General features: G+C 43.1%; 2 protein-coding genes, 1 long non-coding RNA gene and 2 pseudogenes across 9 annotated transcripts; 3 read left to right on the top strand and 2 right to left on the bottom strand.

Moving 5' to 3' along the window:
* LOC115283849 overlaps positions 1-2973 on the bottom strand; it is a 3838-nt pseudogene extending 865 nt beyond the window's left edge.
* A 12621-nt stretch (positions 2974-15594) lies between these two features.
* On the top strand, positions 15595-40947 carry ACOT9 (acyl-CoA thioesterase 9). 3 transcript variants are annotated; one of them, XR_003905077.1, is made up of 17 exons: positions 15595-15927; positions 18495-18592; positions 20307-20333; positions 20948-20993; positions 23367-23537; positions 23801-23838; positions 27311-27394; positions 28924-29027; positions 34879-34952; positions 37004-37071; positions 37783-37894; positions 38036-38126; positions 38301-38386; positions 38799-38886; positions 39041-39191; positions 39605-40203; positions 40324-40947. XR_003905077.1 is itself a non-coding variant. In XM_029930279.1 (16 exons), the coding sequence occupies exons 1-16, from the start codon at positions 15908-15910 to the stop codon at positions 39691-39693; spliced, it is 1347 nt and encodes a 448-aa protein (XP_029786139.1). In that variant the 5' UTR covers positions 15595-15907; the 3' UTR covers positions 39694-40947. The 3 variants fall into 3 exon arrangements, 2 of the variants coding, with proteins under 2 accessions (XP_029786139.1, XP_029786140.1); XM_029930279.1 differs by having other exon boundaries at positions 39605-40947; XM_029930280.1 differs by lacking the exon at positions 20307-20333 and having other exon boundaries at positions 15596-15927; positions 39605-40947.
* Positions 40948-47266: 6319 nt separating this feature from the next.
* PRDX4 (peroxiredoxin 4) lies at positions 47267-69706 on the bottom strand. 5 transcript variants are annotated; one of them, XM_029930034.1, is made up of 9 exons: positions 69247-69706; positions 66665-66811; positions 63055-63172; positions 59563-59679; positions 56859-56981; positions 52967-53097; positions 51932-51966; positions 48485-48535; positions 47267-47871 (listed from the first exon to the last, which is right to left on the bottom strand). In XM_029930034.1, exons 1-8 carry the CDS (start codon positions 69443-69445, stop codon positions 48485-48487), a joined length of 921 nt encoding a protein of 306 aa, XP_029785894.1. In that variant the 5' UTR covers positions 69446-69706; the 3' UTR covers positions 47267-47871. The 5 variants fall into 5 exon arrangements, with proteins under 5 accessions (XP_029785894.1, XP_029785895.1, XP_029785893.1 ...); XM_029930035.1 differs by having other exon boundaries at positions 48489-48535; XM_029930033.1 differs by lacking the exon at positions 48485-48535 and having other exon boundaries at positions 47760-47871; positions 69247-69703.
* LOC115283709 lies at positions 57246-64643 on the top strand. The gene is made up of 3 exons (XR_003905054.1): positions 57246-57364; positions 63521-63651; positions 64054-64643. It is a non-coding gene; the product is annotated as an uncharacterized LOC115283709 (long non-coding RNA).
* Positions 69707-111650: 41944 nt separating the features above from the next.
* Positions 111651-115395, top strand: part of LOC115283347 — a 13252-nt pseudogene continuing 9507 nt past the window's right edge.

Genomic DNA, 115395 nt, shown 5'->3' with positions numbered 1-115395 from the left:
TTTTCTCAACCCCAGTGATTAATTTTATGACAAGTTTTTAAAATTCTTGATCCGGTATGTTGTCTAGGTCTGCCTTGAGCAGTTCTGTGCCTGTGGCTTCCTCCTGGAGGTTCTTCAGGGGAGAGTTTCTTCATTTTGTCATTTTTGCTAGTTTTCTGTCTCTTGTCACCTTTAGAAAGCTCGTTGTGCACTGTGCACCTGTTAATATTTCTCTATTAAAGGAGGCTTATTGACTCTCCAGGGCCTGTCGTTTCAGGAAACATTCTTTTAATGGTATCTCTCAGTTTCTCTTGTTGTGCCTTTGAATATTTTATTTCCCTACTCAGCAATATTTGGGACTCGCTGTCATGCACACTTTGGCTTGTTTCTTGGTGTAGCCCTAAAAAGGAGAACAGACAGACAAACACAGAGGGAACAGTAACACACAAACGCGCAGACAAATCAAACAAACAAACACATTAAACGGGGGAAAGAAAATAAAGAGAATGGAGAGGAAAGAGATGAAAAGAAGAGAAGAAGAAAAGAAAAAAAATAAATAAAAATAAAAAAAATTTTTTTTAAATAAAGAGGGTCAGAGACAACAAAGGACAGTGGACAGTCTAAAAGTGTATGACCAGTTGAGGAGAGAGGTAGGGATGAGATATAGGAGAATATATCTGGATTTCAAGAAGGTAAAAAAAAAAAGGGAGAAAGGAGAAAGGAAAATAGGGAATAAAAATTTTAAAAAATTTAAGTAAAAAAAAGTAATTATAATAAAAAATACATACGGAAAAAAGAAAAGAAAAAAATTATTAAAAAAATACAAAAGAAACAAAAAACCCAGCAGCTCCGCCTCGTGGATAGGCTTGGTTTGGTGTGGTAGGTCTTGGAGGCTGCTCCCAGAGGCTCCGCCTTGGTGTCTGCAGAGATTTGATAGGCAGCACGCCAAGCTCCACTGAACTACGAACTGTAGGCCACTCTAATGAGTCCGATCTCCTTGTGAGGCGGTTGAGCTGAGTTGTATTTTCCAGGCCTGCCTCGGTTCAAAGTTCCAGTCCATGCACTTTTATGCTACCACAGATGAGATGTATTTGCTTTGGTGGCTGGCTTCTTAGGCGGAGGACTCGGTTTGTCTTGGCTCAGGCAGGGATTTCGGCTGCCCCTGCCTGAAGCAAGATGCGCAGCAGGGGGTGAAGTGCACACTGTCACAGACCCAACCCCCAGCTGGGATCGCGTTTGAGTTGGGGGAGGAATGAGTGCGCAACTGTTGCTGGAGGCGCCGGGAGCTGCTGGAAGTGAGCTGGGAGCTCCTGCAGCCTGAGCGCGCACCCAGGCCTCCACTGCCACCAACTCCCTGCCGGGATCGCGCAGAGGTGGGGGCTATTTTTTCCCTGTTGGCACCCGGGATTCAGGTTTCGCACGACCAATGCTGGGGGCAAGATGTGCTGTGGAAATGAGGTGCGTGCTCCCACTCCCAAAACCGAGGTCGAAGTGAGCACCCCTGACACTGCTGCTGCCGTGACCACCGACTCCTTGCCAAGATGGCACAGGGTTGGAAGCTGCTCTTTCCCTTGCACCACCCTGGTTTGGGATTTGGGCTACCCAGCAGTTATCTATGGAGTGAGCTTCTCTCTCCAAGCGCAGTTAAGCGTTCTTTACCTCTTCCCTAGAGACAGTACTATGAGCGTGTTCAGTCTCTCTGTCTCTTCCCTTTGTCTCTCAGGCTCTGCGCGCTTGCCCCGCATTGGGCTGGGGCTCCCACCTCCCCTGCCGGTCTCGGGCTGGCCCGTTTTCCAATCTCCCCAGTTCACACTCACTCACTCAGGTATCCTTCAGGTTCTCTTCCTTCTGGAGTCCGTATTTTCTCCTTCCGCTCTTGCAGATGGGAGTAATGTCCTTCTCAGTTCGATCAATGGGGCAGACGAAGTTTACAGAGCTCCCTTCCTCTCTGCCATCTTGGCTCCGCCTCAGCAAAGAGAGTTTACCAGGAGAGAGAAAGCCATTCTCCGGAAAGTTTACCTTAAATTCAATGATTAGGTGACCCTTTTCATATGGTCTACGATAAATTGGCATGCCTTAATTCAGCACACACTTGATATCTCCATGTTTGACAATCTGACCTGGATGAGAGGTGATGACAATGGTTCTGTTGTCAAGAGTAGATATTGGCTTTTGAAAGCTGCACAGTGCTTCAACCAGCTGAATGTCCATACACATGAAAAGATCCTCTCCTCGCTGATTAAAAACAGCATGGTCCTTCTGATCTAAAACAGTGATAATATCTCCTGGTTCCAGTCCAGGTTCTTGGTCTCCTTCACCATGGAATGTTATCTTCTGGCCATCTTTCATGCCTTTGTCAACATGAACTTCTAGAATCTTCTTTTCGCGAACGATCTTCCTTCCATTGCAGCTTTTACATCTATCTTTAGGACTGATCCTTTCCCCATGACCCTGGCATTCCATGCACACAGATTGAATTTGTTGAACCATTCCAGGTCCTTTCTGATGAATTCTGATTTGCATTCCTGTACCTCGGCAATTGGGACAACATTCTACTGCTCCTTTCTTTCCACCTCGGCCTTCACATTTGTTGCAAATCACATTCTTTTGCAGAGCTAGTTTTCTTGTTGCACCATTATGTAAATCTTCTAAGGTTACAGAGAGCTGATGCACAACATTTTTACCTCTCCTTTCTCTTTGCATCCTTCCTCCTCCTCCAAAAAACATATCAAAGATGTCCATGGGGGAGCCAAAACCACCACCTGCGCCACCTTCTTTAATTGCTTGTTCTCCTCCTTTGTCATATAATTCCCTTTTCTTTGCATCAGGGAGCACTTCATAAGCTTGAGAAATCTGTTTAAACTTCTCTCCTTCATTTTGATTCTTGTCAGGGTGGTACTTCAAAACCAATTTCCTGTAAGCCTTTTTCAGTTCTTCCTGGGTGGCATTGGGTTTGACCCCCAAAACATCATAGTAAGTAGTTTATTTCGCCATTTTCTACAGCCGGTGAGCAGGCCGAGGCCGGTGTGGGGGAGCAGGAAGCAGCGCATTGCTGGGCGCAGCTCGGGCAGCGCTGCTCCTCTGCTTTTCGCCGAGCGTTCTGGAAAGTTCCTCCTTGTTTTTAATATCTTTAAAAGAGAATTAACTGCTTAAAGTGAGAATAATAGCAGTATATTAGGGGGTTTATAGTAATATAGATATAGAATTTATGAACACAACAGCAGAAACAGTGGGGCAGATAGGATGCAAGTATACCATTAAAAGATTCCTCCATTGTATGTTAAATGCTGTAACATTCAAAGGTAGACTGTGATAAGTTAAAAATGCATATTATAAAGCTCAGAGCAACAACTAACAAAATTAAGAGGGTGTAGCTCATTTGTCAATAGAGGAGATAAGATGGAATCATAAAAAATAATCCAAGGGAAGAGAGGAAAAGAGGGGAAAAGGAACAAAGAACACATAGGACAGATGGCAATATGGGACTGGCGTTGTTCCTCTGTCAGGTAAGAAACCACCAAAGGAAAAGCCTAAAACATCTGTATTTACCTCTCAAAACAGAGCTGCTATGTTCGGCCAAGATGGATTGTGATTCTTTGAGGTTGGGCACATTGCAGCCCCAGAATGATACTGGGATTCTGTTAGCAAGGAGTTAGAAGGGAATGGCTGTAGGGTAGGCAACTAAAGGGGTCTACTAAGATTAGGCCTGGGAGCGCAGAAAAAGAAGAATCTCCCAGGCCAAAATTGGCGCTACTCCACGTGGCACTGAACTAGGACAGGAATACCCTGATGCAAGAATTCCAGCAGCTGAATCTTGAGACATGTCTTTGAGTATTGTGGAGATGGACACATCAGTCTCTCCTTGTTCATGTATTTAACAGATTTTTATCATACCAGGTGGTTTCTTTTGGTTTGGTTTACTCTGGAAGTATAGCAGTAGACAAATCTGACAATGATCTCTCCCCTCAGGATGCTTACATTCTAGCGAAGGTATCTTAGCTGAGTGCATTGGATTCCATGTTCATCAGTCAGTTTTCTGATTATAATTGGATTTCTTATGGTCCCCAAGCAGTCCCACGTTTCATTATGAATGAAGAAATTGTATCTTTATTTCATCGATCAGCTGCTTGGTTGATGTGAGTCTTATTAGGGACCTATATTTCACCTTTAGTGAAATGACAAATCATGTTTTTGACCTGCTTCTGTGAGGGCCAATACCTGAACTATGGTAAACTCAACAAGGCATTTCAACCCTGTGAGCCACTGTGTAAGACAAAGCCACGCAGCTTTCTCTACTTAATACCTCAATAGTGCATCTTTCTCCCATTCAGAATATTGAAATTTATTCATTTGTGTGAAAGGGATACCAGAAGGAAATAATAAATTGTAAGGATCTAAATATCTCTGAAAAAGAGGAGTACTGACTTTGAAACTCTGTGATTGGTGTGATGTATTAAGAACTAAGCTTTAAAAAAATTTCCTGTTGATGTTTGTTTAGATTGATTCTTTTTTTCCTGCCATTTCAAACAATGCTCTTATGCACATTCGTGTCTATATCCTTGAGTACAAGGGCAATGATTTGTAGAGTATTTGCCTAGGACTGGACTGGAATGCTGGGTCAAAGGGTTGATGCATGTTCACCTTTATGGAATACAGCCAAATTGATCTCCAGAGTGATCATGCCAATTCATACCTTCTACTAAGCAGTGAATGAGAATTTTTGTCTGTCCTCACCAGCAGCTAGACTTTTCAGACTCTGGTTTTTGCTTGCCCAATAGGTGTGAAACAGTACCTTATTATGGTTTGAATTTGATTCCTGTGTTGTCGATCTTTTCAGGTGTTTCTTGGCCATATATTCTTTCTTCTACTTGAATTGCCAATTCATGACCTTGCCCATTTTTCATTGGCGTCCTTATTTTTTCTTATTCATTTGTAGTAACTCTTTTATATAATTTATTATTCAAACTCTTCACTCCTCTTTTTGTTATTTTCGCTCCAGACATGTACCACATCTGTGACTAGGATATTTTTCTTTGTTTATAGTGTCTTTGGTTAATAAAAAATATTGTCTTTGGTTATATGGAAGTGCTTCTCTTTAAAGTAGTTAAATTTATCAATCCATTTTGAACTAAGACTATATTATTGGGTACAAGCAAGTTCTGAATTTTTATGTTATCATGGTGAATTTTCCCTAGTCTCATGTTTGTGGCTCTTTATATTTAGTGGTTTTAAAGATGTAAAGTTCAGGGCTCCTGGGTGGCTAAGTTGGGTAAGCATCTGACTTGGGCTGAGCTCATGATCTCACGGTTTGTGGGTTGGAGCCCCGCGTTGGGTTCTGCACTGACAGCTCGGAGCCTGGAGCCTGCTTGGGATTCTCTGTCTTGCTTGCTCTCTGCCCCTCCTCCACTTACAGTCTCTTTCTCTCTCAAAAATAAACATTAAAAAAAATTAAAATCCATTATATGAAATAGATACAGCAAATACAACTTTATTTTTGTAAGTATTTGCCTGATACATTTTTTCTCCTACTCTTGACTTTGACCTGACTGTATCTTTATGTTAGTCATACTGAGAATAGGCCAGTGGGAATGGTCCACTCATAGAAAATAAGAGTCTTGTGGCCAGTACCAGCTTATATGCTTATTATTATTCAGGTGTTGATTTCATGCTTGCTTCTGTCCGTTCATCACTAACTGCTTTCATGGTGGACAGGACCAGGGGGTAGATAAGGGTGATATGAACGTAAGGATCTAGCCAATAAGTGAGACATATTCAGATCCAGTGAAATAGTAATACGTTCTGATCTATTTTTGCCAAACACAGTGAAAAGAAGTAGAAAAGAAATAGAGTTTCCTTATTTCTGGTTTGAGATAGAAAAGATAGAAATTTTCCTAGTTTGGGAAAATTAACATTCAAAGACAGGATTCTGAAATGACAACTTTCAGGACATTTTGTTTGCCACGTGTTGGCGAGCCGTTTGATGATAACCTAGCAATTAAGCTAGAACCGTACGTCATTACTTTCTAATTTACCAAAGTAAAAATAACTATAAAATACCTTTTTCCACATTGGGAAACTTATCAGAAAGGGAGAAGTATTGGCTGAAGGCCTGGAAAATGCTGAATATGTACAGGAGAGGGGAGCTTGAGGATTATGATTTGAGGTCTCGTGACCTAGGTTTCTGGATGATTTCTCGTTTCCCAGTTTGTTTCCCCTGAGTCAGCAGAGTGGCCCAATTCTAGCAGTGATTGCTGTTATACATGGGAGGGATCATGAGACTACTTTCCCAGATCTACCCATATCATGTTTTTCCGCGCAAGTCTGGAGTACAAGACTGCGCCCTCTGGTGGAGAAAGATATCACTCACTGCTGTTTGGGAAATGTGTCGTCGCTTGCTTGCTATTTGGATTTTGGGGGAAAGATGTTTAATATCTCTCAGCTCCAATGTTTTTATCTGTCAAATGGGAATTCTGATCTCCTACAGTTCTTGTGAGGATTAACTAAGAGAGCTGAGTGATAAGTGCTCCATCAATAATACTCTCCATGCTAGCATTCCCTCGTAGTTTGCCAGACATTTATTATGTATTTTCTATATGGTAGGCACCGAGATAAGTAGTCAATACATGGTGGCTATCACACTGCTAATCCGTATTGTTATCTCATTAAATTACAGTGTGTCCGGCACTGTGCCAGGTCCAGGCGCCACGGCAGCCAGTACGACTGAACCTTAGAGACTTCATCTTTGCTCTGCCTTCCCTTTCCAGAAGAACCTAGTGTACCAGGGGGGATGTTCTGCTGTCACAGGAGAAAAGAATATAGACACAGAGCAACACAAACCAAAATGTTCACTCTGGCCTTCGACAAGAAAGGACAAGAACGTAGGGGAGTTGTATTTTCCCAGTCCTTAGGGAAAACCCAGCCCTTTGGACCTCTTCCTCCCCTTAGCAAGTGTCAGCCATCTAGTTCTTTCTGGGTGAGACGGGCTAGGAGGGTAGGAAAGGACTGAGGATTTCCTGGGGCTTGAATCCTGCTCATCAGTAGAAAGGGAAGAAAAGAAAGAAATCCTTATCATGGTCCTCCCTCAGAGAGGAGAAGCTGTAAAAAAAATCAGACCTTTCTCGCTGCCAACGTTCTTCTGCTCTCAGGCATTATAATGCTACAAAGAGTTGCTATCTTTTTCCTACTAATTGTCCTCTTCTGTTAATCGAGCTGTCCTAGGAGGTGCCAGACTCCAGGAATAGGGGTGGAGATGGAGGTGGGGAATAGAAAATTACCCTTTACAGTAATAAGGAAAAAAAGTTATTTTTATTTAAAATGCATCTTGAAGGGTTTAGATTATGCATAGATAATCGATTCAATTTATGATCCTGGGGACGGTAGCTCTTGAGGTTGACATTTATCTTGAGGTTGACATTGTTTTCTCCTACAAGAACTCATCCTTTTTTTTCAGTGTGATGGACCCACTCTTTAATTTGAACTCTGAATATGATCTATAATGTACATCTTTTTGTTTTTATGTTATGCTCTTATGGAAGAATCTGAAAGCTCAGTCTAGCTGGTTTTTTAAAGCCTGGGTTAGGACTAAATTGGCCTTTGAAGGTGTGAACATTGCTTAGAGTTCCTCTCCCTCCATTACTAGCCTCCTCAAGAGCTAGTTTCCATCTCCCAATCAATCAAATCTTTACTAGATCTTGAGAATTAATTATGTGCCTAGACTCAAAATTGAAAAGGTGACTCCTGCCTTCACGAAGCTTACCGTATCATTGGAGTGCCGTGATGGCCCCTTCAAGTCATCGAAGAAAGAATACAAAGCAAAGTAAAATTAAGTGGTAAACTGTTGGATACAGACTTAGTGAAATAGAAGGTTAGAAAAATTAAAAGTTAATGGTGACGCCTGGAGTCAGGAAATCGTCTTGGAAGAAGTAGGACTTCAGTTAGGTTCCGCTGGTCCGTAAAGCGAGGAAAGTACTTAGCAAAAGGATCATAGCATGAACAGACCAGAGAAACCAGGAAGTTCACAGCCTCCATTTCCTCATCTCTGAGATGAATCGGGAAGCCAGACATGAGCCCCTCTGTGGCCGCGACTGCTGTTTTCAGATTTGTGGGTCCAGCGGTTAGCAGAGTTTCTCTCGTAGAAAAGGCACGTGATATGTGCGTGGGTCTTGAACAAACGTGACACGTGGAGATGCTTTGGAGGTTTGTCTTCCCAGAGACAAAGTTGACATTAGGGAACCTTCCTTCAGGAAGCTGAGGCTCAGCTCAGAACCGTCCTGAGAGAGGCACATATTTCTCCCAGGGCTTGGACCTAAGTCCCCTGAGGATGCAGCAAGAAGGGGAAGGCTCGCGGATGCAGCTCGCTTCTGCTGAGGACACACAGCCCTGGTTGCCTCTAGCACCAGATGGGTTTGGGTTGGTCACTCAGGGAGCTCTCCCACCTGGAAATGAGCAACAGGACCACTGATACAGTGGGACCTGGCACATCGTCCATGGGTGCCTGTCATTAAAATGATATATGTTAATTAGCCAGGTATGTGTGATAATGTGAGTCAGAAGGAGAAATAAACATCATCCCCTTTAATTTCTTGGAAAACTTTCTTAGCCTTTTAATAAAGGGTTTAGTTACGAAACTGGAAAATTCATTTCAAATAATTTAGTGTCCTTTTCACTGAAGGAAGAACTCTCTCAAATGTCACCTTACCAAAACTCCTTCAATGTTCCATCTCAGCAGAATGCATTATTTACTGCTTCTGCTGAGACCTCATGGGGCATTATTCATTGGAGCAATTATCATAGTGCATTTGATTACACTTAAGCTTTTCTCTCTGGGCAGTGAATTCCTGGAGGTCAGGAGCCCTACCTGTTTGATCTTTGTAGCCTTAGCCCCCAGCACAGCCCCTGGCATATAGTAGTTGCTCAATAAGTGGATTAGATTAATATATTGACTCTTTGATTATTTTTTATTATTAAATTTTTAAACAATGTTTATTTACTTCTGAGAGAGAGACAGAGAGAGAGAGAGAGAGAGAGAGAGAGAGAGAGAAAGAGAGAGTGGGGGAGGGGCAGAGAAAGAGAGGGAGACCCAGAATCTGCAACAGGCTGTAGGCTCTGAGCTGTCAGCACAGAGCCCGATGCGGGGCTCAAGCTGACGGTTGATGGAGGGAGGTGGGTGAGGGATGGGCTATGCGGGTGATGGGTATTAAGGAGGGCATTTGTCATGGTGAGCTCTGGGTGTTGTATGTAAGTGCTGAACCACTGAATTCTGTTGAGATCAATATAGCACTGTATATTAATTAACTAGAATTTAAAGAAAAAATTGAAGAAAAAATCACACTAAAATAAATATTCTATTGCTGAGTAACAGATTACTATACACGTAGCAGCCTACACAACAGACATTTATTATCTCAAAGTTTCTGTGGTGAGGAGTCTGGTCATGGCTTAGCTGGGGCCTCTGTTCAGGGTCTTACGAGGCTGCACTCAGCGTGTCAGCCAGGGCTGGGGTCTCAGCTGAGGCCCCGGGTCCTCTTCTAAGGTCAAGGGGTTGTTGGCAGAATGCATTTTCTTGCAGATGTAGAACTTATGGTGTCTTGCTCCTTCAAGGCCAGCGGGAGACTCTCTGTCACCAAGGAGGGCTGGGCCCCTCTTTTAAGGACTGGCTTGTTAGGCCAGGCCCACTCCGCATACTCTTCTTTTTGATGAACTGGGAGTCAAATTGATTGGGACCTTAGTCACATTGGCAAAAGCCTTTATGTTTACTTTATACCAGAAGCCAATCATGGGACACCTCATAACTCAATATGACATTCATCATATTCACAGGTCCCACCCACACTGAAGAAAAGGGATATGGATGCAAGACCTAGATATCAGAGAGTGGGAATCTTAGGATTTCGCCTACCACAAGCCCTGAATGAGAGGCCTCTGAGTGGCATTGCGCCTCTATTAGGGGAAATAGGTAAGTCTGGGAACCGAAGGGTAGAAGCAGGAGTGACTGGGGGACTTTATGCTTCCTGAGTCTGCAACTCTGCGCTCTGCAGAGCTTGAGGTCCTGTTCCGCATAGGGTCACACTCTTGCCAATAGGCACAGCAAGGGGCCCTTTGAAGTACAAGTGTGGCTGCTGCCAGGGCTTTGGCTTCCTGCGGCCAAGGAGTCACCATCTTGGCAGGGGTAATCGCCCTCAGTTAGCAGAGGAAGTAAGGCTGCCGCTACACACTGGGGCAGGGAGGAGTGTGCACGGAACTCAGCTTGGTGTGTGTGTGTGTTTACATTGACATTGATATTTTCATTTACATTTGCGCTTACATTTGTATTTATATTTATATGGGGTTTTTTTTTTTGGTGGGTGCAACAGGCAGAATCAAGGCCTCCCAAAAATGTCCCCGTCCGAATTCCCAGAATGTGTCAATATTGTAGGTTACATGGCAAAGGGGAATTAAGGTTGCAGATGGAAGTAAGGCTGCTAGTCAGCTGACATTAAGATAGGGAGATTATCTGGGGCGCCTGGGTGGCTCAGTCGGTTAGGCGTCCAGCTTTGGCTCAGGTCATGATTTTACAGTGTGTGGGTTTGAGCCTTGCGTCAAGGCTCTGTGCTGACAGTGAGGAGCCTGGAGCCTGAGTCAAATTCCGTGTTCCCCTCTTTCTCTGCCCCTTTCCCCTCACACGCTGTCTCTTTCTCTTTCTCAAAAATAAATAAACATTAAAAAAATTTTTTAAAAAGATAGGGAGGGGCACCTGGGTGGCTCAATCAGTTGAGTGTTCGACTTTGGCTCAGTTCATGATCTCGTGGTCTGTGGGTTTGACCCCCATGTCAGGCTCAGTACTGACAGCTCAGAGCCTGGAGCCTGCTTCAGATTCTGTGTTTCTCTCTTTCTCTGCCCTCACCTGCTCATGCTCTGTCTCTCTCAAAAATAAATAAATATTAAAATCTGGCCATTTGTAGCAACGTGGATAGACCTTGAGGGTGTCATGCTAAGCGAAACAAGGCAGAGAGGGACAGATACCTATGTTTGCATTCATAGGTCTAACAGGAGAAAATGAACAGAGGACCATGGGGAGGGGAAAGGGGGAAAAAAGAGGGAGAGGAAGGGAGGCAAATCATGGGAGACTCTTGAATATTGACAACAAACTGAGGGCTGAAGAGGGAGGGGAAAAGGGGAAGGGGGGTGATGGACGTGGAGGAGGGCACTTGTGGGGAAGTTTGACAATAAACTATAAAAATAAATAAAAGATAGGGAGATTATTCTGGATTATCCTGGTGGGCCCAACGTAATCATACAGGTCATTAAAAGTGGTAGAGAGAGGGTCAGAAGGTGATGTGACTATGGAAGAAAGGCACAGAGAGATCAGTGTTGCTGGCTTCAAATAGGGTGGAAAGGGGTTGTGGGCCAAGCGGTACAAGCAGGCTCCAGAAGCTGAAAAGAACAAGAAAATGGATTTTTCTCTTAGAGCCTCCAGGAAAAAGCACAGCCCTGCTGATACGTTGATTTTAGCCCAGTGAATCCTGCGTCAGACTTCTGACTTTCAGAACTGTAAGAGAATAAATTTGTGTTGTTGTAAGCCATTAAGTTCATGGTTAATTTGTTATAGCAGCCACAGGAAACTAATATCGTGGGTGAGGAAAACCTCTCCAAATTGCACTGTCCAGAAATAATTCACTCTTGTTGTATCAGGAGTACTTCGCATCCCGCTCCGGTACTGTGCCTTATTCTTGTCTGTATTGTTAGTCTCTCAAATGTCGGTGAATCTCTGTGGGTGTCTGTGGTGTTGAAGGAGGAAGTGGGGAGGCACGAGGGGAGGAGACAAATGGTGGCGGTGGCAGTATTACAGAGGGGGCAGGAAGCCCAGGGGTAGGCGGGGACAGAATCTGATGTTAGTTCTCTGCAGCGTAGGCTGGCTTTTTGGAATGCACACGATTTCCAGGTCGGTGGCAGGCATGGGGAGGCGGTGCCCCAAGCAACCTGGTCTTGGTGGAGCTCTTGGCTCAGGAGTGATTCAACAGGATTCCGAGCCTCCTGAGTATGCCCCACCAACAGAGAACGCCCGTCTAATTCCCTCTCTTCCACCCCCTCAGCTGTCACCCAGAGTGTTTCTCAACCTTTATAGTCCCATACAGGAAGCCACAGACTTCAGCTAGAGATGGAGCAGCTCCAATCCTGAACTATTGAATTTGAGCTTCCTGCGAGCAACGCTGTTTCTCTCGGGTCCCAACACGAAGTCTTGATACTGTCGGGCACCCTCAATACGCCCTCTAACAGCAAACTCAAGCTCTGGCAGCCTGAACCTGAGACATTTACTCTAGTACATTCGAGCAGAGTGCTCTCAGTGTGTGTGTGTGTGTGTGTGTGTGTGTGTGTGCGCGCGCGCGCGCGCGTGCGTCTACTCTGGCAACTTTGAAGAGACTTTTAGGAGTAAAACAATTCCTTCCTCCCTCCACAGATGAGGCCAAACAGAAGCTGTATGTGGTGACCTGTGCAACGCACTAGTTAGTTACTTATAGAAACAGACCAAGGCAGCGGCGCCTGGGTGGCTCAGGTGGTTAAGTCTCCGGCTTCAGCTCAGGTCAGGTCTCATGTTCCTGGGTTTGAGCCCCGAGTCAAGCCCTGTGCTGACGGCTAGCTCAGAGCCTGGAGCCTGCTTCCGGTTCTGTGTCTCCTTCTCTCTCTGCCCCTCCCCCTCTCATGCTCTGTCTCTCTCTGTACCAAAAATAAATAAAACATTAAAAGAAAAATTAAAAAAAGAGAAACAGACCAAGGCAGTCTAACAATCCTATAAATATCACACATAAAGATGAACCAGCTAGTGTAACATCAGTGTTTCTAAAGATAAAATAGATTAATACTACTGGCACCATCTGGTTTTTGTGCAGTCCCATCTCCAAAAACCACAAAATACAAATTTATACCCCAAAACATGTTTTATGGGAATTCAAACAGCCAGCGTGATTTTGGCATATATGAAATACACAACTCCTTACCGCAAAGTAAGTTTTGGAAGCTTGTGTGCACTGTGAAGCGTGAGCGTTTGCCGAGAGAGTGAACTAGGTTCACAGCTTTGTTCCCTTCATGGCTACGCATCCCAGTGCAGCTATCTAGAATTGTGTCACAGATGCGTGCTGTCTTTCCTTGCCCCAGGAGCAGGAGAACTGGTTTCTACGCTGGCCCGGCCTAACAGGCTACCCCGAGGACTAACCGGAGGCTCTATTTCCCAGCCGGGATGGTGGCATCTGAGGTGGTGTGAAAAAATGTGGAAAGTGGAGACGGGGGAGAGAACAGAGAGAAATAGGACGCAGAGTGAGGAATAAACGGAAGAGAACTAAATTTGTTGGCTCAAGTGGATTAAATGGGAGAGAGGGTGGGCATGACAGGGTGAAGAATGGTTGGAAGGTTAGACATTGGTAGGGGAGACACCATGGAAATTGTACTCTTTAAGCCCTCTTTTATTGAAAGTGTCACCTTTATTGAAGATGACACCCCAAAATGAAGAGGCCCTATCCTAAGGAGGCCCTTCGATCCTATGTCACTAATAGTGTGACATGTTTTAAATGACATATTTTAAATATTTGGTTTTTTTTTAAAAAGTTTATTTATTTATTTTACAGAGAGAGAGAGAGAGAGAGAGAGAGAGAGGTGGGGCAGGGGTGGAGAGAGTCCCAAGCATGCTCTGCACTGCCAGCACAGAACCTGACATGGGGCTCGATCTCACAAACCATGAGACCTGAGCTGAAATCAAGAGTTGGTCCCTTAACCAACAGAGCCACCCAGGTGCCCCAAGCAGACAAGTTTTTTTTTTTTAACCTGATTTTATTCTTCTACTTGTAATAAGGACCTTAATAATACCTTATGTATCTGTCATTGCATGATCAGGTGCCTTTTATTTTAATGATACATTTGATACTATCTCTGTTACCTTGACACCAAATCAAAATAGAATAAATGGAACACAACAGGAAAAAAAAAGGTGGGGTGGGGAATCTGGTACTTAAGGACAGTGATCTCACCACTCTGCAAGTGTTGAATGTTTCCTGATCTGATTTTTGGCCACTTTGCCTTCTATCCCTGCCCCCCCCCAAATTTGGTATAACATGTATGCTTTACAACAATACACATACATAAATCAGGGTTGCTAAGCTCTTTGAAGATTTTTATGCAACTGCCATCTGAGAACATTGTGGACACGTGGATGACTGCTGGGTGGGCTGGGTGTAGCAGGAGTTCTGTCAGGTCAGAATGGAGGTAAGTGGGTTAAGTGATGGGATCGTTTTTTTCCTGTTTAAATTATATCTGTAATGGGCATCTGTGGGCTTGGTTGTTTAGTCCCCCTTTCTAAGTGCTCCATTTCCCTATTATGTCTTTACTGTTGGAAATAGCCATGTTAGTAGATTGTGACCTAGCACTTGGCCCTGGGTCTGAGTGAGGGGATTCCTGGTAAGCTACATGGGCCAATCATATGACCTTGCCCTGCTGTCACAGTTGACTGGTTTAGGGCTGTGTACCTGATGCCACAATCCCCTGTCTTCTATGGATTTTTTGTACTTGGGAGACAGAAATTTGGGTCAGTCTCGATGCATGTGACTATGGTTTAAGATGTCAAGTTCAGGAACTTCTTTTGCTATGTGGAGAAAGACATTATACAGAGAAAGAACAATGAGGCCAGTGTGCAAAGAAAGCTAAGTGATCAAGAGAAGGCACCTTCATGGCATCGAGTCCCTGGTTTCAGCTGTTCTGGTCCAAATCAACACCATGTATACGCTGATGAGAAGGTGTCTGGCTGGAAGGTGACAGTGATTGCACAAAAATCATGACCTGCGCCAAAGTCGGATGCCCAACTGACTGAGCCACCCAGGTGCCCCAAAAGCCAGCTTAATTCAAATCGACACATTTTTACTAAGCATGGTGTACCATAAAAGCATACAATGTGGACCTTGCCTCCTAGGAAATAAACAACTTAAGGGGCAAAGCAACACTTGTGTATATTCTGGAAAGATCCTCTCTCATTACCTTGTTTTGTTTCTTTAGACTGCTTTACCACATTTGAAATTGTTATTTTGCTAACTTGCTGACTTATTTTCCAAGGCAAGCTCCCTAAGGGCAGGGATTTTTGTCTATTTTCTTGCAGGCTCAGCATCTACAACAGCGTCTGGCACACTGGAAATGGCTTAATAAAAATTCTTTGAATGAAACGGAGAATCAGGTCGTAGGGTAAAATCATTAACTCGGGCATTGAATATTTCTGGGCCAGCCAAAAAAAATTCCAACTTGAAACACTAGGGGGCAGCCTAAGACTAGGATAGAATTTTTTTTTCCAGCTACGTCAGAGGTTCCTAACTGCTTATGTAAAGCATCACCACGGGGGTGCCTTTAGACATTCTAAAGACCCTGTGGGACCCCAAAGTAAATAGGAATCCCCAGAGTGTGGGGCTCAGGGATCAGTATTCCGGAAAGCTGCCCAGAAGATTCCGACGTGCAGCAAAGGGCAAGAACCGCAGACTGGGAGCCAAGGCGTGGGGGTCAAGGTTGGGCGGCCTTCGGCGAAGCAGCATAACGGAGACAAGCTTCAAGGACCCCTCGCCTCCACGTCACACCCTGGCCGTGCTGCGTGGTGCCTTTAATTAACAATGGCGGGGATAGGCCAGTCCTGCGGGTAGCTACACTCCTGGCGCTACTGATCGAGTGGGAAGCTCCGCCAATGAGAGAGTCGCAGGCGCCCGGAGCCCACCCCGCTCCGCAGAAAGCCCCCGCCCCTGGCAGCAAGGCCCCGCCCCCGGGCTGCAAGGTCCCGCCCTCGGGCGGCAGCCCCCGCGAGGGCGCGGTCGTAGGGAGTGAGGTCTAGGCTCGCGCTCGCGCTCGCGCACTCTTTACTGTCAACCTCCCTCCGTCAGCTGTCTCGCGTGGCCCGGGCCTGTGGTCGCGCGCGCGGCCTCAGGGCGAGATGAGGCGGGCGGCGTTGCGGTAAGTAGCGGGGGTCCGGCGTGGCGCCTTCCGGGGGGGCTTCCCGCTGCCAGCGGGCCTGGGCGGTAGGAACCGCGAGAGTGATGCAATGGTTCGGCGGGAGAAAGCGGGGCCGGGTGAGAAGGGGCGCCCGCCTTCCGCTACGGCGCCTGGACCGGTGCCCTCTGGCCCCGCGTGATGCCCCGCGACCTCCACCTTCTGGAGCGAGGTTTGCTATTAAAAGCAAAGCGGCACTTTAAGGGAGGAAGTTGGGTGTTCCCTGAAATTCCTTTCTCTTTGCTCATCAGGGGTGTGGTTGGGGGGTAGCCCCTTCTCAGCTGGCGTTTAGCATTCCACCGTACAGCCCTTAGCCCTCCTTTGGAGCGCACTTTTAGGGTTAAGTGCTTGACCCACTTGGACTCCGGGTTAAGTGTGTTGTAATATGGGGAGAGATTGCGGGGCACCTGTTGGGCTGCCCCGACCTCAGTCTGGACTGTGTGCTTAGGACCTTTGGTGCTGATTTGAACTTTACCTTTAATGGGCGCAAGGCCCTGTAAGGCGAGGTGGGGGTTGATTAGGTTACTTGGACAAGGAGGATGCCTTTTTCTGTGTGTCACCTGCCAGCTTGCCCAGTTAAAGGCCTCAGGACTTAGACTGTAGGACGAATCTGGCTCCCCCCTCAGCCCTTTTCACCTGAGCACTCCAGCTGTCTCCAGCATCTTTCTGCCTGGCTGGGCTCCCAGGGGCCTCACCCTTGTTAACAGCTTCTGGAATCATCACGCTACAGGTGCACCCTCTCTCCTAGTGTGACCCATACTGGTTCTGAATGACAGTGCTCTCCGTCATTTGTCCTGGGGGTCCTGGATCTCTCTCACTATCCCTGTGGATCTTGCTATCAGTTGAAAAAAGGTTCTCTGTCTCTCTGTTGTGTACAGCACTTAAAAAATAAAAGCTTTGTTAACACTATTTAGACAGATTGAAAGTCATTACCGGAAGGGCTACAGTTGACTTTAGCTTACATTGGACATGATGTGAAGGGCCTTCTACAAAGCTCCATCATCTTGCCATGAGCCTTTTCCCAGGAGAGCTTTCTCGATTTCCTCTCCCCCAATTTGGAAGTCTCTTTGTGCTAACAACTCCTATAAACCTGCCTTTCTTTCTTGTGAGTCCTGTTGAATCTTCAGTAAGTACTCTGTTAGTTGTTTAGTGAGAGAGAGAGAGTTCATAAATGAATACAGACTGTTCAAGATGATTAGGTTATTTGACCAGTGGGCAGTCTTTGTAGCTTATTTTTTGAGACTCACAAGAGAGTCGCTGAATTTGTTCAGTTTCTAAATTGAGGCATTTCCACGGAGTGGAGGGCCTATGAATGGCATTGCCTCTTATTGTACTGAAAACTCTTCCCAAACACCCACCTTAAGCTTGGGACCCAGAACAGACCTAAGACTCTTCTTTTCACACCTTAGGTGACTTCAGTGACATCTTAGGCAAGCCATGAAGAGATCGGGCCCGAGTCCCAAAGCCTCTTGCCAGTTTCTTCTAAAGGCCTAGGGATTTTGATGTAAACCTCCCTAGGTCAAATCAGGGAATAAGCCAGTAACCCCGAGCTTCTGAGGGGTTGGGTAGTGATTAAACCACTCTTCCTTTCCCTCCATTTCAGCGCTGTGTATGTAAAAGGGAAGTAGCCTGAGATTATGAAGAGAGCAGCTTGCCTGCAGATGCGTTTGTGTGTGCATGTGTGAACCTCTTTATCCTTACGACATTCCCTTAGGATAGGTTCTGTAATTACCCCATTTTACAGATGAAGGAGCTTTTGGGGGGGGGTAGCAGAGTTACTCCTCACTTGTCCTGGCCTGAGGAAGTAAGAATTTACTAATAACTTGAACTAGAATGAGTAACAGTGTCTGGAGTTCTTGACCTTGTCAGTGCCTTGCCTTCTTCAGCCATGCAGATTACTTTGTCAATTTCTGATATTATAGTGTGGTATCCATGATATGATAGTGGTTAGGAGTCAACACTTAAGAAACAGTGAACCAAGACCAACTTAAACAACTTGTTTTGGCAGATTAGGTTAGGCATAATTGCGTAAATAGTTTTTGTTTTGTTTGGGGATTAGGAAATTTCTGCCCACAATAAATACTCTCTGTGAGTTTGGAAAGGGTTAATTCTGTTTTCAAAGGTTACTAATTTATAATTGGATTTAGCTTATTTATTGATGAAAAACGGTGTGTTAATAAAGAACAAAATAAATTTTCATAATTAATTTACTCAGTTGTTTACCAAATTGATCCGGGGCTTCTGAAGCTAATAAAAAACCAAGAATAAATCCATTAAACCTGGTTGATATCTTTTATTTATTTTGTAGATTGTTAGTTAGTTGGTCTCTTCTCTCATGAACCGTTTACTCTAGTTAGGTGATTTACGGGGTAGCCTCATATGCAAATATACAGACCCTGAAGAAACAAGTACAGATCCTTACAAGAAAGTATATACTAAGGGCGTGGATTGGCTAAGTGTTCTGGGAGGAGGGGCTGGTTTTGCCGAGATGCCATGAAACCTACTCTAGTGTTTTTTATCTTGTTTTGTAGGCTTTGTACCTTGAACAAGGGGCTGCGTGCTCCTGTCAGAGGACTCGCTCAAGGATCCCAAGATCCCAAGAAAAAGAGTGTCCTCCGCATGCATGAAGGCAAGCATGGGTGTTTATGTTTTAGGTCCACATGGTGAAAAACCCTGTCTTATTTGGGAGGCATACAGATCCATAGTTTAGGGGGAATGAGATGTACGAAACATAGATTTTTCCATAAACTTCTCATTTATAAAGTGGCCAGAATAGCTTTGGGTAGAGACCACATTTGGAATTTGAGCTTTGGTTCCTAGGAGCCTGGGAGACAGAGCCCTTTTAATTAAATGGTTTCTACTTTCTGTGTGTCGGTACTGAAGGGGAAAACAGAAAAAAGAGACCTGCTGTGTAGGTAAGAGATGGGCCCTTCAGTTGTAGCAACTCAGTGCTCCTGATCTATAGTATTGTTAGAGGGATAGTTAATCCATGCTCATTTGAAGTTAATTTCAATTACTAGTCTGATATGCTAACTCTGGATGTCTATATCAGTTCAGGAGTATTCATTCTGAACAAAATTGTGGCTTCTTTCGAAAGTACAAATGATATATATATATACACATACACACACACGCATATACATACACATATATACATACATATAATTAAAATTTCATTAAAAAATTTTTATGTTTGTTTATTTTGAAAGAGAGAGGGAGACAGAGTGTGAGTCGAGGAAGGGCTGAGAGAGAGGGAGACACAGATTCGGAAGCAGGCTCCAGGCTCTGAGCTGTCAGCACAGAGCCTGATGCTGGGCTCCAATTCACGAACCATAAAATCATGACCTGAGGCAAAGTCGGATGCTGAACTGACTGAGCCACCCAGGTGCCCCATATATTTAATTAAAATTTCTACTTCTTGGCCCTCAGTTCCCCCTTTCTTCATATGCTGACTAAACTAGTAATAATCATTTTATGTCAGCGTGCATCAGTAGTCTGTGTACTGCTTGGTATACTTCCTGTCCATCCTTTTAGTCCAGGAACTCAGGAAGGAAGAAAGTCAGAAATAAGACAAATTTACTAGTGGTTACAGGCACACCTTGGAGATATTGCAGGTTTGGTTCCAGTCCCCTGAAATAAAGTGAATATCACAATAAAGTGAGTGAAATCAATTTTTTTTGTTTCCCTGTGCATTTAAAAGTTAGGCTTATACCACACCGTAGTCTATTAAGTGTGCAACAGGACTGTGTCTAAAAACACAGTGTCCATATGCAAACAGTTAAAATAGTACCACCAAAGCTCACTGATCACAGATCATCATAACAAATATAAAAATAATGAAAAAGTTTGAAATATCAGAAGAATTACCAAAATGTGGCACAGAGATATGAAGTGAGCAAATGCTGTCGGAAAAATGGCAGTGACACAGGGTGGCCGCATCCCTCCGCTTTGTACAAAACACACTATTCCTGAAGCACAATGAAGTGAAGTACAATAAAATGAGGTGTGCCCACATATTCTGCAATTCACTCTGACTTACTTGTAGTTAGAGTTTGTACCAAATTTATGGTGTATAACAATTGTTTGATAGAAAAATCAGCTATTTTTTCATTAAAGTTTAAGTGCATGTTATCTACCCATATTTGGTTTTGATCAGTTTAGCCTTTGAAGGACCAAGTATTGCTACAGTTAATTTCCTGTAACAGGAATATAAGTTTTTAAGCCCTGTATAAATGCTAGGGAAAAAAAAACCACATGAAGTCAGCACGTGAAAACCTATAGATTTATTTTTTAGTCTGGAATTTCTACTACTCATTTAATTTATTTTCCTTTTATCCATATAGCATGTTCACCTATACATGTGAATCACGGTGTGTGGTAATTAGTATCGACTTTTTCTTTAAGTGCTTAAATTTCTTTGCGTTAATCCATTCTTGCACTTTTTGAACATTAACATTAAATTATGTTTTTTGCTTTTCATTGATTTACGTCTTTGCTTTATTTTTGTGGCTTAAACTTTTCTAACAGTTAGGATGCATAAATATATGAAAGATCAGTTAGAATGAGACTCCGATTTGAGGATCAGTGTTAGTCCCTGCACTAATCAGTCTGTTCTACTACTGCCTATATGAAGCGAGGTGAGGATTTTGGTCATAATGTCTCCATCATAAAGGGTCTCCTACTGACACTGATACTGTCCCGCCTGATGAATAATTAGAGTTACCCTGTTTTGCTTGTTTATGTAAATCCCAATGATTGGCACAGACTATTCTCTTTTGCACGAAGGAGACAATAGTTTCAAATTTTTAGGAAGCACAGGCTTGAAGCCTTCCCTGAGCTGTTTGTTGTGGCATTAAATGGAAATTATTTGATCTTCAAAGCTTTTGAGTGCATGGATGGCTTTTCATAGTTCTTGAGCTCATACCCATAATCCAGTTCTAGTATATCTTTGTTTCCTGGAATGACCTCTTTATTTTTGTTTCAGTTCGAGATAAGTTGCGGGAGATAGTAGGAGTCTCCACAAACTGGAGGTAAGCACTCCTGTGCTCATTCATCCTTTCACCCCTAAAGTGGTGTGTGTGCTAGGCTGGATTTAGGCTCAGCTCATGGTCTCATTGTAGGGCTCGAGGGGGCCCTGTGTTCGGCAGTGGGTTGAGAGGTGTTTTTCACTTGGGGGGCAGACCAGCATTCCAACATCCTCATCATTTGATGCATTCTTCTCATAAAATAAAGTGATTTGCCCGTAGTCTACATTTTTCAAAGTGCATTCAGGTATATTACCTCACTGATTCCCTACAGAACTTGTGACGTGCTTACGGCGGAGGTTCCTATCCCTTTTTTACATATGATGAAACCGAGACTCAGAGAGACAATGAATGGATGAAGGATCAGGGTTTGGGGATTAAACCCAAGTTTCTTGGTTTTTCTGTTTTATGCAACGTGACTTGTTTATTGCTTCTTGTCATTTCACAGTTAACCTGATCTCTCAGTATTTCCCTGCTATTACATAGTATAATATCCCTCTTGGCTCACAGAGTTTTGATTCTAAAATGAGGTAAAAAGAAAAAGCAATCACTAGACATACAAAAATCTATTGGTGGTATAGAAATTATCTAACGACTTCTTTTTTAGCTATTTATATGAAAAATTTCAATGTATTGAAAAGTAGAAAAAAATGAATACTTCTGTCCCTGCTCTCTTGATTGGATACTTAGCATTTTCTGGATTTTCCAATATACATATATTGGCTAAATTATAATTCACTTATTCGTATAAGTGAATTACAGGACCATGACACTCCAGCATACATCTCCAATAAATAAATATGTTGTCTCGTGTAAGAAAATCTGCAGTTGTGTATCTCCGACAAACGAGATATTCTCTTACTTGATGATATTTACAGTACCGTATATTACTGATCCATATAGAATTTCTCAACTGCTCCCACAATGTCTTTTATAGCCTTAAAGAAATATCAAGATCTAATAAAGGATTGTAAATTGCATTAATGGTTACGACTCTTTGGTTGCTCTTAGTCTAGAATGGTAGACAGTTATTCTTCTTTTTGTTTTTTGTCTACGAGTTTGACTTTAAAGTTTTTTTAATGTTTATTTATTTTTGAGAGACGGAGAAATGGAGTGTGAGCAGGGAAGGGACAGAGAGAGAGTAGGATACACAGACTCTGAAGCAGGCTCTGGGCTCTGAGCTGTCCACACAGAGACCACGCCACAGGGCTCGAACCCACAAACCGTGAGATCATGACGTGAGCTGAAATCAGGTACTTAACCTGACTGAGCCCCCCAGGTGTCCCTATGAGCTTGACTTTAAAGAGGCTAAGCCATTTGTTGTGTAGAATGTTCCATGCTCAGGATTTCCCTGGTGCCATTTAACTTGTTTCTTTATCTCCTGTATTTTTGGTAGGCTAAACCTTTCTGTCAATACTACTTCCTAAGTGAAGCTTAGAAAGACTTAAAAAAATTTTTTTTAATGTTTATTTATTATTGAGATAATAGAAAGAGACAGCGCATGATCATGGGAGGGGCAGAGAGAGGGGGAGACACAGAATCGAAAGAAGGCTCCAGGCTCTGAGCTGTAAGCACAGAGCCCAATGTGGGGCTCGAACCCACGAACCATGAGATCATGACCTGAGCCCAAGTCAAACGCTCAACCAACTGAGCCACCCAGGTGCCCCAAAAGACATCTTAATTAATGATGTTGTCAGCATTTTAGTTTCCTATCCCCTTGTCTCTTTCTCTTCTTTTCCACGTTAATAATTTTTTTGTGTTCCCTTCCCATCTCCTTTTCATGTTCTTTTCCCCTTTACCTTTTGCTCTGCCTTTCATACTTCTCTTAGATATACTCCATTTTTTTCCTCTGTCTTTCTTTCCTGAAATTGAAGGCAGAAGGGGAGAGAGAGAGAGAGAGAGAGAGAGAGAGAGAGAGAGAGAGAGAGAGAGAGAGAGAGAGAGAGAGAGAGAGAGAGAGAAAGAGAAAGTGAGTTGGGGGCACCGAGAATGTGAGAATTGTCAAGGTGAGAAATGAGAGTATGTGGTTCAGTGGCCACTTTGTTGTTTAGCCCATATATGTATTTGTCCCCGTCACTGTATTTTTAATTTGATTTGAAATATTCTTTTTTTTAATATACTTTTTGATGAGGTTTGTTTGGGTATATTTCTATCACTTACAAGTATGGTTTTTTTTTTTTTTAATCTACAAGCCCAGGACATTTTAACAAAGTTTTTAATTTCATTGAGTGCCAGGTGGGGAGAGAGAGAAGGAAGAGAAGGTGAGCAGGTCCAGACCTTCTTTCTCCTCCTCTGATAGGGTCTGACCAGCCTGAATGTCACTGGCATGGGGACCGCACTGCCCCTGTGTTTCATGAAGTTTGCCTCCTTTCTTCTCAGAGACCATGTGAAAGCAATGGAGGAAAGAAAATTACTTCAGAGTCTTTTGGCTCAGTCACAGGAAGGACTGCCCCCCAGGAGAATGAAGGACAGTTACATCGAGGTTCTCTTGCCTTTGGGTAGTCAGCCTGAATTACGAGAGAAATACTTGACTGTTCAAAACACCATCAGGTAACATGGCACTCTTTTTGTTTATGCCATTTATTTGTTTTTATTTTATTTTCTTTCATCACTACAGCTTTGAGATGTAAGTCACACACCATACTATGCACCTATGTAAAGTGTGCAATTGTGTGGTTTTAGTGTATTCGCCGAGTTGTGCGGCCATCACCGCAATCAATTTTAGAACCTTTCATCCACCCAAACTATGTTATTCATTTTGAAGGGGTGATCATCATGGTTTTCATTTAATCACAGTTTTCTTTGCTTCACAGATTTGGCAGGATTCTTGAGGACCTTGACAGCCTAGGAGGTACCGGTATTATTTTAGTATTTCTAAATAGATAGTTATAGCTACACATGGAATCCTTTGGCTGGAAAGGGCCTTTTTAATTCTTTAACTTACCCAGATGAGGAAATTCTAAAAGAACAGTAAAAGAAGGGCAACTATTACCTCTGCATTTTTGTAATTTTTTTCCTGAAAATGTCGATTCCTGCTGAGCAGTTATAGTCTGATTAAGTCTTCTTTCTAATAACTTTCCAAAAAGTCTTAAGTTTTGGGAAAAGTTGTTAGTACAGTTCAAAGAATTGTTATCCTTGGAATCATGTGAGAGAACAGTATTTCCTACAAACCAGGACGTTGTCCTACATAACCACAATACAACCGTCAACCTGGGGAAGTTAACCCTGATTCATTACACTGCTTGATCCTAGGACCCCACTCCGCCTTCGCCAGCGGTCCTCGGTAGCAGGAGGGATACAGTTCTGAGTCACATGTTGCATTTAGTTGTGTCAGGAATAGCTCCTCAGTATTTCTCTGGCTTTCATGACCTTGATACTTTGGAAGGTTTTAGGCCAGTTCTTTTGTAGAGTTTCTTTCAATTTGGGTTTATTTTCTGCTTCCCCAAGATGAGATTTGAGACCTGCACTTCTGGCAGGAACCCCACAGAAGGGATGATGTGTTCTTATTGCGTCTCATCAACTGGTGCATCGTTCTTATTTGTCCCATTACTGGGACGTTACCTTGGATTCTCCGATGAAGGCGGTGTCTGTCACAGTTCTTCACTGTAAAGTTACTCTTTTCCCCTTTGTAATTAATAAGTACCTTCCAGGCAGATAATCTCAGATCTTATAAATGTTCCATCCCTCCTCAGACTTTCAATTTTATTATTTTAAAATCAGTCTGGACCTAAGGATTCCTATTTTATTGAATGGAATGTAACATGTCGCTGTTTGTTGTCTCTTGTGGTCTTCAAACTGTGCCGGGACTGTCCCAGTCCATTCCAGCTGACTTCTGTGTTTTTTTCATGTGTCCCTGTCATTCTTCGAGTCCTTCTTTACTTTCTGGCACAGTAAGACCTCCTGGGCTCATTTGTACTTTCCTGCCTCAGTCCTGGAATCAGCCAAATCTCCAGGGAGCTCTGGTTCTTTTTGATGGGGGAATGGTAATTAGAAACCAAGATATGGGTACTGGGAATGGTCAGTGCTGCTGGAATGTCACTGCTCCCAGGCCCTTTCAGTGGACCAGCTGGAGAATGTATGCACATGAACATACTTTTATATCAGTCTGTCTATCCATCTGTGAAAACCATGGGTTCACACTGGCAGTTCCAGTTCTGCACCACAGTTTTATTCATTTCCCCCTTTTCATATATGTAATTCCCTTTTCCAGCTGGCTCCATTATCCTAAATCTGTTTACTTATTTGGTAATTTTCCCCTGTATGTAGTCATTTCAGATCTCTGCCACCCCTCGCCTCTCACGGAAGCTTCCCTCACCCCACTGGTATTCATACTGGGTCCCATTCCGCTGCGGCCCCCTCTGCACTGTGCTCCAGCCGCAGCGTCCTGGGCCTCCTCTCTTTGTGTCCTCCGACCCCGTTTGGGCTTTAGCACCCTACTCTGGCTGCCCTGCTTGCTCTTACTAATGACTTTTGGACTGAACTGTCGGGAAAGGGTTTAAAGAAAGGGTCTAATGACTTCTACAATATAGAAAGAAGTCTGTTGTTAGGCTTATACTTAGCTGCGTGTTTCTTCAGAGTAAATAAACTTGGTAAAACATTCTTATTGGCATTTTAAAAATACTACACACACACACACACACACACACACTGTTACACACTGTCTTGTGTTGGTTTTCTTAGGTGTCCCTAAATCCACAAACACCCCTGTCATTACCCTGTTTTTTCCTCATTGTCTCCGGTTGATGGCCATTCCTTTCACCTCTTCACTTGATTCTGTTCCTTCAAGTTCTTAAGGGAACTTGCCTTATCTCCTGTGGTTTCTCTTTCATATTGCAAGCCGTTCCTCAGCTTCACCTCTCCCTCAACTTCTAAACGTGTGCAAGGCTCTTCCATCTTGTAGTGGAAAGGAGGTAAAGTCCCCTTCCCTTACAACACTGTCAAACTCTTTCTCCCGCACTTCAGAGCTAACTTCGTGAAAGAGTTTGGGGAAAGTCATTTGCTCTTATTGCCTCTGCATCTTGACTTCCTGTTTATTTCTCGTTCTCACACGTTCTGGCTTCTGCTTCTCAGTGCTCTTGAATTGCTCTTGCTGAGCTCTGCATTTACTCCCTAATTTCATGATCTAATGGGTGCTTTTCAAGGTTTGCCTGACCCCTTTGTGGCTCCTAATGTTGTTGAAGTCAAACTTGGGCTTTGGTGATGTTTCCTTCTGCCTCTGGCTCTTCCTTCCCAGTCTCCTTTGTAGGTTCTTTTTTCCCTAGTGATCTTTTGAATGTTAGTTATCCCCAGGGTTTTGTCCTCTCTCCTTTTTTGCTTATCTGTACACTCACTATAAATAATCTCCCAGAGCTTCCCTTGTGATTGGTCTGTGGAAGACTTAGGAAGCTTCTCTTCCTGCCCTGCTTTTATGAGTTCCAGGTCAGTTTGCCTTCTTGCCTACTGGACATCTCCAGTTGGATATGCCCTAAACTTCTCATATTTAACATGTTGAAAATAGTCCATTCTGCTCTTCCTGTATTTTGTTTTTCAGTGAATGGTGTACCATCTTCAGTCAGGCAAGTTAGAGACCTGAGAATATTAAAATATTGAAGAGATTATTAAAATATTCTCTTCACTTCCATTGATACTGCCATTGGTGAGCCACATATGATTTATTCTTTGGGTACCACAGAGGCTTTTAAATGAACTTTCTTGCCTTTAGCTTCTCATTCTCCCAGTGCATCCGTTAGCAGGTGCATGGTTGTATTTATGGTCACCTAACAGGTATTTATTGGGTGCAGACCCATGTCCCGAGGGCTGAAGATACAAATGTGAATGAATCATGAGAGAAGCAGGGAGGCCACTAAACACAGGTATACAGATCGCCACAGGTGGTGTAGGAGTCAAGGGTGTTGTGAGGAAGGAGGAATAACTTTAAGTGAAATAACTGCTTCATGATTAGGAAAGAGTCAGAGAGAAAATAGGTAGCTGAGTGCTTGTGATTTCTCTTTTCTGGAAATGTTTGATGCTGTTGGACCCATGTGCTGGGTTCTTTTTCCAATTGAGGCACTCTGTCTCTTTGGTGATGGGCCCCCTGGTGGGCTTGGGCTTTGGGCTTTGGCTTCTTCAGCAATTCTAAAATTGAGTGGGCAGTCAGATTAGAGGATCCCCAAATTTCTACAGTGTGTAGAAGTCTTTGGACCTAAAATAAGGCTGCTAGTGTGATATGGTGGGTTGGGTCTTCCAAATGTGATAAGACTTTTTACGGATTTCAGGGATTCAGTTGTAAATGTTGAGCAATAATCTTGCTTTTCCTTTATTTGGTTCCTTCTTTTTTCTTACAGTTCTTATTTGCTACATGCACACCAAGATTAATTCAGCTAAGATGTCTCCTTTGTCTATAGTTACAGCCCTGGTGGACAAGATTGGTAAGCAATGTTAGTTTCTGTGGATACTTAGAATTCTTAGTAATCACAAGAGATTATTGAAATTAGAGGAAATATTTTCCTTTTATGGGAGAATTTTTATGTATATATGTATTTGAAAATGTCTCAAATGATGTATACCAAAATATATATTTATTAAAATTATCTTTGGGGTGCTTGGATGGCTCAGTTGGTTGAGCATCTGACTTCAGCTTAGTTCATGATCTCATGGTTCATGAGTTCGAGCTCCACGTTGGACTCTGTGCTGACAGCTCAGAGCCTGGAGCCTGCTTCGGATTCTGTGTGTGTCTCTCTCGCTTTGCCCCTCCCCAGCTTGTGCTCTGTCTCTCTCTGTCTCTCAAAAATAAACAGTAAAAAAAATTAAATTAAATGGTATTCGAGTGGAAGGGTTTTGCATAATTCCAGTTTTTTTAAGTTTTAAAAACTTTTATTTATTTTTAAGAGAGTGGAAGTGGGGAAAGGGCAAAGAGACCGAGAGGGAGACAGAGGATGCAGAGCAAGCTCTGTGCTGACAGTAGAGACCCCATTGTGGGGCCCAAACCCACCAGTTGCAACACCATGACTTGAGCTGTAGTCAGATGCTTAACCCACTGAGCCACCTACACGCCCCTCCTGTTTTATTTATTTTGTTTTATTTTTAAATTTATTTTTGAGGGGAGCCTGGGTGGCTCAGTTGGTTGAGCGTCCAGCTTTGGCTCAGGTCATGTTCTCACCGTTCGTGAGTTCAAACCCTGTGTCAGGCTCTGTGCTGACAGCTAGCTCAGAGCCTGGAGCCTGTCTTCAGATTCTGTGTCTCCCTCTCTCTCTGATCCTCCCCTGGTCACCCTGTCTTTCTCTCTCTCAAAAATAGATAAAACATTAAAAAATTTTTTTAAAAATTTATTTTTGAGACACGGAGAGACAGAGCACAAGTGGAGCAGGGGCAGAGGAAGAGGAGACACAGAATCTGAAACAGGCTCCGGGCTCTGAGCTGGCAGCACAGAACCCAATGTGGGGCTAGAACCCACGAACTGCGAGATCATGACCTGAGCCAAATTTGGACACTTAACCGACTGAGCCACCCAGGCGCCCTCAGTTTTATTTTGTATATTCTTTGCATTATCTACATTAAAAAAATTTTTTAAATGTTTTTTTAAATTTATTTTTGAGAGAGAGAGAGAGAGAGAGAGAGAGAGAGAAACACTGTGAGCAGGGGAAGGTCAGAGAGAGAGGGAGACACAGAATCTGAAGATAGGCTCCAGGCTCTGAGCTGTCTGCACAGAGCCCGATGCAGGGCGCAAACCCAAGAACCATGAGTTTGTGACCTGAGCCAAAGCCGGACACTCAACCGACTGAGCCAGTCAGACGCCCCTCATTGTCTACATGTCAAAAACATTGTTTTTAGTTTTGAAGACTGAAAAAGAGAAAAAAGGAAATGTGGAATTTGCCAAGAATTTAAAATGAAATTTTCCCTTTGTAATACAGAAAATTTGGGGTCTGGTTTGAACTCAGACTGACTTTCTGTTTTGCAGATATGTGTAAGAGGAGCTTAAGCCCAGAACAGGACATCAAGTTCAGCGGCCACGTTAGCTGGGTTGGGAAGACATCCATGGAAGTGAAGATGCAAATGTTTCAGGTGTGTCTTCATCTAAAGGTTGCTGGCTGCAGTACAACTAGCTAGTCCTGGTGAAAGAAAAGCATATTTATTTTTGCTTTTTACTTGTGCTGTACCTATGACAGGTATGTAGCTCACCACTTCTAGAAAAACCATTGAAAGTTCATGTCATGCAGATGGTGGGTTACTAATGTCCTCCTCCTGGACAAAGATTGCTGCTTTGTTTGGTGTTTCTGTTCATTGTTTATTCCTTTCAAATCATAGATGTCTACATGTCAAGGTGCTCGTGTCTGGTTTTGCCCCAGAGAACTTCACAAAAGTCTGAGTTACGTCGGGCAAGAACTGTACCGGTCACTGTGTTAGTCTCCCCAGGCCGCTGGGACAAAGTGCCACAAACTGGGTGGCCAAAAATAACAAATTAATTATCTCACGGTTTGGCAGCCCAAAGTGCAAAATCAAGGCTTCAGCACGACCATGCTCCCCGTACAATTTGTAGGGGAGAATCCTTCTTTGCTTCTTCCCGTCTTCTCGTGGTTTGCTGACCGTCCTTGGCATTCCTTGGCTTGCAGCTTGAACACTTCAATCTCTGCCTCCATTGCCACATCCTCTTTCGTCCTTGTGTGTCTTTGTCTTTGTGTCTCTCCTCTTCTCTCTCTCTCTTTTTTTTATTAAGTAATCTCTCTGCCCAGTGTGGGGTTCAAACTCATGACCCCAGGACTGAGAGTTGGGTGCTCTTCCAACTGAGCCAGCCAGGCACCCCACTTCTTTTCTTACAAGGACGTCAGGAATACTGGATTAAGGGCCCACCCTACTCCAGTATGACTTCATCTTACCCAGTGGCTCTAAGTAAAGGTATGTTCAGTGGTACCAAGCGGTAGGACTTCATATATTTTTGGAGGACACAAGTCAGTCCTTAACAGTCAGACTAAATCTAGCCATCAGGAACAGCCGCCCTAATGAGCAGATCTCCAAGTAGCTATTATAGAGAAATGAAATTTGGCAAGGAAAAGTACCTCAGAGAGGATAATGGCACAGAAATCAGATAACTCAGAGTATGTCTCACATTTCATTGTGAAAATTTATTTAAGAATGACTCATTCTGGGGATGCTTGGGTGGCTTGCTTAAGCTTCCAGCTTCATCTCTGGTCATGATCTTGTGGTTCTTTTTATTTTTTTTTAAGCGTTTATTTATTCTTGAGACAGAGCATGAGCAGGGGAGGGGCAGGGAGAGAGGGAGACATAGAATCTGAAACAGGCTCTGAGTGGTAAGCACAGACCTGATGTGGGGCTTGAAACCCACTAACCGCACGATCATGACCTGAGCCGAAGTTGAATGCTTAACCGACTGAGCCACCCAGGCACCAAATCTTGCAGTTCTTCAGTTTGAGCCCTGCCTTGGGCTCTGCACTGACAGTGCAGAGCCTGTGTGGAATTCTCTCTCCTGCTCTCTCTGCCCTTTCCCGCTGTGCACTCTCTCTCTCAAAAAAAAAAAAAAAAAAAGAATGACTCATTCTGGTGAGCACAGCATAACATATAAACTTGTTGAATCACTGTGTTGTACACCTGAAACTAATGTGACATTGTCAACTATGCTCAAATAAAAAAATAACGAAAGAAAGGAATGACTTCTTCAGTTATGCCAGAGTATTCAATAGGCCCACTATTCAGATACCTTTTTTTCTCTTCTGGAATTATGAAGCACTTCACCCTTTGGAAAAAGTCTGAAGCTTTTTCTGCAGTAACTAAAGTTTTTGTCAGAAGTGTTAAGTAGTTTTTTATTTGGTGCTCTCTGTAAGCAGTTGGATTCTTTGACTTCCATGTTGTTGTAACTGACAGTAACACTGTTGTTAGAACAAAACATGGTAAGCTTGATGGGGATGCTGCTATGATTAGTCCACACTGCTTTTTTTAAAACTTTATTTGTTTTGAGAGGTGGGGAGTGGCAGAAAGGAGGAGGAGGGGGAGAGATAGAGGGAGGGAGCGAGAGAATGAGAATGAATATCTCAAACTGGCTCCGTGCCCAGCATGGGGCACAACCCGGGACTTGATGCAACCACCTGGGATCACGACCTGAGCCAAAGTCAAGAGTCTGACATGTAACTGAGCCACCCAGACACCCCCTGTCCTCGTTTTTCTTTAATCTACGTGGTTGATTCCTACCCTTCTTAGAGTCCTGCCATGGGAATCAAGGTAATTTGAATCTGGGCCAAATAGGTTGAAAAGAGATACAGGAGTTACTGTGAGGAGAGAGCCAATGAAAATCAATGTGAAACAAGTACAAACTTCTGTGTTAAGTTTGTATTTCTATTTGGCCATTTTGACTAATAACTCAAGGCTTGAGTGATCCTTTCTATTCTGGACAGGACACTTAGTGGCAGGTACTTTGCTTTTGCCTTAGGTACACGTACGTCCAAATCTCAACTCTGCTGCTTATTAGCCATGTGAATGTGGATAAATTACTTCCCTTCTCTGAGCTTGCGTTTTCTCACGTGTAACTTGGAAACAGTAATAGTACCATGTTTTATTGTGTGGTAAGGATGAAATGAGAAAACACCCTAACCGTAGGAATTGTTTTATACATTGCCTGTCACACAGGCACATACCACTAATCAGATGTTGGCGATAATATTAATTTATTATTAGTATGGAGGTGGTCCCAGATCTTTTCTAGACTTGACCTTCAGACTCATCTTTCTGTGCTCCTGTTTTATCTCTTCTCCTACACGTGCTCTTGCCACCTTCAGTCTCATGTGACAAACTGAGTACCTCATCTTGATCCTCCTCCATTTTCCCCTTTGCTTCCCTGCATCCAGACCTTTGTCATAGCTTTAAGTTTGCCCTTTCCTAGACAGCCTTTTGCCAAGTCTTGTAGATTCATCACCCATAGCAACCCACCAGAGGACTTTCTTCTCCTTCCTCTTGGCTCCTCTGTTTTGTTCAAGGCCTCACTGCCTCCTTTTTGAGTACCTTAACTGTCTTTTAATAGTCTGCCTGCTTCTAGTCTGTGCTCTCTCTGTTGATTGTACAGATTTTTATGAGTTTGATCTTCCAAAGGCAATCTTAAATCATATTGCTTTCCTTCTCAAAACCCTTCAGTGACCCTTATCTGTGGATTAAAGTCTGAACTCTTTTGTCTAGTTAGGATCCAAGGTGCTCTGTAAACTAGCTCCCACCTACTTTTCCAACTGTATTCTCTCTGACTTATCATTTCTATACCCTCTTAGAGCTTGCTGCTGGACATTTAAACAAATTTTTTAAATGTCTATTCATTTTTGAGGGAGGGAGGGAGAGACACGGAGAGAAAGAGAAAGAGAGGGGAGGGACAGAGAGAGGACAGAGAGAGAGGGAGACAGAATCTGAAGCAGGCTTCAGGCTCTGAGCTGTCAGCACAGAGCCCAATGTGGGTCTCAAAAGCACAAACCATGAGATCTTGACCTGCCTTGAAGTTGGATATTTAACTGACTGAGCCACCCAGGTGCCCCTCATTTTTGCCTTCCTGATGCTTGACACTAGTAGGTGTTCATTGTAATAAACCATGACTTAAGCAATGAATGAGTCGATGAGTATTGTTGCTTATTCTTTTGTCCTTGCCTGAAATCCTCATGCTCTGGCTCCACATACATATTTCACCTGTCCTTCCAGGTCACCTCATGCTCGATCCTACCTGTCCTTCCAGCTCACAGCACCTGTTCTTTCCCATGACTCCTTCGGACTCTTTCTCCCGGCACCTGCTGTTCTCCGCAGAGCTGTATAGGAACACATCTTTTCTCTTCCGCTACACTGCGCACTCCTTAACATGAACAGCTTGTGGGTGTGACTCACCTAGCCCATTGTGTCCATTTGTTTAACATTCACTTAGCAGTTGTTTATTGGGTGACTTTTCTGTGCTTGGCAGATAGCAGTGAGCTAAACAATGTTTCATTCTCTTACAGTTTACATTCTAGTAGTGCTCGATAATTTTCTGCTTCAACTCACACATCATCACTCATTGATTATCTGCTATCTGCCAGTCTTCGTGTCAAGTGCTAGGCATACAGATGTCAGTAAAAATGGTCTTTGTCCTCAAGGAGAGCGTGTTACAGTAGACCACGATGTAAATAAATGATTATGATATACAGATGGTTCCTGACTTAGGATGGCTTGACTTCAGGATTTTCGGCTTTATGATGGCGTGAAAGAGTGTTCAGTAGAAAGTGTACTTTGAACTTTGAATTTTGATCTTCTTCTGGGCTGTTGGTTTGTGGTGCTGGGCAGCGGCAGTGAGCTGCGCTTCCCCGTCACCCACGTGATCAGGTGCGTAGAAGACAGGCACTTGCAACCCTCCTGTTCCCATACGGTCATTCTGTTTTATGTTCTCTGAACAGTATTCAGTAAGTTACCTGAGATGTTCAATACATTGTTATAAACTAGGCTTTGTGTTAGATGATTTTACCCAACTGCCGGCTATTATAAGTGTTCTGAGCATGTCTGAGGTAGGCTAGGCCAAGCTGTGATGTTCTGTAGACCAAGTGTAGTAAATGCATTTTTGACTTCCATTGTTTTCAATTTATGATGGGTTTGCTGGCATGTGACCTCGCTGTATGTCGAGGAGGACCTGTAGTATATTAAGGCCACATCTCTCAACAGAGACACTACTAGCTTTGGATGTAGGAAAAATTCTTAGTTCTGCAGGACAGTCCCCTGCCCCGTGAGCTGTTTAGCTCCTTGGTTACCCTTGCCCAGCTAGTCATGTCCCTCAAGCCGTGTGACAACCAAAACCAGTTCTGCACATTTCCACGTGTTCCCTATGGCAGTGGTTTCCATCTCTATTACACTGAGGACCATTTTCAGGGGAGGACTTTGTATCCATCCTGGCGGCAGACCAAGGAGGCAATGATGACCCTGCCTGGAGGGGCGGGGAGAAGAGTCTTGAGGAAAGTGGCTGCGGAAGGCCCCGGGCTCAGGCATGGATGGGAGGAGTTCCTCAGCACGGTACATTCTGGACCTCCAAGTTATGCGGAGAGCTTAGGGAAAAGGCGCAGGTGTGAGCGGGGTGTTGGTGAGCAAGCAGAGAGGAATCTGGCTCTGCTGTGGAGAGCTTTATGTGTGGTGCCGGCAGGCTTAGAGCAGACGTGGGAAGAAGGTGAGGGGGAGGCAATCCGGGCTTGAACGGCAGCAGTGAGGAGGACCAGTGAGGATGCTTGTCCAAGACTGAGCCTAGTATGCCTTCAGCCTCTGGTAGGACTTTATGCTACAACTTCTCTGGAAGTACAGATTCCTGCAGGGCTAAGAAATACCTTAAAGCCTCAAAGGCTTGTACATTGTAAACATTTCACTCGTTCCGTGGAATGATCACAGATCCTTACCCCTTCTTGGGAGCCCCCGCACTCAGCTAAGGAAGCACACACGCATGCTGGTAGCTGGCACACTGAAGTTCCCTGTGACAGCGGCGGCAGTTCACCTGGCTGTGTGTGCCGCTGTGAGGACAGGTAGGCCTGAAGAAAGCCAGAACTTTGCACGATGCTGTACAGTTAAATGACGCTGGTGGAGAAGGTCCCTCCGTGACCCTTGCCCTTGAGTCTCAGTCACGTGTACTTCCAAAGCCTGTAGGTCATGTTCATCCCAGCCCTTCTCACATGGTGTACTGTTGGAATTTTGGAGTGTCTCTCCTTTCTCAGACCGCAGTCTTCTTGGTCATGCTCCATTCCCACTCAGAGCTGAGTTCTGGGTCTCAGCTCTGGGTCTGGCCACTCTGCAGATGGTGGTTAGTGATGCACTTGCCTTTTTCTAATTGCAGCCTTTTCCAAAGCATGTGTGTCATCTGTTAGATTGTCATAGGTCTTCCTACTAAATGCATTTCTTATATCTGTATTTTTTTTCCACTGTTCTTCAGTTACACGGCGATGAATTCTGTCCTGTTTTGGATGCAACATTTGTAATGGTGGCTCGTGATTCTGAAAATAAAGGGTAATTGCTCTTTTTTTCCTAATTTTTTATTTTGGAAAACTTCAAAAATATGCAAAACTGGAGAGAAGACTATAGTGAATTTCCATATACTCATCATTTAGACTTACAAGTTTTAACATGTTTTTGCCATATTTGTTTCATCTCTTTTTAAAAAATATATTATATTCTTTATTATATTTTATTTTTTTTAATGTTTATGTTTTTGAGAGAGAGAGAAAGATATACGGAGAGGAAGTGAGCAGGGGAGGGGCACAGAGAGAAGGGAGACACAGAATCTGAAGCAGGCTTCAGGCTCCAAACTGCCATCACAGAGCCTAATACAGGCCTCAGACTCGTGAATTATGAGATCATGACCTGAGCCGAAGTCAGAAACTTAACTGACTGAGCCCCCCAGGCACCCCCAGTGAATTCATGGGTTTTAATAGTAAACATATTTCAGTAAATTGCAGCTCTTGTTCTTGATTCTCAGAGCGGACCGTGTTGGGCAGTAGGAGCCCCTTGAAGCTGTATCGTGGAGTGAACTTTTTTCACATTTCCCCACTAGTCTTCCTGTTCTCTGGTACTGTGGGATATCTTGGGCTCACTTTACACATTTTATGCCTTGGACCTGGAATCAGCCACTTTTCTGAGGAGTTTTGGGGGTTCCTCTTAGCGAGAACTGGTATTTAGAGAGCAGACTCTGGGCATTAGAGCTGTATATTCTGGTCATTTATCATTGTTTCTAAGCCTTGTCGGTGGACAGAGCTAGGATGCGTGTTAAAAAGCAACAAATACCCGACCTCATGAGTTAGTGTCCCATCAATTCCAAGTCAGATTGAACTTTACAGATTTTAACTTATTTGGCTTTATAATTTTTTCCCCTTAAGTTGAATTCCTGGTTCCTAACAGCAGTCACCCCAAAGACATTCGAGTGGAGGAAAACTGTCGAGCTGTGGCACACAGGGGGCGGGCGCTGGGCTGGGAGGGAGTCGCACAGGACTGCTGTTGGTACAGGACAGAGTCTGAGAGCCTGTGGGACTCTAATTTGTATTAGAAACTTGAGGTTGGGGTCCTCAGTGAGAAATCTTTGCTGCTGCATGGAAAAGTGCCTTGGAAGAGTGTGTTAAGGTCAGACGGGTGTGAGTGCAGAATGCTGCCACCTACTCTTCACTTCTCCCACTGGGCTGGGCAGGTCCGTGGGTCCTAGCGGCTGGCCCTGGGTGGGGAACTCCTTTCCGGCCCTGGGAGGCAGTATTTAAACTTTCCTTCCCAGTTATTTATTTCCATTGTTGTTTCTTCAAACCTTTGGACTCTACCGCGGTGAAGCACTCCCCCTTTTCTCTCTGTTTTCTCTTTGGAGAATCATTCGGTGACCCCCAGAGAGCCCTCGCCTACAACCCACCGATTGTTGTTTTGTCTCCCTCTCTCTCTGTAAATACACACAAGGTCACACTCTCCCTGAATCATTTGAAGGGAAGTTTGAGACTGCTTCACCCCTGGATAGTCAGTGTCTGTCTCTTAATAATAAGGTTATTCTGCTACCCAACCTCGATGCTTTTATTATATCCCAGAAATTATATTATCTAATATACAATCCAAATTCACACTTTGCCATTTGTCCCTAAAATATCTTTTATAGCCCTTTCCCCTGGGTAAGGATCTGATTGAAGATCGAGCACGGCACGTAGTTACCATGTTTTTTTGTTTTTTTGTTTTAAAAAGAGTCCCCCTGCCGTTTTCTGTCTCTGAAGATGTTGACTTTTTGGGAAGCGTCCAGGACAGTTGTCCTGTAGAATGTTCTACAGCCTATTTTTGATTGTTTCTTCATTATTATAATCAGGGGAAACTTTCTGGTGAGAGGCAGTGTCTTTACAATGGGAACTTTCTAGTGTACAGATGAGTCTATAGCTGGAGGGCTCCCCAGTTCTTCCTGGGTTATTATATGAACTATTACCTAAAACAAACAGCAAAGACCTAGAAACTAGTGGGTAATTGTTCACCTTCCATTTTTACTGGGGAAAACTGTATTTATAAACCTCGTAAACTCTATTCTTTTCTTTGCTTCTCTTTAGGCCGGCGTTCGTAAACCCACTCATCCCTGAAAGCCCAGAGGAAGAAGAGCTCTTTAGACAAGGAGAATGTATATTTATTTGTTTATAATAAGATACGATCTGTAAAGCACACTAACCATCCTGCACACGAGGTTATTTACTGCTTGTACCAGCCACGTGTCTTATTCAGGCTGAGAATTTATTGAAATTAAAGATACCCTCTTTTTGGTTCCATAGTTTGAACAGTTTTCCTGATTAGACAATATTTGTTAAGTGTAATCATTTGTTTTCTCATTTTTAATAAAATGGGAAATGTATCTTAATAAAATAACTGCTGGTCAGGGCTCTAAGGATGGTCTGTAAAAATTTTTTAAAAATGTTTATTTTATTTTTGAGAGAGAGAGAGGCAGGCAGGGAGAGAGGGAGACAGCGGATCTGACGTGGGCCCCACACTGACAGCACAGAGCTGGACATAGGACTCAGAGTCACGGATCGTGAGATCATGCCCTGAACCGAAGCTGGACACTAAACCAGCCGTGCCACCCAGGCGCCCTGGATGGTCTAAGTGTGGTCTTTAAGTGGTTCACACTGAGCTGGTATAGTTTCCGTGTGAAAGCAGACAGTTGCTGGACACTTGGTATAGCCTCAGCAGCCTTCTTTGGGATATATGTACAATTTCCAGTAGGCTTTTCGACATCTGGAGACACTGCCTTTGTAGGGTCCGAGGCAGCCCAGGTCAGGAACCGCAGTGCTGCAGTGGGACCTTCCTGATCGTAGTTCCCTATTGTCCTGTGTTCCAGTGAACAAGGGGAAAAGGATCGCCTTCAGCTCTGCGTCATTACTGAAAATGGCTCCCAGTGCCGAGGAGAGGACAACCATACACGAGATGTTTCTTAGCACACTGGATCCCAAGTGAGTGAGGGTGGTGGGCTCCAGCTTGGGAGAGCATTGAAGCCCCTGCCTTCTCCAGAGCCATGTGGGCCTCTTGGTAGTTGTTTGCACTCAGCAGTAAAAACAGCATTAAGAGGGTTTACTGAGTCTCCTTTTGTACAGGACTATACGTTTTCAAAGTCGAGTTTTACCCCCTAATGCGGTGTGGATGGAGGATTCCAAACTGAAGAGCTTGGTGGTCTGCCACCCTCAGGTATGTCCGTTAACGAAAAATCTTCTAATGGGATAACTTGCTTTTGTGATTCTCATCTAAAACTTGGCTCGCCTTTAAACTGACCTCCGTTCTGTGGCATTGTGAATTCCTTTGTTCTGTATATGCGGATGGTCAGGAGCTTGCGTCTGTTAATAATTATTTTCTGTCTTATAGGAGCGGAACATTTTCAATCGGATCTTTGGCGGTTTCCTTATGAGGAAAGCCTATGAACTTGGATGGGCTGCTGCTTGTAACTTTGGGTGAGTTAGACTGAAGGTACTTTTAACTTCTGAGACGCGATTTGCAGTACCCCATTGAGATGAACCATTTTAGGCCGGTCTGGATGTCTCGGGGTATGTGCTTTGTTTTTAAATCAGTTTCACCCTGATACCACCTGCACTTGGCCTTCATTTTCAAAGGCTGTTGTTCTGACTTTGTCAGTTAGTACCTTAAAGACCTACTGAGAAAAGGTGATTATAGTGCAGAAAGGAAAAGATACGAGCAGTGACTGGTCACAGTGGCATCCCTTACCATTTCTCACTGCTATGATGATTTGCCCCTTCCCGAGGTTTATTCTGTGACCATTTACATTTTGCTTCAGCTGACAGTTAGGGGAGAAATAGACATCATCTAAGTTTTGTCGTTGATGCAAATTCTGCCTTTGTCTGTTAGTGGTTCCCGACCATTTGTAGTAGCCGTGGATGATATCATGTTTCAGAAACCCGTTGAAATTGGATCACTGCTGTTTCTTTCTTCGCAGGTAGGTGTGCAATGAGATGAAATATAATTTTTTTTTATCATTTGGACCTACAAGGGAAGTTTTTTTTTAAATTCTGAAGCCACTGTTTCTCTTATGACTGCCTTTTCTCCCCTTCCTAATGCATTTGACTAACTATCATGTCTAAATCTCTTAGGTTTGCTTTACTCAGAGCAATTACATTCAAGTCAGAGTACACAGTGAGGTGGCCTCTCTTGAGAATAAAGAGCACATGACTACCAATGTCTTTCATTTCACGTTCATGTCAGAAAAAGAAGTGCCCTTGGTTTTCCCCAAAACCTACGGAGGTAAGCAGCAAGGTCTGTTTGTCCTTAATGAGCAGAACATATAAAGAAGTTTCGCTTCTTGTAAATTGCTGTAGGAAGCATACAGATACCTCGTAGCTCCAGAGCATGTCTCTAGGAGATAGTGCTTTCGAGGGTCTGCAGCCCTGACGGCCAGGGGGCCTCCTGCTACTGTCTGAAGGGTCCATCCGGCTGTAAGCGGCCACTGGTAGTCAGAGACTGGCCCAGCCACAGGAAAGGGCAAGAGTCAAGGCCCAGTCCCTCAGGAGCCTTGCACACCCCTGGCTTGACAGGGCCTGCCTAGGGCTGGTTTGCACACTCCTCGCTGCCCTCGTGTTCCCAGGTAGTCTAGCATTCATATGATGGTTTTGTAAGGTGCCACGGGCCTCTCCATGGTTCTCTCTTTTGTGTTTCAGAGTCCATGTTGTATTTAGATGGGCAGCGGCATTTCAACTCCATGAGTGTGCCGGTGACCTTGAGAAAGAACTACCTTGTGGAGCCCTAGGAAGACCATGCATGTTCAGGACCAGCGCTCCATGGTGGCATAGTGTCCGGTGAAAGCCCGATCAAGTGTTTTGGTTTCAGTCTTTATTCTCATCCTCCGTTGAGAAGAAGAATGTACTCAACCTTTAGGGTTTTCAGCAAAGCAGAATATTAGAGTGGCTGGGTGGGGTGGAGGGAGAGGGAGTTATTAAACAATAAACACTCTCAAGACCATTTAAATTGGGAACCTATCATGTCGCCTCCTGTGTGGTAAAGAAAGGAGGGCAGAATGCCTTAATACACAGTTGGAAATGTTTCTTTTCTTATACTTATCACAAGCTATCCGTGTGTGCGGTTTCCTGCCAAGGTATTTGGAGGGCATTCCTTAAGCCTGACCTTTGCTGCAGTTCCCCTGTGTTGTCTAAATCCCATCGACCCTGCATGATTCCTCTGATTTGCCTCCCTCTCCTTCCCAGCTTTTGTTGTTAGCAGGTGGCAGATGAAAAGTCGGGGTGAAAGGAGCAAACCAAAGGTGAGGCATTTGGAAGGATATGTGGGAAGCTTTGGATGGAAAGCCGTACCTGGAGGAGGTGTTCAGCGGTGATCTGGATGAGGACACACGGCACCGTGTGTTCATTCTCTCATTTACCAGACACCTCTTCGTGCTCTGCTCGGGGCTGGCCGGGACGTATCTGATTCCACAAGCAGCACAGTCACAATAACGTCCGCGTAGGCTTGCTGGACCCTTGCCGTGTGCTGGCTCATGGAATCCTTCCACTGCCACTGGAGGTAGATTCTCTGACCTTCTCAGGTCACTCAGGAAACTGAAGCAGAGAGGTTAAGTGACCTGCTCACGATCTCACAGGTAGGAGATGGTGGCACTGGCATTCAGAGGCAGGCAGTGTGGGGCCAGGGCACGCTTGGCGGTACACGGAACTGCTTTCTGAGTCCAGGATCACAGTGCCACCTGGGAACCGAAAGGGAGTCTGGCCAGGACAGAGTTTCTTCCTTGAGGGGCTGGGAGGTTGATTGAGTCCGGAAGAGACAGCAGCCGGGCTGCATAGAAGGAAAGCGTCCTGTCTGGCAAGCTGTTTCCCACAGTGTTGCTTGCACCATCCTGAGCTTCCCTCCCCTTCGGTACAGCATTTTGCATGTTTCTCTGTGACTCGGCGGGGACCCTGGGAGTTGTGTGAATGTGTCAAGTGCAGTTAAGAGACTTACTCTCTGCTGTTGTGTAGATTATATGTTACATATTAAAACATTTAGTGCTTCTTCACTGAGTTTCTTTTTTAGAACTTCTCTTGCTATTCTAAGCAGTGCTCCAGTAAATATCCTAAATAGCTAAAATATTTAACCTTTCAATGATTTCCTTAGGAAAGTCGCAGAGAAGTGATATTTAGGTCAGAATAGTGTGCACTTGTTGAAGGCTTTGAATATGCATTTCACATAACCTTCTAGAACAGTTGGATCCCTTCATTTACTCATCAGTTTCTCTGAAGTTTGCCAAGTTTTCTTTTTAAACATGTTTGCCGTTTCGATAGGTGGAAAATGGCATTTGTTAATGGGCTTTCTTTGAATTCTGCCAAGATTGAACTTTAAAAAATTGCTTATTGTCTTTTTGCCCAAATTATTAGTTCAAGTAAGTTTGGATATTGGAATCTTAACTCACAATCTGTTACCTACCAGTAGGGGTTTTCATATGATAAGAACAACAGGTTTTCACTTTTATTAAAAATTTTTTTTAGGGTTTTTTAAAAAATTTTTATTTCATGACATTTTTATTTTAGTTTGGGTTTTTTTGGGTGTTTTTTTTTTTTTAGGTTTTTATTTTTAATACAGGACTTGGAGAAGATGAGCTGAAGCAAAGTATGAAGGACGCACAGAAGGCTCTAGATATTTAGTGTTCTGTCTCTCTTTAAAGATAAGGAGAGTTTCATCCTGGTGCCATTAGGTGTTTAGTATAGAATTTCCTGATGTGGGTTGGACGTGGCTTTGTACTGAGTTGTCCATCCCGAGAGATCCCAGCTTTACTTCAGGCATTTATTACCAAGTTCTTTGTTTTTTCCTTAAGCGTTTCTTCAGTTGTTCTTTGAGGATGGGGTCTTTAACGCTGAGTTTTAGAAGACTTGACGCTGGCATGCTTTGCACTGTGTTGTGCGTGCCCTTGTGACGCCGTGGATCCATTTCTTATGGAACCTGAACACTGTCTGCACGTTCCCGTTGCTGCCTGCGCTCTCTGTGACACCATCTGCTCTCTCTCATCTCCTAGAACAGAACCTGGAGCATGATGGTGACGAACGGAAGTCTCCCTCCCGTCCCGCCCCCCATCCCAGGGAGTTCAGCGTTTTAGCTTTCTTTTTGATAAGCTTGTGCAGAGAGAAAGACCCTTTATCTTCCTAAAGGCGTATTTGTTGTGTGAGATGGCCAGGCCCACCCGGGGGGTTCTTTTCCCTGTGGCCTTGGCTGCAGTCACCTCAGCAGCTGTAACAGGCGGCTGTGTGTGGCCAGGAGCGTGTCTGCGTCGGAACATCTGGCACCTCAGCTAGGGTGGCTGGGATCGGGGGTTGGCTGGGCCTCTAATAGGCTGGTTGGATTTTTTAAATGGTGCCCTGAGGGCTCCCAGAGCAGCCAGCCAGAGTTTTAGATCTAACTACCCCATCTTCCTGCCTCTAAAGCCATTTTCGTGCAGGGAACAATCAGTGGTGTCACAGTACTTGACAAAGATGAGCACTGAGTAAAGGCTGCCAGTTGGGCTGAGAGATCTCTGGTGAGAAAAGTTTCAAAATGTGTCTGGGGCTGGGTGGGAAGGGGCTGAGTTGTTCCAAGTGTTTAGTCTTTCCTAGGTGAGCTCCTCAGACACTGGTGCTAATGAAATACTCTTATAGAAACATTTTATTAACAAGTAACGTTGGGGGGCGCCTGGGTGGCTCAGTCCGTTAAGCGTCCGACTTTGGCTCAGGGCATGGTCTCGCACTTTGTGAGTTTGAGTCCCACGTCAGGCTCTGTGCTGACAGCTCAGAGCCTGGAGCCTGCTTCCGATTCTTTGTCTCCTCCTCTCTCTGCCCCTCCCCAGCTCGTGCTCTGTCTCTCAATAATAAATAAATGTTAAAAAAATAAAAAAGTCATATGGAAAAGAAAATACCTTTACAGTACTGGACTGTACTCATAAAAAAAAAGTAACCCTGGGAAACATCACATAGGATACCCCTCCTCTGGTAGTTTTTTAATGTGTATCAGGTTGCAGAAGACTATGAAAAATAGGTCCATAAGAATACCTGTTATACTTTGTTTAATCAGCTTTTGTGAAACTTATTTGACTGTGGTCCTTTTTTCTTCTTAATACCTATTAATAAGTTGCACACATGAAGAGTTTTTACTTTTATTTTTAAAAACTTTTTGATGTTTATTTTTGAGAGAGCACAAGCAGGGGAGGGGCAGAGAGAGAGGGAGACGCAGAATCCAAAGCAAGCTCCAGGCTCTAGGCTGTCAGCACAGAGCCTGATGTGGGGCTCGGACCCAGGAACTGTGAGACCATGACCTGAGCCTAAGTTGGATAGTCAACTGACTGAGGCACCCAGGCGCCCCCACGTGAAGAGTTTTTATAACTTACAAGGCCAGTATCATACTCTCTGCATGCTATTTTGTACCAAAGAAGGCAGTATATTATCCAAAGCGTAAAACTTTATGCCCTCTTTTGCTATGTAGAATCAACTATTAGTGTTATGTTTCTTTTATTTTCTTTTCTTTTTTAGGGACAATTTTTTTAAAATTCATTTTGAGAGACAGAGAGAGCACGAGCAGGGGAGGGTCAGAGAGAGAGAGACACACAGAATCTGAAGCAGGCTCCAGGCTCTGAGCGGTCAGCACAGAGCCCGACGTGGGGCTCGAACCCACGAACCATGAGATCATGACCTGAGCTGAAGCTGGCCACTCAATAGACTGAGCCACCCAGGGGCCCCAGTGTTAGGTTTCTTGAAACCAAATTTAGGATATCATTTTAGATCTGGCTGATACTTCCAGCTTTCAGGGGTTGGCAGTCTTGCTTTTAAAGGGAGTGTAATTGCTTGTTGTCACTGCTGATGTTTTAGAAAATATTAGCTTGCAGGAGCATGTGTTTAAGTTTACAACAAATTCTGAATAATAATCCTGTAGCATTGTACCCCTTTACGGAGGAGAAGAGGGAGGCAAAAGGAAGCGCATTAGAGGATGGTGAAGAGTAGTTTATATTTGCTTCCATTTTGATACGGAGAAGACAAGTTTATTAACAACTTCTGTTTCTCACCACAGCCTCAAGCTCAAATTCAGTCAGTGCTTTGTGCTTTGTAACAAACACATTTGAGCATTCTTAGGGATTCCGTATTTGCTTACGGAACCCCGCAGCAGCTTGTACATCGGTGCGTGTGGTGCCCCAGCAATCCGGGAGATGTGATCCTCGTACGGAAGGAATCTGTGTCCACGACTAACATATCGGAATCCTACTGTGTGTCAGGCGCTGTGCTAGTGACATTCAGACGTATTTTCTCATGTAATCCTCACAACCACCTTCGGAGGTCAGTTAGCACTGTTACCCACGTTTTGCAGATGAGGGAGGTGAGGCTGCAAAAGGGACACGGACTGTCCACGGCTGGTGAAGGCGCAGACTAGGTCTAGAGTCTTGCCCTTTTACACATTTCAGACATGTTTTCAGCTGTTATGATCAAGGGCTAACTGATGATTACATATGTGTATGTATGGTAAATATGTATATATAATCTCCAGATACAGTCAGGTCTCCAGCCATGAGAGATGAGGATGGTGAAAATCGTTTTGGCATTTTACTTCCCTTGTAGAATGAACTTTGGCTGCATTTGTGAGTGACTCTCTGAATCAACTTGTGAATGGTCCCTCCCACCACCTTCCTTGGCAACAAATCAATTGCTGTAAGATAGGTAACCGGAAAGAGGAATTAAAAAGGATTTAGCAAGTTAAAAAATGGGTTTAAGGGTCCTTGATCATCATGTTGCTTTTAGATGAGACTCTTGTGTCATAAAATTGTTTTGATCTAAGGAGAGTGATCTGAAGTGGATTTGGGCGTCCTTTCACCCAGCAGGTGGGCTTCTGGAAGGCAGTGAGAGGGACGTAGGGGAAGTAGCCTTGGCGTGAATGTCCGTACCCGTGAGGTCTCGCCTCGAGCTCTGCCCCTGGCTGGTTCTGGGGATGGGCTCGGGCATTCGTCTCTTCGAGTCGGTTCCTACCCCATAAAATGAGGGGCACCTTCTTCATTCTGTAGGCCCCTGATTTAGGCCTATATTGTTTCACTTGATTCAGCTGTTTGGTTAGTGAAATATTTTAATGAATATATTGCATATCATCTTAAAAATCAAGTCCTATTTAAGATAGGTATGCTAAGAAAATGGAGACTCAGAAGAAAACAAGCCCTTCTGAAAACCATTCAGTAATCCAGAGGCATTGAGAAATTAGTACCTAAGAGAAAGGATTAAAGTAACCAAAACCGGAAAGATATTTTGGTTTGTGCCACAGAAATTGTGCATCTTTAGTAGAGGGAACAGGATGAGGAAAACAAATGAACAAAAACCTAATGGAAGTAAAATGAAAATTACATATGACAAGGTATTGATTGATATACCAGGTGTTTATTTCATCTTGATTTTATACACACACACACACGTGTATAACACATTATGCCCAGTAATGGTAAGTATTATGTGAAGCTTGTTAGACAGGTGCATGGTGCATACTTTTACGTGCACTAGGTCAGTGTAAAATGTTCTAACTGGGTCATGGTCCTCGATGGAAGGAGTACACTCAGTACGAATTAAGATGTGTACTTGGGCTGTACTTAGGTTGGTCAGAATTTTTAAGTTTTATCTTTAAATTAGAGTTGCAAAAAACCCCAAAACAACAATAACAAAACCATCTGAGAGTTGATGCTTTTAGTTTAGCCTGACAGGGTCTTAGGACACAGCAAGTCACTGTGCCATTTTGGGGTGGCCGGCGCCATCTGGTGGCCTTTGGGCTACAGTGCAGCATACTACCTTTAATAGAAAACTTGTAAATCCAGTTTCTAATGTCCCGACTGAGCTGTACAAATGGCCATAGCTTGGAGTTAATGAGATTCAATTCTTACCTTCATCTAACTTTGGCCAAACACCTCTAACCCTAACCAGTCACCTCTAAGTACATGGCATCTCCCAGTGGACTATCATGAAAGGAAAACCAATTAGTGCTCCATCTCTTGAGGCTGGGTCCCAAGTACTGTCTTTCTATAAAAGGACAGCACACTTGGAGGTGACATGGCCTTCAGTGGCGTAGCAGGAAATGCAAACTCCTTGCCTATGGGACACCTTTCCTCATCCCTGTCTTTCCTGACAGCTGCGCATGCTCCTCTTAGAGCCTCCACCAGTGTTGGGTATTTTTTGCATTTATTACACTGTGGTGCTCTTTCTATATGCTTTCGTTCAGAAGACTCTGGGCCCCTTGAGGGAAGGGGTTGTTTCATATCTTTTTGTCCACATCTCCAGCAAAGTACCTTGCACATGTGTAGCTAATATTTTCTGTATGAACAAGTGTGTGGCTTATGTGAATTTGGTTTGGACTTGTCTTTGGATTTTGTTAATTTTTTTTCATAGAGAGAGAGTGCGAGCGAGCACGAGTAGGGGAGGGGTAGAGAGGGAGGGAGAGAGAATCCTAAGCAGGCACTGCGCTGTTAGTGCTGAGCCTGATGTGGGGCTGGGTCTCACCAAGTGTAAGATCATGACCTGAACTGAAATCAAGAGTTGGTTGCCTGACTGAACCACTCAGGTGCCCCTTGATTTTATTAACTTAAAAAACTGTAAGCTTAAGCCTCAGGAAGGTGGATCTTTAAAAATATTTTTTAGGGGCACCTGGGTGACTCACTCAGTTAAGTGTATGACTTTGGCTTAGGTCATGATCTCATGGTTTGGGAGTTTGAGCCCCACATCAAACCTGCTTTGGATTCTGTGTCTCCCTCTCTCTGCCCTCTCCTGCTCACTCTGTCTCTCAAAAATACATAAAACATTAAATGAATACGTATGTTGGATTTTACATAAGTGTTTATAACTTTATACCGAAGTTGTATTGTGTTAATAATGGAACTGGTAAAAGTTGCTTTGCTATTGCAGACTAAATACATATCTCCTCTTACATGGAGACCTTTGTAGAACGATTTACCTGAAATACACATTTCATCACATTCAGAGAGTAGCAACTCCCTTCAAAGACTTTCCATTGACATAGTGTCGTCAGAAAGTTCTTGTAACGAAATACAAGGATGATATCCATGATATCAGATGGGGCGGGTAGGGTACAAAAATATCATTAACAATGGTTAATATATCTGAGAATAAAATATGCAACCTGGAAATCTACTGACAGATGGAAAATTTAGGATGTAGTGTTAGATACAGCCTTGGACAGAGAAGAAACGATGGGAGTAGGGAATGATTGCTTGCCTGAGGTTCTGGGGACTCAGATCCCTGAAAGAGCAGCCGGCCACAGTCACTGTAACGCTCCAAACACTGCCTAGCTGGGAAATATCCGACGCAAGATTACATATTTGAGGCAGAAGCAGGGAGTTACAGATGTAATCTATGTATTAGTGCTCTGAAAAGTCCTTGCCTAGTGTATTTCATACAAACTTGAAGTTACCTCTTGACTTATTATTTTGGATAAGCTATGTGGCCATGTTCTCTTTTCCTGCCGCCAAGGCAGAGCTACTAAGCTACGCTGGTCTCCTTTCTTTAATCACTTGGCAGCCTTCTCTAGAGAAGGGTCTCCTAACCTCACTACTATTGACGTTTCAGGCCAGAGAATTTGCAGGCTGTCCCATGCATTGTAGGATGTTTAGCCCTACTCCTGGCCCCTACCCACCAGAACCCAGTGGCACTCCCACAGTTGACAACCAACACATCCGTGAACCTTAGCATGTCCCCTGGGGGCACTGAACCCACAGACTGTGAGACCATGACCTGAGCTGGAGTTGGACGCTTAACCGATTGAGCCACCCAGCACCCCATGACCTGACATGAAGTTTTATATTCTCCAAGAAATTACTAGTATAACACAATATGGCAGTAAAACAGTGAGCTTTACTGAGAACTTTCAAGAATGGAACATGAGGAAGTATTTTTCAGTTGACTTTGTCAAAATACTTCAGTTTTCCTGCTGGATCTGGAATTATCTGTTAAAAAAAAAAGGAAATCATTTAAAAATGTTATTTTGTTCAAGTATAATTGATGCACAATATCTTATTTTCGGGTATACATCATAGGGATTTGATATCCTCACACATTATAAATGGTCTAATTACCATCTCTCATCACACAAATTGTTACATTGTTGACTATATTCTGTGTGCTGTACTTGTCATCTCTGTGACTTATTTATTTTATAACTGGATGTTTGTACCACTTAATCCCCTTCCCCTATTTTTCCCATCTCCCAACCCACCTCCCCTCTGGCAACTAACCAGGTTAGTCTCTGTATTTAATAGTCTGGGGTTTTGTTTGTTCATTTGTTTTGCTTTTTTAGAGTCCACACAGAAGTGAAACCATATGGTATTGGTCTTTCTCTGACTTCTTTCACGAGCATAATACCCTCTAGGACCGTCTATGTTGTTTTCAATGGAAAGATTCATTCTCTTTTATGGCTGAGTATACTGCATTGTACACATGTCCCACGTCCTCTGTATGCATTCATTTCTCGATGGGGTGATGGGTACTTAAGCTGCTTTCGTCATGTGGCTATTATAATGTTCATAAATTAACATCTGTACCCAAGCATCCCAAACTTACTTACAGGTCTTCTCTTGGCCACCAGGCTTTCATGACATCTTGAGGTTTGATCTAATTAAGTCAAACACAGTAAGAGAGCATGGCTACAGATGTTAATGTATTTTTAAAGCCATCTGCTGATGAACGTTGGTATGCCGCAACCACCTAAAAGGTGGCAGCGTGTTCAAATGGATTTTTAATTTTTATTTACTTAAAAATAGTAGACATACAATGTTCTATTAGTTCAGGTTTATGTCATAGTGGTTCAGTACATACATTATGAAATGTCACCACAGTAGGTCTAGTTACCACGTGTCACCAGAGTTGTTACAGTATTACTGACATACTCCTTATGCTGTATTTTTCATCCCCATGACTTATAAAGTATTACCTTCAATAACTAGTGAATGAACAAACACTCTGAAAGAAAAAAAAATGCTCCCTCTTTAAGAGTATCACAGCCTTAGAAGACTAGTAGATTTTTTTGAAATTTCCAACATAATTTGACCGCACATGTTACAGGCAAAGTACATCTCTCTATATAAAAAGTAGTCAGTTTACAATTCTTTTATATACATTTTCTTCAGAATTGTTCTTCAGCATATAAGAAATATTACCTAGTTTCTCAGGGATCATTTCAAATATTCTATGTTTGCCAATATGTAATGTCTCTGCATTTAAAGTCGATTTGTAAGTACTTCTAGAATAACTCGTATGTGCCATCAGTGTGCTGGGCACTGGGGTGCATGGATAAGGACACTCCAGTTCCCATCGCCGAGGCTTGTACAAGCCTGTGGGGAAGATGTGCATGTACACGACAGCCTTTGCGGCCGCGCACAATATGATTGCCCATGATATAGGCTGTGACTGAATGGAGGCGGAGATGGCATCAAGGAAGGCCTCAGAGTGAAGGTGGCATTTATGTTGGTCTTGAAAGATGAGAAGAATTTAGACAAGGGAGAAGCGATTCCAGGCTAAAGAGCTGAGCAAAGCCACACAGGTGTGAAAAACCAGGGCTGACTTTGAGGCAAACTGGGTGGGGTGACGCTGCAGGAGCGCAGTGTGCATGCGTGCGCGCAGCACCGTGGGGAACAGGGCCTGTGACAGGTGCCAGACATGAACACTGGCTGGTGTGCGGACTTGGGCCTGCGAGTCCTGGAGGGCAGGGCTGCTGAAAGAGTCTGCTTTGCAGAGTGACGTGCTGGGAGGGGAGGGAACCTGAGGGCAGGCCAGCACATCAGGAGGCCTGTGCCATATATAGGTGAGAACTGATGGGGACAGAAGAAAAATTCATGTCTTTTCAACCCACCCCAAACTAGCTGCCGCCCTCACCACAGTCACCAAAGATGCCACATTTGTCAGTTACCTTGCTGCGGTCCAGTTCTCCATGCCACGTGACCCCAGTGTCCCTATTTCCTTCCTTGCAGCCCACTCTCTTCCTGCCAGTCTTTAGGTTTCCTGAACATGCTAAGCTGGTTCCTGGCCTCAGGGCCTTGCCCTTACTCTTCTTTCTGGACTTCTCTATGCTTCACTCCGTCTGTTCACTCACATTTCAACTTCAAGGTCATCTTACAAGTCTTTCCTGACCACTTAATCCCCCAGCCCAGACACTATCCCATCAACGGTCATCACGGTGTTTCTAAAAGCATTTGTCAGGATCTAAAATTAGAATTAGAATGTAACTCTAAGGGTGGACTTTGGCTGTGGTATTCGCTAATAAATACCATCTGCCCATTGTAATAGTTTGAATAGCTGCCATATAGCAGGTGCTCAAGAAATGTCTGTTGACAGAACGTTCATAGAATCAGAGTAGAACCGTGGTTGTTGGGCTGGGGGTGGCGGAAATGGGGAGATGCCAGCCGAAGGGTACAAGTCTTCTGTTTTAAGGTGAGTGAGTTCTAAGGATGTAATGCACAGCACAGTGACTATAGTAACACTGTTTTGCGTACTTGAAATCTGCTGAGAGTAGACCTTCTCACCACACACGAAAGAAGGTAACCTTGTGAGGTGATGGGTTTGTTAATGAACAAGACTGTGGTGGTAATTTCACAATGTATGCATATATCAAATCATCACATCATGCAGTTTAAATATATACAATTCTATTTGTCAAATATATCTCAGTAAAGCTGAGAGTACAAGAAAGCAATGCCCAAACACAGTATGTGATAACATACGTGCATTCTTTGGTGGGAGAATTCACAGTTTTTATCACATTCTTGGAGGGTTTGTGGACCCTCCAAAACTTAATCAAGTGGATAGTATGTTTTCTGAAATGTAAAATACTCATCCTCTAATACCCTTCGTAGTTCATTTGTACTTCTTGGAAGCTCTTGTTGTTCTCTTAGTACATGTCTGTGATGGACGGCCATGTCACTCGTCACTCACAGCTGGTTTGCTACAGGTCCGGGGGAACAGGGCCCCTACTTTGAAGACCCATCCAGAAGTATTTTCTAAGGCTTCTCAGGTGATACAGGTTCTGATTTGAATTTCTATCTGTAAGCCTCGCAATCAATAACTCTAAACTAACCTAATGACTAATTTATAATTTAAAGTACCTAGTGCTCAAAGTACCTTTAATGCCTAATTTCATATGTCTTTGAGAGCCATCAAATTTGTGTAGAGGTAAATAAATGTGTACTATAACATTAACTCTGATCCGCAAAGGCAACGTTCTTTTATAAACCCATCAAAAACACGGTTAAAATCAGTGAAATGTTATTTTACCCAATGTGAGTTAGGTTACAGAGTGAATTGCTACCTCTCATAGTCTATGATGAATAGTACTTTTTTGTTGGTGTGCTAAAGAAGAAAGATTTAGGGATCTGTATTTTCCTCTTATGATAATGATTTTTTCCTCCATTGCTCTAGTTTTGTTTGTATAAAACTGTTAATCTTTAGTAGATAAACATGCTATTTAAAAAAGGTTCAGGCCAAGTTTCCAAATGTTATTTCGGCCAGAGACTACTTCAGGGACTGTTTATAAATTATACAGCCTCCCTAAATGTAAGGATATACCTGTTTTGATCGTCCTTCAAATGATAAGGAGAATAATTACCTTCCATGTTATTTAAGCCAGATTTTCTCAAAAGGTTTTACTATACACAGAAGGGTTTTGCTTGTGACTATTTCTTTGCCCGCAATATCGGAAGAAATTCCATCTATGATCTCTAAGACCTCTGAATTTATTCTACCAGGTCTCCACTGTTCTCTTTTTTAAATGGCATGTTTCTCTGGATACTTGGCTTTAACATTCATGGCATTAAGTCCCATAATCTGCTTTCTCCAGTTTCAGCCACTCTCTCTATAGTCCAAAGAATGCCTGTAGTCTTATGATTTTTGTCTAGTAATGTTTACTTCAGCTACAAAATCAAGATCATTTAATTACAAGGAGAGATTACCATAAAGTTGGCATTTTTTTTTTTTTTTGCCCCAGCTATCCCCTTAACAGAAAAATGTTTGACTTACTGTTTCACTACCTGGTTTCCAACCAGCAGGACAGACTGAAAGAAACAAAAATTGGGAAAATGTTTAAAAAATGATTTCATTTCTGTTCAGCAACTCTTGGCTTTTCTTTTTCCAAAATGAAACTGAAAATGGAGCCTCTAATAATGTTTCTAGGGCACCGAACACTTGACTACTGTTAGCTTGCCTGTCTGCACCAAGGAATTTCAGTCCCAGAGTTCATCTGCAGGCAGCTCATCGATTTCCATTTTTGCCAATTATGTCTAGTTACATGTACAACATAAGACACCAAGTTGAGCGACCAAACTCTAATAAAGTTGGAAGGTTTGGGAATCTGGTGAAATGAAAGGTCAGGGCATGGCAAAAATTTCTCTGAATTTACAGAAACTTCCAATATAAGCTTATCTTCTGTTTCCTGCTGTATTTTGTAGTGACGTCATAGTCTGCTGTTTGCCAAATGTGAGTTTAAAATTACTAGGAAAGTGCGATTTCCCCTTTCTTTGGAATGCACCCTTCTCCAGGCACTGAGTTACACTTGGGAAAGGAATGTATAACATGTGTGCGACTTTAGCAGGATCTGGCCTCTGCTCCTCAGCCACTGCAAGCACAGGCAGTGAAAGGATAAACTTCTGAGTTACTGGTGTGACACCGAAGAGCTGAGGAACAAAGCTAAATCAAATCAGGTAAACATGCAGATAAAACCTGTATTACTAAGTATTGCCAGACAGGCACATTGTTTATAGAAACATAATTTGAAAAATTATAGTACCAGAAACTTTTCTCTTTGAGCCCATCGAAATGGATGGTGCAAACAATGAATATTTTTGCATCTTACTTTGAGTATATTAGTAATATTTTGCCAAAAGCACTTTAAATAATAACTGTATCTGTTCAAAAGATCAGGTAATAATTTGAAAACAATCAGAAGACTTTGGAACCATCCAAATTACTTTTTGACTAAGAAACAAAATTAATCATGCCGTAATCTCGCAAATGAAAAAAACAAAAGGCTACGATGTCGAGAATTTGAAAGGGCACCTTCTCCGTGTCTGTCCGTGTACTGGAATGCTTGAACCAAACGCAAAGTCTCATCCACTGATCTTCCTACAGGGAGGTCATTCAGGGTGATTTGTCTTAGTATCCCCTTGTCATCTATGATGAAAAGGCCTCTGTAGGGCACAAGAGTGGTACAGGTGAGGTCACTTCATCTCTGTTAAGGCAAGTATTAGTTCACATGAATCTCTGTGCCATCCACACGGAAGAATGTTATATAGAACCAACAACACGCTACCCACCTGCTTGACTGGTACACACACACACACACACGCAAGTACACTCCTCCATACCCACACTTATCTACTGTATAATTTGGGGTTATTGTTGTTAAGAAGGTAGCTTTAGAAACTTGTTTGGGTCTTTAACAGGAACCGTTCTTTCCAGTTGAATCTTCACGAGTACTAGGTTTGCGATTTTCCTGCGAAGTCTTCCTCTGGGTGAAGGAGTGATCCATCTTTCTTATCACTGGCTGTTTAGAATGTCTTTGTATTTCCTTTTCCGATGGTGGAAAAAGACACAGTCACCAAAGTTACCTTTCCCTCTAAACCTGTGTGTGTGTGATTCACATCTCTGGCCTAGCGAATAAGGGAGTAGTTTAACCTAAAAGACCTGCTGAAATAGAATGGCGTTCCAAGAGTTAAAGCGGACTAGAGAAAAACAAAAATTTCAAAAGGACTATTTGTTTCAGTCAATATGGATTACAACCCATTATTGGTGTAGAAAAAGATCTCAGGTTAGTAGGGCTAACTGCCTGTGTATGAGTATTAAAAATAATAGTAAGGGGGAGAGGGGAGGGGAAAAGAGAGGTGGTGGTGATGGTGGAGGCCACTTGAGGGGAAGAGCACTGGGTGCTGTATGGAAAACAATTTGACAATAAAAAATTTAAAAAAATTCAAAAAAAAAAATAAAAATAATAGTAAGAGCTACTTTTAACAGAAATACAAATCTATTACATAAAACTTTATTTCAAAATTATATTAAGCATTACTAAAATGTTCCTGCTTATCCTACATTTTTTTAATGAGCACCATGAAGTCTGAACTAACTACAGCTCACTCTCCTTGGACTGGGTCAATTTGGCCAAATGTGGGGACAAAACGATTAACTACTATTCATGCGGCTGTTCTTTCATGTAGCTACTTTTACAGTCGAAAACCGCTGTCAGTGGAGATGAAGTCTGTCCAGAAGTGAGTGAGCCTGAGCTGAAATCCTGAGCTTACTTCTGTAACATACATCATATCAACACACACCACAGCGAAACAGATCTGGCTTGTCTTTGGTAGCAAATTCTAGTTCTGTTTTCTATTTTAATTTTGTGAATTTTTAGCCTTTGTAGACTTTGAGACTAAGACATTTGCCATACTTGGTATAATAACTACATCTATCTCTTCCTCAAAGAACAAATAGGTCATTCTTATTAAAAAAACCCAGAAATTAAAATATACATCTCAATAAGAACCTCAGAAACGAAAGGTAGTAGGGCAATGCTTTCAAATGTCTTTCCATAGAAATCTATACCTAGGGAAACTGTTAATCAACCATGAGAGCAGAATAAAAACATTTCCGGACATGGAAGTCCTCAAGTATTTTACCTTCTGAAGACCCTTTTTTTTTTTTTTAAAACAAAACAAAAAAAAACAATTTTTAAATGTTTGTTTACTTTTAGGGGATGGAGAGAGAATGAGAATGAGAATATGAGCAGGGGAGGGGCAGATAGAAGGGGAGACACAGAATCCTAAGCAGGCTCTAGGCTCTGAGCTGTCCACACAGAGCCTGACACGGGGTGTGAACCCAAGAGCTGTGAATTCATGACATGAGCTGAAGCCGGATGCTCAATTGACCGAGCCACCCCGGCGCCCATCTAACGACCTTTTATTAGGAAGCTATGAGCATGTGCCTCAGCAAAATGAGGGAGGCATGAAAGCCAGAAAAGTGGGCAACCAACAGAGAAGAAGTGAAGCACATTCCCAAGATGCTGGTGCACAAAGAGCTATGACAGCAGCTAGTGGTCAGTCTGAATTGAAACAGGAGGATGGAGGTTTTCAGGAAAAACGACATGAAAAATGCATATCAGAGTGGTTACAATTAGCTGGGAAATTTAGGAACAATTAGTGATGTGTATATAGAAAACTAAATGAATGAAACAAAATAGTAGCTGTTTACTGGCTCAATAAAATAAAAAGTTTACTAGAAGGGAAATGTAAACCCTAGGACACTATACTTAAGAGCTTAGCAGTGAACAGTCTTTATATAAAAAAAACCCACTGAATATTGACTTAATCCACAATTGTCACATATTATACAGGAAGATAAGTTTGGGAATGGTGTAAGAAAGTACTAGTGACCATTACAAATGTCAAAATTAATAAATTTAGAAAAAGTAGAGGAGTTGGAACTATGGAGACAAAAAGTGAAATAAGCCAGTAGCTAAAGAGTTGAAAGCAGTTTCCTCCAGAAGCAGGGCTAGGAGTAGGGAGGGGACTGTTGCTTAAGACAATCTGACTTTTGGGGTGTCTGCATGGCTCAGTTGGTGGAGCGTCTGACTTTGGCTCAAGTGATGATCTTACGGTTCCTGGGTTCAAACCCTGCATCGGGCTCTGTGCTGACAGCTCAGAGCCTGGAGCCTGCCTCAGATTCTGTGTCTCCCTCCCTCTCTGGCCCTCCCCAACTCATTCTTTCTCTCTCTCAAAAATGAATAAACAAAAGAAATTTAAAGAAAGACCATCTGACTTTTAAAAATGATATGCATGTATTGCTTTGATGAAAATAAAAAATGATATAAAAAGAAACTGCTGGTTCGAATTTTACAAAATCGTTAATATTAGATACTTTTACTTGGTTAGTGTTCAAATAACTCCAAATTTTAATATAGCTTCAATCTTTTTAGTGGCAATTTTACTTTTTGGGAATTAACTTAGTAATAAACTCTGAAAGGAGAAAACATTAAAGACTTGGTGAGTAGGAAAAAAAACTATTGGTAGTGATACATGATAGAATATGAAGGCATCTTGGAAACACTGTGGTAAGTGAAACAGGAGAGTCATAAAAAAAGCACACACTGTAGGATTCCATTTAAATGAAATGTCCAGAATGGGCAACGAGAGACATAAAGTAGGTAAGTGGTTGGCTGCCCAGGGCCAGGGTGGGGGCACGGGGAGAAACGGAGAGTATCTGCTAATGGGTATGGCATTTCTTTTTAGAGTAATGAAAATGTTCTCAAATTGATTGCAGTGATGGTTGCACAACTCTCTATACTATATTCTAGAAACCCCTGAAGAGTGTGCTTTAAATGGGTGAGTTGTATGTGAGTTATTATCTCCATAAAGCTGTTGTAAAAAACAGAGGATTATAAAATACTGACACCTTCACATAAACATTTTAAAAAAGAAACTATTCTCACTGAAAAGCAAACTGACAGTATAATAACAAAATCACAACTGTTCTAAGCTAAAGTTGCCCTTTTTTCAAAGACTTATATTGGCGCTTTAAAAATTTTTCCCACGTCTTAAAGCTCAAGTCTGCTAAATACTATGGTACCTGCATTTTGAAAAACCATTACTGGAGTCATTTTAGAAATAGAAAAGAGGAGAAAGAAATAGACAAGGAGTTTGGGTACTGGGATTCAAGTGTGGGCTCTGCCTTTAATTATTTAACTTGGGCCAAGTTCATGGAATTCTATGAATCTGCTTATCTGTGAAATGACAGGGTTGGTTAGAGACCTGTAAATAATCTTCCAGCTCTCAAAGTCTATGGTAACTCCCATAGTTTAAGGGCACTTACCAATTATTTTAAATAATTGTATCGTCTAACTCCATTTCAAGGAGGATCACAAATATCTTTGGATTTGTCATAATATAAAACCACTGAAAGGTACCTAAGAGTGTGGCCAGAGTCCTCCAGATATACGCCATAGTCCTTTGAGATCTGATGATTCAGATCTGACAGAAGTGGAATCTTTATGGGCCCAAGTCCTCCTTGTCTTCGAGGGGTATTAATCCTGTAACAAACAGAATGTTCATCTCTCAGAGCTCAGCAAATGCAGGCATCCAAATAGCATATTCACACAAACGAACACACAACTCACACATTTTTCTCTAAAAAAAAAAAAAAACAGGCTAAGATACGTTCTATTTTTTGCCTTTACTCCCCAATTAATACATTCATTTCTTTTAAACACTAAATATGGAGATGCACATCACATTCTTAATGTATTGACAGTGTTGTTTTTTTTTTTACTAATCTCTATTGGTAGACATTTAAACTTTCAATTTTTCTTTTGCTTTTATAAACTGCTGGAAACATCTCTGTATTCTCAACTTTGTACACTTGTCTGATCAATTCCTAGAAGAGGAACTGATGGATCAAAGGACATCCATTGTTGTAAGTATAGCCTCAGAATTGTGATCACAAGACAAAGCCTTGAGAGACAGGAAGAATACAACTAGATAATATTTTAATATTCTGAGACACAAAGAAATGCAAAGTCCACTTGAAGCAGCAAAGGAAGTTAGTTATAATATTTCAGATTTAAGTATTCTTTTGAAACCAGGGGAAGTCGGCTGGTGTCCCAATTGGAAGGCACTGACATGGCAGTTAGAAAACAGGGAAATACTGCTTCGGGTGTTTACAGCCCCAGTTCTGATACCCAAGTAGAAACTGCTGGTTGATATGAAACCTATCCAGGTAGGAATGTATCACCCCAAATTCCTTGAGAAACCAATGCCAAATTATTTGGGATGACCCAGAACTTTTTCCTTAGTGGATTTGTGTTGGAACCTACAAAGATTTGGAATTACAACAGAAGTGACGAAGCAAATTAAACCCATATACATAGTTTTCACTTTGTGATTCCTATTGAAAATGTATGTGAAATTTCATTCAGTTTATAAATAGTAAAGAAAAATTTTAAAAATTTTTCTTCAATGTTTGTTTATTTTTGAGAGACAGAGACAGAGAGTGAGTAGGGGAGAGGCAGAGAGAAAGGGAGATGCAGAATCTGAAGCAGGCTCCAGGCTCTAGGCTCTGAGCTGTCAGCAAAGAGCCTGATGCAGGGCTCAAACTCACGGACCATGATCTGAGCTGAAGTTGGACACTTAACTGACTGAATCACCCAGGTGCCCAAGAAACATTTTATATATTAAAAAATAGTAAAGGAAACTTTTAAAAGGATATAAGACATATTTGCAAGATTATTACTTAAGTTCTTGGAAGTTTTATCTCAAAATTGGATACTTAAAGGAAATCAAATATATTAAATATATAACTGCATTTAAAAATACTTGAAATAATTAAGAGATTATAAATTAAATTATAACTCCTGTACCAATTAAAATTTCAGTTATATATGTATATATTATTGTAAATAGAGAAAAATGTTTTGGATTTGTCACTTTAAAGAACTGAATATTAACTTTTAAAATCAAATTAATTCTGAACCATCTTTATTGTGCATAAAATTTTGCGCACAGAATTATGGACATGAAAAAAAAAATCACACGAAGAGACACATTTTAGCTTTTAAAACATATTGCCTAACTGCCCTCCAGAAATGCTCAACCAACTGTGTGTGTGGAAAAAGAATGACACCTCTGTCATCACTGGATGAAATTTTTCAATATTTGAAATCTTGGCCAATCAGGGAAAAAATGGCATCTCTTGTCATTTTAATTTGCAATTCTTTGCAATTAATTAGGTAAACACCTTTTCACATTTAATGAATTAAAAATTATTTACAAAATTAAGAATCATTGCTTCTTGAAAAATAATTATAAAAACTATTTTGAGTTTGAGTTAATATCAGACAACTATATGAGAGAAATGGAATTCTAAACATTTTTTTTATGTCTTTATTTTTGAGAGACAGAGAGAGACAGTATGAGCAAGGGAGGGTCAAAGAGAGAGGGAGACACAGAATCTGAAGCAGGCTCCAGGCTCTAAGCTGTCAGCACAGAGCCTGATGCGGGGCTCGAACCCACAGACTGTGAGATCATGGCCTGAGCTGAAGTCAGACGCTTAACCGACTGAGCCACCCAGGCGCCCTGAGAAATGGAATTCTAAATAATTATTTTCCTTCCAGATTAAGGTTACCCAGTTTGTCACAATAAAGTAATCATACATTTCCTTGGTTTTCTCTATGGATATTATGTCTTTTGCATTGAACTTTTATTAAAAATTTTTTTTACTGTTTATTTTTGAGAGAGAGAGACAGTGTGAATGGAAAAAGGGCAGAGAGAGAGGGAGACACAGAATCTGAAGCAGGCTCCGGGCTCTAAACTGTCAGCACCAAGCCCGATCCAGGGCCCGAACTCACGAACCGTGAGATCATGACCTGAGTTGAAGTTGGATGCCTAACCAACCGAGCCACCCAAGTACCCCTCCACTGAACTTTCTTTTTCCACTTTGGAAATGTTCTATAAAATCCTTAAAACATTTTTACCATAACTTCATTGAATTAGCAGCTTTCAGATAAATCTACTCCCGAACTGAAAATTATATTCCTATTATATTAAGAATTGTCTGCACATAATTTAAAAGTAAATCCATTCCTTTTTCTACAAATCTAAGTGTAAGATACTGACCAGGCCAAATGGGTAAACTGTGAATCGACAGAGCATGCTACCACTTCAGTGTTGATCGATCTGAATTCTTCAATTCTGTCACCAAAGGCGATGATTTCAGTTGGACAAACGAAAGTGCTGAAAGTTAAAAAAAAAAAAAAATAGCAGTATTCTCAAAATACACACATACCTAAAGTTTCAAATGACTTAACTGTTATAGACACCTTTAGTTATATAAAATGCATATTAAGAACAATTTTAGGGGTGCCAGGCTGGCTCAACTGCTGGCTCAGTTGTAGAGCATGCAACTCTGAATGTCACGGTTGTGACTTCAAGCCCCATGTTGGGTGTAGAGACTACTTAAAAAAAAATAAAATCGTAAAAAAAAATTTTATATATGAACATTGTCAAGATGCAGCTGTCTAAAAGACTGTCATTTGATCAAATATCATTTAAGTAATGTATATTGCAGATTTCCCAATTACATCTCAATAAACTTTATTTTTATAACCTCATGGATCAGTGGTCAACCAACATTCCCTTCTCCCTTATGGTGGCACCTCCTCCGCCTTCATTGGCTTTTATTTAACAAAGCTTTATATTTACCTAGTGCTTTATAGCTTTCAAAGGATCTATATATATTTTACATGATTCACTTCTTTTTTTTTATATTTCTATACCAACCGTGTGACCTAGATGCATGATGTCATTTAGAAATGAGGAAATCTCTTCCACTCTCTCTTTTGGATAAGGTCCTCTCTGCCCTGTCTCCCATTCTGTTGTCAGAAGAGCATGTTTAGAGACTATTACCTTAGGGTAGTATTTTCCAAACCACGGTAGGGACTCCTTAAGCCAGTTTACTGAGTCCTAACTGACATTTAAAAAAAAGTGGAATAGAAGATGAGAATACATTATATACAGTAAGGGTAAGTTATGAAACATATATGTATGTACAAGTGCATATATATGTGTGTTCATGAGTGACATTATAAGTATTTAACAACCTTAACTCAAAGTTGGCTTTAGCTCTGGAGGTTTCTTAAAGGGACCAGGTGGGAGGGGATTGGGAAAGTGGCTTTTACCATCTGGTATGGAAGTGTTTCAGTACTGTAATGCGCAGGGCTGTACTGGTGTTTACAGACTGAATGTTACTCTAGATGCACATGGAGTGTACTGGGCGGCAATGAAAAATGTATTTCATACTGCCTGTCTTGGTCAAGAAAGTTAGAAGAACACAGACACAAGGGACAAATTCCTACCACAGCCCCAAATAAGCTTTTCAAATGTTTCAGTTGTTCAAATGTAGAGCTGCCAACATGCAAAGCAGACAGTTCTAATCTAGATTATATCCGAGGAAACCTAGGCTAAGATATGTATTTTGTTTTTTTTGTATTTTTAAGAGAGAAGCACAAGTGGGGGAGGGGCAGAGAGAGATGGAGACACAGAATCCGAAGCAGGCCCCAGGCTCCGAGTTGTCAGTGCAGAGTCTGATGCGGAGCTTGAACCCACAAACTGTAACATCATGACTTTAACTAAAGTTGGATGTGCTTTACTGACTGAGCCTCCCAGGTGCTTTTATGTATTTTTAAAAAATATATTTATTTATTTATTTATTTATTTATTTATTTATTTATTTATAGATACAGAGAGCACGAGCAGGGAAGGGGTAGAGAGAGGGAGAGAGAGAATCCCAGGTGGGCTCTGTACTGTCAGTGCAGAGCCTGATGCAGGGTTCGAACCCATGAACCGTGAGATCATGACCTGAGCCCAAACCAGTTGGATGCTCAACTGACTGAGCCACCCAGGTACCCCCATGATATGTATTTTTAATATATTAGAAAAAATAGGTATGTCAGCACCTGCTTTCCTTCCTATTACTGAACGAAATGCTATGTGGACACACATTTATCCACCTTCTTAGCGAGGATAGAGAAAAAGTTTTGGCTAAAAACTGAAGGGTTACGTTTATGACTTTCATACTTGCAGACTGTGGCAAATGCCCCAGAATTCTTCCTTTCTAACCAGGCCCAATCTGGCGTTACATAGAAACAGAAAGAGGTGATCTTAGCTCTTTATGCCAGAAAACCATTGGTAACATCATGTTCCATGTCTCATTCATTTTGGAGTTTTAAATAATACTGGGAGAAACAGGATATTTGTCTGCTATATTAGAATAATTTCAAAACTCACGTGTAGTGTCATATATATTTAACAGATGTGTTAACTCAATTCATCTTAGAAGAACATGAATTTAGAAGGCCTACATTTTTACATACTAAAATCTCTGCTTCTGGTTTCTATTAGAAATTAAGTTACATCATACATCGTAGCTAGTCAGGCCACAATACAAGTTGGTTAGAAAGAAGCAAGTTCTTACTAACTTAAAAAATTATGTATTGTCCAGATTGAGGAGTTGTTTTATTCTCAGTGTACTAATTTTCCTGAGTATTTTTCCTATTTGGATTAGAGTAGGGGTCAGCAAGCTGCAGTCCACAGGCCAAATCCAGCCTATCTTACTTTTTGTAAATAAACTTTCAATAGAAAACAATATTCATTCATCTGTATCTAGTCTGTGGCTGTATTTGTGCTGTAATGGCAAAGCTGAGTAGTTGCAACAGAGATCACAAGACTACAATATTTACTAGGTGGACCCGTACAGAGGAAGTCTGCTGACCTCTGGCCTGGGGACCACCTATAGAGATGAGGTTAAGCATATCCTCCCTGTAAGGTTAAGGTTTTATTTAAATAGTTCTAGATTAGTTCTAATGGAAAAAAGACCTTAATATACACTGGCAAAGACAGAAGAAACTTCTACGTTTTGTAACAAAAAAATCTATTCAAATAGAAAAAAGATATAGTCAGGACAATTCTCTTTTTGGTATCTTCACTTTTGTGGAATTTGAAAATCATTCCAGATAAAAATGATATCATTGATAACAATATAGCAGTAAGAGTATGTGAGTCAACTTTCTATCTAAAAAGTACTCACTGTCAGAGTTAAAGAGAAAGTTCCTCCCACTAGCCATAATTTATATTAACAGGCATTACTCCTGAGGCATATGCAGTATTTTCAGGAAAATGTTCAAATCACAGGGAAGCAATGAATGCAGCAAAGAAGAAAAATTATAAAATCATAGTTAAATGGCATCGTCATTGTAAAGGGCTAATTTTCTAGTTAGCAGAGATACATTAAATAGATTTGTGGGTTAAGTCTTGGTATAAAATGCTTTCTAAAAGATTCATTTTCTCACCTTAGTAGGTATAGGTTAATGAATATAACTGAAGCTTTCTTTACTGATTACATTATAATACAATCATATAGATTTAAGTATAAAATACTGGGGTCAGTGGGTCATGGTTTTGAAATACATGGGTAGATGTTACCTTCTTGAAAAAATTCATCTCAGGTTGCCTTTTAAGACCCAAGGGCTAAGTTAAACAATTTTCATTTGATGTTCTTGAATATGGATTGACAGTGACTGATGTTTTACTGCCTGTACACGTATTACTTACAAATCAAGTGGATAGAAGAAAAACACCAGGTATTTCCCATGGTAGTCCGTTAGCTTGAGCTCCTGGAACTCTCCATTTATCACAGCTGTTCCTTCCCAGTAAGGTGCTGGCTTGGAAACTAAGAAAGAAAAATATATGAAGTTCTAGAACACTGCGAAAATTGGTAAGATGACAGGAAGATGTCTTTAGGAAATGACTAAAAATCAAAGATTCTAACCCCCTGGACCTCTTTTAGCAGTCGGGGGAAGCACATGGATTTTTCCTAAGAACAGTGTTACTTAATACATAAAACAATATATAGAATTACAAAGGAAACTAATTACATTGAAATGTAATTATGAAAATAATAAAAACAAATCGGTGATATAGTAATACATGTACCCTTTTATTAACGCTTTAAAACTGCAAGATCTAACAGTGGTCTCACAACCATCCATGATAGTGATGAGCGTAAATTTTGTTTCAGGATACTGCAGTTAACGTGGCAGAAAAATATCTGTGATTCTCTTGGCGACAGGTAGAAGCAAGTACTGCTGAAGCTAATATGATTTGTTGCTGATGTTTATAATGGAAGGAGATGCTAAATTTCAGTTGGAGGTTAGTGAAAATAAAGACTTTGTTTCTCTCTTTTTTTAATCTTTATTTTTGAGAGAGAGAGCATGGAGCAGTAGAGGGGCAGAAAGAGAGGGTCAGAGAGAATCCCACGCAGGCTCTGTGCTGAAGCCTGATAGGGGGCTCAATCTCACCAACTGTGAGGCCATGACCTGAGCCAAAATCAAGAATCCGATGCTTGAATGACTGACTGAGCCTCCCAGGTGCCCCAAGACCTGTCTTTCTATTTATGCTCAGAGACCCCATATATTCCATCCCTGCACTAAGCCCTACTCGATGCTCACAATATAGCCCCTCCAAGTTAAAGAATTAAATTTTTCTTTTTCTAATGGCAGTCTTTTAGATGTACTCATCGAAATGTCTGTCCAATTTCTCACATACACACAGAAGACCTGCTGCCACGCACTGCAAATACATCAGGAGAGAAGTGTGGAATCCCGGACCATGGGATTATCTTCCCAGAGGACTCTGAAAGCGGAGACCCCCTTGAACAGGTGTCCAGTGACCTGATGGAAACTGAACAGTCCGTGCCGCTCTCTTGTAAGGGCATGTGGTAATTCTAGCCAACACGCTTTCCTAACAATGTACCTTCAGCTTCTGTTAACACTTTCACAGGGCCCTTAAACTTTCAGAACCATTACATACATTGAAGTCAATACTTGCTTCCAAGTTTGACTAAGGTTCCTAGAAAGTAAGGCTTACAAAAACCTTATCATTTGTGATCACTCTGAAAATAGAGACAAAGTTAAGATGAATTTCTCTGCAAAGTTAAATAGATAACACATGATTATTTATCTTAAGCCAGCATCCTAGCTCATATTAATATTCTGATCTAATTAGGTAAAGGCCAGGAGGGAGAACTGGATAGGAGAAGGGAAGTGAATTGTATGTGGTTTATATAAATTACTGAAAATGTTACTCTAGTGTGAGGTTATAATTGGAATGGTCTGTTACCGTGACACTCCTTAATGATTTTAGCAGGCAGGGAAAACCAAATTTAAAAAATATTTTTTTTCTGAAAATTCAGATTTTGGAAATTTTGGGGTTTTGACTTAAGAACTGCAGTGTTCTAATAGTTTTTTGATGGAATCTTTAGGGTTTTCTATATATAGTATCATGTCACCTCCAAACAGGGAAAGTTCTGTTCAAAAGAAAAAAACTCATCAATTTATAGGGCAAAAAGACTGATATTACTTTATTAAGATCTATAAATGGAATTCCCAAAGCAACACCTCGTATCTGTTAAAAAACAAAACCTGTCCCGGATATAAATAGCAGAGTTAACAAAGATTCTGGCCAATGCAGAGCAGTAAAGAAGAATGTTTAAATTCCTTCTTCCCACAGCCCCCGTCAATTTAACTACTGTTACCATTTTGATGTGTTTCCTTCCATTCTTTTTTAAATGCACAGATTTGGATCATGTTGCATCCGTTTTTAAAAAGGAGAAATGAGTAATATATTGAACAGTTGAATCATTGTATTGTACACCTAAAACTAATAGAACACTGTATGTTAACTACACTGGAATTAAAATAAAAAGGGAGGGAATAGTAAATCATGAACAGCTTTTCAGTTACTAAAATTAATTTAAAATTACTTAAAATTTAATGATTCTATAATTTTCTTTTAGGAGTAAACATCCTCATAGCTTTAATTCTAGATAAGTCTACATGTGACACAGAAATGCAACAAACATCTAAATTTTGAAAAGGTTTGCTGGTAAAGGGAAATCTATTATTACCATTTTTTTTTTTTTGCTTCTATGAGCAGACCTTGATGGGATTAGTTTCTTATGGGAAATTTATGTAATGCCAGTAAATGCTTAACTGACATATTTCAAATATCTTCCCAACCTAAGTAAAAGCAACAGGATTTGTAAATACTATGATTTAAAAAGTGCAAGACTGGCGTTTTAAAAACAAAAATCTAAAAGAATCTGTGTTCGCTTTCAGTAGGAAAGAACTGCAAATGTGTAAGGAGGCAAAATAGTTTTTCTCCTTTATTACTCCCACTCCTTCCTAAGTCAAAACAACATCCCATTTTACACTGGAGATTCATAATTGTGAAGCTTTACTTTTGTTATTGAAGACTGGCATGAAACATAGTGTAACTGAACCAACTATAGGTCCACAGAATTGCCAAATGATCCGTAGTAAAAGCTGGTCATTTATAAAAAAGCAAGCCATAGTGTTTATCCTTTAACGCCTGGCCACTTCTGTTTGGTCAGTCTTAACATCCAGATGCAGCAGGCCACAACTTTCTCAGTATCTATTTGGTCTGACGTGTCCTTCCTGAAAGTGGCCATCAGTTGTGTACACTGGCAGAAATACAAATAATCAAAAGCCAAACTGGAAGGACACAAATTTGCCACGAGGTTTATCATCAACCCAAATGCATTACTTCCAACCTCGTTTTTTCCCCCCATTTTCCTACAAAGAGCCTCCAGAGTACACCCTGTACCAAGTTCTTCATTTCTGAGAAACAAAGAATACCCATGAACTATACAGGTTTTGGGGAAGGTGGGTTTTAATAGCCTTTATAAGATGCAATAACAGAAGAAAGAAAAGGGAAAGTTTTGCCCTCCTGAGCATTTTGGTTAGCCACTTCTCTAAACTTTCTGTGAAACTTTATTCAACCTTTCAATGTATTCTTCCCTGAGAGTACTTGGAAATAGACACGATGTGCTGCTGGCACTTTTCGATGTTTGAGGAAGTGTTTCAGTTTGCACAACATCCTGATGCCTACAAACTCGGCACCCCTCTTTCCCTCATCTGCGGCTTTGGGGTAACCACCACTTCTTCCAAAATCTGATTAGGGGATCCCCTCTCCGTTCCGCCTCCACCAGGGAATCAGGCCCGCCCCGGGGACCTAAGGCCACCCAGAGGGTGCCGCCCAAACCAGGCCCCCATAAAGCCACCGAAACGTGTCTCCGGGCCCTCCCCCACCTCCCGCCTCCCTCTCCCACCCGTTACCCACTCCTTGGCGGGGCACCACCTACTCTTGGCTTTGCTGAGGTGCAGGGAGTGATCAGCGGCCGAAACCCTGGACGTCTCCCCTGGGTACACTTGTCCACCCGCGTAGAAGTGGCACTCTTCTTCGCGAGTTCGGGGCCTCTCCTCTGCCTCCCAGCCCCGCACAGCTCCTGCTGGCAGCAAGAAGAGCATCAGGGGCAGCAGTAACAGCCTTCGGCTCCGGCCACAGGCCGGAGTCGTCGCGGCTAGCGGCGGCGGCGGCAGCGCCTCCATGACCACGCGAGCGCAAACACACGTCCCCTGGCGCGAGCGCGACTTCTCCCGCCGCCAGGAGGATACAACCGCGCGGGACGCCCGCTTGAGCCGGGGCGCGGCCTCGCGAGACCTGCTCCGCCCCTCCCGCCCCCTCCCAGCACTCTCCCAGTTCCCCGCTCCCTCCGCCCCCGCCACGTGGGCTCCAGCCCCGCCTGCTCGCCCCCAGCCCGCGTGTGCGCCTGCGCCCCAGGGCGGGCCAGCGCGGGGAGCTTACTTTGCCCAATTCTGTGAACCAAGGCCGCCCGGAGACGTCGTGCGTGAGTGTCCTGAAGCGCTACTGCCCGCCCCCCGTACAGTTTCAGCTATCCTTCCACGCCCATCTCTTTCACAGAGCCTCGCCGGCCGCCGCACACCACCCCCAAAGTGAAACTAACTAATCTCCTTTTGAATGGCTCGCATTTTATACTTCTAACAGTACTTGGTTTTTCCTTTAAGTGATAGGTTTGTGAAAAGTGCCTTGACTATCCACTCTAGCTGCACTTTTAAGTCCCCAGAAAACTTGGACAAGAGAGATCTAGCCATTTTCTCAAGCAGGAAAGGGCCAACAGGCAAGTTTGGTGACTGAAACCTGTCTCAAAGGGGTTTTGTTTTGTTTTTTTAAATTAAGACTTGGAAAGTTTCCAGAAAACCAGATTCTTCTCCCAGCATAGCGTTGTTCCCTCTTATGATAATTACCCCATCACATTACATGAGCCTTCAGCAGCCCTTATGCCCCCCCCTCCAGGATCCAGTCTACTTGCGAGCTCTTGTCAGCTTTCTGAATCCCGCAGAAGTCACCGTGTTTTCCCTCGATTAGACTGTCAAGCTCCCTGGGGTTGAAATCGATGTTTAATTCATCTTTTGTTTCCCAGGGCACCTGGCACTGTGACCATCGCTATTATAAGCACTTGATTTTCTAAATGACACCTAATGTTCCTAACAGCCTTAGTTTCCAGATGCTTTCGCATATGATATACTTGCTTCTTGTGACAACCCTTTATGGCAGATAGTAAACCTAATTTTTCCAAGCTCAACCCTTATCCCCATTCCAGCCCATTATATACTCCGAAAGAGTTCCATGGGTATGGGGCTGAAGGTCCCTGGCTTCCTACTCCCTCTGCTGATCCTTCAGGCAGGCCACCAGGTCCTTCCCCCTGCCGCCCCCTCCCCCACCGCTCCCGCAGGTGTTTACGCCTGTGCTCTGCACCGCAGGCCTCGGTTGCCCGTGGTGCCTAACTCCAGGAAGACTGCTCTGTGGCGTCCATGGTGAGTGGTCTCCCGTGCTCCTGCCCTCCATCCCGCCCGCCTTCAGCATTGTTTTAGACCCTGCTCATCCATGCAGGCCCATCTCTTCGGGAAGCTTCGCTGGAGATGGTCTCCCGCCCTTGGTGAGCTGGTGACTGGTCTTTTGCAGTCTGCACTGTGTTAGGGCCTCATCCTTCGGCGCCCACCTCTCCCACAAAGCCTCGCTACCACCCGCCATCTTGCCTCCACACCAAAACGAACCATTCTGCCTTAGAATGGTTTGCATGTTATACCTTTAACAGAAATTTACTCTCCTTTTCCTTGCAGCCAGCTGGGTGAACAGTGGGAACTTCCCTCTCCCATTGTATCCCCTTTTAAGTGCTGGGAAAACTCGAAGGAAAGGTCTAACCTGAAAAGCAGTATCTGAGACCATTTATTCTCTTCCAGTGGGAAAGACACTCTTCCCATCAGGAAAGGCACAGAGGTGACTTAAGCTGGTCTCGGGTGTGTATAATTTTTAAAAATTAAGACTTGGTAAGTTCCCAGAGAACCCCTTCTCCTAGCAAGGTGTTGTTCCATCCTCTGACAATTACCCCTCACTCTCTGGTTTGCTAGGATGGCAAGTGAGAGCTGGGGGGAAGAGAGAGGAGGCACACTCGGAAGACAGGGGCCAGGGCAGCCCCGATGCCCCCTGTGAGCCCTGCCTTCCTGTGAACTCTGGTCATCCTTCTGAATCCCACAGAGGCCATCCTAACAGTTTGGCTTTCCTCTCCTAGACTGTCAGCTCCTTAGAGTTGAAATTGATGATGAATTCACCTGTTCCCCAAGGCACCCCGCAGTCTTGTAAGCACTTGGTTTTCTAGTATGTGCTCTGCTGTGAGCGCAGCACTCGGACAAACCCTTTGAGGCAGATAGGAAACCTGCCCTTTCAGACTCATCTCTTACCCCAGTCCTGCCCATTATATGCTTTGGTTTTTGTTTCCTGACACCCCTTTCCTGTGGGCAAAGGAGAGAAGTGTGAAACCACCTCCCTTTTCTGAGATGGGGGTTGGGAGAAGCTTGTCCTTACCCATCACGCTGTCTGGCAAGTCTTCACTTTCGGACACTCCGTTTGCAGGAGTCCTTTGACGAAGTTGCTGTCGTTCCCATTCTTCCCCTTCCCTAGCCTCCTGCTCCACGTGAAAGGAGAGTGGGGCCCGAGGGGGTCGGTACTGAGACCTAGGGATTCGGCTAGGGCCTGTGCCCCGAAGTCGGCTTCGGTGATCCATGTTGACTGCCAAACAGCCAACAAGCCTCAGAGAATTCTGGGCCCAAAGTTGGGCCTCTTAGTTTGAGAACTGGGTTATGCCCTGGCACCGCTGTTCTGGGCTGAGCTGAGGTGCCCCAGCTGGCAGGAGGGGCCACCCACCCTGTGGGCCCCAGTGAACCTCCCGCCCACTGGGGAGAGTGGCAGGGTCGGCCAGCTCTCACGCACAAACCGTGCTCCCCTTAGTTTCACTGGAACCCTTGGCTGCTGGCATTCTGGGTGTCAGTTGCTCTGTCCAATGATGTTGCCTGCCTGCCTGCCTCTTGTGGGCACACATTGTGCTGTCACGGTGGCAGTCACAAAGGAGCTGGAGGTGGAGGCCCTGCCCCCAAGCACTGACCATCCAGCCGTGGTCACCTGTCCAGATTAATAACACAAAACCATCAGGCACAGAGGGGGTAGTTCTGTGTATAGGATACATCGCAGAAACACCCGGGGAGCTTAAAAACACTCAAGTGTACCAACCAAGCCCTAGAAATGATTATTTAGGAGGTCCTTAGGAGAGGGGGGAGTCCCAGTCATCTAGGCTTTCACAGGTGGTGTGTCTGGCTAAGAAGCACCATTGCTGGAGGGCAAGAGCTCGGGTTGTGAAGTCAGCCAAGTCTAGCTTCCAGTCTGAGCTCTGCGGCCTATTGGCTTTGTAGCCTTGGGAAATATACTAACCTCTCTGAGCCCGAGTTTCATCTGTGGATGCGAGGCATTAAGTAAGACCTTCCCTGTGCTGTGAAACTGCTATGGTGTGAGTTTTATGATATAAATTTAAAACCTAATTAGAAATGTGGGCTAGACTTAGGACTCACTCCTGATGGATATGATAGGAGGAATGCTTTGTGATTTCTGAGGTTCAGTCATAAAATTGATAGTTTCAGTCCTGCACGTAGATTACTTATTCTGGGGGAAGGCTTTCTATCCAAACTTTTTTGAGATGAAGTTCATAAAACATGTAATTTATCATTTTAAAATGTGTAGGTCAGTGGTTGTTATTACAGCCATCATGTTGTGCTTTGTGCTCGCCACTATTTAATTCCAGAACATTTCCATCACCCCTGCCAAAAGAAACTTCAAGCTCTTGGCAGTTAATTCCTCCTTTCCCTCTATCCCCTGGTGATGACTAATCTGTTTCCACTCTTTATAGATTTGTCTCTTCTGGGCATTTCATATTCATGTAAGTAGAATCTTATAATATGTGTCCCTTTGTGTCTGGCTTCTTTCACTTCAGTATAATGCTTGCAAGGCTCATCTGTGTTATAGCATGTATTGGTACTTCATTCCTTTTTTTGTGGTAAAATATACATAACATAATATCAGTTTAACCATTTTGTAGTGTATAGTTCGGTGACATTAAGTACATTCACCTTGGGGCGCCTGGGTGGCTCAGTCGGTTAAGCCTCCGGCTTCGGCTCAGGTCAGATCTCACGTTTGTGGGTTCGATCCCCGTGTCAGGCTCTGTGCTGACAGCTAGCTCAGAGCCTGGAACCTGCTTCTGGTTCTGTGTCTCCTTCTCTCTCTGCCCCTCCCCCTATCATGCTCTGTCTCTCTCTGTGTCAAAAATAAATAAAACATTAAAAAAAAAGTACATTCACCTTGTTACGCATTCATCAGTACCCTTCACATTTTTTCATCTTCCCGAATTGAAACTGTACCCATTAAACAGTAAGTCCCCATTCTTTCCTCCTTTCAACCCTTGGAAGCCACCATTCTACTTTTAGTCTTTGAATTTGAATATTCCAGGTGCCTTATAAAAGTGGAATCACAGAATATTTAGCTTTTAGTGTGGCTTCTTTCACTTAAGCTTTGTGGGGAAATAGGTTCTTACATAAACGATTTAGAGAAAAGCTTAGAGCGGAGACCCACCACCTTGGGTGAAAGTGCCTGAGGCTAGTTGGTGAGAGATTGTGATGGCATCACAAGTACCTCCCATCTGAGGACAATACACCATTGCCTTTGATCGTGAACTCCACTTGCCCTCAAGACCCTTTGCTTCTTATACATGCAAGTTAATGATTATTATCTGATTGTTTTCTCCATGTTCACGTGTGTAAGATCTTGTTTTCTTCACAGTCGCCAAGTGGGTGGTATCTTGTGAGCTCAATAAATATGGAGAGGAAACCCCTGCTTGGGGCTCTGATTTCCTCCTGGATGCTAGTCTCTTTCATATTCAGTTCTGCATGTGTTCTCTTGCTGGACAAGAGAGAGGTTCAGACTCCTAGTTTGCGACCAAACTTAATGGTTTCCACGTTGTAGCATACATTGATACTTCATTCCTTTTTATGGCTGAATAATATTCCATTGTATGGATAATATTTTTGTATATTTGTGAGGTAGGGCTTAAAAATACTTTTTGAGCACCTACTGTGTACCATACACTGTCACTGGCAGGCAGTGGTAACAAAACAGATGTGTCCCTGCTATCATTGAGCTAAAACTCCAGTGGCACTCACAGACCTGAGTCGGTGGTCACAGGAGTGCCTGAATGCATATATGACCACACACTATTTCTGATCTACCACTGGGGCCCAGAGAGTATGAGGACTGTGGGAGAAAGGCATGCCTTCACGTGGTTGACAAGGTGCGATACGGGTTGGGACTCCGTGATGTTGGAGGAAATCCCTGTCTGACACTCAGACACTTGCAGGGTCCTCGAGGGACCTCAGAGTGCAAGCCCTGCCACACTGAGTGTCTTTCCTCTGAATAGCCACTTTGACTCCCCCTCAGTTCCTAGGTCTTTGGTGACCCACCCCTGTGGTGGGGTCCTTCTGCCCTCTTGGGTAACCCCGTTGGCTACTTTTCCTTTTATGACAATCTCAGGCCACTGTCTTTTGTGGGGTCCACATTTGTTCCGTAGAGACATAGGTTTTTCTGCATTTCTCTGGCAGTTCACTTTACATCTAAGGCTGTCATTTTATTGTCCCACCTGCTACGGACAGTCAGGCTCTAGCCTCTAGACGTTACTTGTGTGAGTCAGACCCTAGTTCCTTTGATCTTCAGCCTGTAGGAGACACAAGCTTTCTGAAACCTTTTGTCATTTGTTTGAGGTAGAGACATTTGTCCCTCTCTCATTCTAGGAGAAGTCATCCACCACGTCATGAGGACACTCAAGTGGCCTGTGGAGAAGCCTGCATGGCAAGAAACTGGGCCTCCCACGAACTTCCGGCGCCGCCTAGGAACCAAATCTTACAGCTCCAGTTGATTGTGAGGGCTACCACCCTGGTGACATCTTGACTGCAGGCTTGTGCTGTGCCCTGGGCCAGAAGCACCAGCTCAGCAGGGCCTGAATTTGTGACCCACGCAAACAGTGAGTTTGATAAATCTTCAATGCTGTTTAATTTTGCTGTTTTTTGAAATACAACTCACACCCATACAGGGATTTTTAGTATATTCATTGTTATACACCTGTTTCCACTATCTTAGTCCGGAACATTTCTATAACCTCAAAGTGCTACCCTGTGCCTTTTAATAGTCACTCTTCATTCCCTCTCTCTACTGTGTTACCTGACAGCCACTAATCTACTATCTGACTCTAAGGATTTCCCTGTTGTGGGCGTTTGCTATAAATAGAATCTTATGATGTGCAGACTTTTGTTAATGAGTTGTTTCAGGTATATATCGTAAAGTTGCCAAGGTTCATCCATGTTGCAGCGTGAGTCGGTCATTTATTATTTGGGTTGTCTTTTGTTCATTGACTTTTAAGAGTTCTTTGTTTATTTTAGGTACTACAATCTTACCAGATATAATTTGCAAATAGATTTTCTAATTTTGTGGGTTGTCTTCACTTTTTGATACTGTTCTTTGACATAAAAATTTTTTAAATCTTGATAATTTCCAGTTCAATTACTTTTACTTTGGTTGTTGCCAGTGTCATACTGAAGAAACTGATGTGAACACCAGGTTGCAATATGGCAGAGACGGAGAGAAGAGTCGGGGCACAAGAGAGGACTCAGAAGTCGTGTTGGGGTAAAGTGAGGGAAGGCAGTACCACTTTGTCCCATCCTTGTAGGAGTTTTCAGGGTGCGTGGAGACCCCTCACATATCTGAGTGCCTTCAGATATCTCTGGATCAGAATTCTCCTGCTTGTTCTCAGAGAAAACGTCCATATCAGAATATCCCCATTGCGATGTTGTCTCTGCACTTTCAACCCAAGGTTTTTAGCCTTCTGGGTTCTCTCAGGAGCCTGTTTTGTAAATTCAAAGGCGCATTAAAAAGCCTCAGAATTTGCTGGTCGTTGGATTCGTGCGAGCCTCAGGGATCTCGCCGGTCTGGCTGGCCATTGTAGGTAGTGCTTTGTTTTGGTGAACACTTGCTTCTCTCCTTTACGTTCCTTTTGCAGTTTGCTGAGCATCCTAGCCGTCCTGCGGGCCTGTGGGCTCCTCGCCAGGCCAGGAAGCCTGAGCCCAAGTTAGGGCACATGGCAGTGAAGGTGCCTTGAAGTGACCTGCCTTCGTGTGGGCCCCTGGCCCAAGCTCTTGAGCTTTCAGAAGCTTTTGACAGGTTGATCCCACAGGAGTTTTAATTCCTTCCACTTGGAGGCTAAGGCCATAATATCCTGTTGGGAAAACATAGGTGATATCCTGTAGGCTGAAATGGGATGCTCTCCTTTGAGCAACGTAGCTGTGAAGTAGGACTCTATTATTTCCTATTTCACAGATAAGGTGGCCTTTCTTAAGGTTATTGATTCACATTTGCACAGAGCTTTCCAAGTGTTTCTTTTTTGAGTTACTGTTTCGATAGTGTTGTCCTACCATATGTTGAGGGGAAAGCAGAAACTTTCCCAAATGATGCACTTTCTGGTAGACTAGGTCTTTGTCAAAAGTTTGTCGAGTATCGTTTGACAGCCATAAAGAGAAAGTAACTTCTTTCTCTACTTATGCATGAGAAGTCCCCTGGGCATATGTTCTTCCCTAGTCTGGGAGGAAATTTCCAGAAGGTCCCATAGCCAACTGGTAACTCTTAAATAACCAACCATCCTGTGGTCACTTCCTAGCAGCCCAGTGTACTATAACAGTCAGAATGCTATGTTCCTGAATACTGGGAATTTCTGTCTAAACCAGCTGGAGCCCTCATGGATTTTGTCAGCCTGCCAGCAATGTGTGCATTTGTATTAATAGCATAGATCTAGTACTTCTTGTTGCCTTTCCTCTCTTCATCTCCTCCCCCTACTCCTTGATCACACCACTCTGGATGCCATCTCTAGGGAGAGAGGTGTGTAGAGAAGACCACCCCTTGGCCCGGTGTGTAAAGTTGTGGTGTGGTTTGGGGGCTGTGAGCAGTGAAATCCTGAGCTGACACTGTCATGGACACATTTTGAGCTCCCTAAGGGACCTGAGACTGCTGGCTGCTGCCTCATCAGGTGCCTTTCCTCCCCCTGGCCCCTAAATTCCCCTTTAGCCCTTGGTCTTTTTGACCCACATTTCTTTTGGGGTCACTGCTTCTTTGACTTCTCTACCTAGGCGCCTTCCCTTTAAGACAACCTGGTATACTCACTTCTATAGGGTTCTCATGTCGACCTTGGAAGTCACAGTCCTGTGCACGAGTCAGGTATTCGTTCTGGTATCTGGCTAACTGAAGAAGCCATGAGTCCAGCTTTCTCAAGCTTGCTTCTATTTGATTAGGGCCAGAGGAAGTAATCTCTGGTCCTTAGGAGGGTGTACAAAATGCCCACTGTTATCACTTTCTCAGAGTACACAAACTGAGTTTGGAAAACACAGACCTTTCCTCTGCAGGGCAGCCCTGCCCCTACCTTCCTTTCCAGTGGGAGTGGGATACTCGTGCCTTGTGTCCCGTTATGTAAAGGGCCCGTGGATGCAGCTTCTCTCTGGACATTAACCTCCTCACCCCACACAGCCAGGCTTGTGTAGACCTCTCTCATATCGGGGTTTCTGTCTCTCCAGGTGCCCATCTTGGGTGCTTCAGTTTTAAGACCCCCTTCTGCAGAGTGCACTCTTAGCCCTGCGCCCTCATGGCCCAGAGCTGCGGGGTAATGGGCGCTCAGCTGCAGCCTGGAGGAGCTCCTCCGCAAGGCGGGGCAGCACGCACTGAGGTCAAGTCCCCTTTTGTTACCCTGTCTTCATTTTGGTGTGAGGGGCACGAGTCATGGGCAGCTGGCACGTTTGCTACATTCTTCACTTTTACTCTTTTTTGAAGTATGAAAGTGTCACCATGTTAAAATTTTTTGGTGCTTTTAGTGGACTGAGAATTTGGGCTCTGGCCTGGGCTTCGCATGTCTCTGTGCACGAGATGACAGATTTCGTCTAGAATGTGTGGTCCCAGAAGTTATGATGCCCTTTTATTATGCCAGCCATTCTGGCCAGGTTTGTGCCTAAGATCGATTCCTCAGGGTCTGGTAGAGCAGCCTGTCATGTAGGGGGCCGAGAGGGTCAGTAGGGTCCCCCCACCAGCGGACTGTGCATTCCACGTTAGAGTGGATCAGGTAGCAGGCCCGTGGCGCCTGGGTTGCCACCGGTTGAATCAGTGAGTGAGACTCTGCTGATGTGTCCAGTAGCACAGCCAGGGCAGGTCAGGAGCCGTGAAGGCCGCCTGGCTCAGGAGCGCAGTTGGGCCCCCTTACGGGCAGCCCAGCTCCCTAGGGTCTGTAGGGTCTGGTCGCACATTCCTTATCTACACGGTGGGTGAGGGGGAGCGTGTGGCTCCTCCTACCGTCCAACCTCTTCTAGGGCGTGTGGGCCCATTTAGGAGTAAGGTGGCTTTTCTGGGATGCCATTGTGTATGCTGCCTGTTGAAACAGTTTAGAGGGTTAGGCAGGTAGAGGTAGGATAGTATTAAAATCACCTGTCCAGTTGATGCCTAATTGTTTTTTTTGTTTTATTTTTTATTTTTAAATAGTTTATTGTCAAATTGGTTTCCATACAACACCCAGATGCCTAATTGTTTTAATTTTTTATTTTTATTTGTTAAATTTTTTGGTTTTAATATTTATTTTTGAGAGGGGGGGTGGAGACACAAAGACAGAGCATGAGCGGGGGAGGGACAGAGAGAGGAGACACAGAATCCACAGCAGGTTCCAGGCTCTGAGCTGTCAGCACACAGTCCGACGTGGAGCTCAAACCCACAAACCACGAGATCAGGACCTGAGCCGAAGTCAGACACTTAACTGGCTGAGCCACCCAGGCGCCCCACTGTCTAATAGTTTTTAAAAGTACATTTTTTTGTGGGCCAGAGAATGGCTGAAAGAATATGCGCATCAGTGCTTACTGGTGCCAGTTGCCCCCACCACAAGGCCGTTTCTTCTTTATGTCCTGGGCTTCCAGCTGTGGAGACGAGATGGTCTTCAGGAAGCTGGTGTTGTGGTATCTGCATAAAAATATTCCTGGTCTCTGTTTCTGCAGAAAGTATCTGAACGCAGCAGAGAGAACTTGTAGTGCAAAGATAAAAAGTTAAAAGTGATTTTTGTCATGGAAAGGCCTGTGAACCCAGCGAGCTGTCATCTACTCTGTGCACTAATGTGTAATGGGTGCTTTAACGTGTTCTCTGTGGAACTGTGAATGTTCACGTGGTGCCAGAGCAACATTTCTCTGATGTTCAACACTTTTCATGGCATTCTGATGTCTTGTTGACTAGAACGTTGAAGGTGTGATTCTCTATGGCCTTGGATGCCCACCAGCAAGGAGATTCACAATCTCCAACAAAGTTCAGGGCTTCCTTGCCAGTTACGATGCTTGAAACCACGTAGATGGTTTTACACACTGTATCCCATGGAGCCGAGGCACAACTGCTCTCTTTCCCAAACGGTTCCATGTTCCTGAGAGAAAGGTTGTTGCTGCTGCAAAATGGCCACAAAAATTGACCAGTTTGTTACTGTGAAAGAGGGAAAATGACATCAGGCTTTGTCCCATGTGTGTTTGGCAGAGGGACTCCACGGGGTTTTAAACTCCCTTTTCCTGGATGCTGTTAAGGTAGGTCACAAGGCCCTTTTGGGGAAAAAAATGGGTCTGAGCCTGCAGGTTGACTGGTTAAGTATGGAACAGGCCCCAGGGGTGGTTGCTGAGCTCTCTGATAAAGTATTTGGGGCAGTAGGTTATGCAGAGTGTACTGAGGTCCATAAATCCAGAGTGGGAAAATGACGTGAAAGTTGTAGTTGGGAAACGTATTTGGGAAGGTTGTGTGTTGGGAAAATGCTGTGAAGGTTGTAGTTGGCTATGCACTTGGCTCCTTGGCCCTGCCGGCTATGCCGGAGGACAAGGAGCGGAGGGCACCTGCTTATCCATGCCCAACCCCATGTTCCAAGCCTATCTCGCCATATCTGTATTGGTAATGACAGGAAGAGGATTAGGAGACTTAGACCCCCTTGCTGAGACCTGTGCTCTTCTGACTTTTTCTAGTACCTTCAGCATCACTGTTCCATGCAGCCCTTTCTCTTTTTAATCTGTTTGGCCTCTAGAGGTAGCATTCTCTGGGGTGCCTGAGTGGCTCAGTCGGTTAAGTGTCCAATGTCAGTTCAGGTCATGATCTCACAGTCCGTGAGTTCCAGCCCCGTGTGAGGTTCTGTGCTGACAGCTCAGAGCCTGGAGCCTGCTTTGGATTCTGTGTCTCCCTCTCTCTCTGTCCCTTCCCCACTCACACTCTGTCTCTCTCTCAAAAATAAAAACATAAAAAAAATATAAATTTAGCGTTTTCCCAGAAGGTGTCTCCCAGATGTTTGATTATGAGATTGGGGGAAGTGGGAGCAGGCCCAGATTCAGGACAGTGAAGACAATGCCTACCACACTGGTAACTGCCTCCACAATTTCTTTCCTCCTTCTTCCACTTCCACTTGGTGGGCTAAGAGCAGATCGTTTTGGTCAGGTTTTGTCTGGTCAGCAAAGTAGCTCACCTTAGAATATATAGTCCTAGGCATTTATTGTTTGGGTCTTAGGAGTCTCTGCCAACGCTTATTATCAGAGGACGAGTTGCTTTCAATATCCTCTTCAAGACAGACATTCAGCGATATATCTGACCTGTAGCCTTTTCCTTCATCATACTCTTAATTTTAGGTACTGTGGGCACATTTCATTTCCCACTTTACATATGTCAAAAGTGATGGTAAGCCAGTGTTCCTTCGTCCTATCATTCTGTGAGACCCTGACGCATCTGGGCCTTCTTCTGTCTGCTTGTCAGAGAGAATTTGTATCTTGGATTATCTCTTTTCAATTAATGTTCAAATAGGGTATTTAGACTAGTGCACATTCTCCCAAGGTATCTTTTATATTTTTAAGGTCCCCTGAAAAGATTGATATTTGTTGGATTTGAATTCACTGTAGCTTCTGGTGGCCAGCCAGTCCACATATGGTCCTGGAATTTTGCAAAAACCATTTTCTCCTATTTGTACTTTTGCCTTTTGGGTCATGGAATGTTACATGTCCACTTGCCAGGTAGGAAGTGTGATCCCACATTTGCAATGAAATGGTGGTGGCATCTCAGATAGCCCTATCTCCATGTCGGGCCCTGGTGTTTGCACGTGTGTGCAGTGGGAATTCGAGGTGTCGGCTACTTTTGACAAATTTACCTGATGAAGTTTTAACCTTTTAATTCCAGAGGCTGTTAGGGCCAGAGTGTAGTTTTTGAAAAATATCATTGATCCTGCTGGCTAAAATGGCATGAGTTGATAGTGGAAAGGATGAGAGGAGAACCTGGATGTGTTCCATGGTCGTTCAAGGGCAGACCTGATTTAGGAAACCACATGTACAGACGATGAGTATGTGGAAATAGATTCTATTAGGATTTTACTAGCCCAGCCACTGTTAGAAAAGTGTCCTCGAATGCTTGGAATCCCGTCGTCATTCTGAGAACCACTGCGTTTTTTGTAGATATCCCTCAGCATAGTGAATGAGAACCTGAGAGGCATGGGGAGAAACAGACCATGAGCAACGAGGGGAAGGACAGGAGAGAAGACATCCAGGAAGATGAAGTAGGTGTAATAGGCATGTGACCCAGTGTCTCTTCCTCCCATCTGTCTCTGGATTAGCAGCTTGCATGCTTGCCCTACGACATATGTGAATGCATTGAGCTCTTCTTTGGGTTTAGTAGCCCCCTTTTAGTTCTTGAAGGATCATCTCCAGGGTGAAATTTTCCTCCCCATGTCAAGCAACGGAAATTGTACTAATGGGTTTTCTCAGGAGGCATCTTTATTTTTCATATTTTCATTGTCCAGTTAAAAAATGCTACAACAAGGCGTACCTGGGTGGCTCAGTCGGTTAAGGATATGAGTTCGGCTCAGGTCAGGACCTCAGGGTTTATAAGCACAAAGCCCCGCATTGGGCTCTGTGCTGACAGCTCAGAGCCTGGAGCCTGTTTCAGACTCTGTGTCTTCCTCTCTCTTTGTACCTCCCCTGTTCATGCTCAGTCTCTCTCTCTCTCTCTCTCTCTCTCTCTCTCTCTCTCTCTCTCTCTCTCTCAAATAAACATTAAAAAAAATACTAGAACAGGGGCTCCTAGGTGGCCCAGTGGGTTAAGCGTCTGACTCTTGATTTTGGCTCAGGTCATGATCTTACAGTTTGTGAGACTGAGTCCTTCTTCAGGCTCTGTGCTGACAGCTTGGAGCCTGCTTGTGATTCTCTCTCTCCCTCCCTTCCTCTCTCTCTTTGTTTCTCTCCTTTCTCCCTCTCTCTTTCTCTCTCTCTCAAAATAAATAAATGAAAAATAGTAAAACAGTAGGTTTGTTCATAGCTGAGAAGTCATCGAATAGAATAATCTCCTGCCTTGTGCTTCCAGACAGTCCAGGATGGAGTCTGTTCCTGCGGTCCTCACGATGACGGCCTGGCTGTCCAGGTCACTCGGAGTATATGCCGATGGGAATTTGTTCACTGGGTCTGCAGTTGTGTTATTGTTGAGGTTGCCTTCACGGGCACAAAGAAAAAGTAACTTTCTTCTTCTCTTTATAAATGAAAACTGGCTTGGGGATGTGTTCTTCCTATGTATGGGAAGAAATTCCAGTAGTTATTTGCTTACTTTAAAATAATTTATCCTATGGTCATGTCCAGGAGTTAGAAACTCAATCCAGAATAATAATTATAACCCCCTCCCGACTCCTCAATATTGAAAAAATTTCTTTCTGTTCCTAGTTAACACCTGCTGTTTATTGGCCCTATGCCAGCGGGAGAGGTATTTAATCTCTCTGAGCCTCAGTTTCCTCTAGTGTAGGTGGGAGATATTTTGTGACCCTCACTATGTGCGAAACTGAAAAGAAATGATAAATAAGAAGCCTTAGTGTATCTCCTGACACCAAATCGCACAGGCCACTTGTAGCTTTGTGGTCCTGACCCAGGTCAGAGAACTACTGCATACTTTATAAATATAACTAGACAGAATGAGTGCAAATAGGAGAGGAGTAATGAATAATAGAGAAAAGGGAATTTTGGGGTGAAGTGGAGGACAGAGGAGACTGGAGAGTTATCGGAAAATCATGATCAGGTGAAGTGGGGGAAAAGCCAGGATCCTTTTTCCCATCCTTGTAGGATTTGTAGGGAAGAATGCAGACCTTTCACAGATGTGACTGCCTTCATATTTCTCCGGGCTGGAGTCCTCCGGTTGTTCTTAGAATTTATATATTGGAATATCCCTAGTGTGATGATGTCGCTATACTTTCAAGCCTGGGTGTTTAGCCTTGCAGATTTTTTGAAAAATCCCATTTCTTATATTAAAGCTCTCTTAAAAAGACTTGCTATTTGTTGGCTGTTAATTTCACCATAACTTTAGGTACCTAATCAAGCCAGGCCCACCATTGTGGGGAGCCTTTATTCTGTCATACATCAGTTTCCACATTTGTGCTTGGTTTTCCTATTGTAGAGAGACATGTTGGGGTTCCAAGAGGGGTTTTTTTTGTCATTTCAAAGAACCCCGAGAAAGCCCGAGAAAAGTATGTTTGTGGAGAGCTGACAAGTCACAATGTGTCAATATTGTCCAGATTGTGGCATCAAATATTACAGTGCAGGTCACTTTATGGCTTTCCAGCAGTCCTCACTATGACTTCTGGAATGTCATGTAACTTTGGAGCATTATCAGATTGGAATTTGATCAGTTTCTCTTCATTCTCATTTCTGTTGATCTGATATAAATGGAGTCTAAAAGAAAGCAACGTGATTCTTTACCTTTTCCCTATGGGAAGTCTGTTGAGGACCCCCTCTTCCCAGGTCTGGGAGGAGAACCCAGATGGTCCCATAGCTTTTCTAGTTACTCTTACATAGCTAAACGTTTCTTTTTTTAAATTTAATTTTAGTGAAAATTGTTTTAAAGTTTTTATTTTATTCCAGTTGATTAACATACGGTGTTATATTAGTTTCAGGTATATAATATAGTGAGTGATTCAGCACTTGCGTACAATACCTTGTTCTCATCACAAATGCACTTCTTAATCCCCATTCCATATTTCACCCATTCCCCCCCACCTTGCCCCCAACTGCATCCCCTCTGGTAACCATCCGTTTGTTCTCTATAGTTAAGAATCTGCTTCTTGGTTTTTCTCTCTCTCTTATTTTTTCCCTTTGTTTTGTTTCTTAAATTCTACATATGAGTGAAATCATATGGTGTTTGTTTTTCTCTGACTTATTTCGCTTAGCTTTATACTCTCCAGCTCCATTCATGTCATCAGTGCCAAGATTTCATTCCTTTTTATGGCTGAGTAGTATTTCATCGTATCTACATACCATGTCTTCTTGATCTGCTTATCAACTGATGGACACTTCAGCTGTTTCCATCATTTGGCTACTGTAGATAGTGCTGCTGTAAACAGCAGGGTGCAGGTATCCTTTTGAATTAGTATTTTTGTATTCTTTGGCTAAGTATCTCCTAGTGCAGTTGCTGGATCATAGACTAGTTCTATTTTTAACTTTTTGAGGAACCTCCATATTGTTGTCCAGAGTGGCTATACCAGCTTGCATTCCCACCAACAGTGCAAGACGGTTCCTCTTTCTCCCCATCCTTGCCAACACCTGTTGTTTCTTGTGTTGTTGATTTTAGCCTTTCTGACAAGTGGGAGGTGATATCTCATTGTAGTTTTGATTTTTTATTTCCCTTATGATTGTTGAGGTTGAACATCTTTTCATGTGTCTGTTGGCCATCTGCATGCCTTCTTTGAAAAATAATTATTCATGTCTTCTACCCATGTTTTAATTGGATTATTCATTTTTTTAAGTGTTGAGTTTTCTAAGTTTTTTATATATTTTGGATATTAACCCTTGATCAGATATGTCATTTGCAAACATCTTTTCCCACTCTATAGGTTGCCTTTGAGTCTTGTTGATTATTTTCTTTGGTGTGAAGAAGCTTTTTATTTCATTTTATTAAAAAAATTTTGGGGACGCTTGGGTGGCTCAGTCGGTTAAGTGTCCAGCTTCAACTCAGGTCATGATCTCACAGCTTGTGAGTTTGAGCCCTCAGTCAGGCTTGGTGCTGACAGCTCGGAGCCTGGAGCTTGCTTCAGATTCTGTGTCTCCCTCTCATGCTTTGCCCCCTTCCCTGCTTGCTCTGTCTCTCAAAAATAAATAAATAAACATTAAAAAATTTTAATGTTTATTTATTTAAATTTTTTTATAAATTCAATAATTTATTACCAAGTTGTTTCCCATATAACACCCAGTGTTCTTCCCCACAAGTGTCCCTCCTCCCTGACCATCACCCTCCTTCCCCTTCCCCCCTCCCTCTTCAGCCTTCAGTTTGTTCTCAGCATTCAAAGGTCTCTCATGATTTGCCTAAACTCCCTCTCCCCAACTCTTGCCCCACCCTTTCCCCTTCCCATGGTCCCTTGTTAGGTTTCTCCTGTTAGACCTATGAGTGATAACATATGGTATCCTTCCTTCTCTGCCTCACTTATTTTGCTTAGCGTGACTCCCTCGAGGTCCATCCACTTTGCTACAATTTATTTTTAAAGATATATTTTTTTTATTGAGTTTTTAAATGTTTATTTATTTTTGAGAGAGAGAGACAGAGAGACAGGGACAGACAGAACATGAGCCAGGAAGGGGCAGAGAGAGACAGAGAGGGAGACACAAGATCCGAAGTAGGCTCCAGGCTCGGAGGTGTCAGCACAGAGCCTGACATGGGGCTGGAACTCATAAACTGTCAGATCATGATCTGAGCTGAAGTCAGATGCTCAACCAACTGAGCCACCCAGATGCCCTAATGTTTATTTTTGAGAGAGAGAGAGAGACAGACAGACAGACAGATTTGGAGGTGGTTTGCCAAAAGAGAGAGAGGGAAACACAGAATCAAAAGCAGGCTCTAGGCCCTGAGCTGTCAGCACAGAGCCCAATGCAGGGATCGAACTCACAGACCATGAGTTTGTGACCCGAATCAAAGTTGGATGCTTAACTGACTGAGCCACCCAGGTGCCCCCAGAAGCTTTTTATTTTGATGTAGTCTCAGTAGTTTATTTTTGCTTTGTTTCCTTTGCCTCCAGAGACATATCTAGAGAGAAGTTGCTATGGCCAATGTCATAGACATTGCTGCCTATGTTTTCTTCCAGGATTTTTATGGTTCCAGGTCTCACATTTAGGTCTTTCATCCCTTTTGAATTTATTTTTATGTATGGTATAGTCAAGTGGTCCAGGTTCATTCTTTTGCATGTAGCTATTTAGTGTTCCCTGTACTATTTGTTGAAGAGACATTTTTCTCCCCATTGGATACTCTTTCCTGCATTGTGGAAGGTTAATTGGCCATATGTTAGTTGTGGATTCCTTCCTGGGTCTTCATTTCTGTTCCGTTGATCTCTGTGTCTGTTTTTGTGCCAGTACCATGCTGTTTTGATTACTGCAGCTTTGTAATATACCTTGAAGTCCGGAATTGTGATGCTTCCAGCTTTGCTTTGCTTTTTCAAGGTTGCTTTCGATATTTGAAGTCTTTTGTGTTTCCATACAAATTTTAAGATTATTTGTTTTATCTCTGTGAAAAATGCTGTTCTTGTTTTTGATAAGGGTTATGTTAAATGTGTAGATTGCTTTGAGTTGTGTAGACCTTTAAACAATATTGTTGTTTTAGTTCACGAACATGAAATATTTTACCATTTTTTCATGTCATCTTCAATTTCTTTCATCAGTGTTTTGTAGTTTTGTAGTTTTCAGAGTACAAGTCTTTTACTTTGGTTAGGTTTATTCCTAGGTATCCTGTTGTTATTGGTGCAGTTGTAAATGGAATTGTTTTCTTAATTTCTCTTTCTGCTGCTTCATTATTGCTATATGAAGTTGCGCCACATTTCTGTACTTTGATTTTATGTCCTGCAGCTTCACTGAATTCGTATATCAGTTCTAGCCTTTTTTTTTTGGTGGAGTATTTTGGGTTTTCTATATAGAGTATCATGTCATCTGCAAATAAGGAAAATTTTACTTTTTCCTGGTTGATTTGGATGTGTCTTTTTTTTCTTTTTGTTGTCTGAGTGCTGTGACTCTAACTTCAAAACAGGCTCCAGGCTCTGAGCTGTCAGCACAGAGCCTAACACAGGGCTTGAACTCATGAATGGCGAGATCATGACCTGAGCCAAAGTCGGAGGCTTAACCGACTGAGCCACCCAGGTGCCCCGTGATATATTTTCTTTCTAAAGGTCTGTTTGTTCACATAGAGAACACAGAACTTAAATCTGTAGTAGGTAGAGATGTAATTTATTCCCTAGCCAGATCCCAAAACTCAGCTGATCAACACATGTACACACTTATACAAACTGATCTTATATTAAGAATACTTTTAAGTACTTATTATATACCAGACACTATGGGAAGAAGCACTAACCACTTTGAGACAGAGAAAGACAGAGTGCCAGCAGGGGAAGGGGCAGAGAGAGAGGGAGACACAGAATCTGAAGCAGGCTCCAGGCTCTGAGCTGCCTGCACAGAACCTGATGTGGGGCTTGAACCCATGAACTGCAGGATCATAACTTGAGCCGAAGTCGTATGCTTAACTGACTTAGACGCTTCTTGTTTTATACTTTTAAAGACCAAATTTTAGGGGGCATTATCAATTTATGGCAATATTGTATAAATTTATTTATGGCAATATTGTATAAAACTGTAAAGTGTAGGGCCGCTGGGTGGCTCATTCGGCTAAACATCCAACTGTTGATGTCAGTTCAGGTCATGATCTCATGGTTCACGGATTCGAGCTCCACATCTGGCTCTGTGCTGACACTGCAAAGTCTGCTTGGGATTCTCTGTCTCCCTCTTTCTCGGCCCCTCCCCACTTGCACACGCGTGCTCTCTCTCAAAAATAAATAAACAAAAAAACCCTGTAAAGTGCTCTTTCTGAAAGAAAAATCCAGATGCTCTGAGGGCCCATAGCAAGGATGCAGCATTTCTTCTTTGGTGGGGTCAGAGTGGGTAAGTGAGTCATCAGGGAATAGTTTCTGAAGAGTGTAATTTTGAGGCACTGATTGTGTGGTTGTCACTAGGTGAAGAAATTCCCTGTTACTAGGGCAGAGTTAAGGGTCAGGAATGAGCATCCCAGAGGTCCAGCAAACAACATTATGGAAGATCTTGACGCTGGAAGGGGTACTGTGAAACCTAGGACCTGGAGAGACAAGTAAATACGTAATATGAATTAATTACCCACTGTAATTTAGAGATCAGGATGTTCCGCTCCAGGGAAGGGCACTGCAGTAGAAAGTGTCAGAGCCATGCTCCACGTGTGGGGCTAAGGAGTCCAGGCCCTTTGTTCCTACTGTCTTCTTCCTGTCTCTTTCAGCTTTCATGGATGTCAGTCAATATTTCTCGAGTGCTTTGTCAGTGATTTTGTGGTACCTGGGGGACAGTCCTTGTCCCTCCCTGAGGAGGGTGGAGAAAATTCCCAGCATGCTAACAGTTGCCTCTGAAAATTCTTTACTCCTTTCAACTAAAGAATTTTCTATACCTGGGTTGAGTGATGGGCTAATTCATTTGGATCCATTTCTTTGCAAGGTGGTCTGATACTCACTTTATTATTTGTTTATTAAATTTTAAAATTTGACTATAGTCGATACACAGTGTTACATTTGTTTATTTATTTTGTCTTGGCCTTTGGAGCCTCTGCTGGTGTCTTACCTGAGAGGGTGTGTGTTCAACTTCTCATTCAATGCAGGCTTTCCAAACTGTCTGGTCACAACACCTTCATTCGTGGCAACCGTAATTCTGCAGTGTGGGTATATATCCATATGTTCCTTACATGTTCAAAGCATTCCCCCGGATCTGAAATAGAATACTTGATTGTCTTTCCTAGTGGTGGAGCCTGTATCCTTCTGAAAATCAGCAGATGCTCCTGGGGCTTACAGCTCCATTTGGTGTGAAGCCTTCCTCGCAGCGGAGAGGGCTGGTACTTGGCTGATGGAACGGACCTCATCAGAACAGTCACTTAGGGCATGTGATTCTGTGGGCTCCTGGAAAGTCCATCTGTCCTCAGTGTCTTCTCCGTTTTCTTGCCCATAGTCCCAAAATTTGTCATTATCACATCTGTTTTTTTATAATATGGTTTTAAAAAATGTTTTATTTATTTTTAAGAAAGAGAGCATAAGCGCTGGAGGGATAGAGAGAGAGGGGGACAGAAGATCCGAAGTGGGCTCTGTGCTGACAGCAGCAACTCTGATGGAGGGCTTGAAACCATCAACTATGAGATCATGACCTGAGCTGAAGTTGGGTGCTCAACTGACTGAGCCACCGCGGCACCCCTTATAATATGTTTTTATGTTTCCACGCTATGTCTTATTCATAATCATAGAAATTAAGATATTGAAAATGCACATTATATTAACTACTTAATTTCAGAAATAACTTTAAAAAAGTTTATTGATTTATTTTGGAGAGAAAGAGCACATGCATGTGTGCATGCATGCGAGCAGGGAAGGGGCAGAGAGAGGTTTTATTTATTTATTTTGAGAGAGAGAGCATGAACAGGGGAGGGGCAGAGAGAGAGACAGAGGGAGAGAGAGAATCCCAAGCAGGCTCTGTGCTGTCAGTATGGAGCCTGACGCAGGGCTCGAACTCATGAACTGTGAGATCATGACTTGAGCTGAAATCAAGGGTCGGACACTTAACCGACTGAGCCACCCAAGTGTGCCCATGGTCTGTATTTTCTATCACCAAACACAGGACTTGGCCCAGTTCAGTGCTGGGGTGGATGAGAGAGTGGTCAGGAAAGGCTTTTCTGAGGGTGTGATCTTTGAGCACCAGAAAATGAGGTGGGTGTCATTTGCTTAAGGTGGAGCAAAAGCTGAGCCTAGTCTCTCAGGATCACATGTCCTCCACGGAGAACACACATCATCCTTCTGCAGGAGGCAGAATTGCTGATGGCAGGAAGAGTGCAAGTGACGTAGACCCTTTGCTGAGCTTTGTGCTGGTTAGACTGTTGCTTTTCTGATGTATTCTATACCACTTTTACACTCAGAACTTTTTTTTTAAGAACATAGAGGTCTAGGGTAGAGCTTGAGAACCATCTCTCTTTTTCTGGAACTAAAGGCTTTATTCACTGGTCAAGGTGCTTTGGAGAATTGATGGCACTCAGAGTAGTCTAACCTTTTCTCTGTTATGGGTCCTGGGGCAAAAGTCACCATGGTTCCTAAAAACTTCCATGGGTATGATAGAAGACTTACCTTAGACGTGGATGTAACTTGCAGATTGGACTGTGGACTGATGTGTACTGAAGTGTGGGTATTTTTTAAAAGTTTTTAAAGTTTATTTTAGAGAGAGAGCACAAGCACACATGCATGGGGGAGGGGCAGAGAGCGCAGGAGACAGACATCTGAAGCAAGTTCTGCACTGACAGTAGAGAGCCTGACATGGGGCTCGAACCTGCAAACTGTAGGATCATGATCTGAACTGAAGTTGGACATTTAACTGACTGAGCCACCTAGGTGCCCATGAAGTGTGGTTACTTTTGAGCAATATACATGTAAGATGTTGTTGCTGAATGTATTGCGGGAAGAGTTATGCTAAGTGTAAGTCTTTTGATTGTAAGGGATGTTCCCAATGGAGAAATGCTGCAATAGAATTGTGATGGTGGGGTGAATGGGCACCTGGAAGCCCACGAGGCTTCCTCAACACAGTACAGTTACCAGTAGATCCGTTAGGATACAGGAATATGGGGCAGGGGTGTGAGAGAGGCCCCTACACAGATCAAGCCATTAATAGGTGCAGAAATGCTTAGGAAAACTATACTGTGCTACAGAATAGCTTTGTATGGCCACTCACTGTGCAGGAGTGCAAGGTCAGGGCAGCAGTGTCGCTCATCACCTCTCCACTTTCAGGTTATCTAGGTGATGGCAGGTGCATTGGTGGACACGTTAATGTTTTCTTTAATTATCTGCATCCATGTCACGGGAACCAACTTGCCTTCATGGAGCTTACATTGTAATATAAGGAAACTTAAACTTTTCCATGATATTTCACCCGTTGATAGGCTGAGATCTGTAAAATAAGAATTTTCACCAGAGAATTTATGGTCCTATTACATGATGACATTATTCTGATTGGAAGAGCTAAGGACAGTGGATTGTCCTGGACAAACTGTCCATTTTCTAGGTAATCAGGCCAGTGGATTAATTCTTAAAAGAATCAGTGTTCAGCAACCCAGATACATTCTGGTGAACCATGTGGCTGATATCCAGTTAACAGCCCCAAGCTTATTCAATCGAACTGCTGTCCTTATTCCTCCAGGAAGCCAAGTTTGGCACAGCACATGATAAACTTGTTTGGTATTGGACAGACTTCATATATCACATAGGGATCCTACCACAACCTTCTGATTGGATGGATCTTGATAGGTAAATCCACTAAATAATGGTAAAAGGAGTATAGTGAGATGCAGAGAACCCAAAGACTATACAAACCCAAATGAAACCAATTCTGCATAGAAAAAGAAATTCTCAGTGGGTGAAGATTCAGTCTGTGGTGTTTTCACTGGAAAAATTCCCCTGAAACGTATCTTGTTATATGTTGACTGACTTCTTGGTAGATGCCTCTAGGCTGACATTGTGAGCTGAAGCTTGCCACAGCCTCTGTTTATCTGAACATTGTGAGCCAATTGCACACAGCTCCTGTTTGTGCTTCATGTGAATGCCCATGAATAGGGCCTCTTTTAGGATAAAAGTCTGTTGAATCAGGAAGCTCATCAATCTGAGCTGCCTGGGAAAGGGCCATGTTCAACTGGATTAGACCACTGCATAGGGCATGATCTATTTTCAATTCAGGACCTGATCTGAAAATAAGATTTTAGCACGTGAGGCCAAGGAAGCCTGGGAAAAGTGCTTAGTGTGCGACTTACACAGTCAGTATAGAAGGGATCCTTGGGTCCATAAATAGATGCGCCAGACCTGGTGCTGTATTGTCCGCTCAAGGTTATGGCTGGCACGAACTGCAGTTGATTGCTTTCCTGACTATGGCACTAGCATTCCTGTGAGCACAGCACATGGAAAACTATATTTAAGGACCGTTAGTTGGATTGTGTTTTATATTTGAATTTGACGACCACATCCAGTTGGATGGTAGTACCAACTTTACAGCAAAAAGTACTCAGCAGTGGGGAAATTAAAGAGACATTCAATGGACTGTTCATCCCACTGTCATCCCAGGAAGGCAGATGCTATTGAAATATTGCTTAGATTCTTAGGGGAAAAAAAAGATACTGAGCAAGGACAACCAATTAACCAGTGCTCAGCTCTCAGTGGAGTATATGCTTATCAAAATCAGTTTGAGCTTTAATTGTGACATTTCTGCAGCATGTGCCTTCCATTTAAGTAGAATCCTTAATTATGAGGTTGGGGGAAGGGGGTGAGGCCCAACAGTGGCTACCGTGCTGTTAACTTCCTCCAATGATTTCTTTCTTCTTCCACCTCAGCTTTTCATATATTTGAAGCGGTAGTGCGTTACTGCTGTTGACCTGGCTTTGTTGTGATGTTTAGCAAGATAGTACAGTTCTGTACCTTAGAATAGGGGGTCCTAGGCATTTATTGTTTTGACCTTTGGAGCCTCTGCCGCAAACGCTTATCCGAGGATGAGTTGGTTTCAACATCCTGTTCTTGACAGACTTGCAGGGTTCTGTCTGAGGCATAGCGTATTTCCTCACTCTATTATAGGAACTGTGGGTAAATTCTTTATTCATTTTTCATGTTTCAAAAGCTGGGGTAAGGCAGTACCCTTTCACCCCATCGTTGTGTAAGTTGTCAGGATTTATCCAGACTTCCTGCATATGTGACCTACAAAGGGCCCTTCTAAACACTTGGTATTTGCTGCTGTTGATTTCAGCACAGCTTCAGAGACCTAGTCAGTTTGGGCCTGCTGGTGTGGGAAGTGCTTCGTGTTGTCCAATAACAGTTTCTGCATTTTTATTCTCTTTTCCTGTCCTAATGTGACATGTTGGGAATCGAGGTCTTTTCTTTCATTGTTTTATAGGCCTCAAAAAAACACTAGGAAAAATATATTTATGGAGAGCTGACAAGTCACGGTGTGGCCTTGCCTCCCACCTTGTGGTATCAAATAGTAGCAACGTACATGGATCCTCTATACTCCATAGTCTTCATTGTGGCTTTTGAGTTTTCAAAGAACTTAAGAGCATAGTCATATTGGACTCTGATCATTTTATTCCATTGAGTTCTTATGGAGCTGATGTAAGTGAGGTCAAAAAGAAAGAAGATTTATTCTTTTTTCTCTTCCCTGTGAAAACTATGTTGGGGACCTACCTGTTCTTCCCATGTCTGGGAGAAAAGCCCAGGAGGGTCCCATGGTTTCTCTGGGTACTCTTAGCCAAATACTCTGTTGCTACCTCCAGCCTCTAAGAAGCTTGTTACAGAGCAACAACCAGAACTTTAATTACTGAACACTGAGAAATGTCTTCCATTCCCAGCTAGGACCTGCTTGAAGATTGGAGTCTTGCAGATGACGTGTATATGGATGTGTAGTTCAAAATAGGCAACCAGGTTTTGCCCTTGTTTTTTCATCAATGAGCAGTTGTACAGCTTCTTCCTCGTTACACAGTTGTTCATTCTCACTGCTCCTGCACCGCTGATGTAGTTTCCAGCAAGAGAAGGGCTTAGGAAGAAGAGCCCACCCTTGCCTCGTTGATTAAATTGTAGAGTGGGTCTGGTGTCTGAGATCTGGAGGAAATCCTGAGTGGATGCTCTCTTAGAGGCATTTTCATTTCACCCTTTAGGGACTTAAGGCTTTATGCCCTGCTAACTGCAGTGCCTTTCCTCAGACTGGTCATGAGACTCTCCTTTCATCCATAGGGCTTTTGTGTTTTTTTACCTCTTTGGGAGTCAAATTTTGCCTCTTCATGTGGTTCTCTTGGTATTTGAGTAATTTTCAGGCTACCTTCTCCCCCTAGAATTCATATAGAAGCCATGGAAATCAAAGAGCTCTCTTCTGTAATTGGTGGAATTGCTGCTTGCTCCCAAGATGCTCTTTTACTGTTTGCTCCTTATCCAGAGGTACCACTAGCCTCAGCCTCTTGATTTTACTTGGGTGAGTCAGACACTAGTTCCTGTCTTCCCTGATCTTCACAGGCTTTAGTCCACCATTATGAGCCCTTTGTCAGTGATTTTGTGGCAAGAGAGAAACAACCCTTTTCCCTGGTTTGTGAATATGGAGAAAATGCCCTTCACACTGATACCTCTGTGAATTCTTTTCTCCTTTTTTCTCCTCAGTTCTTTTATATCTCTGCAGCGGATGACAGACTGATGTTAAGAGAACCCACATAGGTCCATTTCTTTGCAGGATGGTTTATTAGCCTGCTCGGGCTCTTATAACAAGATGTTCCAGGCTGGGTGGCTTGAACAACAGAAATTTATGTTTTTCACAGTTCTGGAAGACTGAAGTGTCAGGGTTGGTCTCTGGGGAGAGTCCTCTTCCTGGCTTGCAGAGGCTGTCTTGTTTGTCCTCATGTGGTTTCTTGTTTGCGCATGCATACAGAGAGAGCACGCATGGTTTGGGGTCTTTTCTTATTCTTTTTTTTTGAGTTTACTTATTTTGAGAGAAAGACGGTGCAAGTGAGGGCAAGGCAGAGAGAGAGAGAGGGAGAGAGAGAATCCCAAGTGGGCTCCACACTGTCAGCGCAGAGCCTGATGCAGGGCTCGAGCTCATGAATCATGAGATCATGGTCTGAGCTGAAATCAAGAGTTGGATGCCCAACCGACTGAGCGACTCAGGCATCCTGTCTTTTCCTATTTTTAAATGGTTGTTAGTCCTAGTGGATTAGGATCCCACTCTTGTGACCTCATTCAGCTTTAATTACCTCCTTAAAGCCCTATCTCCAAACAAGTCACATTGGGGATTAGGGCTTCAACATAAGAATTTGGGATGATACAATTCAGGTGTCTTGGTTCCTCACATTACATGATGAGCGTATTTGGCATTTGTTGTTTTGGCCTTTGGAGACTCTGGCACTGTCTTACCTGGGAGGATATGGGTTCAGAATCCTGTTCTATAGAGGTTTTCCTTGAGTGCTCTCCTGACTCATACATAACTTCTTGGCCTTTTGTGCTGACCCTTCGGTTTGGCTCTCTGTTTTCTCCACATATTCCCTTGGGTGATTTCCTTTTAACACAGTCCTATGCCACTCACAATCATAACGTCCGCATGGAACATGGCAAATGCGGTCCTTTCTCCTGCACGTGCTGGGAGCACAGCTCACTCCCAAGCCATTCTTTCATGACGCCTTCGGGACTACCTTTGGCTCCAGCCCCAGGTGTTGGACTTTATGTGATATCTCAAATGCTGTGCCTTATGTTTCAAAAACTCCATGGGACATGTGAAAAGCTTTCTGAAGCTCTTTGTTATATGCTATCCCTACCTTATGAGAGTAGAGAAAAAAACCCTACCACATTTCCTTTCTCAGACCCCACATGGTGACCATGGAGAACAAAATCCTCTCTTCTTTAGGAGGTGGGAGTGTAGGTGCTCCCAAGTTAGTGCTCTTATTGTACTTTCTGGTAAGGGCATCTATAACTCCGCCTTATTTTTTATGTGACTCAGACACTAATCCCTTTGTACTTCGAACTGCAGAGTCATGAGGTGCAGCTTGCTGAGGCTGCTGCACTTAATGTCATTTGTCCCATCTGTCTTATTCAGCTCAGTGTACAACAAAATACCATAGAACGGTTGGCTTAAACAACAGACATTTATTTCTCAGAGTTCTTAAGGCGAGAAGTCCAAAATCAAGGTCCTGGCAGATTTGGTTCCTGCTCAGGACTCTCCTTCTGGCGGGGAGATGGCTGCCTTATTGCTGTGTCCACACATGATGGAGAGTGAGCTCTCGTGTCTCTTTGTCTTCTTATAAGGGCAAAATCCCATCACGAGGGCCCTGCCTTCATGACCTCATCTAAACCTAATTACCTCCCAACAGCTCTGTCTCCAGATACCATCACACTGGGGATTAGAGCTTCAGCATCTACGTTTGTGGGGGGGGGAGGGGAGAGTAAGACACAAACACCTCATCTATCACATCATCCCTCATCTCATAATCTGTCATGGGTCTCCAGTCGTGCAAGTCTGAGTGTTACAGAGAAACCCGTGATGCTGACGGTTAGTCTAAGTTTCCTCTAAGACTGCAGTGATTTACAGGTGTCCCAAATGAAGAAGCTCCCTGGAGTTATCCAGTTGTAGGTCTTTGACTTTGCGTTTTTGCCCTGATGACTTTGTACAGAACCCTGTAGGGCACACAGGGAAAAGCTTGAAACACCTCTCATTTGAAAGTGGCGGATCATTTGCCATGTCTGACTTGCCTTCCTAGCTCCTTTTCAAGGTGATCATGAGACAAGTTCTCGTTCACTCCACGCTCTTTTGGGATGTGGGACTTTTGGTCCACCCTCAACCCCCCAAAGCAGATTTGAAGAATAGATAAGACTGCAGTGTCCACAACATTGGTATACAGTTGTGGATTGTGTTTCCAAATGCTTTGGTGATGGGGAGGCATGTGATCCTTCACCTTTGTCCTTGGTACCCTTGGTGAATTGGGTAGGTAGTTTGTGTTAGACATAAAGGGCATAGAACCCCATAAATCTAAGAAAAACATTCCTTAGTTATTACCCACTCATCTGTGTCACTGGGGAATCGATACTGCTTCGGTATGACTGATGGCTATGATTACAGATAAAATACTCCTTGTTCAATGCTCTCAGATCAGATGATGGACTGATGTGAGTTTATGTGTGGGCCCTTACAGACCAATGCCCATCCAAGATGCTGTAATTGTTACTGCTGAATGTATTGTGGGAAGATTTGCATTCAATTCATGTAGTTCTTCTCTTGATTGTAAGGGATGATTCCAATGGGGAAATGCCACAACTAGAACAATGGTGGTGGGACGAGTGGACATTTGGGAGCCCATCAGGCTTCCTCAGCACAGCCATGAGGTATTGGTAAGGCTGTATGAGGAGGGTGGTGAAAGGAGGTTCCTACACTGGTTAAGAAACTAAAGGAGAAAGAGGTGCTTTCTAAAGAGAGTACATCACCCTGCGGTAACCCCGTGTAACCAGTGAGACAAACCATTGTTACCTCACACCGCAACATGGATGACCACAGACTCAGTTCAGCAGCCCTCCTTGCGCCTGTGGTTCCAGTTACTGTGATGGTCATGGAGTCCGGTGTGCTGATGGAAGGGCCTGGTATACAGCACTGGTTATTTTGATGCTTCCCCCACCCCAGATCATATGACAATTGGACGATCGGAGGCTATTTGTGTTCATGGAGCTGCAATGTATGTTCTTCTGGCTACTGCAGGGTATCCTGAGGTATTCCATAATTTCTCAGTGGTTGATTTGCTGAGCCTCACAAAAGACTGAATTGTCACCAGAAGAGTCCTGGTGTCATTAAATGATGACATAATTCTGATAGAAGGGCTAAGGGCAGTGTGTTGCGTGTGTTATGTAGACAGTCCATTACCTGTGTAAACCATGTTGGAAGTTTAACCCCAAGAAGAATCAGCAGCTTGCCAGCTAGGTACAGTTCTGGTGAGGCATGTACATTGATGCCCAGATGACATTCCCTGAGTGTATTTAAGAAAAACTGATGGCCTAGAACCCTCCAGAAAGCCAAATTGGGCAGAGCTAATTTGGCAGTGCTGATCAGTATTGCATGACCTTCCTTCCCCATATAGGGATCCTGGTCAGCTCTTCATAAAAGATTACTCCAAAGGTAGCCATTTGACTAACATGCTGTATAGACTCTCAAGCAGTGCAGACCACTTTTCTACTCAGGCACATCACGCATGCAGTGTGTTTTGAGAGAAAGTATCAAAAACTAACATTTATTTGGACCAAAACCTGTAGCAAAGGCAATGGCAATGGCACCCTTAGTGATTTTGTTTGTGGTGCTTGTCTGATAGCATCACCTGATATACCCTATTTGAGGGATAATTAGTGGGTGCTGATGAATACTGAGAGAGTAACAAAGCATGAGCAGTGTTGATAGGCCCTAACTTTCCTGTCATACAATCCGAGAGCCCCAACAAAGTGAGAAGAACACCAAATGAGAACCCCAGCAAAGTGAGTATTACCCAAGTAATAATCTATTTTTAAGTGAAAGTGGCATATCCAGAGAAGAAGTAAACCAGGCATTAATAGTGTCTCATAGGTTCACGAAAAAGTGTCTGGTCACTCTCCAAGTTTGGGTGACTGAGATGCAGAGATGGTGCCAACACCCCTTTTTCTGATGGCTGCTCTTCACACAGGTTCCTACAGACGCCTGGGTCCAGTGCATAGGCACGTCCACTAAATTGAAGGCAGACAGAGAGTAATGGGCTGTGGAGGCTGCACAAACCCAAAGAAAACTACTTGCCCCCGAGTATGGAAGAAGGCAGTCTGCTCAGATGGTAGAGCTCGTCCTCATAGCCTGCAGGCCGTGGTACTTGCTCTGAGAAACACGCCCAGAAATGCACCTTGTTACATTAGACTGACTCCTGGGCAGGAGTCCCCGGAATGACAATGTGGACAGGTGCCTGGCAATGGAATGACTGGATGATCGATGCTCAATCTCTGTGGCAACCATAATGATTAGTTGCACGAGATGTGCACATCCCGTTTCTGCCCTCTGTGATGCACATGGATCATCTTGAGAATGAAATTCATTGGAATTAACAAGTTTGTTAGATTATGTCCTGCACAGGTTAGCACCCTGGTCACCTTGATGGACTGTGCGCTAGGGAGGGTGATCCATCTACAGTTTTGGAGCTGACCCCAAAACAAGAACCTGTGATTCTAGCACAGGAGGCCGACTGTACAGTCAAGTAGAGAGGGCATGTCCAGGTACCATACACAGAGATGCCAGACCCTCCATGTACCCTCCTTTGAAGGTTACCACTGGACATGGACTACAGTAAATCAACCATATGTGCATGTACAGCAGAAGGGGAAATTTTATGCAAAGACTTGTAGTTTTACTGTGATTTCATTAGGATCCATTGACCACATGTAATCAAATATTGGGGCCACTTTTATAGTAAAATGCACTTAGCATTGGGCTACTTCATGTGACATTGAATGGACCATTTGTTTCCTGTGCCTTGTTCAGGCTGCAGATACCATGGAAACATGGCTTGAATTTTTAAAGAAAACCAGAGGAATGGTAGCTGATGCTCAGCTCCTGGTGGAGCACACGCTTAGCAAAGTCTGTGTGTGGTGTAAAAGTGGCGTTCCTCCAGCAGGTACCTCCCCTTTAAAGTGGATGTTTAATGAGCTTGGGGATGTGGGGAGGAGGTCCAGATTCTGATCAGGGAAGAAAATGCCTACCACATTGATTACTGCCCCCAAGTTTCTTTCTTCCTTCTTTTACCTCAAATTTTCATCTCTATCAGGAAATGGACTAATGCCAGTTGACCCATTTTTGCTCAAGTTTTTGGCAAGACAGTGTATGACCTCACTTTAGAAGATGAAGTTCCAGACATTTATTGTTTTGGACTTTGGAACCTCTGCCAGAACGCTCGTATCCGAGGATGTGTTGTTGTCAACATTTTATTCAAGGCAGGCTGTTTGCTTGTGTCCGACAGAACCTTCCTTCAGCGCACCCTTAATGGTAGGTACTGCAGTGTTGAGGAAGGCAGTACCTCTTCATCCCATCCTTCTGTGAGATGTCAGGGCCCCTGCAGACCCTTCCACATATTGACTCCCTTGTCTTCTCTTCTGGCTGCAGTCTTTTGGTTGGTCTTAGAACTTTATATTGAATTACCTCCAGTCCAAACTTCCCCTCCTACTGTCCAATGGAGGTGTTTAGACTAGTGGGCATCTTCTGGGAGCCTCTTTTGTATTGCCCAAAGCCCCCTATAAAGACTTGGTCTTTGTTGGCTGTTGATTTCAGCTTCTGGTGTCTAGTCAATAGGGGATGACCAGTGTGTGTAGTCCTTATGTTTGGCAAATACCAGTTTCCCACTTTTGAACTCTTTCTGCCATTTGTGTTGTGACTTATTGAGGCTCCCAGCACCAGGCTAGGAATCTCCATCCCAAGCTTGCATGTATGGTGGTGGTGGCATCTCAGGGCTCCTGTCTCAGCTAGGGTTCAGCTCCCCCATGGGCAGAGCAGTCTGGCTCCAGTGTTTGATACAAATTGTCTCCCTGATATTTTAGCTTCCTTCTCCTGAGGTCAGCTAAAGTACAGTGTGCTTTTAGAAAAAATACTTGTGTAACCTTGTCTTTCATAGTAGGGCAAGCTGATGTTGGAGAGGGAGGGCTGAGCTTCTAAAATTGCTCCATAATCATTTGCTGCAGAGATAACTTAGGAATCTATCTGTCTATCTATAGGAGATGAGTATATGAGAATGGATTCCATTAGGATTCTCCCTGCCCATCTTACCTAAGAGTCTCTGTAAATGATTTGGGTTCTGTGTTCAGTCTTAGCGCCATTGCGTTCTTTATAGAGAACAGTCACATAATGAGCGAGAAGGAGAACTTGGGAACATTTGACAAAAACAGAAAAGGAGATAGATGGGAGAAAGGGGGTGAATTGGAAGATATCTAAGAAGACAAGGCACACACAATGTGGGTGTAATCCAGTATGCCATCATCTTGTGATTTCCTAGACCTGACATTATTTGCAGCCTGTTGAAAAATGTTTGTGGCTTTAGGCAGCAAGTGGCATTATTAAAATCTCCTGACATCCTGGCAGTTTGGACTTTTGTAGATCTAAAGCTTTCAAAATGGCCTTTCTAGCCAGATCTTACTTCATTCAGGAAGAAAGAAGCCTGTGGTAGAAGTTGAGGTCCCTCCATCACTAAAGGGAACTGGAGAGTTCATGCATTGGTTAATGTATTAATGGACTTGATAGAACCCATATTCCCACACCACTGTGGGGCAGCCCTTCATTTTGGTGATACCAGTTCCTCACATTTCTGTTCCTCCTGCCTTTTGTATAGTGACTTGTCAGTGCCCTCAAATACTACAGGCTTAGTGCCAAGTTGGGAAACCTGAGGCAGTGGCTCATACAGTTGTGAGTGGCTTCCCCTCGAGTGGCCTGTCTTCTTGTTGGGCCTAGATTGACTCCATGAGGTTTTATCTTTTCCTCCTGGAGGCTGCTGAGGCCACCGTGCTCTGTTGTAAATACTGGTGAGTCCCTGTAGGCCAAGTGAATTGCTGTAATTTGAACACTATAGTCATAAAGCAGAACCGTCTCATTTCCAGTGCATTCCCATGGCTGCTCCCTTGTGTCTCTACTGGCAAGGGCAGCCCCAGCTCTAGTTTTTCTTTTGACATCATACCTGTGTCACCCCAAACACAGAGACTACAAGTGAGCTTTCTGAAGCTCTTGCACCTGGATCAGACATTCCAGCCCTCATTTTCACGAGACAGTACCTCCGGGGCTTTTGAGGTACCAGAATTTCTGCACCGCCTGCATCTGAGCACAGAACTGCAGAACAGGCAATCCCTTCGCTGCTGCCTGGAGGCGGCTCCTGCGTAAGCCACTGCCCAACGGCCTGAACGCAGGCAGTTCTGTCCGTTTTCTGCTCTCGCGTCTTTTCTGGTGTGTGGCCTAAGGAGTACAGGGAGATGGAATTTTGCCTCATTCTTTTTTGCTATATTAGTAAATATTGAAGTGTCAAAATGTAAAAAAACAAAAAAAGGCCTTTAAAATATTCTCCTTGGCCTTGTATGTTTCTGTGAATGAAATGCCCAGTGTGGCACAGATCATGTGGCGGATACAGTTATGACACTCCTTTACTGGACCAGAGGCCGCCCCCCCAGTCAGGTTAGTGGCTAGGATAGATGCCCTAGCATCTGGAGTCTCTTTCTCCCACTTAAAATGGCGATGGCAGGACCTTTGATGATCCTGGCTGTGCCTGTCTGTGGGTGGGATGAGTCTTGCCTGGTCTACTACCAGTACAGCGGGGCAGGTGGGGGGGGGGTTCAGCGCTCCCCCGGATCAGGAGAGCAGTGCGGGCTAAGTTATGAGAGGCGTGACTCCTCAGGATCTGGTTGTGTGTTCCTCATCCACATGGTAGGTGACATGTGATCCCACGGGTCCTCCCACCATCCAGCCTTTGCCAGAATGTGTGGGCCGGGGTACAGTACGAGGTTCCCTGGGATCATATAGTGAATGTTACCTGCTGAAGATGGTTTGGAGGGTTAGGCAACAAGGTGTAGGATTGGAATCAACTGTTCGGTCGGTGCCTAGTTGTTAAAAGTCCGTTTGTTGTGGCCAATAGATGGCTGAAAGGATGTGCAAACCCGTGTATACTCATGCCATTTGGACCCCTGCTTCTCCTTTGCTTTCTGCTTCCATCCAAAGAGAGTAGATGGTCTCCTATAAGCAGGTGTGTTATAAATGTGTAAAAATATCTGTGGTGTGTGTTCTCGTAAAAAGTGTCTGAATGTAGCTATAGAACTTCTAGTGAAAAGATGAAAACTGGAAAGTGATTTTGTTCTTGAAAAGCCTGCAAGCCGATTCGGGGTATGCAGCCTGTACTGATGTGTAGTTGGAATGTGTTACATGCTGAACTGTCAGTGTTCCTGTGCTATCAGAGGACAGTTCCTTCGATGTCCGAAGTTTTCACTGTATAATGATGTCTTGTGGATTGGCAAGTTATAGATGTCATTCTTGATGTCCTTGGATGCCCAGCAGAAGGGAGAATTACAGTTCTCAACAAATTTGAGGGCATACTTGCTAGATACAATACTCGAAGTTTATTTAAATGAGTTTGCCCTCAGAATTATGCGTACAGTCAAAAAACAACTGCTCTCCTCCACACACACTGTTATTCTGTGTTCCTGACAGAATAGTTGATGCTCTTTCAGAACTGCTGCAAAAGTTGCCTATTTGTTTCTCATTAAAACCAGCAACACTACACAGGGGTTTGTACCACCTTCTTTTTGCAGTTTGACTCCAAAGATTTAAAATTCCCTCCTTCTGAAGGAGTTATATAAGGTTATAGTTTTTTGGAAAAGCCTAGGCGAGACCCAGCACACCCAAGTACAGAATAGGACCTGGGGAGCGGTAGCAGCCCTCACTGATAAAGTGTTTGGTGACTGTGGGCAGTCGGTTTTGTCAAAATGTACTAAGATCCATTCCTACAGTGAGGGAGAAAGAAGTGATGTTAAGGGATGGGTTCGGGCAAAAGCCCAATGGGATTATAAAGATTTTGTTTTTGACTAGCGAATGAGGGAGTTATGCCAGTTTTCCTGGAGGACAAGGAGTGGAGATCTCCCAATTTTCTGTGACTGACCCCATGTTGTAAGTCAGTCTGGCCGTGACCATACTGCTCATAATAGTAGGAGGACCAAGAGGACCCACACCCTTTGGCTGAAATCAGTGAATGTTAAACTGACTCGCTCAGTACCACCATTCTACTAGACCTTTCTCCTGGAACAGTAAACAGGTACAGGGCAGGGATTGAGACTCTTCTTCTCTAATTGAAACTGGATGTTTTATACACTGGTCAAGGTGTGTTGGTAACTTGATGGCACTTAAAGTTGTGAGACCTTTCCGCCTTTATAGTGTGACTGGCCCACAAACCACTCTGGTCCCTAGAATTCCCCAATGAGCTTTGTCAAAAAATTATTTTGAATGTGGAAATAAATTTCAGAATGGACTGTGGACTGATGTGAGTTTATGGGTGGGCTCTTTGGGGCCTATTACATAAGATGTTGTAACTGATACTGTTGAATGTATTATAAGAGTTGTTTGCTCTGATCCAGCCCTCTCATTGTACCTTCAGAGCTGGGCAGATCATGACTCAAATTCTTGACTTTTTTTGTATGAATGAGATAGTACTCCTAGTGTTCCCCTGGCTCGGGGAGACAGGAAGCAAGCGCACTGAAGCTGTTTGCTTGCTTGAGGCGAGGGGGAAGCGGTTGTTGCCCCTCCCTCCTGAGGGTGGAGAAAATGCCCACCGAGCTCTTTCCCACGCTCCATATTTCCACCTTGGAAGACACGTTCTCTTGTGCAGCCGCTGGAAGTGCATTTCTTTCCCCAGCTAGCAGCCTTTTTGTTCATTCAAGCAGAGGCAACGCCTCTCACTTTTATTAAATTTAAAAAAATACGTTTTATTAATTTTGAGATGAAGAGAGACAGTGTGAGCAGGAGAGGGACAGAGAGAGAGGGAGACACAGGATCTGAAGCAGGCTCCAGGCTCTGAGCTGTCAGCACAGAGCCCGATGTGGGGCTTGAGCTCACAGACCGCGAGATCATGACCTGAGCCGAAGTCAGACGCTAAACCGACTGAGTCACCCAGGCGCCCCCCCCAACCTTCATCCTCATAAGGCACTTTACTTATCCCCTTTAGTGCCTCTTAAGACATAGGTATATTTGAGTATGGAGCTCCAGAATAGAAAACCACTTAGCTGCAGTCTACAAGTGGCTCACCCACAAGGGGGCAACCTACAGTTTTCACTGACATCATTCATTCTCTTCTATTATCCTGTATTTTTGGTGTGTGGGCCAAGGTTCACTCAGAGCTGGCACTTTTACCTTGTGTACTTTTGCTATCTTTGTAAGCATTGAAGTGTCTAAATGTAAAAATGGCTTTTTATATTTTTACTGGAACAGTATTTTGGGCCTTGTTCTTGGCCATGTATGTCTTTGTGCATGAGATGACACATTTGGCCTCAAAACTGTGGCTGATAAGAGTACCTTTCCCGTTTATTACATAAGGGGCCGTGCTGGCTAGGGTAGTGCCTAGGATAGATCACTAGCATCCAGTCACATCCTCTCACTGAATGTGTAAGTGAGATGTGGGTAGAGGGTCCCCCTACTAAGGAATTTTGTCTTAGGATTGACAGGGCTTTTAGATTTCCATTTCAGTGGATGAGATGAGACCTTCCTGATATTGTTGCCCAGCATGGGTACCTTGGACAAGATCAGATCTTTCTTGAATCAGGCAAAATAGCATGGGCCAGTTAATGAAAGATGCACCTCCCCAGGATGTGGTAACTAACCCTTGTCTACATGGTGGATGAAAGGGGAGCATAAGGGCCCTCTCACTGTTCAGCCTATTCCAGGCTGTGTGGGTCGGGTTGGAGTAAGGATAGATTCTCTGAGATATGATTGTGTATGCTACTTATTAAAAAAAATTTAGGGGTACCTGGGTGGCTCAGTTTAGCATCTGATTTCGGCTCAGGTCACGATCTTGGAGTCTGTGAGTTTGAGCCCCACATCGGGCTTGTGGCTCCCTGCACATGGCCTGCCCTGGATCTTCTGTCCTACTCTCTCTCTCTGTCCCTCCCCTGCTCGCACTCTCTTTCTCAAAAATAAAGAAAACATTTAAAAAAAATTAGAGGGTTAGGCAACAATAGGTAGGCTTGAAGTCACCTGTCCAGCTGGCCCCTCATTGTTTTTTCAAGTATACTTTTTGTGGCCTATGGATGGCTGGAATTAGGTGCAAATCTGCTGATTCCAGTAGCTTCCCCTGAATGTTACTCCCTGTATTCTCCTCAGGAGAATAGGTAGAGTCTTGGAAGCTCATGTTGTAGGATTTGTGTAAAAAATATCCATGGTCTGTGTTTCTGAGGAAGGTGTCTGAATGCAACTGCAGAACTGATGATGAAAAGATAAGGAGTTGAAAGTGATTTTGTCATTGAGAGGTCTCCAAGTGTATTCATATGATACACGGTGTAAAAATGTGTGATTGGTATTGTGGTTTGACTCATGAAGTATAAATCAGGACCCAGGGGGCAGTAGCAGACTTCATGGATAAAGTGGTGATGCGAGGCAGCCAGTTACTTGGAAATGTACTTAGATTTGTTCCTACAGTGGATAAAATAGGGACATTAAGGATGTGTTTAGGCAAATACCCAGTGAAACAATAGAGGCTTCCTTGTTGAGTAGCAGATGAGAGAGCTCTGTCAGTTTTGCTGGAGGATTAGGAGTGGAGATCACCCAGTTGTCTAATTAACATCCCTGGTGATTATTGACTGTCTAATAAGGCAGTCAGGCCACAAGCACATGGTAAGACAGGAAGAGGACCAAGAAGACCTAGAAAACCTTGCTGAGATTTGCCTTCTTCTGACTGGTGTTTATTTAACTCATTTATTTAACTCATTACAAACTCAAGAACAAATAAGTGTTTAAAGTAGAGATCAAGACACACTAGACGTTCTACAATTGGAGCAGGAAGCTTTATCCATTCATTAAGGTGTGTTGGGGATTCAACTACAGACAGGATCCAAACTTTTTTAGTTGTTATGGGCATAGGAGTAGAAACCAGTCTGCTGCCTTGACACCCTCATGTCAAAAATTTACTTTGAATGGAGAAATAACTCTCACATTGAACTATGGACTGATGTGAGTTTATGATAAAGCCCCTATGGGCAATAGACCTGCAAATTGTTGTAACTTTGGAATGTTTTGTGGAAATAACTCTGTGTATATTTCTTTTCTTGATTGTAAGGGATGTTCCCAATGGGGAAAGGCCATGATTAGAGTAGTGGTAATGGGACAGATGGACAACTGGAGCCCCAGAACCTTCTCTAGCCCTGCTATGAGCTATCAGTAAAGCAGTGTAGGAAACTGTGTTAGAGAGAAAGTGGTAAGAGGTCCCTACAATGATCAAGGAATTAATGGAGGCAGAGGTGCTTAGTCTACACCACCCTATGGTAGCCCTGTGTGACCAGTGAGAAAAGGCACTGTACTTTGCCCCTCTCTGTGGATTATCATGATCTCAGTGCACCAACAGACTTCCTTGCCCTTGCAGTTCCAGATGTCATAATAGTCATAGAGTCCATTCCACAGACTGAAGAGTCTGGTATGAAGTCCTGGCCGGACATGTTACTGTTTTCTTCATACTCTGCTGGAATCAGATGATTACAGCCTGTTTGCCTTTATGGGGCTCAGCATGCAAAATATGCTCTCTATTCTGCCACGTGGTGACCTAAGGCTTTCAAGGATTTGTCACTGGTGGATTGACTGAGACCTAAAAAGACTGAATCTTCGCCAGAGGAGGCCTATTATCATTTAATGATGACATTATTCTGATTGGAAAGACTAAGGACAGTGTACTTTCTGCCTTAGATAGATAGTCCAATATCTGAGTAACCAGTCTAAGAGTCAGTGGCCAGCCACCCATATTTAGTTCTGTTGAAGCATGTCAGCTGATGACCTGATAACAATCTCCTAGCTGGTTCAAGAAAATCTCATGACCTCAAAACCTCCAGAAAAATCACCTTTGGCACAGCATATGATAAGCTTGATCAGTATTGGGTTAACTTCATACCTTACATGGGGCTCCTTCTCAGCTCATTGCATAAGATTACTCAGAAGGCATCTACTTGGACCAGCAACATGCTTAGCAACTATGCAGCAAGCTGTATAGAAGACATTTTCACTGGGCCAGTCACCTGCACTGTGTGTTTTGAGGGATTATGTTACTGACACTTGTGCAGGCTATAACCGGTAGCAAAAAGATGGCACCCTTTGGAATTTGTTAATGGTGCTTGTCTGACACCGCCACCCATATATACCGCATTTGAGAGGGATATTGCTGCCTGTTAGTGGGTACTGGTGGACATAGAGAGCACAAAGCAAGAGGGTGGGTGGTTTTTACATGCTGACTTCCCTATCATTGGATGGATCTTAAGTAAGAACAATAAAGGGCATATGGCCCAAGTAACATCCATTTTAAAACAAAAAGGCATATCTAGAGAAGAAGTAAACTAGGTATTAATGATATCGTAGAGGTGCAGGAAAAGTGTCCGGTCACTGGCCAGATGCAACTGACTGAGATGCTGGGCTTATGCTCTCAACCTGTGTCCTGGCCGCTCAGTACACCCAGGTTCCTGAAGATGCTTCGGTCTAATACATGGATCTGTTTGCTTTTTAAATTCAGAGCAATTGTAGTTGCAGCAGAAGCTGTAGAACACCAAGGAAAGCTGCTTTCATCTGTACATGGAAAAGGGAATCCTGCTTAATGAACGGAGATATGGACTGTGCTTGCCCCTGAAAGTTTTAACCAAATGCACCTTTTTGTATTTTGATTGACTCCTTGCAGTCACCCAGAGGCTAACAACTTGGAGAGGTCCTAGCACCGTGATAGCTCATTTATCAAGTCTCAGTCTCTAAAGTGGCATACGAAATCAGCTAATTAACAGAAACTGTACACATCATATTTGTATCCTCTGTGCACATAAATAGGAGTCCTTTGAGAGTGAAATTCAAGGCATCAACAAGCTAATCAGACCTTATCTTGCTCTGGTTAGGACCATGATCACCTGGATAGACTGCAACAAGGCATGGAGATCCATCTTCAATTTAGGACCTGGCATGAAGACAAGACCTAGTGATTCCGGCATATGAGGCAAAGGAAGCCTGGACCCCAGAGGGTCAGCCACACAGTTGAGTAGAGAGGGGATTCCCAGGTCCCAAACACAAAAGTACTGCATCTGGCTCATTCCCTGTATTGGAGGCTATTGCTGGGCATCGACTGTAGTAGGTGCCTTGTCTGGGCATGGCACTGCCAACCCCCATGTGCATTGCATATGGGGGGAAATCTATGCAAAGAGTTTTAGTTGGAGTGTGTTTATATTTGGATGCACTGACCACATGCAATCAGACAGTAGTGCCACCTCTGTGGTAAGATATACTCATGCTGTGGGGTATTTGATGGACCATTGACTGACTGTGTGATCCCCAGGAAGCAGATGCCATTGAAAGATGGCTAAGATCCTTAAAGAAAAAATGTAAAGAGGAATTAATAACTGCTGTTAAACTCCCAATGGAGCACATGCTTAAGAAAGAAAGTTTAGGGTCTAAATATGGCATTTTCCCAGAAGTTACCTTCCATTTAAATTGAATGCTCAATGATGAGGTTGGGGTGGGGAGGGGGAGGCCCAGATTCAGTCTGAGGAGGAAAATTCATACCACACTAGCTTCCTCCAAAGTTTATTTTCTCTTTTTCCACCTCAGTTTTCATATCCCTAATTCTGAAATGGACTAGTGCCCGCCGACCCAGTTTTGCTCAGGTGTTTGGCAAGTATTATAGTATTATCCTAGACATTTATTATTTTGGCCTTTAGAGCATCTTCTCATTTTCTTTTTTGAAAATTCTTTTTTCATTTTCATTTTTATTTTTTAAAATTTTTTTTTTAACTTACACCCAAGTTGTCTAGTGCAACAATGATTTCAGCAGTAGATTTCGTAATCCCCCTTACCCATTTAGCCCATCTCCCTCCCGCAACCCCTCCAGGAACCCTCTGTTTGTTCTCCATATCTAAGAGTCTCTAATGTTTTGTCCCCCTCACTGTTTTTATATTATTTTTGCTTCCCTTTCCTTATGTTCATCTGTTCTGTGTCCTAAAGTCCTCATATGAGTGAAGTCATATGATATTTGTCTTTCTCTAATTTTGCTTAGTATAATACCCTCTAGTTCCATCCATGTAGTTGCAAATGGAAAGATTTCACTCCTTTTGATTGCCGAGTAATAGTCCATTGCATGTATCTATATCTTCATCTATTCATTCATCTACTGATGGCATTTGGGCTCTTTCCATACTGTCGGTATTGTAGATAGTGCTGCTATAAACATTGGGGTGCCTGTGAACCTTTGAATCAGCACACCTGTGTCCCTTGGATAAATACCTAGTAGTGCAATTACTGGGTCATAGGATAGTTTTATTTTTAATTTTTTGAGGAACCCTCCACACTGTTTTCCAGAGTGGCTTCACCAGTTTGCATTCCCACCAGCAGTGCAAAAGAGATCCTCTTTCTCTGCATCCTCGCCAACATCTGTCGTTGCCTGAGTTGTTAATGTTAGCCATTCTGACAGGTGTGAAGCGGTACCTCATTGTGGTTTTGATTGGTATTTCCCTGATGATAAGTGATGTTGATCATTTTTTCATGTGTCAGTTGGCCATCTGGATGTCTTCTTTGGAGATATGTCTATTAATGTCTTTTGCCTATTTCTTCACTGGGTTATTTGTTTTTTGGGCGTTGAGTCTGATAAGTTCTTTATAGACTTTAGATACTAACTCTTCATCTGATATGTCACTTGCAAATATCTTCTCCCATTCTGTCGGTTGCTTTTAGTTTTGCTGATAGTTTCCTTCGCTGTGCAGAAGCTTTTTATTTTGATGAGGTCCTAATAGTTCACTTTTGCTTTTGTTTCCCTGGCCTCCAGAGATGTTTTGAGTAAGAAGTTGCTGTGGCCAAGGTCAAAGAGGTTCTTGCCTGCTTTCTCGTCGAGGATTTTGACGGTTTCCTGTTTTACGTTTAGGTCTTTCATCCATTTTGAATTTATTTTTGTGTATGGTGTAAAAAGTGGTCCAGGTTTATTTTTCTGCATGTTGCTGTCCAGTCTTCCCAACACCACTTGCTGAAGAGACTGTTTTTATTCCAGTGGATATTCTTTCCTGCTCTGTCAAAGATTAGGTGGCCATATGTTTGTGGGTCCATTTCTGGGTTCTCTGTTCCATTCAATTGATCTGAGTGTCTGTTTTTGTGCCAGTACCGTACTGCCTTGACAGCTTTGTAATGCAGCTTGAACTTCAGGATTGTGATGCCTCCTGGTTTGGTTTTCTTGCTCAAGATTGTTTTGTCTATTCGAGGTCTTTTCTGCTTCCATACAAATTTTAGGATTGTTAATTTTAGCTGTGTGAAGAATGCTGGTGTTATTTTGTTAGGTATTGCATTGAATATGTAGATTGCTTTGGGTGGTACTGATATTTTAACAATATTTGTTCTTCCTATCCAGGAGCATAGAATATTTTTCCATTTTTTTCTGTCCTCTTCAACTTTTCTTGTAAGCTTTCTATAGTTTTCAAAATAGAGATTTTTCATTGAAAATTTTTTTTAATGTTTATTTTTGAGAGAGAGAGAGAAACAGTGTGAACAGAGCGAGGGGCAGAGAAAGAGGGAGAAACAGAATCTGAAGCAGGCTCTAGGCTCTGAGCTGTCAGTACAGAGCTTGAGATGGTGCTTGAACCCACAAACAGCAAGATAATGACCTCAGCTGAAGTCAGATGCCCAACTCACTGAGCCACCCTGGCATCCCCCTTCTAATTTTCTTATATCTGAAAACATACTGATTTCAACATCCATTTTGAGGCATTGCTAATGCATTTTCTTATTGACTTTATTTCCAAACTGGATGGAAGTCAGTATCCCATTATTTTATAATTCTGTGAGATATCAATGTATGTTCAGATCCTGCCTGCATATTGACTCTTATGCTCTTTCTGGGCTTAAAGCCTTCTGGTTGTTCTTAGAATTTTATATTGGATTATTTGCAGTCTGAACTTGCTCTCAGCTGTTAAGCGGGATCCCACGTTTGTGAGTAAGTTGGTGGTGACACTGAGGCCTATGGCCATGTTGCACCCTTGCCTGAGCCCTGCAAGGAGAGAACCGTCAGTAACTCACTGAAAAAATTACTCAACAAGACGTTTAACCCCTTCATCATTGAAGCAGCTAAGGTCACAGTGCTTGTTTGGAAAAATTATATGCAGCCTTGTAGGTCACAAAGGACCTGTTGGATATTAGCAGGGAGGGGAGAGAACCTTTACGTGCTCCATGGTCATTCAGGGTAGATCTAATTTGAGAAAACACATATATAGACCACCTGGCTAATGACCAGAGGACGACTCAGGGGACCTAGAAGCCTTCGTGAAATCTCTGCTAATTGGACTGTTGTTCATCTAAAACCTCTACACCAACTTTTTACCCAGACTTACTTGTTTCAAGTTCATTAGGTTCTAATATAGAGGGTCGATCCTACCTTCTTTTATTGTAATCAAAGGCTTTATGCACCAAACAAGGAACTTGCAGTCCAGGTTGCTGAAGCTTTTCATTTGTCTACATGCTGGACCCTAAGCCAGTTTGCTGCCTTAGAGTCTCCACCAGTGTTCTGAAATTTTTCCTTTCACTGGATATGAAAGTTATTCTTTTTTGAAAGTTTTTATTTAAATTCCACTTAGCATTGTGCAGTATTAGTTTCAGATGTACAATATGGTGATTCTGCACTTCCCTCCTTGCATACAGCCCCTGGTGCTCATCACAACCAGTGCCCTCCTTACCCGCATCACCTGTTTCACCCTCCCCCGACCCACCTCCCCTTTGGGAACCATCGGTTTGTTCTCTGTAGTTAAGAGTCTGTTTCTTGGTTTGCCTTTTTCTTTTTTTCCCTTTGCTTGTTTGTTTTGTTTCTTAAATTTCAGTTATGAGCGAAATAATATGCTGTTTTTCTCTGACTTATTTTGCTTAACATAATACTCTCTAGCTCCAACCATGTCCTCGCAAATGGTAAGATTTCATCCTTTTTATGGCTGAGTAATATTTTATTGTGTGTGTACGTATGCATGTGTGTGTGTATGTATTCCCACCACATCTTCTTTACTTATTCATCAATTGATGGATACTTCACTTGTTTCCATAATTTGGAGATAATGTAGATTTGAAATAATGTAGGAATATTGTAGATAATGCTGCTTTATGTATAATCATTGCAGTGCATGTATACCTTTGAATTCATATATTTGTATTCTTTGGGTAAATATCCAGTAGTGCAGTTGCAGGATGGTAGAGTAGTTTTATTTTTAACTTTTTGAGGAGACTCCATATAGTTTTTCATGAGTGGCTGCACCAGTTTGCATTTCCACCAACAGTGCAAGAGGGCTCCCCTTTCTCCACCTCTTCACTAACACCTGTTGTTACTTATGTTGTTGATTTTAGCCATTCTGACAGGTGTGAGGTGATGTCTCATCATAGGTTTGATTCGCATTTCCCTGATGATCAGTGATGTTGAACATCTTTTCATGTGTCTGTTAGCCATCTGCATGACTTCTTTGAACAATGTCTATTCATGTTTTTTGCCCATGTTTTAATTGGATTATTTATTTTTTGGGTGTTGTTTTATAAGTTCTTTATATATTTTGGATATTAACCCTTGATCAGATACGTCATTTGCAAATATATTTTCTCACTCCAAAGGTTGCCTTTGAGTTTCGTTGATTATTTCCTTTGCTGTGCAGAAGCTTGTTATTTTGATACAGTCCTAATAATTTATTTTTGCTTTGTTTCCCTTGCCTAAGGAGACATATCTAGGGAGAAGTTGCTATGGCCGATGTCAAAGACATTGCTGCCTGTGTTCTTTCTAGGATTTTTATGGTTTGAGGTCTCACCTTTAGGTCATTCATCCCTTTTGAATTTACTTTTGTGTATGGTGTAGTCAAGTGGTCCAGTTTCATTCTTTCGCAGGTTGCTATCCACTTTTCCCAATACCATTTGTTGAAGAGACATTCTGTTTCTCATTGGATATTCTGTCCTGCTTTGCCAAATGTTAACTGACTCATAGTTGTGGGCTTATTTTTGGGTTTTCTGTTTTGTTCCATTGATCTTTGTGTCTATTTCTGTGCCAGTAGCATACTGTCTTGATCACTACAGCTTTGTAATATACCTTGAATTCTGGCCTGCAAAAGCTCTGAGGGATAAAGACGGGCAGGTTGATGCTCGTTTCTTTGGACAACATGACAGGGCCTGGGTTCCAATAAATAATTGCTACCTTATGTCTAAAGAAATTCCTTTTTCTGTGAAAAAGACGAAAAGCATCTTCAACAGTGCAATGCAAGAGATGGAGGTGTAAGTGGAGAACATCCGCCAGAAGTTCGGGGTTTTAAACTGCTCTCCCTTCAGGACACCCTACACCTCCAACAGCCAGTACCAAATGCTGCTCAATCCCAGCAGTCCCGGCGCCGGTGCCACCAAGATCGACAAGCTGGAGAAGGTCAAGCTCAACTTCGACATGACGGCACCCCCCAAGATCCTGATGAGCAAGCCATACTGAGTGGGGGCGCAGGCTGCCGGATCTCCTTGTCCGACATACCGCACTCCCCCATGAGCACAAACTCTTCTGTGCACACGGGCCTCAACATGGAGCAGGACGCCGAGAAGAAGGCCATGTCGAGCCACCTCAGCACCAGTGAGGAGTCCGTGGATTTCCTGGACAAGAGCACAGGTCAGCCTTGGGCAGAAGAGGGGGGGGGGCCCTTGGGACAAAGGGCTTGCATTGGAGCCACACTTGTCGGGTTCTAGCTGGCCAGTGTCACGGAATTGAAGGGAGCTCTGTGGGCAAACGTGACATTTTAAATGGGTAAAACAGTGGGAGATTTGTTGTTAAGAAATCGCGAGAGGAGAAATTCGGTTCCCAAACTCACAGCGGGCAGAGGTGGCCAGAAACTCTTCAGAGCGGAGACCAGATGTCTCTTGGGTCATCACAGCAACACCTCCCAGAATAGCTTGTTTCTCAAGAATGTTCCTTTAAGGGGCACTTGGGTGGCTCAGTCGGTTAGTCATCTAACTTCAGGTCAGGTCATGATTTCATGGTTCACGGGTTCAAGCCCCACATTGGGCTCTGTGCTGATAGCGCAGAGCCTGGAGCCTGCTTTGGATGCTGTGTCTCCTTCTCTCTTTGCCCCTGCCCCACTCATACTCTGTCTCTGTTTCTCTCTCTCAAAAATAAATAAACATTAAAAAACATTTTAAAAAATGCTGCTGTGATGCCTTCAGCTTTGCTTCCTGTTTTTTCAAGGTTACTTTGGCTATTTGGGGGTCTTCTGTGGTTCCATACAAATTTTAGGATTGTTGGTTCTAGCTCTGTGAAGAATGCTCTTGGTATTTTGAGAGAGATTGCATTAAATGTGTAGATTACTTTGAGTAGTATAGACATTATAACAATATTTGTTTTTTACATCTATGAGCATGCAAAGTCAATGTCCTTGTTATTCTTACTTTGGAATAAAGACTGATGTGATTTTATGGCTGGGCCCATTCAGCCATTATACATACAAAATGTTGTAAATGATACTTCTGAGTGTATTGTGGGAAGCATTTTGTTAAGTCCAGGTAATTCTTTATTGACTGTAAGGGATATTCCAGTGGGAGAAATGCTACTATTAAAACAATGATAGTGGAGCAAATATGCAGCCATGATCCCACCAGGCTGCTCCAGCCATGCTCATGGTTTGGAAGAACAAATATTGTTAAAATGTCGATACTACCCAAAGCAATCTATACATTCAATGCAATCCCTATCAAAATAACACCAGCATTTCCCTCAGAGGTAGGACAAACAATCCTAAAATTTGTATGGAACCAATAAAGACCCCAAATAGCCAAAGTCATGTTGAAAACAAAAATCAAAGCTGGAGGCATCACAGTTCAGGACTTTAACCTGTATTACAAAGCTGTAATCATCAAGGCAAAAACAGATACATAGATCAGTAGAATAGAACAGAGAACCAAGAAATGGACCCACAGATATATGGCCAACTAATCTTTGACAAAGCAGGAAAGAGTATCCACCATAAAAAAGACAGCCTCTTTAGCAAATGGTGCTGGGAGAATTGGACAGCAACATGCAGAAGAATGAAACTGGACCACTTTCTTACACTATAAACAAAAATGCATTCAAAATGGGTGGAAGACCTAAATGTGAGACAGAAAACCATCAAAATCCTAGAGGAGAAAAAAGGCAGCAAGCTCTTTGACCTCGGCCACAGCAACTTCTTACTTGATATGTCTGTGCAGGCAAGGGAAATAAAAGCAAAAATGAACTATTGGGACCCCATCAAGATAAAAAGCTTCTGCACAGCAGAAGAAACAATCAACAAAACTAAAAGGCAACTGACAGAATGGGAGAAGATATTTGCAAATGATGTATTGAATAAAGTGTTAGTATCCAAAAGCTATTAAGAATTTACCTAACTCAACACCCAAAAAACAACAACAAATAATCCAGTGAAGAAATGGGCTGAAGACACGAATAGACACTTCTTCAAAGGAGGCATCTAGATGGCTAACAGACACATGAAAAGATGCTCAACATCACTCATCGTCAGGGAAATACAAATCAAAACCACAATGAGATACCACTTCATATCTGTCAGAATAGCTAACATTAACAATTCAGGAAACAACAAATGTTGGTGAGGAGGCAGAGAAAGGGGAATCTATTGCACTGTTGGAGGGAATACAAACTGGTGCAGCCAGTGGAGGTTCCTCAAAAAATTAAAAATAGAACTACCCAATGACCCAGCAATTGCACTACTAGGTATTTATCCAAAGGATACAAAAATGCTAATTCAAAGGGGTACATGCACCCCAAAGTTTATAGCAGTGCTATCAATAGCCAAATTGTGGCAAGAGCCCAAATGTCCATCAACTGATGAATGGATAAAGAAGGTGTGGTTTATATATATAATACAATACTACTCAGGAATGAAAAAGAATGAAATCTTGCCATTTGCAACAACTTGGATGGAACTAGAGGACATTATGCCACCTAGTAGATACCATTAAAGTAGTGTAGGGTACCGGGACATCAGAGGGAGGGAGCACATGGGTGAAAGGATGACTATAATGAGCAAGGAAGTAATGGAGAGAAAGTGCTTAGATTATAACACCCTACCGCCCCCCTGTGAGGTCTGGGAAAAGGCATTAGTGTTGGATGCCTCACTCTGCTGTGTCATAACTGAATGGGAGAGTAGTCCTTTTTTTGTGTGTTTCTTTTCTTAGTCCTCTTTGAACCTGAACGCCTATATATCATAGTAATAAAAGAGTTCATTCTTAGACTGGAGGCAGCTCTCACTGTGGTGGACATGCTGATGCTTTCTTCAGATGTCTCTGTATCCATGGGATCAGTGTACCTTCCCTGGGCTTGCATTATAATCCATGTTTATTGTTTTTCCCAAGATAACATAAAAATTGCCAATGATTTTCACACACACACACACACACCCACCCACCCACACACACACCACTTCAACAAAACAAATGTGCTGATATCCAGATAATTCCTGATCTCTTTTAGGTGAGAGTGATGTCCTTAATATATCTAGAAATGAAATGTGGCACCGTGTATGATAATCTTGTTCGGTGCTGTATGCACTTTATACTTGATATTTCTTGGCACCACACTGCATGAGATTATTTAAAAGGCATCCATGTTGGCCACCACCATGCCTGGGAAAGTCTCTAACCAACTATACAGACCACTTTTCCACATGGCAAAGTTACCTGTGCAAAGTGTTTTTTGAATAAGTGGCAGTAACTGATTTCAATACAGACTATAAGTTTTACAAAACGAGCTGGCCCCCAGACAGTGGCACTTTGTGGAGTTTGTTCCTGGTGTTTTCTTCAAGCTGCCACCTGAAGGATGCCATTCGAGAGGCCAGTGCTGTCTCCTTAGTGTATGTGGGTGGACACAGAGAGTAACTGAGCAAGTTGTTGCGATGTGAATTCTTGCAATGCAATTGCAAGTGAGAGCCCAAACAATGTAAGTATTACCCAAGAAGCATCCATTTTTAAGTGAAAATGGTGCATCCATGAAAGAAGTAAACCAGGCATTAGTGGAGTCTAAGAGGTACTGGAAAATGGGTCCAGTCACCCTCCAGATGGGGCTGTATCAGATGCAGCATCTATAACAGCTCATTGGCCTTCTAGTAGCTTCAGTATGCCCAAGTTCCTGAGAATCTTGGTCATATATGTTGTCACAGTCATTATCCTACACTCCTGAGCACTTGTGGGTAGAGTGTGATGGGCTGTGGAACTCCTGTGACCCCGAATAACACTGCGTACAGCT

Source organism: Suricata suricatta, chromosome X (genome assembly GCF_006229205.1).
Source record: "Suricata suricatta isolate VVHF042 chromosome X, meerkat_22Aug2017_6uvM2_HiC, whole genome shotgun sequence".
Lineage (NCBI taxonomy): Eukaryota > Metazoa > Chordata > Mammalia > Carnivora > Herpestidae > Suricata > Suricata suricatta.
This window is presented reverse-complemented; position numbering and strand designations above follow the sequence as displayed.

Coding starts and splice junctions, on each gene's coding strand:
- ACOT9 (XM_029930279.1), top strand. CDS start 15,908: ATGAGGCGGGCGGCGTTGCG. Junction 18,593..20,306: donor TGTCCTCCGCATGCATGAAG/GCAAGCATGGGT, acceptor TTATCCATATAG/CATGTTCACCTATACATGTG. Junction 39,192..39,604: donor TTTCCCCAAAACCTACGGAG/GTAAGCAGCAAG, acceptor TTTGTGTTTCAG/AGTCCATGTTGTATTTAGAT.
- PRDX4 (XM_029930034.1), bottom strand. CDS start 69,445: ATGGATCACCGAAGCCGACTTCGGGGCACAGGCCCTAGCCGAATCCCT. Junction 51,967..52,966: donor CACGGACAGACACGGAGAAG/GTGCCCTTTCAA, acceptor TGTTTCTTTCAG/TCTGTCCTGCTGGTTGGAAA. Junction 48,536..51,931: donor GGAAACCAGGTAGTGAAACA/GTAAGTCAAACA, acceptor TGACTTAATTAG/ATCAAACCTCAAGATGTCAT.